This window comes from Hydractinia symbiolongicarpus, chromosome 10 (assembly GCF_029227915.1).
Source record: "Hydractinia symbiolongicarpus strain clone_291-10 chromosome 10, HSymV2.1, whole genome shotgun sequence".
NCBI lineage: Eukaryota > Metazoa > Cnidaria > Hydrozoa > Anthoathecata > Hydractiniidae > Hydractinia > Hydractinia symbiolongicarpus.
This window is the reverse complement of record NC_079884.1, coordinates 8,104,627-8,227,254: the sequence shown is the minus strand read 5'-3', so window position 1 is coordinate 8,227,254 and position 122,628 is coordinate 8,104,627. Positions and strand designations below refer to the sequence as shown.

The 122,628-nt window shown below is 33.2% G+C and overlaps 12 protein-coding genes across 18 annotated transcripts; 5 read left to right on the top strand and 7 right to left on the bottom strand.

Annotated features, from left to right (window-relative positions):
- Window positions 1-12,389: 12,389 nt before the first annotated feature.
- LOC130613075 (fatty acyl-CoA reductase 1-like) lies at window positions 12,390-21,991 on the top strand. 4 transcript variants are annotated; one of them, XM_057434391.1, is made up of 15 exons: window positions 12,390-12,485; window positions 15,195-15,228; window positions 15,339-15,572; window positions 16,104-16,279; window positions 16,641-16,713; window positions 17,869-17,984; window positions 18,114-18,291; window positions 18,462-18,506; window positions 18,808-18,923; window positions 19,398-19,547; window positions 19,666-19,755; window positions 19,839-19,911; window positions 20,085-20,141; window positions 20,636-20,763; window positions 21,095-21,991. In XM_057434391.1, exons 3-15 carry the CDS (start codon window positions 15,345-15,347, stop codon window positions 21,252-21,254), a joined length of 1,590 nt encoding a protein of 529 aa, XP_057290374.1. In that variant the 5' UTR covers window positions 12,390-12,485; window positions 15,195-15,228; window positions 15,339-15,344; the 3' UTR covers window positions 21,255-21,991. The 4 variants fall into 4 exon arrangements, with proteins under 4 accessions (XP_057290374.1, XP_057290377.1, XP_057290376.1 ...); XM_057434393.1 differs by lacking the exon at window positions 12,390-12,485 and adding an exon at window positions 13,688-13,863; XM_057434394.1 differs by lacking the exon at window positions 15,195-15,228 and having other exon boundaries at window positions 12,422-12,485.
- Window positions 21,992-22,253: 262 nt separating this feature from the next.
- On the bottom strand, window positions 22,254-24,312 carry LOC130613079 (dopamine D2-like receptor). Its single transcript, XM_057434398.1, has one exon. It carries the CDS (start codon window positions 23,759-23,761, stop codon window positions 22,682-22,684), a length of 1,080 nt encoding a protein of 359 aa, XP_057290381.1. The 5' UTR covers window positions 23,762-24,312; the 3' UTR covers window positions 22,254-22,681.
- A 916-nt stretch (window positions 24,313-25,228) lies between these two features.
- LOC130613071 (E3 ubiquitin-protein ligase HACE1-like) lies at window positions 25,229-55,101 on the top strand. 2 transcript variants are annotated; one of them, XM_057434387.1, is made up of 25 exons: window positions 25,229-25,335; window positions 28,314-28,391; window positions 32,303-32,357; window positions 32,949-33,041; window positions 39,665-39,769; window positions 41,070-41,145; window positions 41,347-41,424; window positions 41,828-41,881; window positions 42,396-42,478; window positions 42,676-42,772; window positions 43,493-43,594; window positions 44,346-45,313; window positions 45,932-46,003; window positions 46,253-46,340; window positions 49,692-49,794; window positions 50,164-50,261; window positions 50,649-50,736; window positions 50,841-50,990; window positions 51,098-51,159; window positions 51,440-51,574; window positions 51,954-52,085; window positions 52,300-52,398; window positions 52,479-52,549; window positions 52,668-52,781; window positions 54,458-55,101. In XM_057434387.1, the coding sequence occupies exons 2-25, from the start codon at window positions 28,328-28,330 to the stop codon at window positions 54,558-54,560; spliced, it is 3,090 nt and encodes a 1,029-aa protein (XP_057290370.1). In that variant the 5' UTR covers window positions 25,229-25,335; window positions 28,314-28,327; the 3' UTR covers window positions 54,561-55,101. The 2 variants fall into 2 exon arrangements, with proteins under 2 accessions (XP_057290370.1, XP_057290369.1); XM_057434386.1 differs by lacking the exon at window positions 25,229-25,335 and adding an exon at window positions 27,683-27,820.
- LOC130613073 (metabotropic glutamate receptor 1-like) lies at window positions 33,698-40,078 on the bottom strand. The gene is made up of 2 exons (XM_057434388.1): window positions 38,389-40,078; window positions 33,698-37,371 (listed from the first exon to the last, which is right to left on the bottom strand). Exon 2 carries the CDS (start codon window positions 37,346-37,348, stop codon window positions 34,955-34,957), a length of 2,394 nt encoding a protein of 797 aa, XP_057290371.1. The 5' UTR covers window positions 37,349-37,371; window positions 38,389-40,078; the 3' UTR covers window positions 33,698-34,954.
- A 271-nt stretch (window positions 55,102-55,372) lies between the features above and the next one.
- Window positions 55,373-58,233, bottom strand: LOC130613082 (uncharacterized). Its single transcript, XM_057434401.1, has 2 exons — window positions 56,875-58,233; window positions 55,373-56,359 (listed from the first exon to the last, which is right to left on the bottom strand). The coding sequence occupies exons 1-2, from the start codon at window positions 56,948-56,950 to the stop codon at window positions 55,587-55,589; spliced, it is 849 nt and encodes a 282-aa protein (XP_057290384.1). The 5' UTR covers window positions 56,951-58,233; the 3' UTR covers window positions 55,373-55,586.
- Window positions 58,234-58,378: 145 nt separating this feature from the next.
- LOC130613085 (peptidyl-prolyl cis-trans isomerase NIMA-interacting 1-like) lies at window positions 58,379-60,911 on the bottom strand. Its single transcript, XM_057434403.1, has 4 exons — window positions 60,627-60,911; window positions 59,192-59,314; window positions 59,027-59,045; window positions 58,379-58,605 (listed from the first exon to the last, which is right to left on the bottom strand). The coding sequence occupies exons 1-4, from the start codon at window positions 60,859-60,861 to the stop codon at window positions 58,527-58,529; spliced, it is 456 nt and encodes a 151-aa protein (XP_057290386.1). The 5' UTR covers window positions 60,862-60,911; the 3' UTR covers window positions 58,379-58,526.
- Window positions 60,912-62,350: 1,439 nt separating this feature from the next.
- Window positions 62,351-68,295, bottom strand: LOC130613080 (calumenin-like). Its single transcript, XM_057434399.1, has 5 exons — window positions 67,925-68,295; window positions 64,517-64,716; window positions 63,679-63,894; window positions 62,886-63,088; window positions 62,351-62,697 (listed from the first exon to the last, which is right to left on the bottom strand). Exons 1-5 carry the CDS (start codon window positions 68,152-68,154, stop codon window positions 62,590-62,592), a joined length of 957 nt encoding a protein of 318 aa, XP_057290382.1. The 5' UTR covers window positions 68,155-68,295; the 3' UTR covers window positions 62,351-62,589.
- A 1,685-nt stretch (window positions 68,296-69,980) lies between these two features.
- LOC130613078 (elongator complex protein 4-like) lies at window positions 69,981-75,665 on the bottom strand. 2 transcript variants are annotated; one of them, XM_057434396.1, is made up of 10 exons: window positions 75,501-75,665; window positions 74,031-74,066; window positions 73,414-73,535; window positions 72,998-73,111; window positions 72,573-72,688; window positions 72,128-72,233; window positions 71,073-71,252; window positions 70,695-70,803; window positions 70,247-70,353; window positions 69,981-70,130 (listed from the first exon to the last, which is right to left on the bottom strand). In XM_057434396.1, exons 1-10 carry the CDS (start codon window positions 75,625-75,627, stop codon window positions 70,005-70,007), a joined length of 1,143 nt encoding a protein of 380 aa, XP_057290379.1. In that variant the 5' UTR covers window positions 75,628-75,665; the 3' UTR covers window positions 69,981-70,004. The 2 variants fall into 2 exon arrangements, with proteins under 2 accessions (XP_057290379.1, XP_057290380.1); XM_057434397.1 differs by having other exon boundaries at window positions 72,128-72,221.
- A 2,620-nt stretch (window positions 75,666-78,285) lies between these two features.
- LOC130613076 (heparan sulfate glucosamine 3-O-sulfotransferase 6-like) lies at window positions 78,286-84,193 on the top strand. The gene is made up of 2 exons (XM_057434395.1): window positions 78,286-78,449; window positions 81,196-84,193. Exons 1-2 carry the CDS (start codon window positions 78,335-78,337, stop codon window positions 82,353-82,355), a joined length of 1,275 nt encoding a protein of 424 aa, XP_057290378.1. The 5' UTR covers window positions 78,286-78,334; the 3' UTR covers window positions 82,356-84,193.
- A 142-nt stretch (window positions 84,194-84,335) lies between these two features.
- On the top strand, window positions 84,336-94,728 carry LOC130613074 (uncharacterized). Of its 2 annotated transcripts, none has more exons than XM_057434390.1 (16): window positions 84,336-84,698; window positions 85,167-85,387; window positions 85,458-85,535; window positions 85,790-85,881; window positions 87,094-87,195; window positions 87,896-87,959; window positions 89,181-89,248; window positions 89,423-89,498; window positions 90,029-90,134; window positions 90,436-90,508; window positions 91,108-91,252; window positions 91,539-91,688; window positions 92,198-92,341; window positions 92,534-92,683; window positions 93,671-93,786; window positions 94,287-94,728. In XM_057434390.1, exons 1-16 carry the CDS (start codon window positions 84,533-84,535, stop codon window positions 94,396-94,398), a joined length of 1,863 nt encoding a protein of 620 aa, XP_057290373.1. In that variant the 5' UTR covers window positions 84,336-84,532; the 3' UTR covers window positions 94,399-94,728. The 2 variants fall into 2 exon arrangements, with proteins under 2 accessions (XP_057290373.1, XP_057290372.1); XM_057434389.1 differs by having other exon boundaries at window positions 84,341-84,698; window positions 91,539-91,733.
- Window positions 94,729-97,279: 2,551 nt separating this feature from the next.
- Window positions 97,280-114,461, top strand: LOC130613070 (protein PRRC2C-like). Its single transcript, XM_057434385.1, has 13 exons — window positions 97,280-97,449; window positions 97,567-97,735; window positions 102,251-102,450; window positions 103,704-103,875; window positions 104,008-104,148; window positions 104,428-104,516; window positions 104,965-105,077; window positions 105,766-106,021; window positions 106,440-106,932; window positions 107,064-110,620; window positions 110,745-111,161; window positions 111,246-111,542; window positions 111,663-114,461. The coding sequence occupies exons 2-13, from the start codon at window positions 97,627-97,629 to the stop codon at window positions 113,880-113,882; spliced, it is 8,064 nt and encodes a 2,687-aa protein (XP_057290368.1). The 5' UTR covers window positions 97,280-97,449; window positions 97,567-97,626; the 3' UTR covers window positions 113,883-114,461.
- Window positions 114,462-115,776: 1,315 nt separating this feature from the next.
- On the bottom strand, window positions 115,777-118,724 carry LOC130613083 (ras-related protein Rab-14). Its single transcript, XM_057434402.1, has 8 exons — window positions 118,580-118,724; window positions 118,385-118,438; window positions 117,740-117,984; window positions 117,563-117,604; window positions 117,321-117,366; window positions 117,211-117,241; window positions 116,889-116,957; window positions 115,777-116,805 (listed from the first exon to the last, which is right to left on the bottom strand). The coding sequence occupies exons 1-8, from the start codon at window positions 118,629-118,631 to the stop codon at window positions 116,694-116,696; spliced, it is 651 nt and encodes a 216-aa protein (XP_057290385.1). The 5' UTR covers window positions 118,632-118,724; the 3' UTR covers window positions 115,777-116,693.
- Between the last annotated feature and the right edge of the window lie 3,904 nt (window positions 118,725-122,628).

The window sequence follows — 122,628 nt, the reverse complement described above, 5'->3', positions numbered from 1 at the left end:
ACACTGACGTCATTAACGGTATGGTCCGTAACAGTATGGTCCGTTAATTTACGCATTAATCTTGTTGACTCCCGCAATGCGCATGCGCGCACACATTAACCTCGCTGTCTCATTTAGTGCCGGTTTCTTAGGGTAATTCAACTGTGATAGGAGTTTATTATGGGCTTTTAATCGCAAAATATTTTAGATAGATAGAGCAGCCAAAGGTTGACGAACCTAACCTTGTGCTGATAAAAAAACTACACTTTTATGGAAATGGTACTGTCTTAAAATTCTGTTTCTTTTAAAAAGGTTCGATTTTATGAAAAGTACAATCTCGTCCCCAGAAATTCTTTTTCTCTTTTGTCGTCTGAGATTGACAGAAAGAGAAGAAGAGCCCTGGGGACGAGGTTAATCAAAACTACTGATGTTACTTTCTTTTTTTCATTAACGTTAATTCAAACATGACATCTTACAAGTTTCTAACATGAGTCAGCAGATTCTTCACCCTTAATTAGATCTTTTTTTTATTAGTTTTTGCCAACTAATCGAGTTTTATAAGATTTATTCTTTCAGTTAAGAAATAGTAATTTATAATAATAATAGTTATTTGACGGTCAATTAAAACATACTGCCGTTTAAAGAAGGGACAAGTCCCCATACACGACCCAGTCATGTTTACTACCTAGCATTAAAACGCTGTGTATTTTTTATTTTATGATTCGTTGGTTCACAAAAAAGACGCTTGAAAGTCGTCGCTCTATATGCTCAATTTTCATTGTAATAGAGACGTTAGAGAATCGTTATAAATTTCAGGGCTGGTAACCAAAAATAAATTTTAATGTGCGTGACCAGATAATTAATTCTTTGAGAGGTCAGGAACACCTTAATGCAAAATGACCTCGATAGGACCTGCAGATGTCAGGTTTAGCTTGCCAAAAATTAGGTTGCTAAAATATATTCATGTGTAGATCTAGCCTTAACAGAGTTACAGATTACCCGTAATTTCCGTCAATATGCTTAATTTAAAACTATAATTGATTTGGCATGACTAAGGAGATACGAATGTCTACAACTGAGAGAATTAATGTCTCTTTTGCTACAACTAATCCCCCTTAACTGTTGCCATGGTTATAAAAAGAACTTCGATTAACATTATTGTACCCACGAAAACATATAAGCAAAAGGATTAATTAAAAACAGTTCCAGCGTTACATATCTTGATGTAAATGCAACGAATACTTTGTAATCTTGGTGTGATCTGGAAACGAATCTCCGCACATGACGGTTCTGGATGACTCAGTTATTATTAGTAACATTTTTTGAATATTTAAACAGCATATAGTCATTTCAATGTTGGAAAAACTGTTACCGATTTTGATTCTGTGTTCTGAATATTTATATTATACACCGGTAATATCAAACCAATTTATTTGAATGATATAAGTTGACCCATAACTGCGGTGAAGGCACTTGCTAAACATTTCTGCGGTGTGAGCCGAAACACGGACGAAGCGAGCTCTGTAACCACTAGACCACGCACCACAAAGTCACAACATAACACACAGTCAATGAAAAACAGTTGACTCTCTCTGCCTCGACGTCACAAGGGACCAGAAATTTTGTTGGACACAGAGAAAGTTGGGGGACAGAGAAAGGAGATAGGGAAAGAGGAACCGTCAAGGGACCGAAGTGTATGTTTAACATGAGAGATGTTCGAGATAGAGAATATCCATTGTGAAAACTGTCATAACTAAGCAATCTCGTTCCCAGGGCTTTAAAATTGAAAATATTTCATGTAGACGATGATTCTCGTCATCAATCAGGAATGCAATTTAATTTTAAAACAATGCAGGATTTTGAAAACAAGTTTAAGAATAAGTGGGCACGAAGTAAACTAGGGATTAAATTTGGGAATTTGAATTGGGAACTTAGAAATCCGTTTCTTTGAGTGCAAAATTTTCACTAACATTATTAAGAGAGAAGAGAAGAAAGGAGAAAAGTTTGATAACTACTCACCCCTAACTGATGACAAAATTTAAGATGTCGCGATTTCGAGTTTGCGACAGCAAGAAATTATAATCACATCATAGCGTTGTTAAGTCTACATTCTCAAAACAAAATGGGCTTTCCTAGAAATTGTTTGAAAGCTATCAGATTTATTAAAATACTATTTAAATTTGTCCTGCCCTCTTCCCTACCCCGGGTTTCGTCGGCCTTGAGCGTTTTTTTCAAACTTCTAATCAGTTCCTACTTATCACATTAACTTAAGGAAGGAGAAATTATGAAAACCTCATCAACAACAAAAAAGTTTTAAGGACATTTTAAAATCGACTTATATTTATAAAACTGTTTTGTCGAAGCAAATTTCAAAGTTTTAAAATGAGGATCGAGATCACGGAAAGTTCGAATTTAAGTAACAGATTTTTATTTAAAGCCAGTGCCAAATTTTCAAATTGGTTCCAAGAATTCGAAGAAACCTAGTGTGGTAGTTAATAGCGTTAGATGTTGAAAAATCAACAATACTCAGGACGATGCTTGGTATTATCTTCGGATCAATCTCGTCCCCAGGGCGCCTTTTCTGACAATCTTGGACAATTACGAGGTTGCCTTCGGTATATCAAATATTTTTGAATTAATGATTGTTCGAGTTATCTAAAGCTATTGTGTAACCTTTTTGTAAATCTAGGAGCGAAAGCTTACAAAGAATCTGTTGAAAGACTAAGTACAAATCTGCAAATAAGTACAACTCCATCGGCACTAGAATGTTAAAATCAGAAAATCCGTTTTCCAGCTTATATTACCTTACTGGCAAAAAAAGTTCAGCTTGAAGAATTTGGCTCAAAAGAATCGGCAAATGTTTTAGTTGGTAAAAATATAAGTCACTGGCGCTAAATTAAGTTATTTTTTATCGACAAGATTTTACCAAACATAGTAACTTTTTGCCGACTAATTTTGCCGAAAATTTTTTTAGAAAACATTTGTTTTATAGCAGACGCTGTTTAAGATGAAAAAAAGATTAAAATGTAAATTGAAAATATCAGAAGGTCGTATACTTTTCTATTTGAGACGTTTTGGCTCTTCATCCACTTAAAAAAGGAAGAGCGAAATCGGCGAAGAAACTTATCCATCAAAAAATAAAATCGATGAAAATAATTGGTCTGTAAAATATATTTGGTCAGTTTTTTACCAACAATTTTCAACCTATAAAAGTGGAAAGGTTACTCATGGTGTATGCATTCAATTAGAACACAAATAAGATAAGATACAATAGTGCGTGTTTAAGAAGTTTTAAATTACGTGTACAGTTTCGATTAAAAAAACCTGCTAAACTTCCGTAAATTTGGTTTTTTGACTATGCGATAAAAATAAAAACATAATTTTTTAAGCTGATACAGTCAACCTCGTTTCAAGGAACTTTTTCGTCTTTTTAATATGATAGACAAATAAATTCCTGAGAACGAGTGTGCGATATATTTTCATTGTGAGTGATGTGTATTTATTGCGATGACTTATGTCTTTTAATTCCGTTTTACGTGTACTCAAACGGGAAAATTTTTTTGAAACTTTTTTACAACTAATCATTGAAAGTTTTGAGGTTTCATATTAACGTCGAGTAAAGATTATATGTAACAGATAGATGTAACATGCATTCTTGAAGGTCCACAATCTTTTCTTATTCCAAACCCTTTTTGAGGTTGCTGATTATCAACTTTCAAAGCAACATTGTAATGGCGTCGGATTTTTTTGCTTATAGGATGTTCGTTCTTTTTATTATTCAATCTTAAATCATTTCTCAACCGGTGGTTTACAAACAAAGTTATTAGATTTGTAATTTTCTTAAATTTACAACTTCGGGGAAGCCAAAGGGAAGCAGTGTTTTCTTAATGGTGATAATGTGAAACCTTAACCTCGTGCCCAGGGCATTTTGCTTTGTTAATGATGTTAGCCACTCCGTAATAACGGCTCACGGGCTACAAGACCCCGGAGACGAGGTTGGTGTAACGTCCTCATAACAGACACCTCTCTACACAGCGAACACTTTTCTTAAAAACGAATGACAGCCAAACTCTCAAAAACTGTATTTAGCGGACACCTCTTTAAAGTTGACGACGTTTTATTGTCTTAATTTACTATACTTGCTATACCCTCTCTCGGTTACACCAAACAATGGTTTATGTAAGAGAATTCGCAACATCTTAAAAGTTTCTTTTTGAAGCCTTTTGTCTGTTTTAGGTTTTTGAAAGACTAGCATTTTTACAAGATATTGTCTTTAGGCTCTTTCTTCTCTCAAAATCGACACGCTTTTGAAATTGACATCCACTTAACTCCCAACATCCTAGGCAAGTCTTTAAAGCAAAGAAGACATCTTATACAGTAGACCATGTTCAGTTTCCTACAATGTCTGCTTTGGAGAGGTTTCAATGTAGTCGATAAAACGCCATGACAAAAAACATTTTTGATTTTGCCTGAAAATAAGCTAAGTTTTAAATAGTGTGGGATTTGAAACCAACCATTCCAAACTTTCTGCTTTCAAGTGACAACTTTTTCTAGGCCCAATACCCCCGTCCGTCATACCATCTGAGAAAACCTGTCAATCAGACGTAGTTTCAATCTCGTGCTGGTATAGTTCTCGCCTCCTGGGATTGGCAGAAAGAGAAAAAATGTCCTGGGGACGAGGCTAGCATAGTCTTAATTAACTTACAGATTGATCCTTGATGATCAATCTAATAATGAAATAATCGGAACAGAAACTCTATCATCACGCAGGTAGGTCACCATTTGACATAGTTGGGAGGTCATAGAAAAAAGTGACGTTATTCCTCCGGGTGCTTAAAAATTTTGCCTACGTTGTAAAACTATTATGGACTTTAGTTTTTAGGAAGAAGTATTTCCTCTTCTCGCTAACAGCCTACTCATCAGTAAACTATTATGGAGACACTTGAGTTGAAACTATGGATATGGTTGCCATGGTTACTACAAAAGCTGGTGGATATCATGAAAGAAATATGCTTATAAAATAAAGCCTCGTTTTCAGTTTATTACATTTTGCACACTACGGCTAAGCAAAATGAAAAAAAAATAATTAAACAATATGTAAAAGTGCTGTAGTGGTCAGCAATAACCAGTATGGTGTTGTTGTGGACGCTGAGATGTCAACAATGAGTTTTCAGTTTTTGACGTCATCACAGTACCGTCTAGTTTCTTTTAAGTAAACACCGCATCCGTAGTAACCGTAAAAGAAACATTAACTTGATCAATTGCTGAGATTGACTTCAACTTCGTTTTTATGGCCCTGAGAAAAATACATTGGGAACGAGGTTTGTTAACCTAAAGCGACAAAAGAGATAGATAATCCACGTAATGTTCCTGACGAGCAATGAAGAGCAATTAAATTTCATTTTTTACGAGATTTTGTATTAAATTATTCTTCAGTCGCGAGGTCGTGTTAACTCGTTTATAGCACTTATTAATCTATGCTGTCTTCCCAGAAGCAGCCTTTCAAAGCATTTAAGTTACTGAACTTGTAATAGCTTAGATTTGACCAACAGTTTACATGAATGATATACATCAGTGTCGATGGACATTAAAAGTATATATAAAATACAATCAACCTGTGTCGCTTGATTTTTTATTTGTTTATCATTTTTGCTTATTATGTTATAGAATATATTTTAAAAAGCATAAAAACAACTTGAACGAAACATCCAGAATGTTTAACAGGATAGCCTTTCGCTTTTTTAATACTATTACAGACGAGGGAGTCCTTCGATCTGTGCAAGAAAAGCAAAGACAACAATCTAAAACGGTTTCTTTTTCATAGGCGCTTCGCAGAAATAATTATATCACATCGTTTATAAACTCTAGCATGACTCAGCTAGAAATTAACCCCATACTGGTAGTAGAACTATACCATAATGCCGACAGCCAGATTTTGTTCGCTTGTCTTGTAGGGCGAACATCCTCTGAAGCGGATATCTTTTTAGGACGGACAAAACACATCTATGTATGTCTGATAAGTCTCCAGCTTTTGGAGTGGACATTTGTAACATTTCTGGCAAAGCAAGCAAAATCTCCCCGAGGAGGACACCTCTTTGAAGCGAACGTAATCATTTGTCTCGTACGCTTTGGGGAGATCCCGCTGTATATACATTGCAAAGCGGAGCACATTCTATGACGATCAGTCGGCAAGAGGTCAATGTCTGATTCAGCAGGTACATCTAAGCGATATACATTTAAATTTTATTCAAGTTTCTATTGTTTACACGCTCCTTTGAAACCCATAACTTGCGCCGTATTTTGCTGTATTTTTACATACAGAGAGTGAGACGAGCGTTTTAACGACAAAGCAGAACTTTCAAAAAACATATTAAAAACTATACCGAAGATATAGAAAACACTTAGGGGTTGTTCACATGGAGGCGAGTTAGCCCGGTTGAACGGACTGACTCCCCATATGAACAGCCCCTTGGATTCAGTTAATTAAGTGTCAACTGCAAAAAACTGTTAACGCTGATCGTTTAGAACCTATTTCGACAATCGTTTGGAACATGGTATGCTTCAGGTAAGACAGATCAACGTAGTAGCTAGACGTCCTCTCGAGCTATCGCGTAACATCTCAGGTGACACTATTGTTCCCGACAATGGGTAATTATTTTCAATGTTTCGGACTAAGATTCTTAGATTCTAAGATTCTTATTAAGCACACAAACATTTTTTTGCCAGCATACGCGCTTTTAAATTTATTGTTTCTAAACAGATAAAAAGCTGACCAGATTGAAAAGTTGAACTGAAATCTATTTCGTCATCTTTTGCAAACAACAAAAAAACTAGGAAAACAAAGGGATAATACATAAAATAACCGATAAAATTTCGAAATTTCATTGCTTTTTATTTTAAGAAATTATATACATCACAGAAACAGCAAAGAAGTCGTCATCCTTTACAAAAGTTTTGTCTATATGTAAAATTGACTCAAGAAATGTCAGAATGATTTCTATGGAACAGAAATTTACCTTCTGACTCCCTTTTAAAACACAAATCGCTTTAACATTTGTTTGATCTTGTTTTTAACCCCCCGTTCTTCATGTCACCGACAAGTCTTAAAGCAAGGCCACATATTTAAACTATAAAATGACTAAGAGAATTTCAGGGATTTTTCAGGGATAATTATTTTAATAAAATTCGACATTTGATCAGGTTGATTGGAAATTGGTTAATCATCAGTTAATGCAGTTGAAATTTGCTATTTAAGACATGCGTTATCTTATATCTTCAACATTTATCTTTTTGTGAAATGCTTCTCGAAGCTTGGCATTTTTAACTAATTTTTGAGTCAATAAAATGTAGAATTTGTCAATCTCGACACCCAGGCTCTTTGTCTATTTTTTATAACGGGACAGCGATATCGAAAGAAGAAAAAAAGACCAAAAAACAAAGAGACAGTATGTGACGATTTTCTCTAATTTTTAAAATTGTACGACCACACATTTATGATACACAACTCGTGTTATTCTGAGTAACGAAAATAATAAAGTATCAATGACAGAGTGGCGTGCAGTTGAACAAATAAAAACATTTTACATTTGTCATAGATATATTGCCTGTTCTTGCTGTCTGTTACTTTTTATTTACTATTATATATATATTTTTTATTTGGCAATTTACTTTGATGTGACTTACAGACTCTGCACTGTTAATTGTACCTTGATAAACGTCTCACTGAATAAATCAATCCACCATGTAACTTAACAAGCATCTTGCAGTATTTCGTATATTGTGTATCGAAAGCAGCAGTGTATTTGTCAATATCTTTTAAATTACACAAGTGGTGCATCTTCCTCTCTCACGCTGACCTTTGAATCCGGTGATGAAAAACTTTCTTTCTCATCTTCATTATTGTTGTTATCAACTGGCGTTTCATCTACTGTATTTGCATCTTCCGGTATGTCAATAGTTGCTGAATCTGGCCTACTGCTAGGTCGGCTTCCACTCTCTTGTGGTGGACTGTCTAACGGTGCTGTTGATAATACAGTTGGTGGTCTACTATCTGATGGATTTTTTAAGCCGGTATTTGGTCGACTGCCAGACTCCTCTCCTGAGTTTTGAAACCCTGCTCCTGATAGCGCAGTTGGTGGTCTGCTATCTGATGGTTTGTTTAGGCCGGTATTGGGCCGACTGCCAGACTCCTCTGCTGAATTTTGAAATGCTACTGCTGATAGCGCAGTTGAAGGTCTGCTATCACTTTTAATTAAAGGCACAGCAGATCCAGTTGGCGATGGGGTGATCTTTATTTGTTTTGTTTCCTGTGTTTCTTCCATCTCTTCAGCATCACTTTCTTCATCGCTGTCATCTGTTTCGCTATCAGAACTATCTAATTCCTCCATCTCTTCCATTTCTTTTAGTTTTTTTTCCAGATTTCTTTTTTCTTTCCACTCCCAAACTTCATAATTGGATATAAAGTGGAAGTAAAATAAGCAGATGGCTTGTATCATAAGGAAGCCAACAAAAAAGGTGGAAAAGCTTCCTTTCGACATCGCTGCAATTCCAAAAGCATGGGTTGCAACTAGTACAATCATGAAGCCAGTACTTCTTTTAATGAATTTCATTGCACGTGCATACAAGTAATCCTGCTTACTTCCAATCCAACTCATGCACTCATGAACCAGCAAAGCATCGACAGTAAGAAGACAGGCAATGACAAGTACTGTTGGGATAAAGAAATAAATGATATCTGCATTTCTGCCATGCACATAGGTATATTGAAGCTGACCTGTAAACGGCATATCATAACCTGCGCTGGAACCTGCTATACCTGCTGGTATACCGTATGCTAGAGTGGAATAGAAGAACATCATGCCTGTTACGCCATTACTATACAATGGTGTCATACCATGGAAGACATGAACACCTTCAATTATTGCCCACATCATATTCGAGTGTTGAAGGAAGTGCAAGGTAGGTGCGATTAATTTAACTTTTGACTTGACATCACTGTAGTATACTCCAGCGATCATCACTAAGCATGTGAGTATGAAGGTAACATCAGCAAAGCGGTAGATACGAATCATACCACCAATATGGGAACACCCTACAATGTATGGTAGTAATAGTGCCAGCAACATCATGAAGATTCCGAGTAAACACACGACAAGAAATATTGTGGTTTTGCTGTCCCGTACCAAAGGCGCTCCTGGTGGAATCGTTTCATCTACTTCTGATATAACAGCAAAAGTTCCAACAACGGCACTACATCGACAATTTATTCTCCGGTTTTCAGTCTTATGCGCATGACAACCGGCATCACTCCACCAACCAAGTCCAAGTTGTCCTTGCAGGACCACACATTTATGGTTTTTCATCTTTTGGTGATCTCTGTACACAAATGTTATATCAACATAGTCGGAAAGAATTTTTTTCGGCGGGCTTAGATTGAATGATATCAAATCGGAATTTAGTTGATATTTGACAGGCTCTTGAAGTCCTTCTGCAACATCAAGAACTTTTAATGCTACATTTAGCGCAGTGTCTTCGGGGTAGTATGATACGCCATATTCAGTTTTGTAGATGTCTTTAAAGACAGAAAAATGATATGCGCTGACATCTTCTTCTAATTCTGTGGGAGGAAACCGTAAAATGTTCACATCATTTGGATAATTAAACTTTAAAGGCTCGAATGATTTTATATGACTTTTCTGTATGAATCCATACTCTATTAAAAAGTGTTTTCGCTCATCTCGTTTTCTCTCCATCTCCATCAATACTTTACCATCACTTCGAGAGAGAGTTTCTAAGTCGTATAATTTTTTTCCTCTTAACAAAGAATAATCGTTTACTCTCCCTCCGATATATTGTGGTTCTTCTGTACGAACGTAGCCGTTACAATCGATGTATAATTCCAAGTCATCAAACATTTTGGTAGCACAAGCGTCAGTTAAGCAGTCCTTGTTGTCTAAGTAAACATCAGGTAGCCAGGAGTCTTTATCTTCGCACTTCAACGATTGATTAATATATATGCTACTAGACATCATTGGAAACTTTGACGACATCGTTGTATTAATTGACATATTATTAATCGACGTATTATTTAACGACGTGTCGTTAGACGACGTTGCATTCCATGTGCCGTTGACACTCATCATAATACTCGATACCATACTTGGAAACATCGATGTTGGTGTTGGTGTTATTGTTACACTTGATCCATCGAGAAAAGCAATGTACTGAAGTAAAAACAAATAAATGTTGAAAAGTGTCATGTTTGCTTTGTTTTATCAGATCTTTGACACTCTGTATTTTCTGTATGCTGTCCAACACTTGAGCATGTCGAAATGAAAAAGCGTTTCGATATTTTTTTTGATTAAATTTAAAATTTTAATGAACCTTGTATCCCGCCACATGTTACGATATTCATTTCCCTAGTAACGAAATAGAGAAATTTTATTAACATTTTAAACGTTGCTAAAAAATATCAAATTCATGAAATATGGATGATTTTTCCTCTTTCATTTAGTTTTATTATGCTCGTCTACCGAATCAACCTTGTTCTCAGGCTCCAATGACAGTATAATTAATTTTTTTCAACATAATTCATGTGATGAATGTTAATAACCTCTTTTTTGGTGTTTAAAAAAATACAGGCGACCTACTTTTTCAGCTCAAAACTTTTGTCTCGCCGTACATGATCGCGAGAACAAAACAAAAATACCAGTGGACAAAGGTGTTATATGTAGGAATGCTTGTCCAATCGTCTTGTTCTAGATTAATTAAAGAAGTCAAACAGAAATATTATGACGTAAAGCTTTAGCTTATCTTAAACTTAATTAATCGTGTGTGTGATTTAGGTTGAATTTCTTACCCAAGGGGCGTAGTATCTTTTAGGAAGACGGGACCGATATGAAAAGTTATCTTTTGAACCAATTATTGATGAAACTATAATAATACAGTGGAATCTCTCTAAAGCAGACATGGTCTAAAACAGACACTCTATATAACGGACACTATTCCTTGGAAGGGACTGATTCCAGGTCAAACTCACCCAAAAAAATCTTTATAAGATGGACAGTTATAAGACAGACACTTTATAAAATATTATTTTCGCACCAAATGACATTTTCCCTTGAAAAAGCTCTGTGCAAAGCGGACACATGAAAAAAAAAAAAAAATTAAATTTTGATTTTCATCTTTAATTCGTATATTTTTTAACCTTTTTGTTTACAATCTTTAAAATCTGTTTTTCCTAATAAACGCCTTTTCGCCTCTAACAACTTTTACAGAACTGGAAATTCCTTAAATCCGATAAAGAATCGACTATGGTCGAAGCAGATGATCGTAAATATGAAGCTCTTGTACGAGAGTGCAGATCTGAAATATCTGCTACAGAGTATGCCGCTTTCGACGAAAAAGTTCAAGTATCCGAGCCAATGATCAACGAAAATGAAATCGGTTGGCAAGAAAAAATAAGAGAGGAAAGCATTAATGCAGTTCAACACCTGAGTATCGAACTTCCCAACGATGTTTTTGACGATGGAAAGCATGGGAACGAAAGCGATGGTAACGAGGAAACAAATCTTAGTTATGCAGAAGTAATCACCGTACTCGATAGAATTTGTCGCAGCCCTATTATTGACGAGGAAAGTCAAGACATGTTGTCATCAGTTACAAAAAAAGTGGAGGATCTCCGCAGGTTCAAGGCTAAAATAAGTTTAAAGGAACCGTTAAGTTGTAAGAAAAAACTTACAAGTTTAGCTGCAGGTAATATACCTGTCTACACGTTAAGATAAGTTTTTTTAAAAACTTTTTGTACAATGAATACCAAAGAAGAATATGTATTCCGTTGCGGTTATTGCTATTATCAGCAACAGGGATAATAGTAGAAGAAAAAAAGCGTTTGTGATTAGAAACCTAAAAATATGGTCGCGATTTTTGTCATGACGAAAAGTTGAATTAGTTTCTACTTTTCGTCACAAAAATCGTCGCGAATATCATCTGTGTAGATTCGGTTTTAATCATTCTGGTAATTTAAATAGAAAAGACTTAGCAAAAGTTGAACATTTTATAAAACATTTTATAAAACATAAAAAAGTTGTACATTTTTTCCTGTTTACATGGTAAGTTTTTTTACCTTACATGTAAACGATCAGTTTAAACTTACCGTGTATTTTAGCATTTAGGCTATGGCGAGATGAGGAAATGAAAAACATGCTTTTCACGCTCCATCAAACATACATGAATAATAATAAAAATGATAAATTAAAGTGTGTTAAAAGACCTGTTTGTATTTCAAGGTTGCTTTCAAGTTTGAAACTATTTTTTTATACAAGAAGTATAAATCAAGAAAATACTATTTTAAGAATTTTTGCACACATTCCATAAAGTGCTTCCCTGAATATATAGTTTGCTTCCCGCTTTTTTCCTTTAGCTAGAATCAATTATCGAAAACTACCGTGAGGCCTTTGACACGGTGAGATGGTGTGATTTGGCAATTCAGATCAAGCAACGATTTGGTAAGAACGAAAACTTACAAAAACGACTTCCAAAAGTTAATTTAAAACCAGCAAAAGTTAACTAGCTGTTAAGATTTGGACAGGAAGAAAACCTTCTAAGCTCATGCTCAACAGCCTTGTTTGTTGTAAGCTAGCTCTTAGCTATAGCTAGACCTTTTTAAGTGTTTACATATTTCACTGTAAGCCCTTCTGGCTCTAACAACTGCGTGGCAGGCAAAAAGATGTATTCAAAAAGGTCTATAGCTTCTTCTTTTCGCCTTACCTAATTTGATAAGCGCATCTGCAGCAGTTGTCGTATAAAATATAACAATAAGTAAAGACAGTAAAAGTTACAAAGGTGTTGCTTACATTTCCCAGTCCTTTAAATGCATGCAGTAAGTTGTAAGTGAAGGCATTTTTTTAATATCTTTTGAATATAGTTCACATAGTTTAGATTTAAACATATAATGAAAAGATGCTAGGTACTAGGCCACAGTAGGAAAGTTTTAACTATGATTTGACTACTTTCCTCACCTAAAGTCAGCACATGCACAAGAATGTCGCTAAAAACATAAACATTTAAACTTGTCTAGCTGGAGCTAGCTAGCTATATGTAATTATTAACATTTTGCCATATCGAAGCAGGATCTTCGATGAAAAGTGGATGTCACACACCTTCCTAGCTAGCTAAATAACGCTGCATTTGCATTTTATTCCACTTTAATGGGTTTTTCTGTGTAACATGTTGTGATTTTGCAATAAGAGCAGTAGACCTTTGTGATTGTTTACATTTTTCATTGTAAACCCTTGAAAATTAAGTTGCAGGCAAAAAAGATGTGGATGTTAGGTGCAATGGAGTTTTTTTCAGTCTCTTTCTTCGCACAATCGGAAGTTCTACACTGAACATCTACACTGAACATCTACACTGGATAATTAGTAGTTTAAAGCCTCAACAATCTTTCAGTAGAAAGAAATGAGTTAAAAAATCTTTTTGGCTGCCATGCAGTTTTTAGAGCCAGAAGGTGTTAGAGCAGAAAATGTAAACATTCAAAAAGGTCAACATTAGAAAATATATATTTTGGAATGATTAAGGAAATCCAATAAAACAAGAAGTTTAATCTGAGATTCTTTTATTATGTGAATGAATAAGATAATATATTCCAGTGTCTTGAATTTTGTGTTACTGGATACTTTATAAATTATACATAAGCTATGAAATAATAAATGTTGACACTTTCAAATGTAGGTGGCTTATTCCTTCTTGAATGCAGGAAATCAAATTATAACTAATGTGTCTATTTGTTTTTTGAAGTCAGGCCGGGAAATTTTGCAGAAATGATTGTTTCGTTTTCGTGAATCAATAAAGAGATTGTTTCGTTTCCGTGAATCAATAAAGATGGTAATGATAAATTGTTTCCCTTAGACAATATTTCAAATTATAATAATTTTATATTAGGCGACTCCAGCCTAATTATTTGTTCTACAGGCGAAGTCGATAGTACCTCACTGTCGGTCGGTCAGCGAAACAAAAATAATTTTATTGAGAATGTATGGTCGGAACAACAACAAAAAATAATAAAAATAACAACAAAGGAGGGTATTATGACAATAATCTGTCTTGTTTTTCACTTGCATTGTAACTATTTTAGCGAAAGTAGCTAATTTTTTGTTATAAATCACATAAAAATTTAAACTTCTGTTTAACAACGAAACTACTTTTGTAATTACAAAATTAGTGCATCGCGCATTTTAGTTTTATCACAGAAAATTACCATGAACAAAGAATCAATTTCCAGTGGCCTCACCAATGGTGATCCTAAATTAACGATATTGATTCACCTTGTTTAGTGTATTTGTAGATTGATATTTAACCAACAAAAAATAAGATTGATTATCTTCTATGCTCATTATATTTTCATGAGATGGGATGAGAAAATGTTTGTTTTTTTTCATTTTTTTTTTCTTTAAAACTTTTTTGCTTGATATTATTATTTTTTTGTTTTCTTAAAAATGATGGTTGGTCGGGCCCGTAGAACAACTAATTAAATTGGAGTTGCCTTATATATATAAATTTATATTATAATATTTTACTACTATAGAGTAGATCCTGTCACTAACTAGGGCCATTATGTAATGATTCTCCACTTATTTATCGGTTTAATGTTAATCTTTATTGTTCTGCAAGGTCTACTTTACGGAAAAGAAAAAACGTTTTGATTGTTTCGGTTAGCTTCAAATCATGGTAACTATGGATCGTTTCCCTAGACTCCACAAATTTTCAGGCCTGAAAGCCAATTTACGTTATGATGTGCTAAGGAGATAAACTATAATTAAAAAATATTTTTATTAACCTGGCTTTACATTAAAATGGACTTGGACTAGATTTTAGTTTATGTTTATTGTTGTTTATTATTCCCAATGCCCAGTTCATCTATCAGAAAGCTTGCTCTTCTGATGAAAAAACTTTCTCTTAACAAGCTATTTTAAACGATGCAGTCTTCAGTTTAAATGATAGGTTACATGAACGATATACCTGCATGCCTCAACAACAAGAGTCATTTCACTCCTCAACCACAGTTGAGGCTCTTTTGCATCACAAGACCCCCTAGTTGATAAAACTGTCCATTTTATTTGCTTTGCAAATATTTATGACCCAGGATTTGTATACATCAGAAATTATTGCTATTATTGTACCTTGAGTTTGCATAATTTTGTGAATTTTATCCATAGTCGCTACACATACGCAAAAATTAATCAGCTGAAGGTATGCATATTTAGTTATTAAAAAGTGTTTATTTTATTTTTACATGGTTGTGTTTGTTTTTACTTGTGGTATATATACATTGCTAATTTAAAAGCGCTTTATTATTTTAGTAAGAAATGGCTGTAAGTAAAGATAGAGACCAGGATCCCTTCACTAATATAACAATACCCCGATTTTATGAAGAGAAAAATATTTTCCTGACTGGTGGAACTGGGTTTATTGGAAAGGTTCTTGTTGAAAAATTGTTACGAGCATGTCCAGGAATAAAAACCATTTACTTTCTTGTTCGACCAAAAAAAGGCCTGAGTTATCAAGAAAGAATTGAAAAAATATTCAAACTACCGGTATGTGATGTGTTGTCCACAAAGGAATATCTTTGGCTCCAGGCCTTGCCATGAGAGGCTTGCAAACGCACGTGCACTGGGGCATATACACACGCAAAATGATAAGTGTGGCATAGGCCAGTCAATAAGGGGCATGACAAGATACATCCGATTCTAAAAATGGGAAATAGCTAAACCATCAACTGTTCCACCATTTTCTTAAAAAATTTAGCGATTTTGATTTCCGAACTTGGTACTGTGAATATTTTTCTAAGAATTTGTTTTTTTTCATTTTGATAAACTTTAAACATATTTTAGTAATATTATATTTCGAAATCACTGTGATAAACAAAATTTAAATAAAGAAAAAATTGCACATCATCGCATGCCCAGGGCTTTCTGGGTGTGTGATTTGTCAAACTCAACAAAAATTCATGGCAAGGCCTGACCTTCAAGAAAAAATTCACAAGGGAAAAAGTTGATTTTTGCATTTCTTTAATTTATATATATCAAGTTAAAACAGTATGATAACATAGTGCTATTTCTTTTTAGCTATTTTCAAAATTGAATGAGTTATATCCTGATGCTCATGAAAAATTAATTCCAGTGCCAGGCGACATCACTCATAGAGGTTTGGGTTTAAGTGATGAAGATAGACTTTTGTTGCAAGAAAATGTGGATATCATTATTCATAGTGCTGCAACGGTTCGGTTTGATGAACCCTTAAGGTTGGTAACACAAATATAAATCTTTCTTGCACATCAAATTCATGAAAGTTGATAAAAACAACAACACACATGCAATACAGGAATTTAAATGCAACATGGTATCCTGTGAAGTGAATATCTCTTCGTAACAAATTGACCTGAAATTAATAAGCAAGAGGGGATAAATTGTTTACTATGTTATATATTGTTATATTGACTTCACCTGCATATTTTTATTTTTTCTAGTGTATTTCCTCTATGTTTGAATATGCTTATGTTAAGATTGTAAATTACAATGCAACTTGTCACTGATCACAACAACAACAACCCATCCATATACGAAATTTGTTAAGTTTGGGCTATTGTATTTTCTTTGGAATAGGGTGGCTGTGGAAATGAATGTAATTGCTGTAAAGGAAGTGATGCAGTTGGCTAGAGAGATAAAGAACCTTGAGGTTGTTTGAGTGTACAGCTATGTATTTTTTTTTTCTAATTTCGTAAAATATTGATCAAAAATTTTGTTTGCATGTCTTTTTTATACCTTCTTAATAAACTGAAGGATACTGTAACCCCTTTGATTTTTTTTAAAATTGTACATATTAAAAAAAATTAATAATAAAGATTACAGAAACATATTTAGTTTATAAAATCAGGAAAATATATATTTCTTCTAAAATCTATCCATTTCTTATTGATTCTTTTTCTTTTTAATTTACTAATTTTCTTTTCAATTACTCTTTTCAGTTAACAAACATCAAAATCAAAAAAAAAAAATGAAATGTCTACTAGGCAATTTGCAAAAAAAATTGACAAAGCTGTAAAAATGAACAAAAGTATGCCAAAATTTTCTTCACAGTATTTTTCACATGAATCTTTTGAGTTTGCAAATGTACTTTTAGTGCTAATCACCCTTACTCTAATGGGAGATTTTTCAATCCACTTCAACAGGATAGAAAATATAATTTTGACATATCATTTTAATTTTAATCAAACACCTTATTATGTTTTTGATAAGGTCCTTCTATATTTTCAAACATATCACAAACAAAGTATATTGAATAAAACATTTTGTGAAGAATGCAACAACCATCAACAACCAGAAACCAAAGCACAAAGTTAGGCATGTACTTCTGGATTTTGGGTTTGGCATTCCCCTGTTTTAAAGCTATATCATTTGTATATATAAAGAATTTAAATACATTTTAAATATTCTGAGTGTCAAAAGGGGTTATTGTATCCTTAAATATTCAATTTACTGCCATGAAAAAATGTTGATTTAGATGTAAAACAGAGGAAGAAGAAAAAAGGAGAAATACGAAACGTGTGTCTTCTTTTACTGAGGAAGCCTTTGTTAGTGCATCTTATTTCTCCCTGCTAAAGTTCAAATAATTAGTCTATTGCACTAACAACATGGTCTGATTTAAGACGCTTATATATACACTAGAATGAAGGTTGCCATGAATTGAGAGGTGCGGTCACTTAGAGCGGTCACAAGTTCTCCATTTAGGTTTACTAAAAAACGAAGTTTACTATATCACATGTGTTTATGGTAAGAGCTATGCTACTTTTTTTTAACTTTGTCAGAACAATTTTTTTTCGTAAATTTCCAGGTGTTTTGCCACATTTCAACTGCATATTCTCAGTGTAATAAATCAAAGGATGAAGAAATAGAAGAAAGATTTTATCCTGTCAATGTTACACCAGAAAAAATAATAGATTGTCTAAGGTATTATTTATTACCGTATTACAGATCTTTGGAAAATGTTCATATTCAGGTAACAGTTTTTAAACTGAAATTGCCATTAAATTTACAGGAGCTATATGATCAAAGGAGAACTTTGTTTTCTTATCTTAGTTGGATGACAGATGATATGGTCAGTGGGTTTACCAAATCTTTGATTGGTGGTTACCCAAACACTTACACTTTTACAAAAGCTTTGGCTGAGAGCATGTTAGAAAAAGAAGCAACAGATTTACCGCTTTTATTAGTTCGTCCATCTATTGTTTCGGCATCAGTGTCAGATCCATTCGCGGTAAATATTTAATCTATATACAATTCTTAAAATCAAATGTAGTAAGAAAGCTGCCTACCATGTTATTGATTTCCAGCTACCAATTAAAAATTTTGCAACAATATCTCTGTGTTTGTATCATGTTCAGGGACTGATATTTCCCAAGCACTAAATACAGTTTGCTTTGTTAGGGCTGGATTGACAACTATAATGGTGTGAGTGGACTTATTGCTGCTGTAAGTATATACGATCTTCCCAAAATTTATATTTTAAGAAAACAAAATTCCTATAAAAGATGTGTCCAGTTATGTGAATCAGCAAAAATAAAACTTAATGAACATTACAACCGATTAAATGTTCCTCCTTAAAAATTCCTCTTTTAAAAAAAGAAATTTTGCTGTACTAGAGTGATCATTTAAGACCATTACAGCTACACATCTTGCACAAATTTTGAATCTACTTTATATTAATGGTGCTAAAATGATTGTCACTACTAACTCGATATTTAAAGTAGGTAATTAAGTATTTCTATTTCAGGTTGGTAAAGGAGTCTTGCGAACAATGCACTGTCCACAATGTAAAAATGATATAGTTCCTGTTGATATGGTTACCAATTGTATTATTGCAGCAGTGTGGTACTATGGCATTACGAGGTAAGTTTTCTATAAATTTGATACTTATCACAATATAAAATAATAGTATCCAGGCCCTTTTAAACAATAAATTTTTCACGTAAAGTTACTAAATATGGTAACCGATATATATAATGATAATTCTGTACAAGTTGCTAAATTTGATCTTTGCTTCACTATTGTTGAATAAAATCAAAAAGTTTTGATTTTATTCGTAGCTAAACTAAACTACTTTTTGTTTCTGGTAATAATTTCAATAATTTTCGGTACAATTATTCTACTTTTAGTAAACTTGATTTACAATTTGTGGAATAGTCTAAAAGGGCCTTAAGAATTTATTGGTATAAATAGCTAAAGTTAAAAAACAACAACTATGTTTTACAAATTTTTGTGCCTAAATTAGATTAGTCTCTTGTTTTTAAGCATTAAATTCATAACTTTTTACCGTGTTCTTTTAGTGTTGTCAATTTTTTTTATTTTGTTTTAAATTTGCAGACCATCGAAGCCACTTATTTGTAACTGTACATCTGGCAATGTCAATCCAACGACTTTTTTTGCCATGGAGAAAATATGTTTGCCCATTTTATTGTCTTATCCATATAACAGTATCTTCAGAAGACCGAACTTCGCATTTACAATGAACAGGTGTGTTCTATCGTTACTGCGTTTGTGTCTGTTTTTCTTTCAGAAATTCCCTTAAAAAATCATATAGATTAAAGATATACAAAAATTATTTATATCGTGAATTTGTTTTTTTTATTAGGTTTATACATCAATATTGGCAAGTTATAAGTCACTATATTCCAGCTATAATTGCAGATGGCTTATCAATATTGATGGGATCTAAACCAAGGTTAGTACTAATCCATGGCCGCACTCACTAAATAAAATGTATCTACGTGTGAGGGATAGTTTTTTACTGTTCTTTGTTTTTAGGTTTATGAATGTTTATCGATCCATTGATAGAAACTTGAACACACTGCAGTTTTTTATACAGAATGAATGGCGAGTACGTGTTTTAATAATTTCCTGTTTTCATGACAACAATCTACTTGCTTAACTTCAGCTCCCCATGCATGACCTCATTGAAAAACCGAGCAGAAAGAACCAAGAAGGTGATGAAGTTAAAATTACAGGAAAACTTTCAGCTATGTGTTGGTGATTGTTTTTGTTAATTTTTAGTGGGGTAACATGCAATACAGTCGCATTTTGAAAGCTGTTCCAGAAGAGGACAAAGAAGTAAGTTACTCATAACGACGCTCATTCCTTAAATCATGTTTTAACCTATTTTGATATGTTCCATGTAGACTGGTTCCGTGAAAATTGATATCCTTAACCTTGATTATCTCATAAAGTTTATTTTAAACTTTCATACTGTATTGATTAAAAGCATACTAACATTGCGCCACCAAAAGGTGACCAACTACACCATTTATTTCAAAGCGGGAAAAAATAAGAATAAATTCCTTACCATGTTTTGTTGTCAGTATATAATTTTTTTTGTATTTTTTTCTCACTTGCACACACTCCTTGTACTGTTTAAGACAAATTTAGCATTTAAAACCTTTCTCCCTGGGTATTAGATATCGTTACTATAAAAAAATATTTTCTGGCGTTTGCAATTAATCACGTGATAGGACCGAGGCTGCGTTTTGTTAGATTACTTTGAGCATTGGACTATACAAGTCGAGAAAAAAGTTGGTTATGACGTTTGTACTACGTTTTACATTTAGAACTTTGATTTTGATATGCGAAAGATTGATTGGCCAAAGTACTATGAAAATTTAACCTTGGGTGTAAAAGTTTATTTAATAAAAGATGATATGAGCCAACTACCGAAAGCCATTCAGTTGCAGAAAAGGTAGGTGGAAGCTACCGATGTTATACCATTCCTTGATATTAATCTCTAAGTGCAAAAAATTCTTTATCATTGTCCTTTATGCGGTCGGCGACTGTATCGACAGTTCATTGTTTAACATGTCAAAATGTTAAAAATGCGTGAAAGAAAACTATGTATGTACAACGGTTAACCTCGGTCTAATAACTAATTATTTTTGAATCAAATTCATGCAAGATCAATTTTATTAGCTATGGACGTTTGACCATGACAATATCAAATATGGCGCGAGACAGGTATTAAATGACCTATTGATTAATTGCCGCGTAATTATTAATAAATTTGTTATCTTTAGATACAAAATGGTGCGCTGGCTGTCTTCTACCATCTTCATTTTACTGGCTGGCAGATTCTTTTTCTTGAAATCCGAAAGATTCCGAAAGCTATGGTTCGAAGCCTTATACGCGATATACCGATTTCTTCAAGTGTTCCGAATCACTAGTGTTCATGTTTAGCCATCGCATTACATAAATATCGTTGCATCCATCTTCATGTCTCTTCACACCAAAAGAAATTAGTGACTTGTCTTCAAAATATAATTAAAATCCATAAATTTTTAACCTAAAATAATATTAGTATACGTCGTTCATCTTGTTGGGCCCACTCAGGTGCGAATTCTTTGTAGATTTTATGTTATATTCTTATCTGTTTTTAACTCGACTTCGAATGTTGTTGCTGTTTCTATTCACACGCCTGTTCTCCTTCGCAGTGTCAAATTCAATGCTAATAAAGTAACTTCTTCGAAATATCTCTGGTTTTGCAGATGAAATATGCGCACTTGTTTGCAAATTTATAATTAGAACGATTTAAATGCATTTTTTGGCGCTTTTACTTTCATTTCTTGATGCGATTTTGACCACAAGATTAGGGTCGTTTATATAAGAATTTGTTTAAATTATTTCGCGTTATATTTTTGGGGTTTTGTTAATCATTTTTGTATGGGGAAGATATCCGGCCAAACCAAATTTACTTTTGAGTTGCTCTTTATGTGGTATGGAATGGAGAAAGCTTGACAAAGTCTTGTTTAAATTTATTTTTTCAGTTGTAATTGTTTGGTTTTGTAAGCCTGCTTCTAATCTTTTTTTTAGTAAATTTTTAAAATATATTCAAACACTTAAAACAAAAACTTCCCGTTTGAATGTGTATCAGTGCTTGTTGTAATTTGCAGATTATTATACCAACAAATTTATTATTTAAATGTTTTTATTTTTGTTGATTTTTTGTCGTCAGTGTAATTGGTATTGTCTCGTTGTAAATACATCTTCGCAATTAAATTTAATCTTATTTAATCCCTACTTTTATCAAAAATAATTAATAGGCCTTACCCCAACGTGTTAAAAAAAAGGTTGGCAATTACCCTGGATTTATAATATCTTGTATGAGAGATATGCGATAGTGCGCTTTGGTCGAATGACTCAAAGTTGTTTTTGTTTGTCGCCTTTTTGCACATCTTTCAAAAAGAATGTATGATCGTTACTTTAACTCAAAAATTGCTGTTTGATTATTGCGAAAACATGTCATGTTACTTTATAATAACAACCGCGTTCTGTTTTCTAAAATAGTTGCGCTACAGCTATATTTCGGACTCTCCACAGAGCAATTTATTAATTTATGCTAACACATGGACAAAAATACACGTTACACAGATGCGGAAATATGTAAACTCTGAGGACCGGCAAAACCTGTGGATTCTTTCATAGGCTATACTAACACCCAAAATAGTAACACAGTAGCTGCACCTGTGCGATTCTATAGCCGTGCTACAGACACACGAAATGTGACATATAAAGGACGGGCAAGCAATAACAAATTTTAAATTGTTAAAAAAGAGCTCGATTTTAATATTTGATGAATTGAAATTTGTTTTTTCTTTTCTTTCAATTCAACTTGCGAAACAACAAAGGATTTCTTTAATCGCTTTTTTAAACTGATTGTTCAACACACCATAGATTACAGGATTGAATGCACTATTCGCAAACCCCAACCACATAGTCAGTGTGTCCATGGAATTAAGATTACCTACCATCTTAAACGCTCTAAGAAGGTTGAGAATTGTGTAGGGAGTCCAACAACATAGAAACACAGCTATAACAACAGCGATAGTTTTCAATAAACGCAGTTCCTTCTTTGTGAGAGATGAAATACTTTTATGTTCTTTGCGCACACTGGCGATAACTTTGCTTTGATTAGCAGTCAGGTTAGAAGAAATTGGCACGTTATTCCTAGCTCTTGAATTTGCGTCTCTAATTAATGGATCATTTCTGGTAGTAAAAAACGGTGGAAGGTCCCCACTTTTATCGAGTGGTCTTACGTTTATAATAACTGACTGGACAGCTTCAGTCGTACATGAGTTATCCTTTGCTATAGATAATTTTCTTTTACTGCATATCAAGGTCTTATATATCATAACATAGCAAAACAACATTACGAATACATTGAACAGTAATCCAGTTGTGAAGACGACCAAAGTATGCGAAGGAGTCAAGTGAAATTGTACGGTACAAACTTCTTTGCCGTCTTCAAAACCAAACACGCCCCAGTTGAATAGCGGGGTTATTGATAATAAAAAAGATGTACCCCATATGACAGCTACGCCGATCAACACAATCCTGAAATTATTCACCTTCACTTTTCGCTTCACAACAAAAAAATACCGTTGCAAACTAATTCCAGCAAGAGAGTACACTGACACCAAAGTAAATACTACTTTCAAAATGGCGAATATATCGCATGATATTTTGGAGAAATCCCATTTGTGCTTGAAAAGGTTTATGGAGGCTGTCGGCATGATAAAAACAGCTTGAAGAAAATCAGCGAATGCCATGTTGAAGATAAAAGCATTTTGGAAAGACCTTAAGCTTTTGTTTCGCATTCCGATCATAAGCAAAAGTATATTCCCAAATAAAGCAGTAAAATTAATTGCAAGTAAAGAAGTAATTTTTATCCAAGTCCCTTCCTCCATATTTGTAACCTTCTCTTCGCGAAATACGACATAAATGAGTTGTATTGTTTAAGAACTTATTTTGGTGCATAAATTTTTAATGTAAAATTGAGACTTATTTAAAAAGTCTTTTTGTCTTTCACTTTTTAGAAATTGCTCAATTCTTATCCCACTGAGAGATATCAGTATCAAACAGCTTGTTTCCTGATTTGTTTGGTTTAATTTCATACTTTTTCAAAATGCTGAAGCGAACATAAATAATTCTCGTTTCTAAAATCTTGGTTTTCATTAATCTGGTTGTCGCTTTGTACAACACGTGCTTGTCTATTAGTATTAGAATCCTAACTGCGGTTGTTATTTTTATCCTGTTGGGGACTAAGCTTAAGTTTAAAGTTCCTTTTCACCCTTGTTCCCAGGAATTTCTCCTTCTCTCATATTCAAAGGCAAAAATTTCCTAGAAAGGAGGGTGTTCTTTTTATTCTGGAGCCACACTCACGACCCTTCTTGTCTAGCCTCTCACTGTTCCATTGTTAATATTATTGTCATTTCTCCAGGATAGCCTTTTCAGTATCTATAGTTCTGTCATCAATGAGGGTCCTGCGAAGAAAGTCCTAGTGCATTTAAAGCTACGGAAGGCGTGCAAGGACCACACTCGCCTAACTAGACAACAGCTTAAGATATCAATCCTATTCTTATGCTAAACGTTAAGCAGAGAGGATCGATTCACGCTTTTATACTCTCCTGGCGTGACTTCGCCAGAACTCAAGACCTTCCGCACTGGAGGCGAACGCTCTACCATAAAGCCATCAGCTGCTTCACTATTTTTCTCGAATGTTCGCGTTATGAGTTCCACTCGTTTTATAAGAACAAGCCTAGGTGAATTATAAAGTGTCGAATTTACAGACCAGCAGCAACGCGCCAAGCCAAGGCCCTGAACGCTTAAAAGAGGCTAAAACGCGGTTTGGCAGTTTTTAAGAAAGTATAATTGCTGCTAATTATTTGTTGCGTTTGTTAATTCATAATGATTGCAAAGAAAATGACTAAACGCGTTATTTATTCTTATGTATTAAAAATACGCTCTGATAAATAAGCCCACCAGTGTCATAAATGTATGAGACCAGAAGAATAAAGGGAGGGAAAAAAGAAGAGAACAGTTGTTAAATGTAGGTTGTCATGTTTATTGTAAAATCAGCCTATATCCTATTTAAAGATAAAAAGTTCCTTTAATTTGATGTGTATTGACTGCTGTTCTCAGGAGGTTGAGTTCCCTCATCCTCCTGTTGTCGAAATGTAATTGGTGAAACAGCGCCTAGGGCGTTCTTTGCACTTGTGACTTTTTATAATTATAAGGCGGGTCCAAAGGTCTGTTGTTTATATATCAATTTTACCGATGTCAGCACTTCTATTTTTAGGATTTGTTTATACATTTCGTGTACTTTTTACAAAGTATGGAAACAAATTGATTTTCTACTCCGAGATAAATGATAAAAAGCAGAAAAGCAGAACAAACACTAAACGAACATTTTAGGTTTATGTGTGATATATATATTTTGTATGTCAAATTATCCAGCTTGCACCGAAAAACTAGACAATTTGTAAGTTTAAAAAACGCATTTTCTGCTTGTCAGCTGGATTTGTTTATGCAATTGAAAACACCATCAGATCCAGGCACACACACACTCTTAAGTTAAAGCTACCATGTCTTTACCTGTCTTACCGAAAATCCTAAATGATATGGATATAAGAAGCAGTGCCTGGAAAACCCTGATATTTCTGATTAAACTTCCGATTAAAAACCTAAAAAAAAGATAAGTATTATATATATCATGCGTAGTGTATATTCGTACGCACTTTTGCCCATTTTTGCGTATGTATATGTTCGTCCGCTATTCGTACGTAAAGTGCTTTAGGGTTAGGGTTAGGGTTAGGATTCTTTTTCCTTTTTTCTACGTATGAATAGCGCTACGCACTATTAATACGCACTTTATGTCATATTAAAGTGCGTACGAATATACAGTTCCTATATCATGTGTGGTCATTTGAAATCTAATTTGTTCTACTCATCGCTGGTTTTTAATGTGTTTTTTTTTTAAATAGGTTGACAAAATGCTGCTTATGTTTAACAAGGCTTTATATAAAGTATGTGGTGCCAGAGTGCCATAGTAAAACCTAGAAACGCTGCTGTGGTTGTTCTGCCCGGATAATAAACGCTACCCTGATTATGTTCGGCAGTTTGCCCCGGCTAAGAACAGGGCAGAAAATACATAATCAGGGGAACTTAATCATGACGGGCTGGTTTTTGTACGACAGTCTAATATTATTTGTTACTTAAAAAACGCACATAATAGAGGCAGGTTGACTTTTATGTACAACAGTCTAATATTATTTGTTACTTAAAAAACACACATAATAGAGGCAGGACAACTTATGTACGACAGTCTAATATTATTTGACACTTATAGAACTAAAACTTTCAAGAACAATGTGGTTGGGAAAATCAAAACAAATTTGAAATAACTATTAATTCTCTCTTTGATCAGTTGTGCTCCAATGTAGAGGTTTAAACATTTTGCAATATGCAAATTATCACGTTCAACATGATAATGGGAGAGAAAAACAACATAGATTCGAGCTTCAAAGTCAAAACCACTTTTCCAAACGAAATTCACAGCTTTAAAATGAGTTATTTGGTATGAAATGGGTTTAAAAACATAAAATAAACTTCCTCTGGTACATTCTGTGACAATAACTCGTGAATGTTTTATTCACAAAAGTTAGAAGAACATGCCAATCACAGTCTGCCAGGCCAGAGTTCATAAGCCAGTCGTCACAACATAATCAGGGCAAAAAAAACAACATAATATGCTATGCGTACATCATCCGGCCATCCTGTTTATAAACAGGCCGTTTTCGCAATCCGGGCACAACATGGTTACCTACTTCGAAGCAGTGACATGAAAGAAATTACTGAGTTGTGGTCACTACACAGCAGGACTAAGGACAGAAAGGGTTGATAATGGAATACGTAGAACTATGTAATGTCCTCACCCCAACCCCTGGCATAGATTTCGTCTAAAAAATATTGATGTATTTACCTTTTTTTGCAGCATTTTTCAATTTCTAACCTTTTATCTAAGTACCTTTTTATTATTCCTCAAATATTGATGCCTTTGATCAGGTTTTAATCAGACAAATTTTGGGTATTTTAAGCACCAAAGTTCTGCCGAAAGCCCCTACTCCAATTTTCGCCGCTTTTCTGGTGAGTTTGCCCTCCTACCCTTAGCGTAAATTTCTTTCTCATTGTGCTGCAATATGCAGACCAAACTTTAATTAAATTTTTGTCTGGTCGAACATAATTCCATGTGAAATAAATTGTCTGGATAGAAAATCTTCTTGAAATCTTTGAGGTTGGATTTAAAATTTTTAAATTTTTAAATAACAAATAAAGTTGTGGTTAAAAGAATGTGTAAACCAAGGTTGAATTAAAAAAACAAAATATTTTGATATTTTTGTGCATTGCAGAGTTTTATTTTCATGAGGAAATTTTGGAATAGCCTTTTTTTATTAAAACATAGTGGCAAAACTGTTTTATTCTTCGCCTATAGATACTGTTTTTGTCCACTTTATTGGTCTCCTGTCCCCCTCCCCCCTCTCCAAATGTTCCAACTTTAGTCTATGTTCCTAGCCCTTTTTGTGATGGTCAATGTCAATAATTTGGCTTGGCTATACCACAAGTTCTAAAAAGTCTCAGGAACCATGTGTCAATAGTTCCACTGCATTATTATGGTTAAACTGTTAAAAAGTTAACACTTTAAATAAATTATACTGTTCAATTAATCAAATTTGGTCTCTTTTCCTATCTTATATATTTTTTTTTGATAAATAAATTATTATCAAAGACATTAATTTTCTAACATTGATGCTCAACTTTTTCTCTAGAATATATATACAATAAAAAGAAGAAAAAGAGAGAAACATCCTACACCTGGTAGAAAAAGACAGCAGAGTGTTGTCCTGCATTTTTAAATTCAGCTTCAATATTGCTACAGATCAATGTAACATTGGATCAATTCTTTTCTGGTAAAATACAAGTATAACCCCTATGATGCCATTTAATAGTTACTTAACACCCAAATTTACTATTTTTTACCCTTTCCTTGTAACTCAAAGTAACAAATCTAGTACCACCCCCCATCCCCTTGTTACATAATATTTTGGATCTTAAGACCTCATCTATTTATTTCCTATAGTACCAAAAACATCATAAACTAGTGCTCTACTATGTGAAAAAGATAAAACAGGGCCATTTCCTTAGCACCTAAGATGACATTAATGGCACTTTTGTGTAAGTCCAGACGCAAGAAACAAATTTAAGATATAGATCATAAACTAAAATAACTAAAAAAGTTTCTAAAAATGCTCAACTTTAACGTAATCATGAGACATAATATATTTTTAAAAAATTTCTTTGTCACATAACAAAAGAGCCCTGGGGCTAAAAAGTTGGAAAACTAAGACAACTTAAATTTCTGTAAGTAAATTGTTTCTTATGTTTAACATGTTATTCTTTTAGTCTACATATAAGACATGGAAGCTGTACAAAGGCTTGTCCGATCATTGAAGTCTGCAAGGTCATATGAACTTCCTGAAGGTATGTATGAAAAGTTTTTTCACCTAAAGTCACATATTTGCATCACATCCATCTGGCTGAAATAGACCTGATTAATAATTCTGCACCTCGTATTACAGAAGCATATAAATGAAGATAAATTAGGATTAGAATTTATAATTTTAGAATTGGGATATGTTAATATGTCTAATATCTTACTGTTAACTTATATTTAGAAGGCTTCACCGATATTTTCTTTTACTATAAAATAATAATATAACCATTACATTCCACCTCTAAATGAAATGTACAAACCAAACTCAATGTATAGAATACTCACACCCAACACAGCTAAACTGTATCCAGAAATTTCAACATGAATATTTATAATGACTTGAAAAATTTGAAAACACTACAGACATCCAATTTATATTTGCATTGGAATTTTCAAAGATTTGCGAACATCAAACAGTGTACTTATAGATGCCCTATGTTTTGCCACACAATCTGCAAGTTTATTTTCTCCATTTACCCATCTTTGGTGAAATTATTTGCTTTCAAAAATTTAAACAGATTTGCTATTAATAACGCAGGTTATTTTAGGTCATTCTGAAAGGAAGGACATTTTCTGCATGGTTGATCCCAACAAATACGCCATGTCAACTCCATCCCCCAGTGCCATTGTTTCTGTATTATTCTCTTGAATAGTTTCTTAGACTATTACATGATAGGAATAAGTTTCTTACCCTCACTAATATGACAGATGCTCTGAGAGGAGCCACGTTTCAAACTTGCATGAGTTGCATCTGCAAAAAAATATTAGCATTTTCTATGTCAGAAGTAGTAGGAATTTTCAGCGACATTGCTTTGTTCTTCTTAACCGATTTATATGTTAGCCTTAAAAATGCCATTGTTGGATGACATATCAGGGTGAGTTTGACCAGTAAACCAAGATAGCTGACTTTTTCTTATTGTCAGATGTTACAGTATTTAAACTCTAAAATACTGATCTTGATTTATAGTAATACTATTTCTTTTCAGACCCAAATATTTAAAACAAGAACAATGCTCGATCATATACAAGGACCCAAATCCAATAGTGTGTTTTGACTCTAGTATACCATGCTCCAGAAGTATCATTAAGACCATACAAACATTTTTTCAGTCTCCTTACTACTTTTTCCAGAACCATATCAGCAGGAGGTCTTACAAAAAACATCTGTTGTCATTGCATCGCCTTGCAAAAAAATGCTGATGGAACTGCAAGGACTAAATTAAGGTTTTGCTTACTGCATGTATACGAATCTGTTCAAAGATTTAGGAATCCTCTTCTAACCCTGTAGCAACTAATCTTGCCTTTGTAATTTTTTGTTCCATTCTTATATTTTTCAGTAATAAACCGTTTTGATGGTTCTAAAGGTTGACCAATGTCACTAACTTGTCCCCAGTATCTTTTTAGACTTTGCAAATTGTGCACTTTCATGAAAGTTAAATCTTGAGCCTGATTCACTTAAAACCTTTTGCATAACTTTTCTGATCTCAGTTAAAGTGTCTGGTCCATACAACTTCCCTTTATTTCTTGTGGCTTTTATAAAAAATTGACACAGTATGTTGTCTAGTTCGTGTTCAGATAGTTAATAAATTTCACGGTGTTTACTTATCATTTTACAAAATTCATTTGAAAGTCTTGTGATCACTAACATTTTTGTACTTCGTTCCTTTAGTTATTTGTTTGACAACATAAGCATCTTATCTTTACTATACTGAAAAGTTCTTTGCAACTTCCTCCCTCAGAAATTTGAGTTAAATGTTATGTTATTTATACTTTTTACATTCACTCACATTCATTCACATTCATTTTTGATGATTTTTGTTTTTCACTTTTTCTTCAATAACCCTACCATTGTTTAATCTTTAACCTAAATTTAGAGCTAGTATAACCATCTAGACATTCTCCTTGATCAGCAGAGTTGTTTGTTACTATCACTGCTATCTTTTATACTTATATTTTATGTCTACTTCTTTATATTAATACACAATTTTTTAAAACGGAATAACAAAATCGGAATATTTTTTTGTTGAAAGTTCTTTTGTAGTCATAAAATTCTTTGAATACATTATACGCCATTGTATTTTTGTCCTGAAAAAACAGTGCATATAACTGATTAATTAATTTTGTCAAACCATCTTCTTTAACTAGTTCTCAACCCTAGCAGCTTCTCTTGCACGTCATATAAGTGAGAGATTAACCACTGGTCCTTTTTTCTTCTCATCCAAAACAGTATATATCTGCCACACCTCAATGTCATTAAGCTATATAATCATCCTCTTCAATGTCCCGTTACTTGTTGCCATTGCCACAATCACAAAAACGTTTGAATACCAATCAAGTATCATGATAGAATCAATAAACTGTGCATCGAAAAAAAATCATCTGCACCTGAATCAAATACTTGTGGTACCCCACAAGGGTCAGTGTTGGGACCATAGTTGTTTCTCCTTGCATTTAACGATATGAAGGATATTCTTTGTCATTGCAAAATCATCACATATGCCGACAATATTATTATTATTATTATTATTATTATTATTATTATTATTATTATTATTATTATTATTATTATTATTATTATTATTATTATTATTATTATTATTATTATTATTATTATTATTATTATTATTATTATTATTATTATTATTATTATTATTATTATTATTATTATTATTATTATTATTATTATTATTATTATTATTATTATTATTATTATTATTATTATTCCGAATATTTATACAAGAATAACCACTTCAGTGTTGGAAAGACTGTTATCAACGTGGGTCCTGTGTTCATACATAAAGTGTACACTGGCAATACCTACCCAATTTCCCTCACATGGGTTCACCTAGCTGTGGTAAAGGCACTTGCTAAACATGCCTGCACTGTGGATGGAACCATGGACCTTGTGATTAAGAAGCACCACATACAGTGATTTATACATCAAGAAAGTCAAAAAAAAGTAAAGAGAAATTACTGCAAAAACTTTTAAATCGTTAGCTGATTGGCTGGAAGCAAATGATCTTGTTATTATATTATTATATAACACACTTTATTTATATATCATCCAATTTATTTAACCAGTTATTTATATTTTTCATAAAGTTTTGGAATTACCTCAGATTACCAAATTGAAAAGCAGTCAGCATTAAAACAATAAGTGTGCTAGTTTTTCTAAATACTATGAATATTTTCGAGTGAAAGAGTGAAACAAATAATAAGAAATCCAAATAAGTAGAATATTACTCTCTAACTTTATTAAATTTTAATTTGGATGAAACACTGTATAGGGGAAAACTATTTTTTAATATTTTTTTAATAACTCTTTCTGCTTGCTGTTTAGTTTCGTGGGTTCGTTTGTTTCATTCTTCAGGACTTCTGTTTTGTCTGGAGTTGTTGTTTTAAAATGAAGTTGTTCTTTCTAGTATGAAAGTTATTTGTAATCCCAGTACCAAAACTTTCCTGTTTCCTCTTGCTTAGTTCAAACATTCTTTTATTCAAGCATTTTTTTTTAATTCTTTCTGTGTTTGAACTAGTATATGTGTTCTGATGTATCTTTACAAAGTAGCTCCATGGTTGCCACTTGAGAAAAATTCTCTAGAAAAGTCTCTAGATTCCTTCTTTGTCTGTTTAGCTTTTTAGTTCATGGACAATCAAGACTTTGAAGTTTCATATTAGCAGTGGGAAGGATGCTTACAAATTTAACTGATCTTTATTATTAATTTAGAGTTATACAGAACAAGTTGAGAAAAAAAAGACAAAATAATTAAAACCATAGAAGCAATGTGAAAGCCTTTTTTAGGTTAATTGTAAAAAAATAGAAATAAGGTTACCCAGAACATTGTAAAAAAGGTTTTGTTTATTCTGAATTCTGTTGTAAGTTGCTCTTCTTTACTTATAGATCCCAACACAGCATATTACATGCTTTTGACATATGTTATGCAAAATCAGCACAGGTTTGTAAAGTTTTTAAAAAATACTTGTCATTGGCTGAAGGTTTCTAACAATATCTTACAAAGAAAGCACCAAAGCTTAAATAGAATGTTTTCTTTACTTTGTAACACTTGTAATTATTATTGCAAAGTGTTAGATTCGGCATTTTCTTTTTGTAATGAAAAGAATTCTTTCTGACTTATTTGTGAGGAGTTTAGAAATCTAATTTTATTATTTTTTCCTTTGTTTTTTTTTGTTTATTTGTTTGTTTTTGTATAGATCAGAATATGTTCTGTTCTCAAAATGTGTCTGAATTTTCCCGTTCCTATGCAAAAACAGGAGTTTGGTTGGTAAAAATCGTAAAATTGTTTTGAATGTTACTTAAGAACCAAATTTTTTAAATATTTGACAGAATTATAATTTCAACTCTCTTACTGAGAAGTTATTCTATGAAAGCAACGCGAACAAGTAAAAACTTTCTTTTTGCAATAAACTGCAAAAGTATTTTCGTAATTGGTCTAAAGATCACCAGGTAAACTGCAAAAGTATTTTCGTAATTGGTCTAAAGATCACCAGGCCCAGTCCCCCTAACATATTGTGAATGCATTTTATAGAACGTTCATCGATTTACTTGGAACAAGTAACACATTTGATGTTAATTTTGCTTCTGGAAAGGGAAAACGCACCCTCTTGCATATGGCAGCTAAGTAAGTACATATTCTGGTTAAAGTAAACAAAAACGAAAAAAATTTTACAACATGTCAAGTTTATATAAAGATTCACCCTATACTACAAGTCAAGTTTTTATAAGGATTCACCCTATACTACTGTTCAAGTTCTTTATAATGATTCACCCTATCCTACAGGTAAAGTTTTTATGTAATTGTATTAAAATAATTATACAAATAACAAATTTTAAAGTAATGTCTGATGACGGCAGACAGCAAATGGCAATAGGGTTACTACAAAATCTGTGAAGGGAAAATTTGTATTTTTTTTAACGTTTTTATGATGACTAAATGTATATTAAATATATACATTTTTTTCTTTCCTACTTCTAAATACTAACTTTTGAATGAAAAATATAACACTAACACACAAAATTCCACATGTGTTTTTTTCACGGTATTCATGGGAAATTTTTATTCAAAGTTTTTGAGTTTTAACTTAAAAAACAGGGAAAACTAGGAATTTTTTTCCAGAGTAAATGTAGCAATCCTGATTTAGGGCAGTTCCTACTTAAAATGTATCACAAAAATAACGTGCATTTCACAAATTTTGTAACAAAACAGTGTTCAAACACAGAATTGGTAGATAATCAGACACCAAGGTTTTATTTTTTTCCTCCCCCTGTACATTTAACTTCAATTATTTATAATCTACAACTGTAAAATTAGTGATCTAAAATTGTAGTTTGGGTATGGCATCAATTATTTGCTTGTTAAAGGTAAAATTCTGAGTGCTTATGTTAGAATCTGGTGCTTGATTTTTAAAAAACTACAGGATTCAAGGTATATAAAGTATATTCTTTTGATTGTTAAAACTATAAATAAAATCACAACCAATAATAAATAATCTATTTATTTTTATTTATTTTTACCCTTTTTTCTGTTAATAAATTGCATTAATATGGTAATATAGAATACATACAAGTAATAAAGAATACATACATTTATTTATAAATCAAGTTGTTTGTTGTATGTTATCAGAATACTAGATCATAGAATAGATTAGTTTTATATTATTAAACAACTATTGGTTTCTTGTTTACATGATCATCAGGCACCAAGCATTCAAAACACATTCACGACATTTCACAAGCATGCGTTTATTTATTTATATTTTTGACCAAACTCTAATTTGAACTATAGATCACAACCAGTAACACTGTAATTCCTCTTTTTAGCCCCCAGGGGGCTTATTAAATTCTGGACGTTTTATGAGGGGGGCTTAATAGAAGGGGGTTAAATAAAGGGAGGGGCTAAATAAATAATAGAATTTTAAACACAATATCTATACAGCCCGTTGTAAAAAAAAAATCATAGATATTTAGCAAAGAAACTTGGGGAGAAAGAATTAAAGTTGCAGCATATGGATATCGCTGTATATGACGTTAAATCAACGAATAATATCGAATTTCTTTGACTACTATAACTTTTTTATTTTATTTATTTATATAAAGGGAGGGGGCTAAATAACTTTTTGAGTTGCTGGAGGCTACTTTTGCAGTTTTACTATGTGTAATAAAACTAAAAAAAACCTTTGTGCTGGATTAGTCATTAAGATCAAAGTGACTAGCTAACAAAAAAGTGGGAACAACAAATTGCAAAAGAAAAACAGTTTGAAAAAAAACAAGTAAAAAAGAATTAATTATTAAAAGAAGAGTTAATTAATGCAAATCAATAGCTATTGTACTTCCTGCACCTTTTTGGAACTATTTTTTTAATTAGTTGTTAAAACTAGATTGCAAATGACGTGAGTGTAAGGTGAAATAATCAATAAAACACCTGTCCTAATCATAACAGAGGCAGAACTTAGTTAATACACAAACATTGACTTTACATTCTTTTGTTCCATGATCTTTTTTTCTTTAAATCCACAATTTTCCCTTCTATGTACTTTACACAAAAGAACTTGAAGTTCTACTCCTATGTTCACTGTATGTCTTTTCAAACACTGATTCGAGAACTTGTTGTTGGAATACCCTTGGTTGGTTTTTATCTGGTTGAAACAGCATCACCCATACTCGAAATCCGTACATGATAACTGTCAGAAAAAAATTTGAGCAAAAAATTAAAACTGCATTTGTCAGCACACCTTCTTCGTTTTGAATAATGTAAGCCAGTAAAAAAACTTCTGACACCAAGACTGCAATTCCAATGAATTTTGTTTCATTGAAATTTTCAGGGAGCTTTCTGGCTTTAAATGCTTGAAGAAGGCAAATAAGTGCTACAAACTTGATATACACAAACTGAAAAGTGAAATAAATTTGATTGTTGCATCGTAATGACTCTAAGACTTTTATTTCATCTCGTTCAACATTGTGTTTGTGTGGGATCAGTGACATCGAAATCACTGAGACAATCACTTGTAGAAAAGCAAGAATAAACAAAATTGAAATTCCAATTACTTTTGTGAGAATTACATCAGAATGAGAGAGTCGAACTTTAGCTTCAAAAATATTCAATAAATTTCTTGTCTTAATGTATGTCACTGAAGAAGTTATTGTCATGAGAAAACCAATTACAAACGGTTGAAACATGCACACAAATTGAGTAGGTTGAAAAGTGAACATTAAAATCACAATGAATATAAGCATGTGACTTGTAAGCTGTATCAATGATTTATTTGTATCCGAAGACCGCACAATTGGTGTTTTACGAAATTTAATAAATACTGCTATGGTAAAAATGCAAACAATTGTACCAATTATGCTGAGTGCATATATCTTATCTGCGTCAGTGGTAGATGGTTTTCTGTACTTCTTTTTATAAGCTACGCACTCTGTTCTGTTTAAATTAGACCCTGTGTCAACAGGGCACCTTTGGCAGGGAGCAAGTGCTGTTTCATTTTTGTGGTATCCAATATTACACTTTCGACATATCCAGCAACATTTTATAGCTTGATTGAAAAAGAATGTTTCATAACCTGGCAAGCAAACCTCATGGCAAACTTGATTAAAAGAAGAATTTTGTAGTTTAAAAGTTGTTAAGTTTTGAGTTTTATTTTTGGCGATGATTTGTTTTAATTTTATTCGACCTTTCTTATATTCTGCTTCTATAGGTGTTATTAAATTTGCGTAAAGCGTATCAGGAAGGGTGCGGCCAGGTAAGAAACCCAAAAACGTTCCAATATCTTGAAGATATGTCGACATAGCTTCTATTGTAATACTAAAGGACTTTTCCATCATGTCAACACTATTCTCTGGGGTCAATTCTTTTATTGATTTAACTTTTAAAGAGTTATTGATTATTTCTTTGTATTCATGTGTAACATTGTTGATATAATATTTCAACCAAGGGTTTTCTTTGTAGGACATATTTAGATAGGTTTGTAAAAATGTATCGGTGATACTTGTTGTAGACAGTTTTAAAATTAAGATAAGAACTGTATTTGCTTTTAATACTTCTGATGGTAGAGAGTAAAGATCAATATGAGTGCTTATTAACCAAATCTTGTTTCTGACACCTAAGTCATGAACAGAAGAGAGGAGAGTTACTATTTCACTTTTTCGTGAGCTCCATATGAGAACAGTCCCACTTCTCTTTTCGAATTTCATATCTTTTGCTAGTGTTTTCAAAGTTTTATTTGTTGTTGGTAAATCATATGTGGCTGCTATGCATATATTTAGCTCTTTGAATGCTTTTTCGAGATAAACCAACGATGCTTTGCCATAGTCTGATTTCTCAATTATAATTGTTATGTACCGTAGCTTTTCATTGCGAAAAAAAGTCTCGATAAGAGTTATGCGAATTGCATCTTTTGTTGGTTGCAAGAATGAGACATGATCATTGGCTGGGCTGCCTACCTCAAAATCCTTTTCCATGCTTGACTTCGAATAAACTAACACTGGAACAGAATATGGTTCCATAAAATTTTTTATTGGATCTAGCTCTTGTTTTATTGAAGCAGATGTTATAACTGCCAAAATTTTAAATTTTGTAAAGTGGTGGAATTTTTTGTTCAGCAAAATATCCAACAAATGAGATGTTGCACTTGTTTCTGTACAAGACATGTCATACGCCACTGCACCCATGTTTAACATTGTACTCTTCTGATTCAGCATAAAGTTCAGTTTTTTAACATAATAAATGAATGCCTCAGTTGATGCTATTGAGAATGAATTGATATTTTCACCATTAAACATGGGAAATAATCCCACCAGTAAGACATTTGTTTTGTGTGGTGAGGCAGCTGGTAAGTAAGCTCTGTAGAGGTCTTCTGTACATTTCGTTTTCACTTTGCTGCACATAAAGACAAGGAAACATGAAATCCAGAGAAGTTTCATTGCCATCTTGCATGTGTAAGAGCTCAACTCTAATAAAGCAAATGTTTAAAAATTTAATAAACAAAGAATGTTGCAAGTCATATCATATATGTTTCTTCTTTTTTAAAATATTTTTCTTTTGTGCATGTTTTCAAAGATGGTTTTATTCATTTTGTGATAGTGCGTGTTATTTGACCGCAACAAAGGGATATTTATTTTGAATGAGAGTACCATCTTTTGAATTAAGTGTTCAGAAGGTAGTTTTAATTGCATGACATTTGCAGATGTTAGCCAAACAAAAACAAAATCAAGAAGAGATTTACATTTGATATTTTTGTTTTACAAATTTCAAATATTGACTATTAATGTTAATTTTTAATTTATATTTTTTATCTTTTTGTTTTTAGATGTTTTTATGTAGGTGTTTTGTTAAATATAAAACCAAATTAGTTTTTATTAATTATTTTTTTCCGATGCACGTAATGTAAATGTTAAACACAAATATGATAGAATAAGTATGCCTGCTTTATTTATCTAGAACACGAATACCTAAATTATATATATAACTATTTGCTAGGAAATTATAATATATTGAAACCCTATTTATTAATATTTATTTTTTACTATCAATTTATTACACACATTGGTTAACTTATCCCACTTCATTTATCTTAACTTTTTTGCGTAATATCATCACATTCAGCTAGCTGTTGTTCCATTTCATCTCCACTTCTTGTTCTGTCTTCATAATTGTATAAACAGGCAAAGAGAATTTCATCTTAGTCAAAATAAAACATTTCTTCCACAAATTATATTTTTGTAAACACTGATCCACCAAAAAGTAAAATATAGGTTCATATTAGTTTTTAGTATTGTTGCAATACTAAAAACTTGGTATTGTAAGACTTTTGGTACTGATAATTATAATAACAAAATCTGCTAAAAAGTCTGTATTTGGTGAAATTAAAAAAACACCATTGAAAAGACAAAAATGTAATTTTTTTCTTTTTATGCAATGAAGAAAAAGTTCTTACAAGAAGGATTTTGCTTCCCTTTGCAGCACCTACCTTTAACTTCTCAGCACCAAAATTTATTTGTTCTTTGATATGTTAATTACGAATTAAGGAACTTCATTTATTCATACTTGTTGATATGCGACCAGTGTAGCGGTGTTTGCTAAGTGCTATTTCTCAAACCCCACTGAGCACTCATTTGTCTTCACAAAATGGATAAGCAGTTGCATGAAATAATAATATTATAAAAAAGAATGTTTGACTTCTTATTCTTTTTTTATTTTTGACTTTATATTTATAATTGCTATAACAATAAATAGTGCAGGATATTCTATATGACTTCGACCTATATATATATATATTTATTTTATTATATGTAGGTAAAATTTATATTCAGCTTGTTCTTCAGCTATTGTTTTTTTTTCTGAATGCAAAAACCTTTTTGTTTATTTCTTTGTGATCTACAATTATAATTCCATTGTATTCTCCAGGATAAATAATTTTAATGAGATTTTATGTTTATAACATTATCTTCCTGGTTGTTTTAATATTTTATGATTTCACACTGAGTAATTCCATCAGCAACACTCTAACGTTATTTAATAAAAATTGTCTGGTTTTCGTTACAGACATATTATTAAATGTTTTTATTCATTTTCATTTAAATGTGTTTCACATTTAAGAATTTCTTTGAGGTTGGTTGCGACAATCTAAACATACTAATTCTTCTTTGTATAACAAGCAAAATGGGTATCTTGTTAGCAAATTAGACACTATGTTGAAGTCAAAACAATAGATTTCATGCAGCTCACTTGTAATTTTGAAGCTACATAATTTGACTACATCTAAAGTAACCAAGGCCTCACCTAGGATTAGTTTCATCAATATCGCTAAAGTAGAGCAAACCCATTCATTAATTTAATCGCATAATAACTTTAAACTAAGATATCCTTTTAATGGTTTTTTTATGAACACATGATCATCTTCATTTTTTTTCTAGAGGGTACTTAACAAAAAGGGTATTTTAACAATTTTTTAAAAATATACAAAAATCCTGGAAATACTATTCCATTGGTTAGTCTCATCTCAGCCTTTCTATTCCATTTTATTTAAATTGGCGAAAAATTGCTGATGTGAAATGCTTTGACTTTAAAATGTATAAATTATTATTAGGCTGTTTGGTATATATACATAGAATTTGTTTTTGTCTTAAGACTGAGTCTGATTTTGTGGTAGAAATGTTAATAAAATTGTTGTTTTTGTGCAGCAACTTTTTATTGATTTTTTTTAGTTGAACTATTTTATTTCTATTTTATGTTTTATCCTGCAGTGTTGGAGCATACGAATGTTTGTGCCATCTTTTAAAAAAAGGTGCTGTTCCTGATGTGTCTGATCGGCAAGGTATAACACCTTTACAAGTCGCTGCAAGAAACGGGTATGTGATAATTGTGTTTTCTTTAAATCTGGAAATTGATTTTCTTACAACAATGTGATACAATGGAATTTTAATTATATTTTTTTGAATTATGCTACTTTATACAAGAACAAAAATGATGATATAATTTTCAGATTTTCGTTAAAAGAAAGCTTGATGCAGTATTTTAACTAATCTTACATTTTGGCCATTAAAATCGATTTTGGAAATTATTACCTGACTGATTTCACAACCAATAATTTAAACATCTGTGAAACTAAAAAAGTTTAAAATCAAGCATATTAGAATTCCAAAAATATTAAAATCATACATATTGTTTTTTTAATCCTTGGTGGTAAAAAAATTTCAAATCTTTTGTTTACATCAAAATGCTTATTTTTCGGATGTCTGTCTGCCGCAATACCACCTGTCCTTACAGAAAACGCCTATTACCCGTTTTGAGAGTACCGCCCATATCTCCTTAACTTTGAAGTAGAATTATATAAAAATATATATTTTTTAAAAGCCAGATAAATTTCCCATTAAATAGTGTTATCTTTTCATAAGATAATAAACTGGGAAGACTTATAAAAAATATTGAACACCTTTTTAAATTTAGTCTGAAAGTTACAGGCATTTTAAGCTTATTGCATAAAAATCAAGCAATTCAAATCTACTCCACTTGAGTCCTAAAAGATTGTCTTGGTTTTGATTTTTAAGGTCTAGTTCTGAATTTATATTAAAAGTGACTTTTTTACCTTTACACTGTGATAAAATTTTAACAATTCATTTACACCATCGAGAGCTCAGCATTTTCAGAACATTAATATTTAAGTTTCATCTGGGTATATATATTAATAAATCATAGTACCAAAACGTAGAGGTTTGGCTTTGAAATTATTTTCTAAGATATCAAGATTTAATGTTTAATACATTTCAGTGAATTTAAACAAAGGGCTTTGTATTATTGAACTTCAAAGGAAACCAATATCTTTAGTTTAATTAAAAATTATGTGCACATGCAAAAATAATTAAATCTTGTTTACACAAAAAAAATATTTTTTGCTTTTCCCCTATGTTCGCTATTTTTATCTTTTCTATGCAATGATTTTTTACAATAAACGTCCTATTGATTACAAGCTTTTCAATGGTAATATTAAAAAATTGAAAAAAGAACGATTTGGGCGTGTGATGCTTAACAAGTAAAGTCTGAAACACTCTAAAAAATATTTTTTTTGCTCAAAAAACGCATTTTGTAGATAAATTTTTTTTAAAAATAAAACTTAATTAATACATGTGTACACATCCCATACTATTCTAGGTACATGCGCTGCATAATTAAACTTCTTGAATGTGATGCTGATCTGCAAATTAAAAACAATGAGGGAATGACAGCTGTAAGTTTTTTTTTGTTTCTTTTTAAGTATCTATAGGAACATCTCTTCAGATAATCAGGAATGTAAACAAGTAACGAGGAACATGCTTCGACACAAAATTATTTCACATACACTTCAAAATATAAAAAATGCTGATCTTCAAGTTTTAAGTAAGATTTTAAGGTTAACTGAATAAATAAAAATATTTTTACCTCGTTCTAGATTCACTGGCTTGCTGCAAACGGGCGTGCTGAAGTGTTTTCTGAAATTACAAAGTATATTACAAACATTGACGTAGAGGTAACTTTTTGATTGGCTAGCTGGCTTGATTCATGTGGCAACTTGATTTCATAAACATTCTTACAATGGTGATTGAGGCCATACATTTTGATCTGTCTTGTCCTGTTTTATAGTGCTTTACATTTTTAAAAAGTAAATAAATAAGTACGCAAATAGATCATGTTTCTGCTGCTAATTTCCACCACTTTCTATTTCCTTATCTGACTTCCATAGTTTCATATTTGCTGTTTATAAATATGTTTACCTATATCAATTTATATTTAAATATTTGAATAAAACAATAATTATTGGGCTTTTCACTAAAATGAGTTTTTGTTGATATTTTCAGCAAGGATATAAAATATTATTATAAAGTACTTTTTTCTAGTTGTTCTTAAAAAATAGCTCTCTCTCTCTCTTTTAGGATGATAATTATCAAACTCCACTTCATGTGGCTTGCCTGAATGGTCATAAATCTGTAAGAATTAACTATTCAGCATAATGATGGACTAGTTTTTTATATTATTCCTAAATTGCCCCTCTTTAAACCAATGATTGCAAAGAAAAATATACCTTTCAAAAAAAAATATCAGTCACTTTTGAATTTTTAAATTTTACTCATAAAAAAATTGTTTGATTTATTGTGTTTTTATTTCTTATTTACAAAATTAGGCTGGTCAAGTTTTTAACCTGTTCTTCATATAGAATAACATTTCCTTGGATGCAGAAAGGATTTTAAGATAAATCTCAGTCTGTTAAAAAACTAGTGTAGAAATTGAATGTTCACACGAAAACCTACATTTAGCAGAAAATTTTCATACATACGTTTATATCAGAAAATTTTTATACATACGTTTATATCAAACACGTGGATAATTTTTATATAATAACTGTAAAGATTGATCAGTGCGTCTATGCCATTTAAACGAAGTATTTGTTATATTATGCACTGAAATATTGTTTTAAGATTTCGGCAATCTTTTTTATTTCAGACTGTTATCAAGTTGCTGGAGCTAGATGCAAGTATTGAGAAGGAGAGTGCTCATGGCTGCACACCATTATATTTTGCTGCAGCGTAAGTTAATTGGTGTAAGATGTTTTCTCATGGATTTTGTCCTGAATTCATCAATACTGACAATACCTATGTTACAGTTTAATGACAAGTATCTAATTAGCCAAGTGCTCTATAATAAAAAAAAAATGAAACGCTAGGAGGTCTGGCTTTAGTCTGATTTGAATATGTAATTTTCTTCTTTATTGTTTTTCCGTCAGCCATGGTCACGCTGAAGTAGTACAGGAGCTTATTCAACGCTATGCCACAATACGATCTACAAATGATGGTGAATCACCAATAGATGTTGCTCTGAAGGTTTGTTTACCCTTAGAAATAAGATTCTTGGATTACATTGTTTGTTAGCTTATTTTTAAAAACTGTAAGTTTTTCTAAACATGTTACTAGTTAACATTAAATCCCCTTATAAATATGTCGTTTCAAAAAAAACCCAGCGACAAGATAATAAATCAATCATCAGTCTTAATCTGCAGTTAAATTAGTGAACTAAAATTACAGTTCTTTCAAATGTTATAAGATTTCTATCCAACAATCGAAAATGTGTGTGGCTAGCATTTAGTTCCATGGAAATTCCACTTGTTACTACTAATAAACGAAAGAAAAACAACTAATTCCTTTAAATGAATCATGGAGGCCTTATACTATAAACAAGCCTAATTTCTTTGAAAAAGTAATTGCTAATTTTTTTTTATTTTGAAGTTTGTGTATCTTCAAGCATGAAACAAACAGGTATATTAAAAAAAGTGTATTTTTAAACCTGCAAAGTTTCTCCCCATTTTGTTCTTTTAAAACAGTGTGTTTCTATTTACTTATATAATTAGGGGTACTTGTATAACTATAGATATAACATTTTGTTGAATTACATTTTTCCTATTTTCTCCTTGTAAATATTTACATTTTTATCGAATTAGTATATCATTTCAAACGATTTTACCTAGTCCTTCTAATTCACGAAATCATGATTGTTCTGCCATGTTATAAAACATTCATCTGAAAAAGGATTTATTTTTCAACTAGGGTGGTCATGGAAAAGTGTGCTACTTGCTTGCAATGAAATTTCCAAATGTGTTGGGAGACATTCTACAAAAGTGTTTGTCACATGATTTAGAACTGCCAAAGGTAACTTAATTTTGAATGTTGTTTATTTGTCTCCTTAGAGAGGGTGTAAAAAATCTACAAGTATATCTTAAAGCAAAGAGGACGAAGAAGGTGTGGCAGATGCTATAAAAATAGAAATAAAGCACCTTAAATATAATGAAGGAAGTTGTATATGTTGTTTTCACAAGATTTAGAGATTCTGAAAACGTGTTTCTTGGGTTATAAAAAAGTTTTGAAGGAAGATATGTCCTTTTTAGTTAGAAAATATTAAATATTTTCTGTTTAGTTAGGAAGCTGAATTTAAATATCATTTTTAGATTTTTAAGTACTAAAATATTTTAAAAACTAATCTCTCAAACCTAACATTTTAAGCCGTATTTAGTCCTTTTGAAAGTCCACCCATAATGCAACGTCAAGGCTAAAAGTCTCTATTTACTTTCACATGATATGAAACTCCCAGAATCCCTAAAATCCATTCCTTGTGAGCCAACCTCTTCCACTGTAGTCTTGTTAAGTAGATGAAATTGAATAATTGTAAGATTATGTTTATATGTATTTTGGTTAAAAAGTTATATAGAACATTACCTTCAGCACAGTAATTGGTTATTTAAAAGATTTGCTTTTTGCTCTTGAATGCTAAAAATTGGATCGTGTTATCTGCCATGAATAAAATTTTACATGTTTTTAGCTATTTGCTATGCTTGTGTTTTCCAACTTAACATAATTTGTTCAAGGACAGATACATCTTCAGATAGTTATTGTTTTCTTGCAGGTCTTGTCAGTTTTGTCGTTCCTAATGTCTCAAGATGTTTCCTATCGGAATTTAATTCTTCGTGTATATTCCGGAAGTCTTGTCGATAAAGGCTTGAAACTTTTAAGTCCCTCCAGTGACTATCAAGAATCAAGTCGCCTTTTTTTAAGAAATGTGAAGTTACTTAACCATGTTATGTCATTTAAACCAAAACTAAATGAAAGTGGTTCTACTATGGAGCTCGTTAGAACGCGAACGAATTCTAGTACTTCTAGAAATACTCAATCATTTGATCGTCACAAAGACTATGTATGTCCACCGAGCAATCTTTCAGAGGTTGAAACAGTATTAGATAGCTTATGGATGTCCATGTCATCATGGATGTCAATTTTACAAAGTGAGATGGAGAGTGTGCCTAAAACGCCAATCATAGATGAAGAGTCGCCATCATCATCATTAGCAGCATCGGCAAATGAGGCATTTGAATCTGATACGTCTAATATTCACTCTTTCGCTACTCATTTAAAAAGAAGTAGCACGTTCAAAAGGCAATACTCAAAACACTCTGCAAGCATTGAGAGGTTACGGTTGTCTCAGCCAGCCTTCGAGATGACGTTAGAAATCAATGAAAACAATAGAAATAAAGGGACTGTTAACAACTCTGCACGCGAGATGTTCGTTCGTTCCGACAGTTACCATAATGCAATGGCTTCAACAAGTGACGACTTTGAGCGTGCTCTATCACCATCCGGCAGTTCGGTCAGGAATGAACAAGATCTGACATTTAGAGAAAGTTTATCAAGAAGAGAATCAACTACTGAAGATGAAAACTTTAAAAGCATACCTTCGAAATTAGAGAATAATAAATCTACACATAAAGGAGAAGACACTGCTGATTCTCAGGTGATTGAACTGACAGCTGATCGTTTATGTGCCATCATTCAAGGTTATCATATGTACTGTCAAGCCGTTCCGGCCTGGGAGAAAAGGTAATTGTTGTTCGTTAGCCATAATTGTTTTTGAAAAATTCAAGAAATAGATAATCATTATTAAAATAAGGACTAATGGTGCATATGTTAGGTTATGTCTAAATTCATCCGATCGTTTTTGCAACACTTGAAAAGCTTATATAGTAAATACAGGCCATAACCTTAAATTTAGAAATTCTTACCACACGTTATTCTAATGTTCTTCAGAAACGCTTTCACTGCTATTTTCTGCCTTGAATGCACAACTCGAATCTTCGTATACAAAAATGATAAACAAAAAATATTTCTGAATTAAAAAAAACCTAGTTATATATTGACCTTTGACTTTTTTTGAAATCTTTTAAAATACTGTAAATCCTTAAACTATAGAATGATGCAGCTATAAAAGTAACCAATGGAATCACTAGCAGTTAATCTAAGATTTTCCCAATAATAATAATAAAAATACATAGTTTGAAGGTTCAAATGTTATCATGTCCTTATACTTATAATAGGTTGTCTTCGCTAATGAGACCTTATTGCTTCGACTATTCTATGAAAAAAGTAGGAGACAGTCAAACTATGTGAATAGAACATTGTGATGTACAAAATAAACAAAAGCTTCGTTGTTTGTTGTAGTTGCAGAAACAAAGCAGTGTTTAACTCATTTCTTCGTAATAATGAAGAAGTTTTGCAGTTACTTGTATCAAGGTAGGTGCTGATGTCTCATTTGTTTGCAAAATATTTTTGATCATAAATTGTATCTATGAATTTTTGTTATGAGTTTTTTTAAACCGTAATATTTACATTTTTAAATATAACGGCTAAACCTGTGTCCTGTGTTTAAAATTATACCTAGTACTGGTAAGATTAGCTAAACATACAATGTAAATCTGCTGTACGTATGAAACACCATCACACTGCTGTTTAGATATGCATATTTTATATTTTATCTTTTAGAAAGACACAGTTGTTATTTGAACAGTTCAGCTTCTTGTTGGATGATGCATTGTTATTTCAAAGATTTCTTCCTGCTATTCACGCTCAAGTAAGGCTTGCATCTGTTGTTAATTTGCCTTTTACTGTTACGTGGTGTTCAGTTCCAATCACTGAAGTAAGTTTTTGTCACTACCATTTCACCATTACGCGGTGTTCAGTTCCAATCACCAAAGTAAGTTTTTGTCACTACCATTTTACCATTACGCGGTGTTCAGTTCCAATCACCGAAGTAAGTTTTTGTCATTTCCATTTTGCCATTACGTGGTGTTCAGTTCCAATCACAGAAGTAAATTTTTGTCATTACCATTTCACCATTACGTGGTGTTTAGTTCTAATCACTGAAGTAAGTTTTTGTCATTACCATTTTGCCATTACGCAGTGTTCAGTTCCAATCACTGAAGTAAGTTTTTGTCACTACCATTTCACCATTACGTGGTGTTCAGTTCCAATCACATAAGTAAGTTTCTGTCAATACCATTTTGCCATTACGCAGTGTTCAGTTCCAATCACTGAAGTAAGTTTTTGTCACTACCATTTCACCATTACGTGGTGTTCAGTTCCAATCACATAAGTAAGTTTCTGTCAATACCATTTCACCATTACGTGGTGTTCAGTTCCAATCACATAAGTAAGTTTCTGTCAATACCATTTTACCATTACGCGGTGTTCAGTTCCAATCACCGAAGTAAGTTTTTGTCATTTCCATTTTGCCATTACGTGGTGTTCAGTTCCAATCACAGAAGTAAATTTTTGTCATTACCATTTCACCATTACGTGGTGTTTAGTTCTAATCACTGAAGTAAGTTTTTGTCATTACCATTTTGCCATTACGCAGTGTTCAGTTCCAATCACTGAAGTAAGTTTTTGTCACTACCATTTCACCATTACGTGGTGTTCAGTTCCAATCACATAAGTAAGTTTCTGTCAATACCATTTTGCCATTACGCAGTGTTCAGTTCCAATCACTGAAGTAAGTTTTTGTCACTACCATTTCACCATTACGTGGTGTTCAGTTCCAATCACATAAGTAAGTTTCTGTCAATACCATTTCACCATTACGTGGTGTTCAGTTCCAATCACATAAGTAAGTTTCTGTCAATACCATTTTACCATTACGCGGTGTTCAGTTCCAATCACCGAAGTAAGTTTTTGTCATTTCCATTTTGCCATTACGTGGTGTTCAGTTCCAATCACAGAAGTAAATTTTTGTCATTACCATTTCACCATTACGTGGTGTTTAGTTCTAATCACTGAAGTAAGTTTTTGTCATTACCATTTTGCCATTACGCAGTGTTCAGTTCCAATCACTGAAGTAAGTTTTTGTCACTACCATTTCACCATTACGTGGTGTTCAGTTCCAATCACATAAGTAAGTTTCTGTCAATACCATTTTGCCATTACGCAGTGTTCAGTTCCAATCACTGAAGTAAGTTTTTGTCACTACCATTTCACCATTACGTGGTGTTCAGTTCCAATCACATAAGTAAGTTTCTGTCAATACCATTTTGCCATTACGCGGTGTTCAGTTCCAATCACATAAGTAAGTTTCTGTCAATACCATTTTGCCATTACGCAGTGTTCAGTTCCAATCACTGAAGTAAGTTTTTGTCACTACCATTTCACCATTACGTGGTGTTCAGTTCCAATCACATAAGTAAGTTTCTGTCAATACCATTTCACCATTACGTGGTGTTCAGTTCCAATCACATAAGTAAGTTTCTGTCAATACCATTTTACCATTACGCGGTGTTCAGTTCCAATCACCGAAGTAAGTTTTTGTCATTTCCATTTTGCCATTACGTGGTGTTCAGTTCCAATCACAGAAGTAAATTTTTGTCATTACCATTTCACCATTACGTGGTGTTTAGTTCTAATCACTGAAGTAAGTTTTTGTCATTACCATTTTGCCATTACGCAGTGTTCAGTTCCAATCACTGAAGTAAGTTTTTGTCACTACCATTTCACCATTACGTGGTGTTCAGTTCCAATCACATAAGTAAGTTTCTGTCAATACCATTTTGCCATTACGCAGTGTTCAGTTCCAATCACTGAAGTAAGTTTTTGTCACTACCATTTCACCATTACGTGGTGTTCAGTTCCAATCACATAAGTAAGTTTCTGTCAATACCATTTTGCCATTACGCAGTGTTCAGTTCCAATCACTGAAGTAAGTTTTTGTCACTACCATTTCACCATTACGTGGTGTTCAATTCCACTCACATAAGTAAGTTTCTGTCAATACCATTTTGCCATTACGCGGTGTTCAGTTCCAATCACTGAAGTAAGTTTCTGTCAATACCATTTTGCCATTACGTGGTGTTCAGTTCCAATCACTGAAGTAAGTTTCTGTCAATACCATTTCACCATTACGTGGTGTTCAGTTCCAATCACTGAAGTAAGTTTTTGTCACTACCATTTCACCATTACGTGGTGTTCAGTTCCAATCACTGAAGTAAGTTTTTGTCAATACCATTTTGCCATTACGTGGTGTTCAGTTCCAATCACTGAAGTAAGTTTTTGTCATTGCCATTTCACCATTACGAAGTGTTCAGTTCCAATCACATAAGTAAGTTTCTGTCAATACCATTTTGCCATTACGCAGTGTTCAGTTCCAATCACTGAAGTAAGTTTCTGTCAATACCATTTTGCCATTACGTGGTGTTCAGTTCCAATCACTGAAGTAAGTTTTTGTCATTACCATTTCACCATTACGTGGTGTTCAGTTCCAATCACTGAAGTAAGTTTCTGTCAATACCATTTTGCCATTACGCGGTGTTCAGTTCCAATCACTGAAGTAAGTTTTTGTCAATACCATTTTGCCATTACGTGGTGTTCAGTTCCAATCACTGAAGTAAGTTTTTGTCATTGCCATTTCACCATTACGAAGTGTTCAGTTCCAATCACATAAGTAAGTTTCTGTCAATACCATTTTGCCATTACGCAGTGTTCAGTTCCAATCACTGAAGTAAGTTTCTGTCAATACCATTTTGCCATTACGTGGTGTTCAGTTCCAATCACTGAAGTAAGTTTTTGTCATTACCATTTCACCATTACGTGGTGTTCAGTTCCAATCACTGAAGTAAGTTTTTGTCATTACCATTTTGCCATTACGCGGTGTTCAGTTCCAATCACTGAAGTAAGTTTTTTTCCCTACTATTGGAATAAGTATTTAAACAATATTTTATCGAGGTACAGTGCACGAAGTATTTGCTTTTGATTGGATTGCGTATAGTATATTTATTTCCATAAAGTTTGCTTCTCTCTCTACGCAAAGAAACATACAGTAGTGTTTACAATATTTTCTGCACAATTTTAATCACATCTTTGTTCTCCGCAGAGAGAATAGTTTAAACATAGCCCAAATTTTTTAAGTTATAAGGATAGTCTTTTATTTATGTAGCCATTCAGTGATCGTCAGAAATGGTTTTATGAAAGATTGTATGATGATAAGAAACGTAACAGTGCCATCATAGATGAACAAAGTGTCATCAACGTTACAAGAGGTACCACGTTTTCTTGAGAGCTTATAAATGACAGGTTATTGTCTCATGTTGTGTACTAATGTCTTACCATAACTTTTTTAATATATGTTTTAAAATTGGAAGTATCTGTGTTCCCTCAATTATCTTTGATTTTATTGTTTTATTACATAGCTAATTTATTAATAATAATAGATGTCCTAGAACGAATAATTCCAATAATCTCACGAAGTCAGTTAAATTGATTAGAGTATAATTTCTTTAAAGAGTCATAGATAAAGCAGACTCCCTGCTTTCACTTCACATAGTAGACTGTATGTAAGGTTTCTTAAAGCAATCAATAAATATGCTATGTAAAAGCTAATATAGAATTTCTTAAATTTTATCATGCAGACCTTTTATTACAAACAAGTTGTCAAGAATTGACAGAGAAGAATCAAGACCACTTAAAGAGAAACGTAACAGTTCGTTTTCATGGTGAAGATGGGATGGTAAAAACTTTTATATGTAAATTTTAGATTCTTAAGTAAGGAAAAATGCTTAATTTTCTCTCTATGTTTTTCACAGCTAACATTTCTATTTTTTGGTTTATTCTTTTGTGTATTTGACATTATCAACAACATTAACGATGCATTTTTTCTGGTTTACCTTTAGTAAAAAGTTTGTTAGTTAAAATCCGTCTTTTAATTGTATCAAATTATTTAATGGTATAATTACTTTTTATCATATATTTGCTATTTTTTCATGAAAAATCGAATCGATGCACTTTCTCTTTTCTGGTCATGGCTTAAGAATATAGTTTGCAGTAAGGCAGTGTTTTTCGCAGGTTTACCGTTACAAAAATTCATACAAAATATTCGTCATTTTTTTGCTTGCAGGGTGCAGGAGTGACAAGAGAATGGTTAGATTTACTGGTAAAAGAAATGTTAAATCCCGATTTTGCTTTGTTTACACTTTCAACAGATGGTGAGATCATTTACGCGGGTTATACTACTTCTCTTTTGATACATATATAAACTTATATATAAAGTTTAACAAAACAAGACTATGTATAAATAATTTTCTTCCAGGTTCAACATTTCAACCAAACTGCAACTCTTCCATAAATCCTGACCACCTGAGTTACTTTCAATTTGCTGGACGAATCATGGGAATCGCATTGTATCATAAACATCTGATCACTGCTTACTTCACAAGATCATTTTATAAGCATATACTAGGTCGGTGTTTATATGCTTTCGTTCGTTTGAGATATTTGTCTGTTTGTTTGATGTAGTTACTGTTTCAATAATATGTAAAATATTGACGACAAAACTTTTTTTTTAAGGAGTTCCTGTTAGTTATAGAGATGTGGAATCCATTGATCCAGAGTACTCGAAAAATTTGCAAGTAACAGTTTTATTTTTCAATTTTTTAATACTGCTATTTTCTGTTAGCAAAAAAAAAATATTACAAGATCTGTCTCGAATGCACAACTTAAATCTTCGTAAACAAAAATGATAAATTAGCCTAAAACTAATTTCATAGGCTTCTGAGAATAAAATATACCCTGAAAATCTTTACGCCCTTCTGTCAGGATTAAATTCTTAATGAATTTCTAAGATTTTATGTTTCAAAAAAGTGTGCTTTTATTTCAGTACGTCATAGTTTCTATAACCTTTTTTTCTAGTGGATATTAGACAATTCTATTGATGAGTTGGGTTTGGACATCACATTTTCTGTGGAAACAGATGTATTTGGACAAACACAAGAAGTGAAACTAAAAGAGGATGGAAATAATATTCTAGTTACTGACGAAAATAAGGTGGGTCCAACAAGTTATGACAGAACTGTTGCAATGGCACACAGTTATGGAAACACTTAAATATCTAAAACTTTAACAAGTTAGGCGCTGTCGTATAAGGAAAAAAGAATGGACACGTGATTCTCTTTTGAGGACTATAAGAAGCATATTTGTGCCCTATGTTGCCCTATGTTGGTCTATGGTGCCCTATGTTGGTCTGTACTAATAACAGACAGCATTTCGTCTTATTGTTTCATGTTTTCATCTCTGGATGTCAGCTTTGTATAATCTTTGTGCTTATTCTCAAGCTAAGGACTGTTTTTATATAATTTGTGTCTATAAAACGTTCTTCTGAACCATTTTTCTGTCACTTGGTGAAATCGCTCTTCTTTTTTTCTAGTACGAATATGTAAACCGTGCTGCAGATCTTCGCATGACAAAGGCCATCAAACCACAGATTGTGGCTTTTCTAAAAGGATTCAACGAATATATTCCTCACTCGCTTGTATCTCTCTTTAACGAATACGAATTGGTAAGTTTTCCTCTGTCACCCTCACCCTCAGATGTTATAAATCTATCAGTTCAAGCTATGCAATGTGGTTTTCCCTTCTTCAAAACAAAAAAAAGTTACAAAAAATATAATCTTTGATCGTTTTGTAAATGAAATCTAACATCAAGTATTTTTAAACAACACGTAAATCGAGCGAGTTTCTTACGTATTGATTCCTCACTGTCTTTGCATGTAGGAATTGTTGCTCTCCGGTGTTCCTGATATCGATGTAGATGACTGGATGAAAAACACGTCGTATCAAGCTGGCTTTACTGAAAATGACGAGACAATTCAGGCATGGTTTACAATTGAATTAATTTATCAAAAGTGAAAAATCAGTTCTTTGTATTTTTATTCCATATTATGAATTTTTAGAGCTTTTGGAATGTCGTAAAAGAGTTCACACGCGAGGAGCAAGTTCAGTTGTTACAGTTTGTTACGGGAACGTAAGTTGGATTAATAGACGTCCAGAAGTTCGTTACAATAGTGCTGCGCTCTTATATACACCTGCGACACTCATCACTTCGAATCAACTAGATGCAGATAAGATTTATTTATTCATAGGTCACGTGTTCCATGGGGTGGTTTCTCCAATCTTTCTGGAGCAACTGGGAGTCAGTTATTCACATTATGTCGAGTTGATGGCAAAACAAATTTGCTTCCTACAACAAGCACGTGGTACGCATCTCTATTACCTTATCTGTTTTCTTACTGTGTACCTGCAAATTTTCTTTTTTTATCGCTGTCTACCTTCAAATTTTCAAATAATGCTAAATGTACTTAACAAAATGAATAAATAGATAAATAAATAAATAAATAAAAAATAAGATACAGGAGCGAACAATATATTTGACTACTTGTATAAAAACATTTAAGCGGACGAGAAGTGAGTGTGCAATACGCTCAAAGAGTTTTTATATCATGCCTCTACATCTCTATCTACATCTTCATATTGGGTTGGTCTGTCTTTGTATAAAAACGGACACACATGCCCCATAAAATTAAAAATGTAAATGAACCCTTGGAATTTAAATGGAATTTATCAACAAAACCAGTAAAGTATCTGAAAATATTTCATACCTTAACTATGCTGTCTGTTTTTGCATGGCTTTATTATTCAGTGGATTCATTAATATTTGTGTTTAATATTTAGTGGATTCATTAATATTTGTATTCGGCGAATTCATTGTTACTTTCAGTATATAGTATTGTATTCAAAAATTTAAATTTGCAATTCATTGACTTGATATTTGCATCCAGTGAACGAATTTTTATATTCAATGAAATTATTCTTTTACCAACTGACTGAATGGCTCAAATGTTTTCTTGCTTAGTGACATGTTGTTCTTATATCGATCGTGTGGTCGTTACCAATGAACAATATTACAACAAAGTGATCTTAAATATTTACCTGTATTTATTGCTGATAAATCGAGTATATTTTAGGTCTTTTTGGGTTCATTTTTGGGTTAGTATGAGAGATAACAAAAATATAGCAAAAAGATCTAAATTGTACTATTGTTTAAAATAGCAACGACAATAATTTTTTTGTGAAAAAAAACACTTTTCGTTTGTCAATTTTATACAGGAAACAATTTAAAAAACATTCTTTTCTTCAAGTGTCCGATAATTAGAAAAATAGTTCAAAATACTCATTTCGTGTACAAAAATGTGTCGTGAATTTGAATTAAAACTTTTTCTCCTCCTCTATCAGTTCATATTGTTATTTTCTTTCTCTCCTGTCATTTTTTAAATACAGTTAAACAAGAGAAACATTTTGTAGGTAAAACTAATTGTGCTAGTTTTTTGATATCCTTGATATTTACGGTTGAAATATAATGTTTTTAGGAGTAATATACTGAACATTAAAATATGAGATCTTAAAACAAGGCCGGAATAAATAGCATAGCTTTTTACCAAAATTTACCCTTAACCATTTTACAGGCCCCCTTACCCCTATCTCAATTTTGAAATACCGTTACGGTATCCCCTGGGTCCCCGACATTGAGAAATGAAGGGTGGGTTTTTCAACTTAATTTGAAGCTGAATTTGTCCCGATATATTGCACACAATTGTAGCACTATTCACTGAGAGAGACTTCGTCATTTGATTTACTAAAAGCTCTCTTGCAGACAAAACATACCAGTATGTTTTACGAAACTGACTTTCTCGGGATTTTTTAGTGACACGATGGATCCCCGTTCATTGAATAAAAATAAATTTACTGAATGTAAAAATGCAACTAATTGCTTTATTAATTAATTGTAAATAAAAGTGAATCCACTGAACATTGCAAGAAATGAAACAACCACATTTTGTTCAGTGTCTCAATATTTGTCGTCTTTTTCTTTTAGTTTCAACATGTTAAAATTACCTGATTACAAAAGCGAAAAAGAACTCGAAAGCAAATTAAGGATAGCAATTTCGTGTGGAAGTTTGGGATTCGAATTTACTTGATTGATGATTGGATAGTTTCAAGAACGAAATATTTTTTAAGAAGTCATTGTGATAGAATATATATATGAATTTTTATTACGTTTTTGTTATAATTCTAAAAATACGCAATAGTTATTTCTAGAGATTGCTTTATGTGTACGGAGAACTAACAAATACGCAAATCCAATCTTTCATACTTTTGATGTAAGCTGCAAGCTTGCAATAATAGATGCAAAAATAAAAATTCGTTTTTTTACTACTCTTTAAAATAAACATCTAAAATTTATCTAACACTACGCTAGTTCATCTAAACAAAGTTTATTTAATTCTGCCATGTCTGTATTACCTAGGTTGAAGGCGGCATTAGTATACCAGATTACCATTAGTCCAAATTTGACCCTTTTGTTGTCAAAGGTTACTGTTTATAGAGTAATTTTTCTATTTTTCTTAGATGCATTTTTTACAATTAAATTTATTCTTCCTATAATTTCATGTTTATTTATTTTAATTTTGTACATTTATTACGATGTTATAAAGTAAAAAAAGTTGATGAATGTTTTTACCCTGTCTATTCATGACGTCACTGTGTTATCAACCAAATGTTCTGAGAAACAACGGAGATTAAGAGAAAACTCTCCTATGTTACATTAAGTGTTCACACACGCTAAAAAAATCCAAAGATTAGATCGAAATAGAAAAGTTGACGAAATTGAAAGCCAAAACACAAGTGTTTAGCAACAAGAATACTTAACACGCGCTTATAAAACTCTCCCCGCGGTCAGGTATTAGTGCCGAAGTGGTAAAAAATCAATTTAAAAAAGGAGATAATCGCGTTTTCATAACGTCGTCTTTTTAACATAATAGCTGCAATGAAGATATCATTCAGATAATTATGGTATTTTCCATACAAATTTTATCGGTTCGCTGAATAGGTGTCTTGATTTGTTTTTACCATTTTGCTTTTTACATCGTAACCTCGTTCCCAGGCCCTGTAGCGTTTTTAATATCAGGATAAAACGCGCTTTTATTTCGTTTCATGTATGTCAGTCAATTTGAACTTGCTTGTTTCTGTGATGCAAGGTCCTCATGAACGTTAGTTCGACCGATTGGTGTTGATAAGAGTCCAAATTCCTTTTGTAGGATATCAAAGAAAAGTCTTGCCACTTTTTTATATCCCAACTTCGTTGGATGTAAGTTGTCACCCCAGTGTTTCTGTCGATTAGCTTCGCTTAATTTTTTCATCGGGAATTCTTTTGCTAAATCGCATAATAAAGTTGTATCCCCATGAGTCAAAGCGTACTGTCGAATTTTATTATTTGTTGTGTTCCAAATCAGTTCATACTTGTCAAAATCATACTTGGCGATACTCGCGTCATTTTCTTCGGCTTCCGGTATTGTGACAGCTACTGTTTTTATGCCATGTTTATGAACCATATCGTGAAGGTTTTGCAACTCATACGCCACGTTGACATCTTTTTCACAATCTAAAGTTCGCAAATCATTTGTTCCTCCTAATATTATAACAACAGCTAGATTTTTTGCATACTGTTTTAAAACATGTGGCAGTCTCGTAGCCATCTCGATGTACACACACTCTCCACTTACACCTTCATTGATAACTTCAAATCGTGTGCCTGTTGCATGAGCATTTAAAAGTTCTTCTAATTTAGTTGAGTATGGAAAAAATTGCAGTGGACCATTTGCTTTCGTGTAACCTTCCGTGATGGAATCACCAAACGCCAGTATGCGTTTCACATGTGTGGCTGATTCTGTACCTTTCACGTTGTAGTTTTTAAGAGGTGGAATTTGCTGACCCGATCCTGAAAACAAAGAATTTTGTGCAAAAAAAGTAAGAAGGAAAAGTTAAGATTTCCCAATATATTTTTATAGAGCTTAAAATATATAAACATTTCCGCCAATCTCGTTTCCAGGGTTGCTGGTTTTAAGCCGTAAGTGACGTTAAAACCATGGATTTGTGGTTTAAAGAAAACGGTCAATATCATTTTTGTTTTTATCAACATACAGATTTGTCTTAAGTGCTTTTAGCAAGGTCTAATCTCGTGCCCAGACTTTCAGCCGCACCAGCACATGTCATAAAGCGAAAGCATTGGGAGCAAGAGCAGGGTTTGGGTAAAACGTAAAACGCTTTAGTACAGAACATTTTAAACGCATTAAGTTCTTAACGCAACCAGCAGAAAAGGAATTATAATTGGTTATTTTATATTCAAAGGTGTGCATTATTTTCTTTGTCATGCAACGATGCCTGCATCCCTTAAAGGTATAATTCAGAGCAGACAAACAGAGATAAAACACACATTCTATATAACACACTCACCATATAAAGAGCTTGCTAAAGTTAACATAATTTGATCAATATGTAGTAGAATAAATATACACAGCTTCAGCGCCATGTTTTACAGAATACAATTTATCGTTCAGCACATACCCACTCATGCATAACGTCAAAATAGAAGCGTATTTACGTTCAGAACTATAAACGTAAACGTTTACAGATTACTAATCGACCCTTCTACTTCCTGCTTCTGTAGTTCCTTAAAATTGATTAAATCTTTTACAAGTTTGGCAAATCGAGAAAATTTCAATGATCAGGAAAATGAAAACATTTTCTAATGCGAATGCAGGTAACAACACACAAAAACATTTTCTATATTCTTGAAAAAGAATTCACTTTCATACATTTAGATAAAGTTGCTAACGGGCTAGCTTTCACAACATTGGTAAATTTTATGATTTTAAGATCGTGGTATTTGGAAGGGAAAGAACGATGCACCTCACTTGCTTTGACTTTTTTTCATTTGCGAGTTGCAGTTCTACGGAAACTCTGATACCTTGGTACTTTTTTAAGCTAAAAATCATGGCGTACTCTGCCTTGATTTTGACTCACCCCAGTATAAGGCACTCTAAAATATATCAGAAGAACGCTCATGTTACATTAATTTTCATTGACCGAGATCGGATCTCAAGTTAATAATAATGACTTAACTCATCCACAGGGCTTTTCTATGCCTTGTTCAGATTTTGTCAAATATAAAAAAAACATAACCAGCCCTAAGGACAAGGTTAGTTTTACGTCTTTAAGGAAAAGCGAAAATTAGTTCACGCGAAAATTTTTGGGAATCCCGCGAATCGCGAAATTTGCCAAAACTAATACACCTTTCCCGAATTTATTTTCTTTCATGTGCCGCAGCTCTTTCTCAACTTTTTTAAAGAAAATGAATGTAATTTTCAAAATCCTCACATAAAAATTGCGTACATCAAACAAACAACCTGCTACATTTTTTTTAATTTTGTACTAATTAACCTTTGCTCGACGATGAGGCTTATTAGTACAAGTCGAAAATTAAGTAGGCTTTGACCGTAACAATGATGCCACCAAAACAGAACTTTCCAATGTCGGATTAAGTTGAAAATTTATAAACATGTAATTCGGGAAACGTGTGTTCCTGCGAAATTTAGATTTTTTTCCTTTTTTATAAAATGATTTACACATTTTTCTTCTTCTGATTTACCTAGAACTACATAATGTGAATTTCAATTTCAGCAGTCTTTATTAAGTTTTGTCCTTGAAAAACGGTATAAATTGAGAAACAAAATTAATTCCGTAAGGTATTCCCTTAAGGTCTGACACGACGGCGTCGTCTTTGTCTGCATATAATACAATTGAGGATTTTTTGAGGTGTGGCATGAAAGATAGATACTCGTGATGAAAAATCCCTTCCAACAACTTGAAGCACAAATGAGAAAACAGTTAAAACACAAAACCATACCTCGTCATTTAAAAAAACGGACGAGACAACATAAAATAAAAACCAAAAATATGAAACAATTTATATTTTTTCATTTCGAAAGCATTGGATTCACAGCAAGTGTTTTTTAAATATCGACGTAGAAATTGATAAATAACAACGGGCGATTCCTTCACTTCAGCGTGATTGTAAGAGCATGATTTTTTAAAACACGGCATTATCAACCGGTACGTAAAATCAAATGGATTCCCGAATCGGTAAACACGGGTTCACTGAGCTCACCAACTGTTAGCGCAAATCTAAAAAAATAAAAATACAAAGTTAATCTTTTGACGAGCATATAAAAAATAACATTCAAAATCTCAGCGTAACGGACTCGAGGTGAAATGTCGTGCATTTTTTTTGGTACAGTGAAAAATAAGTATTACTCAGAGCGTATTAATTTTGAGTAAATAGTTCCTTCAATATTTTTATTTCCACTAAACGAAAAGAGGTAATGTTGCGATGGTCCTAATTTAAATCTGTGTTGCAAACGTTACTTTAAAAATTACCATTCATAATTTTTCTTGGAAGCATCACCAAGTTTGCATGGTATTTAAACTGTAATAGCCTAAACTGTCTGACTATATAAATCTTTCAAGAAATCGACGAAAAAAAAAAAAAAACACAACACACAGATTCTTATGCTAGTTGATTTGCAGTAAACAAAAAATAACTTACGTGGCTTCTTCAAATGGCTCTAAAAACGCAAAAATAAATAAATAAATAATAACACATATCAAACAAACAACTAAAAATATTGCCCATATAGATATCAACAAAACTTTAAGAAAAACAATTTTTATTAGTTCAGAAAGTATTTGGTGTAACACGTATTCTACTGACTTTGCATTTGTCCAGGACCGAAATAACCAAGATCTCCTCCGTTTCTTGCACTACTGCAATCACTCTCTGTTTCAGCCAGTTTGGAAAGAGATATTTCATCATTGGTGATTCGTTGTCGGTAACCTGTTAAAACAAAGAGAAATGCCATGGTCCTCCTCCTTCTTACTGTAGTAACTGTCAGAAGACAAATTAAACCACAGTCACAAAAAATTGACTGGCATTTGAATTGACAAATTATTTCACTCTTGTACGTCTCTGTTAATTAGTATTACAATGGTGACAAACTTACACTGAATTGCTAAATTGCATGCTATATACAAGGCTTGGTGTGATGTATTTGTATATATTTGTGTGTATACATAGGGGCAGAAATTATAATAAACAGAGCATTGTCCCCTAAAAATACATTCAAAAAAATGTGTGATAATAGGCAAGCCTTACTATTCTTTATTCTTCCCTAATGGTGCAGAAAACAAAGTCAGCTTTGTTTCAAAGATATAAGAGAACTAAAATAAGGTTAATAGGCAGACAAAAACTCAAAAATCTGGCAAATCAGCCACCAACTTGTGTACTTAGGTCAAATGAATTTCTGCATGCTGTATAAAACTAGTAGAGGGAATAGGGAGTCAAGTATCAATCGGCCATATGCTGATAAAATAGTGAAAATCATATTTTTTAAAAACCTTAAACTCGCCTGAAAACAACCACACTTTTTACAGTGTGTGGCTTATCATATATCACCCTTGTTATAATAATTTCCACTTCTGGAAGGAATAGACTTTATACTGAGAACATTTTTTTTACTAGAATTATTTCAGCCTTACCCCTATAGTTAGGCACTTGTCACAAACATTTGGTGTTCGAGTTAACAGATGAACCCTATTTACCCCCATCTATGCTCGTCCCCCCCATGCTAAGGGGCCTTCGAAAATTTTAAGAGTCCTGTGAACTAGTTCATAATGGCATACAAAACCTTCAATTAAAAGAAGCACCCAAGTTATCATTAAATAATGGTTGTTAATGGCATGCTAAATAGAGGGATCAATTTTTTTATCGATTTTCTATTTATCCATTAGCCGACTGACCCTTTTAGGGCTCAAATGACTTAAAAAAAACCCACATATTTATGACACCTGCCTTTTTGTGTACATAATGTTTGGTCAGCTAATTTTAAGGGAGTAATAAGCAAGTCAAAATGTGCATTTTTTTAAATTTCAGGTAGGATCAGTTAGGACACTAACCACCATTTTTTGTGTGTTATCTTACCTTTATGAATATAGCTAGCTAGCTATATGTCCAAAAGCATTAGAAAAGTTTAGCCTCAGATCTTTCTTCTTCAGTTTTCCTAACTGATTCAAAAGGTTTAAGGAGTGAAGGCCCAATCTTTAACACAAAATAATTTTTGAGCACAGAAAATTAAAAATAGTGCCAAAACCTTTAATAATTTCTAGAGCCTCATCCTTCGACCTCGATATAACTTCTTGCTTCCAAGAGGAAGGTCTGCGTGATTCAGTGTGTTTTACCAAAAGATGGGATGCTCGGACTTGATCACTATTATCTCCTACAGGTCTCTCCCATTGACTTTGTTTTGTAGATGGATTATAGTAGTACGTTTTACCAGTAGATTGAGACACCTTTTCGATCCAGCCAGATGGTAACGGATCCGCCATCTTGTTAGAATATTGAGCACGGCCTGCACGGCCGGGGCGTTTATATCTTACACGGCGCCTTATAGGGCGGAAACCAACCTCGTCCTCTGGTCTTTTTTCTCTGATTATCAGAAAAAAAAAAGAATACCATTCAGAAACACTATTATCAACGCGAGTCCTGTGTTCTGAATGTATACATTAGGTATATACTGGAAAGAAATGGCAATGTCCTACCCAATTTACCTCACATGATAGGGTTGGTTGACCCGTGTTCTTTGCACCACCGAACCACAGACCTTTGTTAACGAACCGAACAAGGTCACGCGCTTTCTCAAATCTCTGTTCTAAAATTTAATTTTTTATCAGACAATAAAATAACGCTGGAGATAATAATGCATAAGAATATTGCAACAATGGAATAAAAGTTTTTATGTCAGCGCTATATCCCTCTGTCCCACACTGTGCTCATAACAACCACGTTCTGCCCAGCAGCACGACAAAATAACTTTGTATATGATCTGCACGTATTTACGCTGCAAAAGAAAACATCGAGTGTGGTACCAAGAATAATGCAACACTATTTAAATAAAATATTAACGTTTTTTTAAGGTTAAGTACTGATTTTTCAAGGAATGCAGCACTTTCAGAAGTATATCGCAATAATGAAAAAGGGACTATGTTAGGCTTGTTGTAACGTGCAAATATTGTCTTTGTTGCTAAGTGAAAAATCCGTGTTGTTTCTTGAATAACGACTAGTATGTAAAATTTGCAACAAAACGAATAAGCATTCTCCAATCTCGTAGGCAGGGACTTTTTTACTTTTTGAAGATTGGATGCTATCCCATTTTCAAAAAGTGAAAAAGAGCCCCGGGGACAAAAATGACGATTAAGACGACAGCGTTATAAGCAAATCTAAATTATCCACAACACGCATCCACTAATTCTAACATGGAAGGCAACCAGCAGTTAGGTGAAGAAGCAAGACTTGATGTTTCTGTGTGTCCCAGAGTCGGCTTCTGTCCATCTTAACAAATGTTCCTATTGACCGAGTGTATAAAAAAACATGAAAATGAAAAGAAACGACACAGTTTTGAATAAGGGACATGGCTCGTTCACTCCTTTTGTTTCCCATTAACTGGGGAATAGGCAAAAAAATGCAATAAACCACAAACATGACAGGACAGAGAAATGACTACACAATGGCGTAAAATCTCCCTGTCTTAGAGGTAGTCGTTCAGGTAAGGCCGATTGTCATTGTGTAAAAGTTTATTCGAAGTAAGCAGCAGTAAACAGAAGAGTTTCAAAAGCAATAACAAGACATCTGTTTGAAATGTTCAGGTGTGTATCACAGGTCATTCAACTAAATGACCTGTGATACAACTTTTGTTTTCCACCTTTTTCACCGATGCACTATTGTTACGGTCTGTAAAAATCAGAGATCTGCGTATCTCTAACAATTAGAGAATGTTGTCCTGCAAACGCTGCAGCCGACACACAGAAAACACTTGACTTTAATTGGAAATTTTTTTTTAAAAAAAAAGCTAACAGGTGACACTTTATAAAATTTTGCAAAATAACGGCTACAACAAACACAAAGAGAATAACACAACTAAACCAGGGAATACAAAATCGAAGAAGGTAGGAATAAAACCTAAAATAATTTAAAATATACGACTATATACCTGAGGAAAAAATTTTAGAGTAAACTTATTCCTTAAGGTATGTTTATATTTCTTCTAATTGAGAGTTTTATAAATCTTCGTGCTTATATTTTAAGGCCTCCCCAAAATCAGTGGCTTGGCTTCCAACATAGAGGTCGTACTTGTCTACCATTTCTTCTTTAGATACTTTACCATCCTAAATGCAAAAGTTAAAAAGTTACAGAAATATGCATGCCTTTTTTAAGATTACATAAGGAAACCTAGGAAACATTTGAGGCTAAAATTATCAAAATTTTAAGGAAAAATCCAAGACTCAACCAAAGGCGCAGGTTTCTTATAGAAAAAGACAGACAGAAACAGACAGACAAACAAAATTTTTTTTACCTTATCTGTGTCAGACTCCATAATTAAATGTTTTGCTTCAGAAGAAACATGATCATAATCTGGTGGAAGAATCCAATCTGCCACTTCTTGCTTATCCATTTTACCATCTTTATTTTTATCACGGAAGTTAGCAAATTGTTCCTTCTCAGTCTTTACCCATTCAGGTTCTTCACCATCACGATCTTCTTCGGGCCACAAATCACCTTGATAAAGAGAGTTTTATTAAAAGTTTCGCAAGACTTTTAAAGTCCAACAAGTCTACATAATACTTAAACGGACCTGAAACCGTTTACATGATTGGTGAGTTTTATTGTTTTTCATAGCCAGCCTTAATAATTCTAGGAGTTCCTTTTCATAGCCAGGCTTAATAATTCGAGGAGTTCCTTTTCATAGCCAGGCTTAATAATTCGAGGAGTTCCTTTTTATAGCCAGCTTTAATAATTCTAGGAGTTCCTTTTTATAGCCAGGATTAATAATTCTAGGAGTTCCTTTTTATAGCCAGGCTTAATAATTCGAGGAGTTCCGAGGACATTTGAACTAATAAATACCTTGCAATTTAAAGGCTGGATAAAGTTGGTTAGGAACTAATCAACTAATTAATAGCTCAACTAAAATGCATTAACAACCTTCAGCACTATACAACATCTTTAGACTTCTGATGAAATTCAGAAAATTTATTTCTGGAGTAATCTAGAAGTTATAAGAATGGGATTTAAGACTTATAATGTTTTGAGTTGTGAGTTGGTGTGAAAATTAAATGTAAAATATATATATTGAAAAAAAAAAAACATACCAATGTATTCATCTAAGCTGATGGAGCCATCTTTATCTTTATCGATATCCTCAAGTGTTTCATCAATAACCAAGCCTTTCATATGATCATGATTCTCAGGGTGCAAAAACGAAGCAAACTCTTCATTATTTAATTTACCATCCTCGTTCTTGTCAGCTCGTTTGAATCGTCTTTCATCCCGACCCAACATATCCTTATATTGCTCAGCATTATTATCTATAAGGTTGGAAAACACTCATGCAATTATAAAACCACCAGTCAAATTGTTTTTTTTTCACCATATTTAAGAACCTTTTTGATGACCCAAGTTGCTTTGCATCATAAAAAATATAAAGATATCATGTCAGGAAAGGCTAATTTTAAAATATGTTCGATAGTATACATATTATAATACCCGTATACGTCTGTCACGCAAAATGCTGTAGCGAGACACACGAATGGTGGTAAATAAAGGACAAGTGAGCCCATGGATATATCCACGGGCCATCAAATAGTTTTTGAAATATTGACAAAGCTTTTGGAAGGACCACTAGTTGTTGTATTCATACACATATACTTCAGAAGAAAATTTCAGCAGTACACATTGCCATAAATCAGTTCGTTAGGATTTTAAAAAAAAGTTTTTTCATAGTTAACAATATTATTTTTTGCACATAATGGTTTATGTGCAAAAAATAATATTGTTAACTATATTGAACTATATTTAACTTATTTACTTAAAAAATCAAATGCCCAATGAATTAAAAAAGTTAAATAAACAATTTAACTGCCAATTATACCAATTAAAAAACTTATCATGTAGTTTCATACAATAATAATAGTATTGTGAGAAATATACCACTGTCATCCATAAAACCATATGTTGATTTTTTATATTCGTCCCATGTAATTTGTCCATCTTTATCCAAATCATTTTGTTTCATTTGCTTCTCTGCATCCTCCCAAATATATTTATTCTGTGTGAATTGAATCCATTCTTTTAATTCTTCTTCAGTAACAGCACCATCTCCATTTTTGTCCACTTTGTGAAATAGTTGTCTAAATTGAATAGAAAATAAACTGCTGTGAATTTAATTAAAATGGGTGCAATAATGGATATATATTAACCATCCTTTTAGAATCTAAAGTTTTATAAGCTATGTCTGCATGAAGGACAAAATAGTTTCAATGGCTTACCATTCTGCATTTAAAAACAGGTGTATAGGGATTAAAACATATATTAAGCTAAAGATGTCACTTGCTTTAGTTTGTGTTTTACAGCTAAAAAGATGCGTAGTGCAAAAAATTGAGGATGATCATGAACATGAACATAAAACTTAGTTTTTTAGTAACACTTAGTTTTAACATAACACCCACAATCTTGGTTTGTGGGTGTTATGTCAATCTTGGTGAGTTCACATATCCAGATGAGTTCACATGTTTTCTTTTAGTAAAAGGTTGTCTGCTAGAATTTTAGATATCCATGATGATACTGCCAGACACACACAGACAGCGTTCCCCACAACTACCAACATGACAACACCTAGTCAGCTAATTACCAGTCTGGATTGAACATAACGAAAACTAAATTTTTAGATGATTCTCGAGAACAACAAGACATGAGTTTTTGTGTGTTTTTAGAATTTTAATCCCCTTTACAATTTGAACAAAAAAACAAAATGTTACTTTAAACATTCTGATTTTCGTGATAAATTAAACAAAACCAGATCTTCTATTTTGGTAATTTCTTCAATAATGATCTACTTTGCATCTTTATGACTTTCTATAGGCTGACAGGGTTTTTTGACTTATGATTACATAAAAGTCAATCAACTAGTCAAGTTGATCAAAATGATTCCTGTCCCTCAGTCTATCAATTTGTCTTTCTTTTTTTGGCAGTCTAAGAAATATACGTTGTTTGTTTGATTTGGCTCGTTGACTGCAAAGGTGGACAGACCTCAGCTAAATATCGCAGAGTCTAAGATTCGCCAGGGCATCTTGGAAATCCACCGTAATTCTGATTTTACTTTGGCAGAATGTCCGGGGTAAAAATACATAATTTTCAGCATTCTTAAACCTGTGTATGAACTATATAATTGGCTAAAGTCTATTTCATTTTAATTTTTTATAACATAATGATCTCTATTATCAATCTTCTGTGATATTATCACAACAATACTTTCGCTTTAGCTGTTGTGACGATTGACGTGTGGCTAAATCGCATGAATAATCGCTTTTGTATTACATCCATTTTTAAAATAAAAATAAAATCCTACTTAGGGTAAGGGAAAAGAATGCTTAAACCATGGGAATGAAATGATAGAAAACGAGATCACAGAGGGTCATAATACAAATCTTAGCTATCTATAAATAAAAGGATTACCCTTGGCACTCCTGGCCAGAATTTTGAAACGAAGCTTGGTAAAAAATATCGGGTAATGACTTTTTGTGGAGATAGCAAGCGTAGAATATTTTTTGTCACTCTAGTTCTTCCGAATCTGAATGTAATTAATTGTGATCTGAAAATAAGGTCAATCGGTTGACTCTAACAACAAATATTTGTGATGTATGCCTTAGCTTCAGTCTTTATGACCGTTTATATTATATATACAAAATAATTCTCGGATCCAGGTTGGTGTCCTTGTTCTGCCCGGATTGCGAAAACGGCCTGTTTATAAACAGGACAGTCGGATTATGTATCCACAGAGCTTACATAACAGCTTCTGTGAACTCCTGTGAATCAAACATTCTTTGTAAGATAAAACACCCTTAAAAACTACACATGGCGAAAGAAAAAGTCTTGACGTAATTTTTATCTGCAATATAGAACACCATTGAAAATTACTAGGCATGTCAAAAGAAAAAAAGTCTCGACATAACTCTTATTATAAACTAATCTTGTAAATACATTTCAACATAATATACTTTGAAGTAACTAAATTTTACAGAACCTAAATTATTCTTTTTGCGGGAATTAAGTTTGGTGAAAAGTTATTAAACTTGCGTTTCCCAAAATTTATTAGTTGCCATGAAATTTCGTTTCATTTGAAAACAACAACAACTTTACCACCAGGGCTATTTGCTTTTCAAATCTGATGACAAATGGTATAAAAGGGGTCGACCCCGATTATATTTGTTCGTGAGAAAAAGTGAGAAAAAAATTTAAAAAGATAAGCCAGCCTGCCCTGATTATGTTTGTTCTATAAGTCTTAGTAACATTAGACTGTCGTATATAAGTCGGCCTGCCCCGATTATTTGTGTTTTTTAAGAAAGAAATGATATTAGACTGTGGTACATAAACCGGCCTGTCTTGATTATGTTCCTTTTATAAGTGCAAAATAATATTTTTTAACTGTCGTACACAATTAGTGGCCAGCCTGTCCTGATTATGTTACCCTGATTATGTACTTTTTTGTCCTTTTCTTAACCAGGCAAGCTGCCATAGATAATAGATGTGCATATTTTACATGGCTAGCCTCACAAATATTGAGGGATATACCCTGTCTATTATTTCCAGGAGGGGCCATGGCTTAGATGGAGAGTCCTAGAGTATTTAATGCTCATTTTGAGCTACGCAGACCGAATTAGAGCCTGCGCTCTACTAGACAACTCCCGGCAACATCCAACGGCCCACACAGTGTGCCATTTCCCCAATTTTCCTCACATGGCTTGGGTTAACCCGGGGCTATGGTAACATTCACTCGTCCATGTTGAATCGCTGTTAAGAGGAATAAAACCCCAGTCTCCCACACAGAGTATGAGAGCTATAACCACTAATCTATGGCGCCACAGTGTCATACATAATCAGGGCAGCGTTTATAGACCTTTTCACAGTTGCGCAAGGCATTTTGGGTAATCAGGGCAAACAAACATAAACATGCCAAGTTAATAAGATAATCCTCATATTTTAAAGGAGGAAACAAACAAACATTGGGAAAATGATTGGCATATTTGGATTTATCACCTAAAATTATATAAGATTATCATATTATTATATAAGAAATTTGAATACCATATGATTATTAGAACATGATTTATTGTACAACACTCAAATATAGTGCTATGTCTTTCCTACAGTTAATATAGTTTAAAGCTTTAACAATAACAAAAAAAGACCTTTCTTCAGGAAGAGTCAAAAGGACTTACTGCGGAAAATGTAAATATTCAAAAAGGCCTATATAAATTTTGATGCTGAATTCAAATATGTTTTTTTATTAATTTCAATCATGGTAACTAGGATCCAAGAATATGGAGAAACTAAACTCACCCAAGCCGGTTTTTACTTTCTTCTGGTGTTAATTCTTCGAACTCCCTTGCTGCTTTCTTCCCAAGGAATGCTTCGTGATCATATTCTGGATTGTGTTCGTTATGTTCTTCGTCAACTTTTTTCCAGTGAACTTCATTGGAAAGATCTTCGTCTTTGACTCTATCTTTAGGGGTAGCTTCACATATTAAAATACATACAGTTAAAAAAATCAGAAACACGATTTTCTGCATGATGAGCTTCAAGGAAAAAGACGAGCGAGCTACAAAATTTACGATAATCAGTTACTGGTTGCCGCAAGCTTTGCCCATCGAAAGAGCACACATGCAGTTTCGTTCTCACGCGTTTACACGTCTACCATTTTGAAAAGTTTGTTTTGATCCAAAAATGTGTTGGTTCTTGATTGGTGCAATTACGCAAAAAACACGCTCCATCGTAAAGATATCAGTATCGACCTAAATTTTAGTTTCGAAACCCTGTTGTTTTTTTGTCTTTTTGACACACCATCAAAATCAATAAAAGTGTGTGAATAGAAGTTTTATTATTTCATGTTAATAATAAGCTGCAAGTATGGTTATTAAAAATAATAAAAGTAAGTTTGGAGGAGAGTTAAACTTCCTTGTTACTTCTAGCCAGGAGACCCAGCATAATTTTTCTCACCACCGTGAAATCGGAGTAGTGAAGGTGGGACAAATTTTTTTATTTAAAACTCATTTTATTAACCTCGAAGAAGAAAGTTTAGTTAACTAAGCTATGTTACTTCTTGATCTGAAGCATGCTTGTCATCCACCTCCATTTCAAGGGCTGCTAATCTGACGATACGGACAATTGAAAATGAAGGAGAAGAAGTCCTTTAAACGAGTTGACTGCTTTCAATACGCTTGGGAGGAATTCAATGCCCAATTTCATCTGATCTTGAATATAGTGTTGTGGATTCTAGTGAATTTTAAACTGAATTTACTCGAATGCGAATTTAAAGATTGCGAATGTCTTTCTTGTTCAAAAAAGTCTAAATTAAAAGTAGTTTGCCAAACATTAATTCCACATTCTTTTCTTTTGGAGAACTAACGATACGTAAGCACATATATAAAATATATGTCTTTTTGTAATAAAAACATTCTTACATATCCCGAAAACAATATGGGATAAAATTTTTTGATTTTTTAATCACTTCCAGTACACTCCATTGCGCATAATCAATTGCAGTTTTGTTTTTAAGTCTAGAAAATTAAATGAAGCACCTGTTTGTTTTTTTTCAGGATGTTTTGATACAAAAAAAATCAAAGAAAATTTTATAAAAAAGTTGAATACGCGTAATACTCACTTTTTCCAAGTGATAACTCAAAACTCTAAAACTATGATTTATAACAGTGAAACATTATTTATTTCAAAACATGATAAATATAATTACTCTTTGACAATAACAGGAGGCACAGCTTAGCATTCCCTTGCTTCCTTCATTGAGAATGCATTTGTTTACATCCCCGCAGACTTACGTCACACAAGTCAGTATTGTACCGAACAGAAAGTCCAAATCCCTGACCTTAAATATGTGGCGAACATTTTAAGCACAACTTGTTACCAATTGTTATTTCTCCTAAATGTGTACGGGCAATTTGGAATAATTTTTTACCAGTTTGAGGTGAGAATTTTTAAAAGGTTTTCTGTTTTGACATGACAGATTAGCAAAAGGCAAAGCAACAGTAGTGTTGAGTCTTGATCCTTTTTTAGAACAAACATTATTTGTCTTAATGGAGTCTGCAAATTTGTGGACGTAGAGGATGCGTATTGTGACTCCTTTAAGGTAGAAAATGCGAAGAACGTTTGTGTTAGCTATCAATTGTTTCTTAAAAATCTCTTACTATTTTTTTCTTTACACAAGAAAGCCTAGCAATTTGAAAAAAATGAAAACTTTTGCTTTGAGCAATACCACAAATTGAAATCAGCACTGAACCCAATTTAAAAAATAAACTGTCGCTTTTCGGAAAGATGTCGCTTACAACAGAGCACCGTACTGTCAGGTTTTTTTATAACAAGACACGATCAATAAGCAGTGTACTTGTTTTTAAAATATATGTTTGCATCAAAAATCTAACACATTATTTACAGGTGTCGTCATGTTACACAAAGGCGTGGTCGGCTTGACGCTGCTCGTGTTTCCTTGTGAACGACTTGCAGTTTCAGAGATGTCTGGAGGAAGATGTAGTTTCTAAACAAAACAAATTAGAAATATTTTTTTTTGAAAATATAACATCGTTTAATTTTTATCACCTCATCGATATTTTGGAAAGAAAATTAAATTTATTTTTAGTATACTATATTCACCTCAATAACAAACTTTTTTCTTCTAAGCTTGAACGCTAAATCAGATGTATCGATGTTCTGTCCACATATGCAGTTAAGTTTGGCGTGCTTCTTCAAATGAAACAATCCTGGACATAATAATAAAAAAACGTGATGATACAAGAAAACAGGGAACAAACACTTCATTAAAAATTGGGATAAATTCTTTGCATAACTGCGATTTAATAAACATATTGCTATTGTTAACTATGAGCCAGTATATTTCATATTTGCAGAATTTCTCTATTTAAATAATGTATTTTTTTTAAACTTTCTTTCTCCAAATTTAGCACGCTTACTCTTGTGTATCAAACTCACACCGAGAATGGAATAAAAACAATTACATCAGAAGGATAGAAAGCTTTAGTCAGTGCTTATGTATCTTAATACACACAAAGTCAACCATTAAAATTAAAAGAAGCCTTCTCACCATGGTATTCCTTGTAAAGTGGATTTTGTTCTTTTTCTGATCCAGCGAATGATTCCAACCGTATAACAGTATCACAACAATGTTCCAAACGGTTTATGTAACTTTCATCCTGCAAAGAAAAAGAGAACTTAGGTACATTCAATCTGACTTGCAATTTTTGACAATCTAAAATCCTATATATTACTAATTACTGTGTAATTTTTCTCTTCAGCGAACTTTTCTCATAGCATTCATTTAAAAAGTCATTTGTTAGATAATCCCTATTGGTATAATCAAAAACCAGTATTAGATGTGTAAAAACGAAATCATTTAACACTATTTGATTCAATAAACTCACTTATGCAGCCATACATTAAAAAATGTCGATCTCAACCTTACCTGGATTAGGTGTGCTGGTACGGTAACCAAGCAACTGGCATATGACCTTCTCAACAACGATTTAAGTGAAAGCAGAAACCAGGCCAATGAAGAGTCGTACTCGTCGGAGCTTAACATCGATTCCTTCCAAAAAGGCGAGCCCAATGACGAAATACTGATTCGTAGTATTGGAGGTATGACCTATAATGCATTTTCCTAACTAAAGAATCGAATACAGCAGGCTCTCTATATTTCGACCTATTATTCGAACATCTCCTTAATTTGAACAATTTCTTTAGCACCGTAAAAAATTCATAAGAAACCCTTCTTATTATTCCCTTGGCGTTTTTCCCCTTCATTATTCGAACATCGTTAAAAAGTTAATCGTGTATACCGGACATAATGTTTTTGAACTCAGATTAGAATGTTGAATTTCATCGAAAACAAAGTGTAAAGTTTTTTTCAAAGGAATAGGTTTTTAGAGTTTAACTACAGCAGAATGTATTTTTTGTTTGTTTAAAATCATCCCTTTTTGACTAGAGTCCTAAAAAATAAGTCTGAAAGGAAAAGTGCTTGTCAGAAATAAAAATAATAAATTTGTTAAAAACTGTATCAACTTTTTCCTCGATTCGAACCCCTCTTAATTTGAACAAATTCTTTGTCCCACCAGTTCTAATTATAGAGAGTTTACTGTATATACAGTAAATAGATAACCATCATGTGCCTTTATGTTTAATCTATCTCACCTGGAATCATAGTGCTCATAGTCCCCACTTCAAACTAGATTTTAATTTATTTATATAAGATATAACAGTGCAAATATACACGGACATGAACTCATGACAGAGATTGCAATGACATCCTGAGCTACTAATTTGCGCAATACGTGATGTCAGGGGGGTAGGTTTACATTCGACTGCAGAATTTCACGTGTTTTTTATCTCATTTCAGGGTTTCCTCAATATTTAGTTCTAATTTTTTGAATATACAATGTTTATTTTCTTACTTCCAACAATTGATATTGACTTTTCGCTTAGAATAGAATACAAGCGATTTTTTGTTATGTATGAACTTACTGTTGAATTTTCTGTCGATAATCCCTTTCTGTCTATGGTATTCTTTATGGAACGCAGTAATTTTTTGTAAAATGTGTTCATCGATTTTTTTGTTCTATAAAGAGAACTGTATATTGTATGTAGTAAATATTTAGTTTCTCTGGCTTTTTACTTTAAACAAATGGCCTTTTTTGACAAGAAATCATTATCAGAGCCATCGAAATTCTTATTTTATTAGCGCCCTTCAAAAGAAATTCCTGATACTGAAATTATTCAAATATCTTCATAATTTATTATGAATTGGCTCACAAAAACATTTGAATGATTAAATGCCACAAAACAAATTATAATTGCATAGCGTTGCCTGACTTTTGCTATGCCTCATGACATTCTCTTCCAGTCCTACGGATTAAACTTTACAAGAAAAGTATCAGATAGACAGTTAAAATAATTATTACCTACTCACATTTTGTCTTCAAACTCTGGAGTGAAAGATGCAAACTGTACTTTGGAACGTTTTTCTTCAGACAGTGTTTGTGACAAATCAAAATAGTGTCCAAATTGAGAGGTGCTAGCTGTTGACTAAAAAATAGAAACTACAGACTGATCGCTAAATTATATGAACTAGTGCCTCTATATGGAGCTTTCGTATGGCTTGAATGTCACATTGCCCCATATTGCTCCTGTTTCCGACAATATAATTTCTACTAGACATTTCTATCAAATATCTCAAGCTCGTATATGGTAAATCAGTTCAAAACAAAAGGCTTTATTGTTAGCAAAAATTTCTACTGGCTGAAAGGCCTTAAAGCGATTATAATCAACTTCCAAAATTATGCATTTATTTGTTTCAATTATTCTGCCGTATATATGCAAAATATATCAACTAACCGTGACCTTTGGTTTATTTTGATATCGCCATGCAATTTGCAATCCTTCTTCTGTGGCTTTCTTAGACGATTCTTTGGTGGGTGATTCTGTTTCGTTGACATTGGTGGGTATCTCCTATGTGGAATATAAAATAATTCAATGAAACATACTTCACTGATGATATAGCAGTAATTGTCCTTAAAATGACATAATTAATCTGTCAGGCAATCTTTGACTTCTGAATGAATAGATTCTATGGTTCTCACTGCTAATTTTACCATTCATAATGCGAAATCAAATGAAAAATCTTATACTCTATTGTTTAATCAATAAGGGCTTTAAATTCCGGTTGACTCTAGGCATATTTCCCCACAGTTAATTTTGTAATTTTTGCTATCATAGTATAACATAGCAATCTAAAAAAATTTTCCACTCACTTTAATAATATCGTTTGGATTTTGATTAGCTGATGCCAAGAACAAATAGTGATCACATGTTACACCTTCTGCAAGAAACATTTTCTGCATGATGTTTGCATACGAATAATATACATCCTCTTCTGTCAGGGTAAAGAAAACAACAAGGTATTAAAACGAGTCTGTGCAACAACATGGTATAAAAACGAGGCTGTGTAACAACAAACAAGGAGAAAAAGATTATATAATGTATTTCACATAGCCAACAACTTGTTATCACAAATAGCTCACAAGAAAAACGCTACAAGACAGATGTAATCAGTGCACACATCCTGATCTTTAGTGTTATATGTTTTGGTTTTTCATTTAAAAAAAGATAAAAATTGGAATGGATCAAGACGAAGCAAATAATTAATTCCTCAATCATTTAACCTAATTTTTGTCTGTTTTATTGTTGTTAATTAAAAGTGACCTGTGCTAAACATTCTCCAAGGTTTTAGACATGCATTTTAACTAGAGCAAAATCTTTTTAAAATTTTTAAATTATTCTTCCCATTAATTATTTTTCGGTAATTGCTCATTATAGCAATAGATATGAATAAAACTTTAATAGTGAATGCAATGCAATGCAAGCTTACCAATTAACATCAGTGTTCCAACTGCCAAGCCTCCACCTAAGTAACAAATATAGAAATGCCTTGTAAATGTAGCACCCCAACCCCTTAATTTTAAGAATTTCTTTTGAAAAAGCATCCCTATTTTATTTAAATTTCTAAAATTGACACCTGTGCTCCTGGGCTGTCTAAATGGGTAGAAAGGGATATAGCACTATGAAAGACAATATCACACCAACATTAAAAATTCAAAAGTTGACTTTTTTTATTCCAGGAAATTACTGCTAAACTTAACCCGATTTTAAAGTTAATAATTGGTGGTTTAATTAAAAGTAAACAAAAATTAATTTAGAGGATAACTCAATCAATTTTACTGTATTGTAGATTTATAAAACTATAATCTATAGTTTTTGCTATTTTTCATTTAATTATTTTGTTCTGTAACATCTCTCAGATGAAAGTAACCGAACACACAGTATGTTCAAAGTTGCCTTTAGACCACATTGAAGTATTAAAGGGAACCTGAGGTATAAAATGATGTTGGACTTATATTATAGAGCTTAAAAAGTTAGTTAACAAGCATTTTAAATTTTTTAAAAAGTTCTTTTCCTTCTCAAGATATCCACATTTAAAGAATATCAGATTTAATTATGCTGCATAAATTATGATAACTTAGGATCTGCATGCTGTTAGCAACCAAATTTTGTGAGTAAACATATAGGGCATATACAAGCTTACCCAGAAAATAAAATTGCAAATCAAGTTGCATATCCAGAGTTAGTGGGTCGTCAGCAAAAAATTAAGAGGCCTGGGACGAGCAAACAAGCGTGATTTTGGTAAAAAAAATATTTAATTTAATTTCATTGTCAATTCCTTTGGCAGTCAAAAAAATTTGCTTAGTAAAGCAGAGTTTTTAATTAAATTTTGTAACTACTTATGGGACCAAAATGTTTAAAACATATGACATTCCATGCAAAAAAAAGGAACACATGTTTTGCCAATATGTATTTACTTTATTAAAAATTTGCATCCACATTTTTTAAGGTGTAAAACATCTCGTCACAAGGGTTAGTTTGCCATGATTTTGATTATAGTGTCAAATATCAACTTTTTATTAGGGATCAGTAAAAAATAAAAGTAACATTACTTCATAAAAAACATTTCTTTTTAGAACAAAATATGGCATTGTTTAAAATTGCTGTTTAACCTTGATGTAGTGATACAGTAAAACAGACTTTGTTATTATTTTTGACAATAGCGCAATTAATATAATTAATAAACTTTGTATAACAGGATAATACGAAAAATTTTATAAATTGATACAAATGTATTGATACAAATTATATGGATTATGTACAACATTTTAGATGGTCCCTTATCTCAATAAAGATAAGGGACCATCTAAAAGAAAGGAAAGAAAAGGAAGGAAAGATCTCTATGAAACTGGAAAAAAGTTATTTCAACCTAATGTATATAATAAATAAATATATATACTTAATAAGGAATCGAGAGACGGTATTCCTGTGCTAATTAGCAGCTGATTATTGTTCAAGGATGGTTTAGTACCAGTTGGTAAGTTTGGTCTGCCACGAGTTGTTTTCTTCTTAAAGCTAGTTGTCATAACAATTTTTTTTCTAAAAAAAGTAATAACATAATTATTAAAGTCATCGCATTTATTTTCATATTTTAAAAATATTTAATTTTATTTTTTTATTGTAAAAAACAAAAAAATATTTCTCTTTTTTGAGCATAGTAGTTAATTTGAAATAATTGTCATAGAGTAATTCATGACATCAAGTGAATGCTTTGCAATAAATCAAATGTATCAGAACATCCTGATGTACTCGATATGATCCAGTTCTATTGAGACAAAAGATATAATCAAAAATCTATTGCGTATCGATCATGACACACATGATAGAGGGTCACAAGATATCTAGATATCTACAGTACTGTAAAAGCTCATGCCATGTTGTTTTTTTAATGGGAAACTTTCTTCTTTGTGGCAGCTTTGCAAACTTTATGCAACATATAGTTGATTATGCTGTTCCAAAGTCTTCTAAAGGTGGTTCATAGTGAAATCCCAGGATTTCTTTCAAGTGTTGATAAAATACTTTTTATCAATGTCTTACTAAATAACCTACTATGGGTCAGAATTATAAAATCATGGCTTTAAGTATTACGGACTGTATATTCTGTCAGTAGTTCTATAATTTTATTCATAAACAACTGAGGAAAAAGGTTATACAAGCAATCATGGCTCAGTCAGATTAGCCTCCAACTAATGTCTTGGACCCATGGTTGTGGGTTCAATATCACCCCCATAAGGTCGTTGTCTAATTGGGTAGAAATTTCAAACAGATTTCTGTAGAAATGGAAGCTTTAAACACTCGAAAACAGCTTTTGTAGTACCTCCTGGAAACAATTGACAGGGTATATAAATAAAAATATAAATCACCATCAACAATTTGAGGCAGAATGCTGTTATTCATTTTTTTATAGTATAAATTATAACCGGGTTGACATAAGTGTGTATGTCAATTTATCTCCGGTTGTTATTGCTCATTATAAAACCCATAGTTTAAAAACACTATACTGCCAACAGAATTACTGCAGGCGGAATAAAGCCAAGTATTTTGTCATTGTATACTACAGCAGAATAAATAGCCCTTGTTATACTACTGTCAGAATAAATGGGTCCATTTATATTGCCAACAGAATAAATATAAATATTCTGCTGGCAGTATAAATGCCCGAATATTCTGCCAAAGTTACCTGTCACCAAAATAAATTGTCTTATACTACTGGCAGAGTAAATGCCTAAAATATTTTGTTAGTAGTTACCTACTGACACAATGAATACACTAGTTTAGTGTGGCCAGTAGTTAGTGCTGGCAAAATAAATACCCAACACATTTAATTCATTTTTTGGCTTAGACGGAATTGGTTCGCGACTGCTAAAAGCAGGTTCGTCAGTTTTAAGTATTTATTTATCAAGTCTTTTCAACAAACCTTTATTTACTGGATGTACCAAAATGTTAAAAGACTAAAAAGGTCTTGTCTATTTTTAAAAATGGCAATAAAACAGATCATACTAATTATCAGCCTATCTCAATTCTGCCAATTCCTATGAAAGTTTTTTAAAAGTTAGTGCATGAGCAAATTTCTCATTTTATTTCTGAGCACAACTTCCTAAAATTTCTTATAAAAAAAATGTTCAAATTTGTTATTACTGAAATATGACATCATAATTCATGCAGCATAATTAAATCCTTTAAATGTGAATATCTTGAGAACGAAAAGAGTTTTTTAAAACATTTAAAAAGACTTGTTAGCTAACTTTTTAAAGCTCTATAATATAAGTCCAACATCATTTTTATACCTCGGGTTCCCTTTAAGAACATCCATTTGAGTTTATTTAGATCTTTTTCAGCCAAAAGACACAGTGAAATCAATATTATTTAGGGGCCTTTGAAAAAATATTTTGGGCCCTGTTAGTGGGATATCGCCACTAAGATTCTGCACCCCTCCCCAACCTCTTTTAGCGGATTTCTGTCTGTGAAACCAGATTCGGATAAATCTTGGAAGGCTCAGGGGCGTGTTTTGTAGATAAAAGTTATCGGAATTGATGATAAGAGGAATTATAATTACGAATGTCAAAGAATTTTTAGCTGATCTTATTTAGATCAGGCTTCACTTTTTCATAATGATTTGTTAATATAAATAATAAATTTAATAATGCATGCTCATAATTACTACATCATATCATGAGTAATAATATATTTGAAAATGTTTTATGGACCACAATTTGGCTGATACGAACTAAGCCACCACCATTTCACAAGGGGAGCTAGGCAACAAGCAACAATTTCAACCTCTAAAAGGGCTATTAAGTGTGGGAGAAGTCAACATTGAGTTAATTATAAAGTGCCTTTATTGTTTTATATGAAACATCACATTTTTCATATGACCAAATCAGCAAATTTCAAAATTCTACGATTAGAGAAAAGAAAATGTTGCAGTTATAAATACAACTAATAAAGTAACGACTAGGTTGGCCGTGAATTTCATTGTAATAACAAAGTTGGTAAGTAAAAATAGCATGGTATAAAGTTTAAGACAGGCTAAATAAAAGGGATTTGTTGGGGGAAAAATGCGCGTCCATAAGTTTGAAGCTGAAGTTTCCTGTGATGTTTGCCGCTATGACTTCAGTAAGACCAATAAACAAAATAGACTTATTAAATTTTGTTATTATCTATTTGAGTCCACTTTGTACGTAAATAGAAATTTTGTTAAAAAGACATTTTTTAAATCCACTAGTAAATAATATGGCGGAGTTAAAGCGGTCTGCTTGTTTATTTTTAATCGTTGTATTTTTACTTGTTTATGGCGTGGTTTACTTCTTAAATAGCGGTCAAACTATTAATAAGGGCATATTAAAAAGTAAGTGTCATTTAATTTGATTTAATTGAGCTGGATAATCTTTGTTTGCTACTTGTTATTGTTAGCTAAAACCTGTTTTATTTTAACATATTTTTGATGGTGGCCTCCTAACCAGCTAGCTAGAGCTAGCTGTGCGCCACTGGGAGTCCGAGTAAAAACTTGAGTAAGTAGCTAAGTGAGCACTTCCAATTTCTTAAAATATGAAGAAGACTAAGTTTTAACAAAGAGCTTAGCTTACAGCAGTTTCAAGCCTAGCATTAGGGGCCGAATTATCGTTTTCTGCTCAAGCAAAGACAAACCCAATTTTTTTTAGATCGTGTTTTAAAAATTTAAGACTGAAAAACGGCGATAGATACATCCGACTGACCCACTTTTGGTAATAAAAACCTGAGTCGGTAAGTCGAAAAAAAACCGGGAAATAATTTCGCAAGATATATATTTTTCAAAAAGAAAATTTTTTTCACCAAAGCTAATTTATCAAAAATGTCAAAAACTCGCGAAAATTAATTTCCATAAAATTAAATCCTTTAGGGCACTCCTTTGGCTACAGTTTACAGGGGGGCGAAAAATGGTATGCAAACGATGTTGAGTGGCGCTATACAGTTTTGGCCCTGGGAACGAATTTGCTTGGTCTGATCTGAAAATCCCAGGAAAAAATACGCCTGACTGCCGCCCGACACATTTTTGCCAGGTCTTCAGGACTCGAACACAACATGTTTTTTATGGTGGCCACGAACAAAAAGCGGCGATAGAAATGCTTTTTAGATTGAGTGTTAAAAATTTAAGAACGAAGAACGGCAATAGAAAGGCTTTTTTAGATTGCGTTTTAAAAATTTAAGGACTAAGAACAGCAATAGAAGGCTTTTTTAGATGGCGTTTTAAAAAATTAGGAACGAAAAACGGCGATAGAAAAGCTTCGTTAGATCGCATTTTAAAAGCTTAAGAACGAAAAGTGGCGATAGAAATGCTTTTTTAGATTGCGTTTTCATTTTTCCAACATTATTTCGGCTATCGGAGACAAGAAAGTTAAAACCGAGCGAGAGTCGCTAGTTCAAACGCTCAGTTCTCGTGTTTGGGATTCACAAGTTTAAACATCCCCCACTTGTCTCCAACAAAAAAAAATAAGGCAGAAAAAAGTAAAGCTTGCAAGTCACAAAAAAATACAAATTCTTGTAGAAAAACAAGTAGCTAACCAATGGTAATTTATCTACAGTACTGTGAAAAGGTTTGTTAACATCGTGTTTGTGTAACGAGCGTGGTGCACACGAACCACGATTTTATCGTGGTTCGTGTGCACCACACTTGTTACACGAACACGATGTTAATAAAATCGTGGTCTTTATGTATAACAAACATTCAAACATTCTATTATGGCCACCACGCTAATATTATTATCTCCACGAAGGATCGTGTGTCCCCCGATTATTTTCGCGAGCCCTACGATTTTTATAGCTAGTATAATTTAATTTTTTTTCTTTTCAAAAAAGTCTTTCATTAAAGTTAATTTGTTTGTTTCAGGTTTTATCAAGTCAAAAAAGCATATTCGTAGTTTTTGGTTGGTGTATAATTTTAATTTAATTGATAAACTAATACAGTCTTCGTTGTTTTACAATAGAAGTTATCTATCGTGGACACCATGGTGTAATGTTTAATTTTTGTTTGTGAACCTCACGAAACATGATCGTTAAACACGATTGTTAAAAAAATATGCATCGTGGTTTATCGTGGTTCGTGCGCGTAACATGAAATAAACACGAACCACGATGTTAACAAACCTTTTCACAGTACTGTACAGTGTTCCCAGGCAACATATAGATGGCCGTTTACTTGTTACAGAAGAAAGTAAGCAATCTTTGTGCACCACTTTCAAAGAAGTTCATTGTTTTAATGCTACAGTACTGGAATCAGGATACCTAACATCATGGGCGCATATGCACAACACGATGACCGTCGAGATATAAAGATGTTACCCGAGAACTTTGCGATAATCGAGATGTATAAAATAATAACGATGCTATCGCGATCGTCACTATTAATCGTGATTGTCGCAATGGATTGTGAATATTATAAAAAATATTAAACAATAGATGGGTATAATCTTGAGTCTTTTTTTTACATTTAAAAATTATTTTGCATCTTGTGATATATTTTTACTGGAAATTGGATTTTAGAAATAAGGCGACCATAACGTTTTTAGTCGGCGAAATAAAAATAATTTTAGCGAAGTTAAAAAAAGAAAATTATCATCTATACATTTAATTTTACATTTTTCAATATTTTTAACAGAAATTAATAATGTAGTCCTGGGCACTAGGTTGCAAAATACATGCCAAAAACACCTAAAAATGATACCTGCTATACCGCTCTATTACCAGAAGCAAGCCATTTCAGGTTAGATTTGTCTAAATAAGAAAGAAGCTTACAACAACGTAAATATTTTTGATTTAAAAAAACAACAAAAAAATAATGATTTATATTCAATGCCGTTATTCTCTCATGACATTAATTAAGTGATTATTATAATGTTTAAAGATTTATCATGACTGTTGCGGTGGATCAAGACTTTCACGATACTTAAATATTTTACTCTCGCAACAGCATTGCGAATCGTGCGCAACGCGTACGATACGCGGTCCCAATGTTAGGTGTCCTGATTCCAGTGCTGTAGTATTGTATTAATATATATTAAGGTTAAAGTAACCACCTAAACACACTTTTAAAACTATACTACTTACTATTCTTATAGATGCTGAATCTAAATCAAGTGAATCAACTGAACCGAATGAAAAATATTTGCCAGCAGTTGATAACAAAAGTCAACTGAATGAAAATGTTGAAGTCACAGAAGAGGAATTAGAAGACTTTCACCGCAGTCAAAATTATGAAAATGACGAAGATACACAAAGGAATGATTATTTAGAAGAAAAGGAGAAAGAAAATCTTATTCATCAAGATATTAAAAATATGAATAACATTCAGGAATATAAAAGAAATAAAAATGATGATGATAATGTAATAGACAGACTAAACCAAGTAAACACAAAGAAGGGTATATTTCCTGAACGTCATACAACTGTCATAGTTGATGCCTCTGCTAAGCCAAAAGGTCCTTTAATAAAACGCTTTCCTGGTGCTATTATAGCTGGAACTAAAAAAAGTGGAACCAGGGCGCTTCTATCATTCTTAGCTCGGCATCCATTAATTCGTTCTGCTGGGAAAGAAATGCATTTTTTTGATAAAAATCATACATATGCAAAAGGTTTAGCATGGTATTTTGATCAGATGCCAATGTCTTATGAGAATGAGATCACTATAGAAAAAACTCCTGCTTACTTTGTTAAACCGATGGTGCCAGAAAGAATTTATAACTTTTCAAAAAATATAAAACTTATTTTCATATTCCGTGATCCAGTTAGACGAGCTATTTCAGATTATGCACAAGGTCTAGCAAAAAACAATGATCGAAGACCTTTTAGAGCCATGATTACCAAAAAAAGACAGCCAGATGTAATTGACCCAAGGTGTAACAAAGTTAACGTTGGCTTGTACTTGAATCATTTAAGAAGGTGGCTACAATATTTCCCTCTAAAACAAATGCATTTTGTTAATGGGGATGATTTCTCGAAAAATCCAGCCCCAGAGCTAAAACTTGTCCAGCAATTTTTAAATTTGGATGTTTTAGTTAATGAACAATCATTTGTTTTTAATAAAACAAAGGGATTTTATTGTATTCGTGTTATACGTGAGTCTACCCAAGAAGAAGAAATTGACTGTTTGAGTGCAACTAAAGGACGCAAACATCCAAATATAAGTGACGATGTTATAAGACTGTTAACAGAATTTTACAGGCCATATAACAGAGATTTTTTTAATTTCATTGGGAGGGATTTTGGTTGGCCAAGTTAACTAGTGCTTGTTTGTATTAAATCAAAATAGAAAAAAATGTCAACATTTAGGAGTGATAATTTCAAGTGGCAAATTTTGGGAGCAGTACAAATATTTAATCAGCAGATGATTGTGATTGGTTGTACAAACCTTTGTTTAAATGCTCCTTTTTGTTTTAATCTAATTTAAAACCTGAGTTTCAATGCCCTTTGCCTAGGAGACAAACTGAGGTATGTACTCAATTACTAACTATAAATTTTAATGCTCATTAATTTTGATATCTTGATGTTAATGCTGTTTACAATGAATTTGTCTTAACTACCCTTTTTCTCTTTTTTTCTTTTTTTTTCTGGGGCAACAAAAGATTGAATAAACCAACTAAGTACATTATAGCAGACACTCTATTGTTGTTATAGTATTTTTGGTGAATTCTTTGTATTATATATTAAACATAATTATTACACAACTGCACAAAGTTTATACATGCAAAATCGTATTTAAATTTGTATAATATGTTTGCTTTATTTGTGGACTATAGATATTTTTATTTTTTTATGTTATAATGTTTTGTATGGATCTTTTTTGGATTTGTTATTACAGTAGTCAAAGTACTTCAAGGCTGTCAAGTGCTATAACGTTATCTCAAATTGGCAAAATGTCTGGAGTATTAGCAATTTAGGTTGTGTTTGCTTAATTAGAACTATTTTCTTTTTTTTAAAAAAGCGGTAAGGATTGGTGTGCACTACCTTCCATACAGTCTGTTCTGTTAATATGCTTGTAATTAAACCTGAACTCACTGGTTTCCAATGTTTCAATAAAGCAACGAGGGAAATGTTGAGGATTTTAGTTGAAGAAATAAGAAGTAAATATTAGAGACGCTATGGATATTATTTCACCAAATGGTGATGATGGTATATATTTATGTTTATCCGGCAAATAAATATGTGTTACAAAATAGTGTATATATAATATAGGAATATTATGAAATCATAAACAACTATAACACTCTTTTTTTAAATCAATTAGGATTTCCATTGTATGTTTTTATGAGCCAGTGATGTTTATATATGGTAAAAGTCAAAAAAGTTTATACTCTGATAATGTAAATTAAATTATAGTTTATTAAATACTTGATATGTGCCACCTGGTCTGAAACACTGAGTTTTCTGGCTAGTTCATGGAAGAAAGTGTTTTTTTTTAAGTTTTATTTAAATTGGTGATTTTTTTTTTGTATAAGTTTGTTGATATTATGATAGTTACAGCCAAAACATTTTTCTATAATCTTTTGCCCCTGAAATAATATTTTAAAATAGTGGCTTGCATTGTTTGAACAGAAAATTAGTGATAAATATTATGTAGGATATTAAGCCATACGGTCACAAAGCAACACCAGCAGGCACAGAACGTTTTTACGTCTAGTAGTTTTAGTAGTGGTTGCACAGAAACGTATTTACTATTTTACGATGATTGCTAAAACTAAGGCCATTGCATTCCGATTATTACTGTGAGTACAAATACATGGAAACAGATAATAACAAATAACATCTCTTGTGTGGGTGATTAGGGACCAAATACTACCAAAACTGGTGCAACTCCTTAACATTGGGTCAACCATCCATTTTGCAACCAAGGGGTAGATGAATGACAACATTAAATTTAAAATTTTTTTTACATTTTAAATTTTTTTCATCACACTACTCACAGCAATAAGATGCAACATGCAGAGATGTGTCACAATAAAATTGGATATTTAAGTAATTGTAACAAATTAAATTTACTATTGCTAAAAATTTGTTCCGTTTCCCTGTTGCTGTGCTAATTTACAATTTTATTTTAAATGTTACAATGCATTATTATTTCATAAATTCTTTAAAAATAAATTAGTTCTAAAAATATTAGATTTATCATGTCGTGATTATTAAGTGAATAAATTCCATTTGTTGCTTTTTATAGTTTTAAAAGTAAACATAGAGTTGTGACATGAAATAAATCTTTCTTTAACAGAATTTGTATACCTAGTGATACAATGTCTGTCAGTGGTCATTAATCTGGTGTAATTCCTAACTTTCCATCTGTGAGCTAACGATTGTAGCTGTAAGTAGTGGTTAGCAAACTCCTATGAATTTTCACAAGCCAAAGACTATCTATAAAGAATGTGTAAATACAATGTTTTATTATATCCAGTGAAATAAAAAACAATGTCAACTGTGTTATTTCTGATCCATTTGCCATTTGATGAGAATAGTCGGTTAAACAAGGAGTTATCTGGTAAAGATCTTAAACAGACATACCTAGATGAAGTAGAAGAAAAAATTGATGAAGATGATGATGAGTACATATTAATGAAGGATAATAAAAATGTTGGTATGAACTTATTGTGTGCAATTACAATTTAAAACATTCTGCATCATTTTTTTTTCATCCATAAAACTTAAGGAAGAGATGTTTGCAAGAAGAAATTATTGCAGAACTCATTTTTTTGATTTTGATACCTACTTGCAAAATCAAATTCCGCAACTTTTTCAAATGTATTAAATCAAAGAAGCATTTAAAATTCTAGAAGACAATGAACAAGGCAATGTTTTTTAAACTATGCATTGTACTTAATGTGTGCTACTTGTGCAGAACACACTTTTTTCTTGTTGTGTTTTCCAAGAAAATTAAAAAAAATTTGTAATTTGTTCCAGTATTATATCATGTTTTTCCAGTTCTTAGTGCAATGATAATAAGTATTTATATTGCCGTATTAATTATATTTTAAAAGGAAAGGAAATAAGTCAACTTTATGTAATAGGCGTATAGAAGGAATATAATTTTTTTCTGTTTCTTTAGAGGATGCATTTAAATCAGAAAAAGACAAGAAAGATCAGACTGATGGCAATTTAGATGAGAAAGATCAGAGTTGCGACATAAAAGAAGAAACTGCTTCAGTAAAACATGAATCTGTGGACAAAAAACTATCATCTGATTCAACAACGGAATTAAAACCTGTTGTCAAAACCAAGAGTGCCAAAAAACTTTATAGTAGATTTCTTTCGTACGATGCCACAGGGGTGAGTGTTAAGTACTAAGATGTATTGCTAAATATAAGGTTACACATGCATGTTATTTATTTACGTTTAGGTTGCAGTAAATATTTTCAAAAAGAATAAAATTACAAAGGCTTCATGGCAGAGAACTGAAAATGGTGAATATTGGCAGGTAAGAATGGTTCATTTACATGCAAGACAAGTATTTTACTTTCAAGACTATTTTACATTCAAAGAATTTTATGGTGAATGGAATCATCTCATTAGTATGTGAAAGAATTCGTGTGAATTCCCAGTCACTACACTTGAAGCTACCATCCTTAGCTCACAAACAGAAAGTCTTATATGGAGTCTGTGGAAAATTCATGGAATTCACCATTCAGCACTGTCAATTCATCATTTTTATTTTTGTCATTTGCAACATAGGTGCTATTTCCACTTGAGTCAAAACGCTCTGATGAAATACTCAATCAATTGCTGACAGCTGGTATTGGGAATAACAATTTCTCTTCTATTAGGTAAAAGTGTTTTTTAAGAACAAATTTAATCAAAATCAAAAAGAATTTTTATAAAGGATAATTTAATTTTATCTATATTAAAATATCCATGTACGTCTGTATATCACGCAAAATATGCACGCAAGTAGCAAGTCGCACACAATGCAGTATAAAAAGGAAAGGCGAACCCGTGGATTTCTTCACAGGACACCGACTAGTTAACTAATTTGTTGATTTAGTTTTTGAAAAAAAATATACACCTTTTTACATACATTTTTAAAAGGTTATGGAAGGACATTAAACATATTTCTTTTAATGTTGCTAATCTTATTAGGTTTTGGTGGATTGTGTCTAGCTTTACAAAATTATGTAACCCACAACATAACCTTTAAAATGTCATTCAATGATTCATAAAATTTTACTCAATGTCATTCAATGATTCATAAAATTTTACTCAATACTGAAAAAGTAAGCAACTTTATTTACACACAGAAAAATTTGAACAAAAAAATATTAATATTTCTTTGTCATTGAACCCATTTCTACAACACACTAGTCTATGATGCTGTACATTTGAGTTATCTGAAAATTTGTTATATCACATATAATGCAAGCCTATCAATAAGAACATAACACCCGAGCAATAAATCGCTCTCCCAAGGTTACAATAATTTGACTGGAGAGCAACCTGAATAAATAGAATAAGCTTATAAACGCATATTTTATTACAAATGTTTTTTTTTTATCTGTTTTATCATCTTTTTATATATTTTGGTTAATTTTTACTCCAAATAATAACAAAGATAACATTGATTTCCATGTGAGATGAATTGATATTGCTCAGCCAGACAAACGTTTTGTGGAATTGGGGAGCAATCAATTGCTCAGCTAGTTTCTTATTTTCTTAAAATTGAGTGAGTCTTTGCATGAACAAGAGCAATGCCCCCCGCCTGTAATGTCTTTTTAGGGTTATTATGAGTTAATATCATGTACTAACCCTGGTTAATTGTTTTTATAGGTTTTCACTTAAGTTAAAAATTAACTCATCAAAGTTCCATAATTGGAACCAAATTATATTATAATGTACACATGTACATTATGTAAAACATAATAAATCATAAAAAAATGTAACAATGAATAATTTTTTTAATTTTTTTAAAGTTGTAATTAAATTTTTGAATTAAATAGTCTGCTTATTGTTATTTTATTTTGTCATGATATTGTTCTATTTAGCATTATTCCAGTGACAGTCAATTTTCCATCAATGTTATTACGTGGTGAGGAACAAGACCAAAATGACTCTTTACATGGTGATCAAAGTGAGCTGAGAAAAAGGTTAAAAGGGTTTTAACGTTTAAAATCTGTAATTTCTTGCTGAAGGCTTAAAATCTTTTTGTAGATGTAACTGGTTTTATTTTTACTAGACATACTAAAGTATCTTCAAAATTTACAGAACAAAAGCATTTCTTAAACTTCCAACTCAACCTTAATAAAAAACATTACACCAGTAAATGTCCCATGATAGATTTTTTGGAGTGAAGGGGAAGTGAAGATTATAAAAAAATATGCATGAATGAAATCAACCTACTTGTTGAAAGGTAGAAGTGAATTGAAACACAGACACCTCAGTTTTGTAATTTCTGTGTATTAAAACGTGTGTACGCCCAAGTATTGTATTCCCTTTAACAAGGTTGTTTTTATATAAATAATATTTTAAATAATAATGGCTTAAAGCGAATTGATTTATTACCAGCATTTTTATCCAGGATAGCTTTATCAGTATATACATGTTTTTAAGAAGGCTTTTTCAGAAAATTAAAAAATATACAATTTGAAATGTTCCCAGTGCTATTTTTTTGAGAATGAATATTGAAGATTTGATTGTATACACGATCTTAGAAACTTACATATCCTGTAATTAACAATATCGTTAAAAAATGCTATGAAGAAGTGAAAGAAATATTAAAAAAAAGTTTTATTTTCAAAAATTAATAAGAAAAAGGAAATATCACTGAATGAATTTTATTATTTTAAGTGAAATGACACCAAAGAGAGAACAGTTCTTTCAGTCTATCAAATCCAGATTGACAGTTGCACAGGTAAGTTGTTCATTTAACGTTAGGGTATATATAAACTTTCTCTACATTAACTGTTGTCTGTGTCATTTTATAGCCATGCTATGAGCACATAAAATTTAGTAAAAGGATTGGTGAACCAGTGGATCGAACCTATGGATTTGTCCAAAAGCTACTGACTGTCTACTTTATTTATACCTGTTTTCTGTGTATAATAGTAGCGGAACTGTTACTTTGTGCCAAACGTACATGAAATAGCTGTTCTTTGGGATATGATGGTTGATAATGGGAGGACCACAATATGTATCACAGGTTAACCTGTGGGTTTATTTAGAGGCAAAGAATTTGCCAAAAGCTCCTTATATCCCTACAATTACCTACATATGTTTAACTTTGAATTTTGTTCTGTATTTTCACAGATTTTTTTCTTTACCTAATTCTTATATACTTACAAATTAGGAAATGAAAAGCCATTCATGAACTTATGGGTATACTAAAAAGAAAAAAATATTAGATTTAAAATGTCTTTTTCACAGAAAATAAGCAAAACAACATTTTCAAACATTAAGAAATATTTAAACACAAACAAACCAAAGCAAAACCATATAGTAACAACGGTTATACATAGAAGTAGGTTTTTTACAAACTGGTAGCTCTGTGTAACGACTAGTATAATAATACAAGAGAAAGTAAATTAGGAAATCTATTTTATTTATATATTTTTTTCGGTAATATTTCGCTCGCCAGTACTAAACATCATCAGGCGAATTACATTGATAGAAGTTTTTAAAATTTTTACGAATTTTTTAAACAATGAAACAGTTACAAAAACAATGGACAATAATAGACATATAGAAATATAAAGAGGATTTACGAATAAAAATAAATAATTGTATCTACCTTAATGTAAAAAATCCAAAAAACTTTTGCTGATTATAATGCTATGCGAAACTGATAACTGGAAGTGTAAGAAATGCAGATAATGACGTATAGTATATCTTTCATATGTATATATCTTTTTCGAATAATGGTTTATTTTTTTAATACGAAAGAACGTGCAAGATTGGCTTATTATGTCTACTGTGAATATCTCATAACTCTTCCAACCCAACAACACCGTTTGCATCGTGTGTAATTATTAGGTTGATAAATATTAGGTTCTGTTTAATACGATTTCCATTTTGGAATACTCACACTCCACAGTTTCTTGATAAATCAGCTACTCTACTATACTTTCACATACAGGTAATAGATGTTGTTCGTTCTGGATCACAGTTAACGTTTGACTATGTTATGTTAATCGTAATGGCAAGGTAAGCTTCTTTCATCTAAATATAGTTTTAAGATTATTTTTTCCAAAATAAATTCCAATTTAGTACTAATAAAATAAATTAAATTGTTCTGCAACTGTATGTGTAATCCTCAACTTATTTTAGCCTTATTTTGATTTGATGTGTATGTTTTGTTTTCAATACATATATTTTTAGTTTGATAGCTGCAGTTGGTCTAGTTGAGAACAGTTCAGTATTGTTAGTTGCAAGCATGTTGGTCTCACCACTCATGGTTAGTAAATATAACTAGTCGTTAACCTGTGAAAAAATCCACGGGGCCACCCGTCCTTTATATATCGCATTTCGTGAGCCCTTTGCACGTTCTCGCGGACAGACAAAATACGGCTATTATTAAAGAAACACAGTGCAAATGTTACAACACAATGCATTCATATATTGGTTGCACTTCTAGCTTTTGTCTCTCTTTTGTGTGTGCTTCTCTAAAATGATTGTCGTTTGATATATAATTCTTCATTTTTGTTGTTGCAATACATTGGTAATGAAAGAAACGCAAAATCAATGCTTTATAAAATAACAATTGCTTAGTTTAGCCCATATTTTTGCTGTGTTTTAATACAAGTAAAGCGAGTGACCATGAAATCATCTCGATAGATGATAAATTGCTGGCTGGATATGTTTTTAAAGCCTTTTTATCCTAAAAACCTTAAAAGCAGATTTAAAAAATTAATTTTTGTTATTTCAGTGACCACCTTCATTGGTTATAAAAAGTAAATCTCTAAATCGTGTTTTTTGTTTTCATAGGGTCCAATCTTAGGTGGTACGTTTGGTATTGTACTTCGTTATAAAAGGTTGTGGAAACCAGGAATATTAAATGAGTTGCTTGGACTTAGCATATGTTTAGTAGCAGGTTTGAATTGAAATATTTTTCCATACCTAGTAATGACTATTTCCCTCTCGGAAGCTTACTTGATTTTATTTCTACGATATAGTTGCAAAATGGTAAACAAAGAGTCTTGGCTTAAAATGTTTCTATCTGTTGATATTTGTATAGGCCTTTTCACTTTTTACACAGAGTTAAAAAGTTCTGAAGAATTTGTTTTTTGATTTTTAAAAATTAAGAGCCAATTTTCTCAGGGTCAGTTATAGTAAAGAATAAATTAAGAACGACCCTATGCTCTGTTTGTCTCACAGCTCTGGTATTTTTGTAGGTTTTATTTTTGGTATAATATGTGGGTCGGGTGTACCTGGATGGAATAAAGTAACACAAGAAATGGCGTCTAGGTGCAGTGTTTGTATTATATTAGTAAATTATGATCTTTTTTCATAATATTATCTGTACCTATTCATTTCACCAAATTGTACATGAATGAATGAGGTTCTCGTTTATCATAGATTTGATATTCTTTTTTGAAGGTGACAAAAATTGCTCTCAAATAATTCCTTTGATAGGAATTATTTTAGGAAATATTTCTACATCACTAAAATGTAATTGGCGGATCACACAATTATTGCATAAATTGGTTTATGAATCATCGAATAGCTAAATCTAAATTGATTTCCACCTCAGAATATTTGCAAAAAACTGTTGTTTTATAACTTCACAAGGCTAAAGCTTTCTAGATAAACTCAAAGCTGGACTGCGTGCGTCTGATTTCATAATTTATAAATCATCTCACATCATGGTCGCCTTTGATTTGAGGGTTTTGCAATTGCCAAGTGAAAATTGGATTTTATAAAACCTTTGAACTATTTCTATCTATCATTCTCTATTTCCAATTTAAAATAGTCTTGCGTGGCTATACTACTTTGATCAGAGTCATTAGGTAGACTAACCAGTTACTGCTGTTAAAAAATGACAAAAAACCTTCTTGTTCTTGTAGAGGTGCTTTGCGTAGTTTATATGTTGGAGTGATTGTTGCGATCCCTTCAGGAGCAGGCGTAGCACTGTCAATACTTGGAGGTAACGCTGGTTCTTTGGTAGGAGTGGCCATATCTGCGTCATTGTTACCCCCTGCAGTCAACGCTGTAAGTTAATTATATTTAACCGTCAATTATATTTTGGAGGAATAAAAATTTGAAAATCAAGAATCTACAGTGCAAACAATGTTTTCTGCACTACAAAAAATTCCGGAACTTCGGATCTAATGAAGGCGCTAGAAGTTGGAAGTTGAAAGAAGTGTGTACGCTAACTTTCCCCAACGCCCTTTTTTGAACATGTTCCAAGCAGATTTCGGATTGGTGTATACAAGTGCAAAATAAATACTTATTTACATGAGGACTTTTCGTGAAAATATTTTTACTTCAAATTTAGGGCATTTGTTGGGCGTTTGCAATTATTAACGCCATCACAAAGGCGCAGCCAAGTAACACTACTGACGTAACACAAGTAAAAGTGAATCTCGAAGATTATACACCTGGTCAGCTTGGAGAGATGGGTGCTATTAGCGTCACATTAACAGTGGTGAATATCTTCATCATATTTCTGATGGGTGTTATCATATTGAAAGTGAGTTAATAACAAAAAAGGTGTCGAGTATTATCACTCCCTACTAATTTATTACTAGTGTTCAATGAAGAATTTTCACATGCTGTTTATGCCTGATTTAGCAATTTCTTATAAAACGCTCTATTGGAATAAGCGCCCATCCCAATCAAGTGCTTAGAGCGCTGAAAGAAATACACGTTCCTATCGAAGGAGGAGTAGGGGTCTTCTTTGAGTTTTGTCTCTAGCATTTTTCTGAAAAGTTGATGACTTTAATTTCTGATTTGTAGCATCACATAGTAAAGTAAATGTAATGATTTAAAAAAGTTGTTAGTTTGAGAAGAATATTAAAAAAGGGCAAAATTTGAATAAGTGCTCTTGGGCCTCTTAACATTAACGAGTTGATTTTGGTACCATCATACAGTGAAAAGGTTCACAGGTAGTCTAAATTTATACCACTGTGTTTCACTAAAGTGTGTGTTTTTCAGGTTAAGGAAGTTGCACCGCGTACTGGAACAGCTGTGACGAAAGATTTTTGGAAGAAGGATTTAAAAACAACAAGAGAATATTTAAAAGCGCACACGATGGATTCGACTAAAAAAATGGGAGATAAAATTTTAGAAGAATGGGGAGTAGGTTGCTTTTTGTTTGTTTGTTTGTTTTTCATATGAATAATTACGAAAACAAGGAACGTCACTATAATGGCCTCCAAAATCGAGGCGATTTTTAAATGAAAGTTCCCTGTTGTCTCTGTCTTTGTGTAGTTTTATCTTCGTTAATTTACCGTTACATTATCATGGTAGAAATTTAAATCTTCTGTTTAGAAACTTGAAATTCCTAACTTCACCACTATCGATACTGTTAAACCGGAAGAAGGAGCTCGTATTGTGCAGGAGCTAAAAAAACGCATCAAAGCGTTAGAATATGAACCAACCTTTAATGGTATAGTTAGACGTTTGCCTGGAAAAGTGTCGGTTAGTATAATACTATACGAATAGATTACCATGCCTACACTGTCTTTCTGTTCATTGCTTTTTTAGGTATTCTCTTCCATTGAAATATATTTCTGTCTTATGAAAGAGGAACAGAATTTCTTCATTCTCTAGCGCAGAATTTTTACCAAAAAATGATTTTGGAGTGTATTTCAATAAACATTAAACAGTTGAGTGGTATGCAGGTCTGTTTACAATTTTTAGACCATAGAAATGCCTCACCAATCTTTTCTACTCTGAGTTTTAATCGTAAAATTTTACTCTTCCTCTTTTATTTTGCATTGTGAAGATATGTTTCAATGCTAAAGTAAATGCGACCCTGTTAATTGAACTTGTAAATGGGACACCAAATTAACTTTTTATTGAATGCCAGACTTGGATGTTGCGTAAATTGGTTCTGACAAGGTGCATCTGTGCTCATGATATTTCACTTCGGGTTAAATGTACTTTATGGGGTGGCACGTAAAAAGCCGCATTTATGGTTTTCGTGACCTAAAGTATGCGCACTGATCGGAAAACTGTATTAATTGATGTGTTTATATGGAAATGTCGCAGCGGTATGAATTCCAATTTGGTCAATGTAAAAGTCCTAAGAAATGCACAGTGGACTGAAGTGACTGAAACCGGTTTAAGTTAAACAGTCTCATTAGTTAGTTAGATGAGTATTTTTTCCTCAATGGAGAAAATTTATTATATGAAACCTATTAACTTGAGGCTATATATATAGGTACTTTCAACTCGGAAAATTTTGAAGAAAGTAAAAAAGCATATTGGTAAATTGGCAGTTTTTTGCCAAAAAGTATTGTAAAGGTCTCATTCTATAGGTTTTTAAGAAATATTTCTTGGTATTAATATCACAAATTTTGATGCGGACTTAATTTCTATTTATATACAAAGCTAATTACACGGCAACTTGCATGCCAGGTAAGGTCCTCTAGTGTAGTATTGTCTCTCATGTTTTTGTTATAGGGAACAGTCATCAAGCAACTGTTCGATGCACCCCAGGGGAAATTAGAACCAATATCTCGCTTCCAGGTGACTAAAGCTTACAACCTGGGAGCAACAACCTTCCATTCCAATTCTCGGTAAGAACACGTACATAATGTTTAGCAAAGCATGTTTAATGGTTTTTGTGACCACAGTAAAACATGACAAGTACAAAAATACGAAATGTGATAATATAAACGACGGACCCCGTGAATTTTTCAACGGGTTAACGACTACTTAGATAATAGCCGTATTTTGTCTGTCTCTGCGCGGACCCCCGCTGAGTTATAAAATCATGCCACGGAAACACGAAATGCGATATATAAAGGATGAGCGACTCTGTGGTTTTTTCACGGGTTACCGACTTGTTTTGAATATTAGTTGATCAACCATATTATTTTTTTTATCACATATCAAATACGTACCATTTTTTTTTCAAGATACCTCCTGTGCACTCCCTTTACTCATTTTTTTATAAGAGTGCGAAATAAAGCTACGGCGCAATCATTCTAAATAGATAGACAGAACACGATTATTGTGATAGAGATATCGATGTTTTCAACAGCCACATTATTGTGAAGTTATTATTTCGTTACAGATTCACAATTAACACGTTGAATGAAGACACAGCAAGTGTAAGCGAAAAGTCGAAGAAAATGTCGACTTCCTCACAGCCGTTGTTGTTGTCGGTTGAAGATACGGAAGTTTAGTTTTTATAAGACGAGACGATATTATGTGCACCAGCGTGATTCATTACAATAGACCAGCCAGCTATTGTTAGCCTGCTATAAAATTCAGATAAAAAATTAAGACTTCGCTCATGCGGTGGTATTTTTTTCGGGGTTATTTTTTTTAATTTAAGGGCAGCATATATTTTAAGGATAATTTAAATTTACACTTTTATCATTTCACATATATTTAATGTTAACATAATTTATAAAAACATGTTTTTATGTAATATTTTCTTCAATCTTTAATACTTTTATTTAACAAATTTTATATGTTTCATAGAAAGTATAAAAAGGATACGCGCAGACAAATTCTTTTTTTTTTTTTTTTACACTAAATTCGTAAAGTCATTTCGCAATCTTAACGAATGTTCCTACTTTTTATATAAAATATGCCTCCAAATCCGGATCTGTACATTGAGCGAATATCAGACTAATCATCCGTGTGTACATTTGCCAGGAAAATTTGAAAGAAGTGGAGGATTTTAAAAAAAAGAGTGGCAACTATTTCTGGAAAATTCTGCACTTCAATTCTCTCTTAAGAACTTTCTAGAAAATCCAAAAACCGGAGGAACTCCTGAATTATTATACCAAACATTTTCCAGGATAGTTTCTTCAAAACCTATTAGTACTGTTGTCAACGGATGGTACTCTTGTCAACGAGGGTCCTAGATAACTCCCTTCCCCCCACCCCCAGTGCATTTAAAGCTCTCAGCCGTGAGCCGTGAAAGCACGACAGCAGGTACCCAACTTGACAACCACCTAAGATATTAATCCTATTTTCACGCTGAACGCTAAGCAGAAAGGATCAATTTACACTTTTATGTCTCTGGTATGACTCGAGGTTTGAGCCTACAATTTTATGCACTGGAAGCACACGCTCTACTACACGGCTACCAGTCGGTGAAAAAAATTGAAAATAAGTAGAAAACGCCTGGAGCATACAAAGATCGAAAAACTTTTGAAAAAAGGGTGAAGGTTCCTAAAAAAATACAAAACAGTTGCATTGATGTTACTGAATTTTATTTTGCACCAATTTAAGGTAGTAATTTTCAGATTCTTCAATTTTATAGAAATTATATATAGCACGCTTGCTTTAAAGAAAAGTGTTAAATAATTTGATAATTTAGATATCTCGCCTGAAAAGCATAAGGCGGATATACTAATTTACGCAAGTGAAAAAATTTTGTCTATCAATTTACCATAAAGCCTATTTCGCACTAAATACGTTTATTATTGAACTGTTTATTACTAAACTCATGAATGAGTTTATTTTCATCTAATTAATTATGCAGTAAGATTTTGCGTTCGCATTGAACTTAATTTTGAAACGAAAGTTAGGATTTGTGACTTATAAGTATGGATGTGGACAGCGAGAAAATTTAAATATTTTCACAAACTATTTTTTAAACATAAAAAAACACACCAATTCTTGTTTATACCCTACTTTTTATGTCTCTCTCTCCAACCATTTTCTTTTCTGACTATTTCCTTATATCCATTGTCAGCTTTATCACAAAGACATTGCTTTCTCTGCTACTATTCCTATTTTATATTTCATCACAGATTAGTATTTTCGTTTTTTGTCACTGTCTTTTTTTCTACTCGTGCAATGCTCTCATGAAAGCCACTCTCACTTTAAGCATTGACGGTAAAAACAAAAGATTTCTTTGATGTGAAATAAACTCATTGTAAAAAACGCATGATTTTAATATCAAAACTTTTTTGATATTAAACGCATGCGTAAACATAGGTTAAAACAGGCCTAATGGAACATATTTACCCGAAAATTTATATTCGCTTTTTCGCGAACCGAAATTTTTTTATGTTATTTTAGATTTTGAGAGAATTTAATTTTCCAAATTGATAGTTTTAATAAGTTTTGCGAGGATCTATTTTGTCGTGTAGCCAATTTCTATTTCATCATTTGGAATGTTTAATGTTAGTATTCAACAAGGTTTTTTTATAAGAATACCAAATTTCTAACAAGGCTGGTAATATACTTGTTTTTCTGTTGTTCTAAACAATTGACCTATTTTTTAACCTAAAATTCAGCTTGATATTCTTATAAAGCATGTTTTTAAAAGAAAAAGCGTTTAGCAAATGCTATTACACGTGTATTCATTTCCATAGGTAAAGGGATTTCATCAGAGAAATCTCTGTCATTATTGACGCAAGGGTTTTTGGGTAGAAAGCCGGCGACTTGGGCTCTTTACACATCTACAGTTGGCGCAATGTAAAATATATTTTTTCTGTTATTATTATAAATAAAACTTATTATCTGGAAATTTTGCGAAAAAGAAGGCTTTACAAAATTGTATTTCTAATTTTTGAATTTCTATTGACAGAATTGACAGTGGTAATTAAAGCAGTTCGCAAAAAACACAAAAATTCGCGAAGTTACGAAATCAAATTCTTGCGAAATTTTACATCATTTAGTTCATAACAATCTCTGTTTTGAATGCGAATATACAGTGTCAGAAAAAGCCTGGGAACGAGGTCGCGATACAAAGATCAACAGCGAACAGTAAAGGAGTAATAATATTACGTATCAAACATTGGGTAAAGGTCCCAACAGTCTCCTCCCCGAGCAAAGAAACTTTAAGACGTAGAAGTTCGCAATAATTTTATATTTTCCTTTGACCATTTTACTTCTTCTTTGCTATCTACACACATGCGTAGATTATGTACAATAAAAAAACATGGTGCAAATACAAAAAATGGCCAAATTAGACAACTGCTGTATGTGTGGTAACCGAATCTTGACTTTTTAGCTCTACGGAAAAAAAGCGTAAGTACTAACTTGGTGCGCTTAATTATTCGTTACGTTTTGAAAATCGCGCATAAATTATTCATTACCAGCCTTTATGCTGGTAACTTCGTCCCGAAGACAAAATTTCAGAAACAAACAAAAAATTATTACCCGGCCAGAAAATCCAAGAATATCTGCGCCATCTAGTAGAACTTTTTGTATAAAAGTAGTTCTGCTCAAAGAAGTTTTGTTCCCAAATCATTTTATCAAAGTAGTCAGTGGTAAGTACGTTTTTAAACTGAGAAAAATCTCATTTTGTAAATATTTGAAATCCGCCATTTTTATTGCACCATCGTAATTTCAGTTCTTTGTTGTCAACTTCATTTTTTCATTTGTAGAATCCGGCACTTATAGGTGCTGGAAAAGCATCTACATGATTTACCCACGCTCCCTACATCATGTCTCAACTTTCAAACAGTAAAGGAAAAGATGCTGGAAGAAAGTATGCCTCATTAAATTTAAACCAAACATTTAAAGGAACAAAAGCAGAAAACAAACCTACCACTGGTAAGAAACTCCTCATTTACAACAACACTATCTTGCAGGAATGTTACTTTTGCAAACACTTATGGTTTGTTTTACGGGATGTACTCATTATGAATTACTTCGTACGCAAAATATACACTCTGTAAAAACATATGGTTAAGCTTGCTCAGATCTGCAATGCATGCTAGCAACATGGTTAGCTCGCTACTATGTTCATTTTAAATGCAGGCACACATAGTTTCCACTTCGTCCCCTTATGTTTTTGCAAAAAACAGATATTGAAACGCTTGCTATGCAATGACAAACACTAGCTATATATGTTATTTGGTAACAACCCAAAACTTCATTTTAAATGTTGGCCTAAATAAAAGATAAGTCAGGGCAATACACTTAATCATAGTGCCGTGTTTTTCCTGCGTGCGCAGAAATGGAGGTAACTTTTCCGCTTAGTTTGTTTACATTTTTACCTCCATTTATGCGCGCACATTGGGCATTACGTAATCACTTAGATGCGTGCGCAAGTAAATATCGTCATTTGTATTTGTACGTTTTTGTATTCTTTGTTGGTTAAACAGTAGAATACTTCTCATTGGGTGATCTTTGCTTGGTGAAAATAAAAATTAATTATGGAATATTATCACTGTAAATGATTAAATTTATCCTTCAACAAAGTCAACCTTTTTTAATTGCTAACATTTTAGCAATTCTGAGTGCAGAAATGAAATATAGGAATATAGTAATATGAAATATAGGGCTGCTTTTTTTATCATGTACCGGGTCAAAATTTTAGTGTATCTCAGCAGGTTCAGGAATAAAATCATTACAATGATGGTTTTTGTAGCCTATGGCATTTATATATATTATTTTAATAGACCTCTTTCCATATCCATTTTTGTTCAGCGGAATATACATACAAAAGTACCGAATAACGTGAAAACAAGATTAGTTATGAGCAAATTTTTAGTAGTGCAGATATGGTTTGTTTACTTGCAATAATTGCAAAATTAATTTGTCGTACAGATTTGTTATTAACATTTGGTGATAATATGGGATAATATCATGCATTTCTGGGACGTTCTAATGCTTTTGTTTATTATTCTTGTTGTTAAAAGAGCTAGGTATTAGCTAACTTTGAATACAATGATATCAGTTAGCTAGCTAGCTAGTTGGCTGGTTGACTTGTTCCAAACAAACGTGAAATATCAAGCTGTTTACCAAAATTGGTGATGTTGCTGGCATATTTAGAAGGATAAAATAAAAGAGACTTGTAGAAGTTATAATAGGGCAGATGTAGCTACAGAAACGTGCTTATGTTTAGAGGCTTTTAGAGTCTCCAATGTTTAGGGTTCACTGGTTAAATCATGCCCACCTTTTAAAAACACAAGATCATACGCTCACCAACAACAATAATAGCGTGGCGGAGGCGTGCACGTGTGATCGCACGCCATTCCTGTCCAAACCTGGAGGGATGTGCAACAGTTTCATAATCACAACAGCCAATAGTTTAAAAATTTTAATTTTATATATCATTTTACACAACAAATGTTAAAAAATGATTTGTTGATTCCCGTTCAGCTAAGCTATAGCTACAACTCTGGAAAAAATACTTGTGCAAATGCTATAAGAATATCCAGCCTTTTCAAGTCAATGTTACTTTTCTTTTGTACTCGTTTCTGGAGTACTTCTGTTAGTAGCAGTCAAGAATATTCAGTATTCAACATTGATTTTGAAGGAATGGAGTGTTAATTAGGAATATATATCCTATATAATAATACGAAGTGTATGTGACGGTCATAGTGGATATCCTCATTTTTCTTTGATGTCGCCGAAATTTTCTTTGAAGTCGCCGAAAAAATTACGCAAAAAAGATCGCACGCGCACTCGCTCGCACACTCGTAAAAAGATTTACGAGTGCTTTTTATCGCACTCGTGAATTTTATCTTTTTCTAAAATATTATAAAGCGATGAAAAAGGCTATTACGCTGATTTAATAACATTTATTTCTTTGTGATTGATTTGTTTAAAAAGTATAGAGAACATTAAAGTTGGCCCCTTTCCTTCATGCTGACACTCTTATGCTCGGCTGGTGCATTGCACTGAGACTCGAACGAAAGACCATGCCACAAGTCAATCTGACCTTCATCGTTACAGAGAATATTGCGAGTGCCCACCCATGCAAGTTAAATATAACCAGAACATGGGAGAGGTTAGGTGTCCTGTACCTTAATACAGCTTTCGGACGAATGTTCTCGTGATGTAATAACAAAGAAAAAACATGTTGAATAAAGTTTAAAAAATCAAAGAGAAATCAAAAATGTCTAGAAATATACTTAATGCCAAAAACATATAGCGAATCTGCCAACACATCATCGCGTTCACCGTTGTTTCAACTATCAGCTTAAATAACATATAACGTTTAAACAAATAACGTTTATAACGAATATTTGCAAGTGTGAATCACACTTCCAAATATTCAAATAGTCACATCGCACTTGTTAATTTTGCTAACGAGTGCGATTTTTCGCACACCATAGCACTCATTTTTTTAGCGGGTGCTCTTTGTAGCTCTGGCATAGTTTTATTCAAGAAATGGCCTGCGTTACGGCGCAACGTCAATCACACTACTTTAACATCAATACCCTATATTAAATTAATGAAGCCATTACAGTGCACTTAAAACTTTGAGGCCAAATAACTTGGAAATGAGGTGGTGACGTCAATGATTTTTCACCGCGGGGGAACTAGGGACCACCTAGGACCAATTTGGGTAATTTTCCCAAACTTGGGTCCCCAAATCCGTTTCGGAATGGGCGGGTTGATGACATCATTAAAAAACCTTCAAACCCTAATATCTCTGCAATCATTTGTCAAAGATGCATGATCCTATACATTTTCTTGATCAGCGTTTCAAGATCTATACGATGAAGGCAACAGGTATAAAATTTCTAAAAAAAATTTTTAAGGTTTTGACGTGTCTTTGCTGACGTCAACAAAATTTTTAATCCCTGATATCTCCTTAAGTGTTCGTCGAGAACATATGATCCTGTACATTATTTTAACCAGCATTTCAACCTTTACACATTACAGACAAAGAATAAACAAATTTCGCGAATTTTTATATCTGCACTGCACTGCTAACGTCAGCAAAACATCTAAAACAAAATATATATAAAAGACTAACCCGTAGGTTTTCTTTGCAATAGTTCTTTTTGTGTATAACGCAACGCTAAAATAGTGTGATTGATTCAACTCAACACTATGGAAAACCATTTTAACTAAACACAACGAATTAACAATGATACTGGTTCAACACAATTAAAACCCCACCACCAAGTGATTCTTATTAGTAATCGCCTAGATAGATAGATAGATAGATGTGCATATTTTACATGGCTAGCCTCACAAATATCGGGGGATATACCCTGTCTATTATTTCCAGGAGGGGCCATGGCGTAGATGGAGAGTCCTAGAGTATTTAATGCTCATTTTGAGCTACGCAGACCCAATTAGAGCCCGCGCTCTACTAGACAACTCCCGGCAACATCCAACGGCCCACACAGTGTGCCATCTTCCCAATTTCCCTCACATGGCTTGGGTTAACCCAAGGCTATGGTAACATTCACTCGCCCATGTTGAATCGCCGTCAAGAGGAATCGAACCCCGGTCTCCCGCACAGAGTACAAGAGCTATAACCACTAATCTACGGCGCCACCTAGATAGAAGATCAGCATGGAGAGCTCAAAATTAAATTTATAATATGTTTTTCCAGGGTTGTAGCTTACCAGGCTACTTTGTGCTATGGCTACCAGCAAGCTAATTTTAATTTTTTGAACTGATCAGATTAATTTGGGTGTGTCACTGAGCGTTAGTAAACTGTATATTCAGTTTTAGTTTTAAATTTACTTGCAAGTAGTAAATAAAAATGTATTCACATCGTTCTAAAAAAGTGGCTAGGTTTTAGATTTAGCTAGCTAACATATACCAAAAGATATGCCCTTGAAATATGCAAAATATTTCAACTTTTTTGTCACACTACCAATACCCTCTTTATAACTGTGCTAACTACGATTATGTGAAACTGCCAGGTAAAAGCTGTAAAAGACAACATTTTGTTGATATATTCTTTAAACTTGCATGTAAACACCAGCATCCCGAAATTTGCTCATAACACATCTTTTTTCATGTTATTCTGCATTTTCGCATACATGTTTCGCAGAACCAAATGGATATGGAAATAGTTCTATTATAATCCACTTTGGTGGTCATGTTGATATATATTCTGTAGTATTTTTTTGTGATTTGTTCTAATAGTTCTGGTAAAAGTTTATGAAATGGACCATATAATAATTCAATTATCTTTAAACAAAAAATATATTTGGTTTATTTTGACTCTATTTTAATGGTTTTATTTAGGTAGCACCAATTTTTTTATGTTTTAGTATATTACCTAATTGTAACAAATCTATTCTTTGTGGCCAAACTTATTTCTCTAGCTACGTCAAAGTCTTAATTTTACCTTTGTATTATGGATTTTAGGACAGAATACTCGTCATGGGTTACAAAGTTTGGGAAAAGTTTCAAATAGACGAGCTCCAGTTCCAGCAAATCTTCCTTCTTTAAAAAGTGAAAATTCAGGCAACGATCCACGTATTAACTTAGTACCTACAGGTGCTCCAGGATGGGGAAAGAAAGAGAATCCAATTCAAAATGGAAAGCAGAGAGAAACCCAACCTACGGTGAGTCACAAGAAGTTTTTTTAACCGTTTTTCATTCTTGTTTTATTAAGGACAAACTGGAAATCAAATGCTGCTATAATTTTTGAAATGAAAATAAACAGTTTCTTTGCCTTAGCTCTGTTTTTTCAATTTCCCCTGGATATTGGGAGTTTTGTACCAAGCAAATCATTTTGAATTAAAAGAACTATAATTAAGACCCTATGACTTCTGATCATTATCAAGTGATGATCAATGTAACACTACAATTGCTGCTGTGCTAGTTGACTTAGAGATTTCAATTCATAAATTATATATATGGGTGGTCTTTTAGTAGTGTAGTAGTGGCACGACGTCATTGCATTTAGACTGACATCAAGTAAATAGATAAGATTAGTGAACCCATTACATTGCACATTTATGTCTCTAAGGCTAAAAAACTTGGAAACATGTGGAAATAACTAATGTAATCTCCTGTGTGAGGGTAACTAGGGACTACCTGAGACAAAATTAGGACCAATTTCCTAAGGCTGGGTCAATCCAAAACTTTTATCTCCTTAACAACAGATCAAAATTGCATGATTTTATACATTATTATCATCAGTGTTTCAAGCTCCATACAATACAGGTATATAATGGCTAAAAATGTCATTCCTGACATCAGTTCATTTTCCACAGGCTTTATTGACTAATATTGTAATATTTTGAATGGGCGAACATGTGGATTTATCCACAGGCCCTGACTACCTTATTCCATGTAATAACGAGTCAAAAAATTAACGAGGTTTAAATTGACCATGATGAAATTAACGCGGTTTTATGAAATTGTTTTAAAAAAGTCATTTAATTAACGTAGTTGAGCATTTTTTTTCAAAAATGCATTTAATTAACGCGAATTTGAGAATATGCGGTATCACATGAAGCAAAAATTACAGCAACAGTCTAATTCACGCTATAAAAGCGGTCTCCTCTATTAAAAGGCGGCTGTGAAATCAAAATTCACCAAATTACCAGTATTTTAAGTAAATAACCAGTCATGAAATTGACAGTCCTTAAATTATCACTGCATTTAATTAACAGTCAGTAAATTACAAGCGAATTTTGAAAAACCATGTTAATTTTATGACTCGTTCATTTCATGGAATAAGTTAGTATTTTATAAAAATTTAGTATATATATATTTATACAGAAACAATTTTTTATGCTAGGTCATTTTTTGTGTGGTAAATCTCATAAAAAGATTTTGTTGTCAGTTGAAAATTATTTTTTATTAATAGGGTGTTTTACCTGGCCAGATCAAAACAAAACCAGGGGATACACCAGAGGTTTCATTGAGACCAAATGCAGGTGCGGTACCAGCTTCAAAACCACAACCAGGAATAGTGGAAGGGCAAGATGGCAGCAAGGTAACTTGGAAGAGCAAAGTTCAACCAGAACAACCGGCTACAGGTGATTTGATACAAAATTGTTTTACGATTGTTATAAAACTGTGGCTAATAGTGGCTTATATATGTAATATATAAAACATTGTAGTTATATTGTGTAAATGAATTTTGTTGATGTTAGGATTCAATTTTTCAGGGACATCCCCATATTTTCAAAAAGAATTTCCAAGATTAGGTCTGGATGGAAATTTAGCAGAGGATGGGAGGGAAAGAGGCCGCACAGAAGAAGGAGGGCCAGATGCAAATCATCCGGGAATGGGCCACCCGCCTCGCGCAAGTATGATCGTTTTGTACATATATAATAATTACATAGTATAAAGGGTCAGCTCAGTGATGGCAAGAAAGTATACTTATTTGTAAATAATGAGAATTAAATCTAAAAACAACAAATCTCAAGACGAAAATATTTTATTATTGAGGAATGAATTAATGATGTTGTTTTGTGCACAAACATGATTTATTTAGGTAAATCAAAGTGAATAGAGAAATATATTGCATATTTATTAATTATTGTTATGTTATGACTGATCCTTGTAAGTTTTGATTTTCATTTCAGATCAAATGCCACCTAACTTTCAGAATTATGGGGGTGGAGATCGACCTATGTTTAACAATACTCAGCAGCCTTATCCATACCCATATCCAGTAAGATTCTTTTTTGTTTGTTTTGTTTGCCATTTTGATAATTTCTTTGCAGAGACAAATTAATTGGATAAACTTTGCAAGAGATCATTTCGCAATTTTGGGTCAATTTTCACAAAACTTTATCTTACAACACTTTTATAATGAAAAAAAAAAATTATTCAGTATGAAAATAAAATGTTTTATCATTTCTATGGGATAACTGTTTCGCATAACAATAGCATAAACTTTTTTCCCAGGGAGAAAATCATAAACTCGTGTAAGTTTAACTTAGGAAGCGTTTTCAGATATAAGAAAATTCACAAAAGTTAATCCAAAAAATTGGACTTGCAAAAGATCACCTTAAATTTGTTTCACCATATTTTGAATTATAAAAAATTATGATGCAATAGTTTAATAATTATAATTAGGGAGTGATGTTGTTAAATTTAAATATTTTTTTATTTTTTAGCCTATGTATCATTCACAAGGAGGTCGCATGGCAATGCCGCCATACCCATATCCTTATCCTTATGGTGGGCCAGGTGGTAAAATGCCACAGTTTGATCCAAGATTTTTTCAAAGGTAGAACATTGTCATCTTGTTGTTTGTCTGCACATTCTGATTTGTTTATTTTTATCCAATGAAAAAAATTGACATTGTGTAGTACAACGACCAAGGAATTAATTTATAGGGGATAAAATGATATATAACTAGAATCACCAAAGCCGTATTTGCTGCTGGACCTTTTAAAAATCCTAAAAACATTTCAATATTTCCAGAAATAATTTAACTTAGTTATTATTATATTGTTTCTTAAGTAAGTCCTTGTGTTGTTGCATTTTCATAACTGCCACCATTTTGAATGTTTAGCAATTCTATTTTTTGGTCTTTGTTACATTTGTCTTGATGATGCCTGGGAATTTTGATCGTATGTGTATGTGCTTAAAACTCTTAAAATTAACATATATATGCGGGGAAAACAGCCAAAAAGGTGTTAGTAAAAGCATTAGGTAGATGCTCTAGCATCTGAACTGTATAGCAAAAAAATGTGGCATGAATTGTCAGAAGCTGGTGTGCCATAGAAGTATTTTCTTAAATGTATGAAACAGAACTAAAAGTCATATCGTAAAAGAATACTAGGCTTTCAAAAAGTGAGAGTGTAAGATTAAAAACATCTAGATATTAAATTTGAATTCAAAATTACCTTTTGTTGTTTGTGTGTTTCTGAGTTGTGGCAAGTTATTTGGTAAATAACTTTTTTTCGTGTTAGAATGCCAAAACATCAGTTTATGAACAATTCTAATTCTTCAACCGATCGCCCTTCAGTGATAAAGGACTCTGATTTAAAATCATTGGATGCTGACAAAGATGATGCTGGCTGGGCAGGTTCACAAGAAGAAGTTGATTACAACGCAAAGTTGAAATTTGATGAGTCAGATTCTGATGAAGACAGCACTACTCCTCGCAGCTCTAAAAAACAACCTGATCGAGATCAAACAGACAGTGAAAGTAAACAGGATGACAAGGTGGGTTAATTTTTTTCATGAAAACATTTCAACTCAATTAGTGCTGGTGAAGTGTCAAGAATTGTTGTCTCAAAAGGATGTAAAAGTACAAAAAATAACATTAACGAAGAATTCTTTTGTTACCTCAGTATATTTTTATGTAGATACATCTTTTTTGAATGGTAATATTTGAAGTTATAAAAAGTTAAATATCTAGATGTGTTTTTTTGTTTACAATTATAAACCAGTAATTGACTTTTCAATGGTAATGCAGGGCTGCCACGCCTTCTTTCAATTTTAGAAGTCCTTATTTTATTCTTTTTTTAATAAATATACCATTGTACACCATTAAAAAGGTTAAAAATTCTCACAAAAGTCTTCAAGTTGATATTTAATCATTTGTTAGAATTAAAGATGGTATGTGTTTTGTACCCTTTAGGGTAAGAATCAGGGAAAACAGCAGTGGGAATTTCCTGGTTATCCTCCAATGCAGATGCCATATGGTCAGAATTGGCCAAGGTTTCCACCGTACGATCCACAACGTGGACCACCACCATATGGTTACCCCGTGCATCCTATGTTTTTTATGTCTGGTGGATTTCCTCCAAACATGGCACAGATGGGTGGTGAAAAGACAGAGGACACTCACAAGCAGGGAGAGAAGAACGACGATGGAAAAGATACGCACTCCCATGGTACAGAACATCTTGATAAAAGGGAAGCAAAGTTAAAGGAAATAGAGGAAAGAATGAGAAAGCGTACAGAGGAAGAAAGAAAGAAGGAAGAGGAAAAATCTAAAAAACAACGATGGGAGAATCACGATTCTTACTCAAACCGTCCAAGGAAAGAGGGCGAGGTATTAGGATCATCTAGGAGAGAGGTTCCACCTAGATTCAGACAGCATGGGGATAAACACGACAGGGCTCACGAAAGTATGTAAAATATTACCCGAAGTAATTTATACTATTTTTCAGTAATAATTTTTTTTCTTTGTTTTCGATCGCCCTAGGTTATCTATGTTCGTAATTTTTGTTTTTCATATTAAAAAATGAATTTTTTTCAGATAAGCAAGGCGCTCTCGACAGCTCTCATATGAGAATTATGCAGAGAAAGGATAGTGTAAAGTCGGATGAAGAGGGTCTTCGTGAAGATGTGTTTGAGAAAGAGGATAAAACAAAAGATGCATCGTCAACTAGTAGCCGGAAAGACAACGAGAAAAGTAGTCGTCAACGAAGGCTCAGTTCTTCCTCAGAAACCCGTGAGAAAGAAAAAAGCTCTCGCCACAGTAGCAGTTCATCTATTAAAGACGCTCATAAAAAAGACTCTGTAGAGAAGCTGCATGGTAAAAAGGAGTTGAAAGATCTTTCTGAATCTAGAAAACGGGATAACGACAACGACAAACATTTGAAAAATAGGGACAGGAGGAAACCAGATCCATTTGACGACAAGTACGATGACAATGACGGCAAAAGTAAATCAAATGAAGCCCTGACGATAAACTCTCAACGCTTTGCAGAAAACAAACTAACAAAGGGGCAGTCCAAACACGCAAAAGTTACCCCAGAGTCTGAAAAGAAATCCGCTGCACAAAACAAGGAGAAATTTGAGCTTAAAAAAGCCTCAGCGTGGTCAAAAGTTGTGAGTGGAGGCGAAGTGTCGGCAAAAGAGAACGTAGAACAGGGTAAGAGTTTACGTGAAATACAAAAAGAAGAGGAAGAAGAAAATAAAAAGTCGAAGATAGAAGTGAAGTCAGTGGAAGCTGTCGATTCTCCAAACCTTTCTCGAGGAGAACAACATTCACCGGACGAAAATAAATTTCGTAGTGACAACGACAAATATGTTGAAAGAAGAAACCGTAATGATGACCGTCAACGCCGTGACGATAAGTACGACAACAAAAGCCGACCTGAAAGAAGGGGACGGTTTGATGAAGCTAACAGACGTGGTGGCAGAATCGACCGTGGCGATCATGATTATAAAAGAGACAACCGGTACAACAGGGAAGATGGTAGGAGGGACAGGTATGATGACAAAGAAGGTTCGAGAAAATACTCGAACAGGAGAGAAGACAGAAAAGAGGATAGACGAGACGGACACTACAAGGATTATAAGAGTGATGCTCATAAGAAAGATGATGGTTACCATAAAAGAAGTGAGAGGAAGGAATATAAGGCTGATTGGAATAAAAAGGACGAAGATTACCACAAAAAAACCGAGACGAAGGAATATGTTAAAGAAGAAGAAAAATTTACTGAAAGTAGGACAGAAAAGAAGGATGACAAAGACTATAAAAGGGACAGCAAGAAAGACGAAAAAAAAGATGAATTTAAAAAAGAGGAGAGTAAAGATGACAGGAAAGAACGAAAAAATGACTGGAAAGATAACAAGAAGGACGACTCACGGAGATACGACAAGAAAGATCGCCATCGTAGTGATTATGATAAAAGAGATCAAGGAAGGGAACCTCAGAGAGACGGAGAGCGTAAAAGAGATGACCGGAAAGCTCATTATGCTGAAGATAAGCGGAGAGAGGATCAAAGGAGTGAAAGGCGAGATAACCGCCCGGAACGTAATGCCAGCAGAAAACATTTAGATCGTAAAGGCTACAATGAAGAAAAGCAGTATGGCTCATCGAGGAAAGGAAAAGAATGGGATAATCGAGATTATAGACAATCTGAAGAGTATAAGAGAGAAAACAGAGAAAAGAAAGAGAAAAGATTAAGTGAAACGAAAGAAGAACTGGCTATTTCAAAAGCAGAACAAACAAGTACAAAACCACAAGCGGTATCTAAAGAAGAACAAACAGCTACCAAAGAAGAGCAACTGAATACAAAAGTAAAGCAAATGTCCTTAAAAGAAGAGACAGGGACAACAGGAAAGTCGTTAGATGAAACAGTAAGAAAGTTAGAAAAGGTTCAGGTTGTTGATTCAAAAATTGACGCCGAAAAAGAAGAAGAAGGTAAGGCAGCCGTTGAGACGGCCTCCGAAGAGAAAAAAGAAAAGAAAACTGATGGATTCGGTGCACCAGATAAAATCAAAGAAACTCGTAGTCGTTCTGACAGAAACGATAGGTACGACGATACAAGAAGTTACCGTGGCGATAGATATGACGATTCAAGAAGTTACCGTGGCAGTGGTGCGCGAGAGAGGGGTCGAGGGCGAGGGCGCGGATTTTCAAACCGTGGTTCCGTTGGCTCATCACGTTCACAAGGGCTATCAAGCAGCAGTAGGAGGGACAAAAATAAGTATCGTGATAATTATCGAAATTCAAAAGATGATTATTATGAGGATGTGTCGTCTGGTGATCTAACTGATGAAGAAACGCCTGGACAAGACAAAGAAAGAACAAAGTCGCCTGTCTACTGCAAAAGCAAAAAACGGGAATCTAAGAGGACGTGGGATGAGGATACGCCTCCACGCTTCCAAAACAGGTATGACGGCCGAGATCGCGGTAGCTCCAGGGGGCGAGGGGTGAACTTTAGAGGAAGGGGACGTGGTGCTGAACGCGGTAGAGGAAGGGGACGTGGAAGGGGAAGCTCCTCTAGTTTTGGCAGCAGAAACATTGGTACAGGTGATAAACCACATGACGAGGATAAAGCTGGCGATGATTCGGAGGACTACTACTCCGCAGAAGAATCACCCGGACATAAAGAATCTAAGTATGATAAAGATAAATATTCGTCCGAGAGGAGGCCGCGCTCGCACCATTCTTATCGACCTGACTCAAAATCAAGAGGAAACTCCGCTACTGCTGGTAGAAACAAACCTAATTCTTTTTTATCCAAAAGGCAGCAGATAGGGAATAATCGAACCTCCGACGGACACAAAACCCCTACTGCTGCCGATAAATATCCCCATGCTAGCGAGGTTCACACACAAATCAAAGGAGATATTCACACACAGCTCAAAGGAGATATGGCTTCAAAAAATCCATTAAATTTGGAAGATATATCGGCGCATTCGCCTCCGAAAAAGAGTAAACCACTGGCGGAGAAGCGCGAAGAGAAAAAACGAGATATTGCTTTGGAATTTGATTTAAATAATATTAGAAGTGTGGTTTGTATAGATGATTTTGAAACTACGGAAGATCATTCAAAGACGACCTGGGAGGACGATGGTTTTGTCACTGTGACGTCAAAAAAGCAACAGAAAGAGCTGCGCGAAGCAGAGAAGAAGAAGCGCGAAGAGGAGAAAAAGAAGTTATATTATGAACAAAAACGTGAAGCCCAGAAGGCTGTACGGAATAACTCTCATAAAAATTCAGCTGCTTCCAATGTGAGAACGAAAGCTGTGGTATCGTCCGACCCTCCTGTTTCAATTGTTTCTCCTGAACAAACCATTGTTTCAACCGCGCCTGTTCACAGTCAAGTTTCTGCACCTGCACCCGCTAGCAATGCAGCTATGGCAGCCATTGGCGTTTGGGAACCCGCCCAGTCTTTAATGAAGTCTCATAGTTCGACTAGTACTTCTGCGGATGGGAAAACTATACCTGCGCCGGTTTCCAATGTGAATGCTTGGCAGAGGCCATTAACATTAAACGCTTCATCTGGTGGAATGCCTGATCCACGTGCAGTTGGCACCGGGAAACCAAGTTCATCACATTCTGGCATGATCAGTAAGGTATACAAATTACTTTCCATTTAAAGATGGTTTCTGTAATATTTTATGTCTCTGTTAATTGTGGATATTACTTTTTTGGAAGTTGATGATTTTAAGTTAGAGTATTTGATTTTTTACACTTTAGGCTGCATTAGTTCCCACTCAACCAACACCGGAAGCTGCTTCACCGCTTGTCACACCACCAGCCCTTACGCCTATCAATAGAACGTCTATAAGCGAACTTGAGGTATCGGTAATAAAAAATGATCAATCAAAAGAAGAAACCCATTCAGACAGTATAAAAAAAGCTGATAAAGCTACCAATGACAAAGACGGCGAAAAAACGAAACGACGTGACAGAAATGACGGAAGACGGGACGCCAAACTTATAAACAAGCGAATTTTGAGAGAGAGGCCACCTCGATTTCAAACCAGCCAAAGGAAAGAGAGCAACGAAGATCGCAGTAAAAACTATGAAGATTCTAGAAAACAAACCCCGTCGATTCGACAATCAAGTTACGAAAACAAGTCCAGAAAACGATCTGCAGATAGACAACGAAAAGTAGGATACACCTTTCTTTACTATAATATAATTTATCCTGTTGTAAAGCGACTCAATTTAACGTTACATTAAATTTCGTTTCAGGCTGAGTCGTCCACTAAAGTCATTCAGGAGACTAAAACAGGCAATACAAGAGCTAGTGAGGGATCCTTACACGAAGAAACCGATAATGTCTTTACAACTGAGGTAGCTAAAACATCCGATGTAGACGAATATCGATGTAAACTATCCGACGCTGATAAAGTTGTTGGTTCGAACAAACCTTCATTGAAGTCGCAGTCATCAGTTGGCAGTTATACATCCAGCGACCATCCAATAGAAGAGGTATTAGTTGAAGTGAATTTGACTGATTCGTATCAAGCACCTACACTTGAAAATGAGGTAAATTTTAGCTATACTTTGAACAATAACATCTCTATCGCGCGTGTGTTAAACCTCAAAGGTACAGAAGGGTTCGTAATAGGTTTCGATATTTAGAAAAAAGCGTTCTCTTTATTTTAGTTGTTCTCGGGAGCTGAAGATAAACATTCTGTTGCCAAATCAACCAATGATGAAGAGCGATCACTGGAAACCAGATCTTTGCCAGGGAGTCCTCCACCTTTAGCCGTTAAAATTCCTGAACCAACACTGTCAGGACCCTCGAGTGATCCAGGGCGTGGTCCGTCTCCTAGTCTAACGAAATCCCCGCCCAACATGTCTCAAGAGATGACAGACTTAAATTTGAGATTGTTTAACGCTCGTACAGTTTGGGATAATCCTTCAATGAACTGGAGTGAATCATCTGCTTCCAGCGCCGTTACTGCCCATGTATCCTCTTTAACCTCTGTCGCCAACATTTCAGATCAATCTATGGATAAGAACCCCATGCCGGGTAGTCCAACTAAACGGGAATCGAGTACTGCTCCCTCTGTTGATGTTTCCAAGAAATCCGAAGAAAAGTCTTCGTCGGTACCTTCTTTTGGTAAGCGATCTGAGCAACAGATTTGTAAAGTGAAGCCGCAACAACAGCTGCCTTCTGATGACACGAAGGGATTTCAAGTTTCTTCACATCAGACTTTGACCTCGTCGAGAAATAATATTGCACCAACTACGAAATATGCGTCGTATATATTGCCAGTGGAGCGCCAGTTGCAACAAAACACGCTGTATGCAACTGATTACAACGAGCAGTTAAGATCACAAGCTGGTCAAGCATTGAATTTTCAATCGTTGAACCAAGTGCGTTCAGTAGACGCAAGTGTGAGCCCAATGTCACAGCAATTGTTGTCTTCTTTTCCAGCTGCTGGAAGTATATACAATACTGCACTTCAAGGCTCACAAAACCAGATGTTAGCGTGGCAGGTAGTTTCAACACCAAGCGTACAACCAAAGACTATAGCAGCTTATCCGACAGGAAGTCCAGGCTCTTTGTTCACCTCGCCTGGATCAATCAGTAATTCGCAATATATTTTGCCATATGGAACTAATTTCCAAGCACAACGAACGGCGTCAAGCTTGCAACGGCAACAAGTTGGAATGGTGCAAGTCCAGCAACCACAACACCAGTCTTCTCAACAGGCTCGAGTTGTAGGTATGATGTCTGCTAATAATGCTTCCCAATTGCATCACACTCAACAATACGGACTGCGCTCCACAAGTGATCCGCACTTAAACAACACCAGTCATATCACGCTGATGTTAGACCCAACTTCTGTCATTTCACAGTCACAGCAACTTTCAAGTCAACAACGATCCGACTTAATGAAACACGTGCACGCTAAGCCGTTCGAACCCACATCGCAGACTCCGCCGTTAATACAAAGCCCACCTATCGCTCAGCAGCAACTCCAACCTCATCGACAGCAACAACAAATTATTACAACAGTGTTTGGTCAGAGCAACACTGCAAGGTCAAACTACGTGCAAAACATGAGGTATTCACAACCGCTACTGCACCAACGCCAACATAATGTTCAGCCTATTCAACAACCTTCACCGTTAGTTGCGCCCATTCGACCAAGAACAGTGCAGGGCCATGCACCAGCAACTGATAATTCTTCGATTGGTCTGGGGCATCAAGACCCAGTAATAAATACCTTTGACCAAGGCTCTTTGGGAATTTTTGCAAATTCGATGGCCTTAAAAAATCGTCCTATACTACATAACAATGGAATGCAAATGCAGATCAACCCGCGAGTGATGAACAACCAATACAATCATGTTATTAATCCGGCGCAACTGCGTAACGGACCTCGTGTACAAAACTCAGTGCAGAATAGAACGAACGGTCCTGGACCAATTCAAAGACCCGTGCAGGGTCATAACCAGCCTCTATTGATGCATCCTGTTGCTAAGCAACATATCACGTCAACATCTGCTGCTGATGACGATTTCAAAAAGATTCAGCGCCAAAAAATGCTGCAGGACACGAAGCGATATTTTGCACAAGAACAGAACCCGGAGAAGACTGTAGAGAAATCAGTGAAGGAGGAGAAGCCTGTGTCCTCGAGCACTGACTCAAGTTTGGCGAAACACGATAAGTATATATTACCTGACCAGCACAACGATAGTAAGAAAAGCGACTACAACAGGAAGGGCTCAAGAAGCAGTAATACAGACCAGTATAAAGGTCGCAACCGAAAAAGTGTTACCAGCGTAAAAAATGGTGCATCATCTGGCACCAAAAAAGCTGATGGAACCACCCCTTCACAACAAAGCAAACGGCCTTCCGAAAAAATTTAACGTCCCGATTATATCGGTTTAATTTGAAATCCATATTGATGGGATTTCACTTTTTTTTGTCAAGATTACAATAAGCTTTTAAAAAAAATATGGTGAAATGTTTGGACGAGAAGCGCATCTGTTCACAAAGTATGTGTGACCGAGCACTCGTTTTGAACAGTTGTCTTATAAGAAGAAGAAATTTCTTTATTTTATTGTGTTTATAAGCGTAAAAAATCTTAGATGCTGCTTTGATGTTTAATTTAAAAAAAATCGTGCAATTGTGAACTTTTTTTAGTGTTTTGACAGTCAAGTGTTACTGTTGAAGCATCACATTACATTACACAAGGAATATTTATTTTATTAAACTTGCTCACACACTAACTCTAAAGTTCGTGGTCTGTTGCATGGTATTATGTATTGTATGTGACCATGCATTGGTTCTTAGAACAGTTTTTATTGTGGATATTCAAGCAGCATTTTGTGTACTTAATATTATTGTAGAAAATTATCCCCCTGGAAGGAGTGGTGTATGTACTTCTTGCAACCACTCATTGTTGTAAAGGTTGATAAAATTTTAAAAATACAAAGTTACAATAACATTTGCCTTATTCATTCAGTCTTACTCGATCTCACCATCTGAGATCGGCGAAAATGAGAAACATCCGTGTTTAATTACAGGTTTGCCAGAAGTCTGGAATCATTCGAATACCTTGGAATTAAGAAAGGGAAAACCTGGAAAAACATGACATCTCTGACTAAATGCTTAAGTTGCCAATGTCGAAGTTTAACATCTTTCGCGAAATATTAAAAAAAAAAAAAATTTCCAGCCGCGTAATTTTTTTCTATAAGGTACTTCTTCTAGTCTGAATACATTGTACCGATTACAGAAGCTACTATTTAGTACCTCGTGGAATATTTAGAAGCTTTGTGGTCCTACGTGCTAAATTCTGTCAGGTGAGCGAAGGACACTTAACAACTCAAAGAGTTGGCATCTAGTTATACATACTTTCTTATAAGCAAGCAAGAGTTTGAATCAGGCTGAGATATGCTTTTGCAAAAAAACAATCAGGTTTGTGATGCTTTTTTGCAAAAAAAACCTTAAATAAAGATTTGTTCCAACAGTATGTGATGTTATTGTGTATAAGGAATTAAAAAATTCTGTCTAGTTACAATCGACACAAAGAACACGCATCAGAAGGATTCACCAAAGCTGGGCAATTAGTATGCCTAGCATATATTTAAAAAGTTCCTCTAAGCCTGAATATCCTTGTACTTGAAGGTAGACACTTCCGCGATTTTTGGGCAAAATCGCGAATGCTTGTTCTAGAGAGATACTTATCACAAATCGAGAAAGTTTGCTCCTAATCTATAAACTTTCGCGGATTTCTTTTGTCTCGCGAAAGTAAGCAGGCACGGATCTGATCCCCACGAAACGATTTTTTTAAAAATTCGCGACAACATAATTGAATTCGTGAACGATATATTAGAAAAAATATCGAAGATTGGAATTGATTTTTAGATGTTGTTCATTGTGATTTTTCTAGTTCAAGGAAATTTTGTTTCAGACCAGCCCCCATCATTTGTGTAAAATCGTGATAAAACCTAAAAAATATTCCGATAAATAGCACCGATTTTTTTCCGCATCGCCAGAACATTATTGAGCGACAGCATGGCAAACATGAATATTAAAAAGCACTGCATTACCGTTTGCTTACTTTGTAAATTGCTTTTTTTGTTTTTATTCGTCTAAGTTTTGGTATTTTCCTTAATTTGTAACAAAAAAAAAAAAACAATTGCGTCGGAAAAATTATATTTACGACAGTACAACATTTAGCTTCCACAATCCGACAAGCAACTTTCTAACTACAAAACACTGCAAATTATGCCAGCAACAAACATAAAATTCAACCTGTAAAGCGAAGCGATATATTGTTCTGTACAATTGAGATACACAAAAATTTATTCTAAAAAAATCTCGTGAATATTTTAAATTACAATTTGTAGAGATGAACATGTTTCTCACCAAGACCTCTTAAGGCAAAACACACAAGTTAAGATCTTGAAGCCACGACTCAATCAAGAGAAAAGGAGAACGTTAAGGTTGGCCTCCACAAAGAAACTTTAGCGCGTGCACCAGTACATTCTATACATCGGACTCACTTTACCTCGAACTCGTAGGGATACTTGTTTTAAACATAGGAACGTCGAGATAAAAAATATATACAGGAAGAAAAAAAGGGGAAAGGGGAAGGGAGATAGAAAGCGTTGTAGCCAAATACAAAACAAGTTCAGGCTTCGCATAAAATTGCAGCACTAATTTTTTCAAAGCCATTTCAATTGTACGCCATATTCTTAACCGTCTGTGTACATAAAGTTTTGAGTGGAAGCCATCCTTAAACTTATATCAAACTGGAAGACGCACGCACACACTTTTTTACATTATTCGTATTGTGAAAAAGAATTATTGTGAAGAGAAAAACAATTACATTGAAGAAATATCACAATCAAATGTTTGCTTCATTACATAAAGCAATAAACATACAAAATTTCCAAGTTACACATCAAACTAAAAAAATCATCGAAGCTAAACAAAGCAAAATACTACCTGGAACATATGAAATGATTGTGTGTCCTGTGATCAAAAATCGTATTTCTTGTTTTTAAAAAGCAGTTCTATATGGGGATGTCTCCCTGGTCACGTTTCTTCTTTTCATAGATACGACTTCGAGACAGTTTTAAGAAAAATGGCGCCTTTTCATTCGATTAAATCGTCTCTTAATTCTGTTAATATTTCCCGACAACCAATTTACAGTATAACAAAAAACGAAGCTAACAACCACAGTTTTCTTTGTTTTGTTGGTTTTCTTGCGGAAACGGGCTAGGTCCACCTTTCTTAGCTGGTTTGTGTTGTACACCAGATTCGGCAGCATTAAGGTCCAAACTAAAAAAAAGCAAAGATACAATGACTTCATCTCACGACGATGATCCTTCTTATAAAAGATGATAAAAACAAAATAAACTAACCTTCCATCTTGTATACTTTGAAATATTTTCTTTGCAGTTTCTAAAAAAGCATCTTCTACATTTTCACCACTAAAAAAAACAGATCATACAAATTAAAAACAGAACAACAACATCTTTAGGTTACATGCACCTTAATGATACAAAAATTGCATTTTTCTGATTACGGGGTACATAATAATTTACGAGGAGCTAAAAAACATTTTAGCTCGTTTAACAGAAGTCCTTATTTTATTCTTATAAAGAAGATAAAAAAATTAAATGCAAGCCTAGAAAATGTATACACTTTCTGTTTTGCAGAAACGATAGATTTACGTTCACTTACGTTTTAGCACTGGCTTCTAAGAACAGTAAACCTAAAAGAAGAAGAACAGAAATCTCTTAGTACGGATGGTGTTGATGTAAAGGATGGAAAATAGTGATGTAATAACATACCATTTTCGTCAGCAAATTGCTTTGCTTCTTCATATGTGACATCTCGCTAAATATATAAACCAATGAAAAAAATGTAGACATTAGAAATTACAACTAAAGACACTTACACATTCACTTTATCAAAGAGAGGGGAGGGGATGCGTTGTTAAAAATGTTTAAGCTTTTTATGATTAGTAGGGTTTGTGCAAAATTTCATATCATCATCACCATCATTTCGCAAAAATAATAATAATAGCAATCACCTGTGCTTCTAGATCTGATTTGTTTCCAATCATAATTATAACCTAGATAAGAAGATTACAACAATTATTAAATATCATATGTTTGTTTATATAACAGTACCAAGTAGTGAAGAAAGGAGAATTGGATGATCAGTGAACATTATTGGGTATTTTTTGCAATCCATAGAAGAAACTTACTGTGTTGGGATTCGTTAAATTTCTAGCATCAGTTAACCAACTGCTTAGGTGATTATAAGTACTCCTTCTAGTGATATCGTACACCATCAGTGCACCAGCAGCACCACGATAATAACTTCTAGTTACTGCACGAAATCGTTCTTGACCAGCAGTGTCCCATATTTGCAATTTGATTTTTTGTGAAGCAACTTCAACAATTCGAGTTCCAAATTCTACACCAATTGTGTGTGGGCAATCAGCCATAACTAAAAAAAATATTCACGTTACAGATATATAAGCAAAACCATCACAAAGATTGATAATGATTTAATATACAAAAAAGAGCAACAGAAATGTTTTTGAATATCGTAACGTGTGATTTGCAGCAGAGACCAAATAAGTGAGAAAAAAAATCAAACAACTAAAGATGTAGCTGAGATTACAAACTTCTATAACTGCTCAGTTTTTTCAAAAGATGTAAATAGTAAGGACAAAGCCATACAATTTTCATATAAACATGTGAGTTTTTGTTTGTTGGCCAAAATGCCGCAGGAAATATATTCAGATGTTTCAAAAAAAAAGAGTTGTTCTTGACTTCTTTCATTACATCACACACTCAATCAAGTCTTAAAGTGCTAACGAAACTTAAATCTAAAACACTCTTACATTTTTTCTCAGTAAACTGATGCAACAGACATGATTTACCAACACCCATATCACCTAAAAAAATATTTACTTATATATTAAATTAATTAACCCTGGGTTTTTATATTGATTAGTATTGTCCATCCATGAACTAGCTATATCTAAGAAAAGGATTCAGCAATTTAAAATGTTTCATTTAAATAAGTATCGACTCACCAATGATAATATATTTGAAGATATATGAATAATTATAGGGACCAGCAGCCATATTGAATGTATATTAAATCACAACAAAATTTTCTTTTTATTTATACTTGATCTAGAAAAGAACCCAGAAGTATTAAGTAACAATTAGACGTTTTTCATAATAATTTCAAATAGTATATAGTAATGTGTAGAATAATTTAATATTATTTTTTTCTGGATGATATTTCATTTTATAGCTGGCTCTTACAAATACTACAAGCATTACAAATATTTTCTTCTTAAATCATTATGATGCATCAACTTTATTGTGGGAGGTTCATTGGTCTTTATGAACAAATCTTAACTCAATTCTTCCAAAGACAATAGTTCTGCTCAGTGCAACTCAAAAACGTGTGCAAGAGAGTTGTATACAACGCAGATACAGATAACAATAACATTGTAGACCACAGCTGAAAAAATGATCATATTATTGACTGGGACAATAAAGAGAGTAATAGACCTAGAGTCTAATTGGACAGCAGGAAAAGTGAAAGAAACCATAAATAGTATAGACAGAAACACTCATATCAACAGTATTTCCTATCAACTTTCAAAATATGGTTACCAGCACTTCGGAAAGCCAATATTTAGAAAAAAAGTTTAAGACAAATGTAACAGAAAAGGAACTTTTAGAAAAAGGAAAGATTTAATCAATCTCTTGCTTCCATCTAAAACATTAATTGATATTATTTGATTGATCGATTTCGATCCTTTAATTATCTCCTCAATTAATAAATAGCCAAAGGTGATTACAGCTGTCGAAACGTAGCTTAGTATAAGCTAAATAGTGGTTGACCAATTAAACCTAAAATTTCTACACAGGCCTATCAATAAGGGGAAAGCGATTGCTCTTGCCCACGCAAAGAGATGCCCAATTCTGAGAAATGACAAACTAGTAGCTGAGCCAATAAATTGTTCCCCTAATTACACAAAAAGTTTTTCTGGCTGAGCAATATCAATTCATCACACATGGAAATCAATGTTATCTTCCTTATTATTCACAGTAAAAAACAAACAAAATATATGAAAAAGATTTTAATATGCGTTTATAAATTTTATAAACTTCTATTTATTCAGGTTGCTTGTCAGTCTAAATCATTGTTACCTTGAGCGGGTGATAGATAGATATGCATATTTTACATGGCTAGCCTCACAAATATCGAGGGATATACCCTGTCTATTATTTCCAGGAGGAGCCATGGCGTAGATGGAGAGTCCTAGAGTATTTAATGCTCATTTTGAGCTACGCAGACCCAATTAGAGCCCGCGCTCTACTACGAGACGAGAGCTATAACCACGAGAGCTATAACCACTAATCTACGGCGCCATAACTAATCTATGGTGCCATAATTCATAATTACGGCGCCATGATTTATTGCTCAGGTGTAATTGATTTCTGCCGGCGAAAGCAGAATCTTTAAAATCACCTAGGGAGATAGAGAAATAGATAGATACAGACAGCCCAGAGCCTGGACTCCTAAAACTTATCCAGGCTAAAGCTTAAATCCTCGTTTTGACAGATTTTTTTCGGAGAATGACGCTAAAATGAGTTTTAAGCCAATAAGAATTCTAACAGTGCAACAAATTGTTTTATTATCCAATGAACAAAACTTTAATTTAAAGTTTATATGCTATCGAAAGTTAAAGCTCATGCAGTGTAGCATAATGAAGATCGTCTTTAATGCACCATTTTTGATGCTATTAACGTTTCCCTTTAATAATTAAGTCACTTCCTTCTGTACAATTTTGCAAGCACGTAGCTTTGTTCAGAAGAACTAACTAATTATATTCATAAATTTTAATTTAAAGAGGAATTGTTTAGGCTGGATATTTTTGGTGAAAGATAATGTATTATAGCTATAAAATCGTGAGAAGTATGTCACGATTTTATATATTTTTCAGATTATTGCTAATGGCAAAAATTTTTAAGCCGCAGGGCTTCTTGTTTTCTTATTGAAGGGCTTGCAACATCAATTGATTGATATGGAATATGACGTATAAGCTTGCAGATTTCTTCCATTAGATTTGTGACATAATATGCTTGTAGTTTTTTTTCATTTGATTTGATGAAACATTGTCCAATATGATTATGAAAGCCTTTTTAAAATATGTCAAATTATGCAGGGCCTAAAAGTAGACCATCTTGGAGAGGTGTTCAATTGCACACTCCCACACAACCACAAAATTTTGTTTAGACATGTGAAATAAGTCTAAACAAAGCACCTCTACCTAAAATCTGGAAACTTAAGGTTACAAAACCATAGTGATTGACAATATCATTTCTCATGAACACACCCATACTAGTGTTTAATATGAGCATAGTGGGATAACTATTGCATTTTTTTGTTTTTTTTTTCCTTCCTGTTGATCTTTTATCTAGGCGATTACTAATAAGAATCACTTGGTGGTGGGGTTTTAATTGTGTTGAACCAGTATCATTGGTAATTCGTTGTGTTTAGTCAGAGTGGTGTTCAATAGTGTTGAGTTGAATCAATCACACTAATTTAGCGTTGCGTTATACACAGAAAGAACTATAGCGAAGATAACCTACAGGCTAGTCTTATATATATATTCCTATTTAACAATGGTAGCAGAGGAATAAAAGTGAAATGTCAAAAATGACAAAGAGACGAGTTACAAAGATTGGAAAAGAAGTGCAAATATGGCAAGCACTGACAGAATTAAAGGCAGAAAAACAAGGGCCAGCTATATTCATGGGCTTAAGAGGGAAAGCTAAAGAATCAGTTCTAGAATTAGACATTGAACAGAGCAGCAACAGTTAGCAAGAGCAACTTTAAATGAACTACGGTATGATGCAATGGTACGGCAGTTAAAGAAAATATTTGGGGATACGGTGGCCTCATTAGGAACAAATACTGAAGTAAAAATAGAACCAGTTCTTCAGGCAAGTGCAGATACAATTGAGCAAAATTACTTCACTCAAAGAGGGGGATATCAACGCTCAAGGTTTAGAAGAGGAAGACCTGCAACTGCTTCAAATCAGAGATATGCAGGAAGAAAAACCAGACCCAACAATAGAAGAATGAATCCATCCGATCAATCTGGAAGTCCATCAAGATGCAATATTTGCCAATCTATATATCACTGGGCTTCAACCTGTCCACACTCTTATGAGAACCAGGAACCTGAGGATGTTAGAAAAGATGAAAGTCATTCTAAGGTTACGTTTTTTGCAAAAATCAGAGAAGATGAAATGCAATCTCTGGTCGGCGAAACTCTGTCATGTGCAGTTTTAGACTGTGGTTGCACAAAGACCGTTTGTGGTAATACTTGGTATCAATGTTTTATTGATAATCTTAAAAATGATAGATTGCCCGAAGAGCATCCCAGCCAAATAAAATTTAAATTTGGAGATAGTGAAGCAGTTTGTTCTATGAAAAGAGTGTTCTTACCTGTAATTATTGGCTCAAAAGAAGTTTATCTGGAGACAGAAATTGTCCCAAACGAAATTCCTTTGTTACTGAGTCAAGCTTTCATGAAAAAAGCAGAGGCAGTTTTAGATTTTATCAACGATTCGGTTACAATGTTTGGAGAATACCATCCTTTAAAATTTACCACTACAGGTCATTATTGCATACCTTTGAACAACAACATAATAGAGATGGATGGAAAGAAACATGACCACTTGTTACCCCAGGTTGCCTTTGTTTGTGCAAGTACAAAATCAAGAAAAAGTAAGATTATCAAACTTCATCGTCAATTTTGCCATCTAAGTGCTGAAAAATTAAAATCTCTCATCAAAGCATCTAATTCCTTCTTAAATGACCGAAGTGAAGTTATGAAAGTCATCGATGAATATCAAACTCTTGTGAAGTGTGCATCAAATACAGAAAACCAAGACCGCGCCCTATTGTTGGCTTACCAATGTCATCAGAATTTAACCAGTGTGTGGCTCTAGATCTTGTGCAACTTTCGCAATCATTATGGTTTATCCATATCATAGATGTTTTTACCAGATTTTCATCAGCAAAATTGACAAAGACGAAAGACAAAGATGT

What these genes read in the sequence shown, in the direction of transcription:
- LOC130613075 (XM_057434391.1), top strand. Translation starts at nt 15,345, where the DNA reads ATGGCTGTAAGTAAAGATAGAGACCAGGATCCCTTCACTAATATAACA. An exon ending in TGAGTGGACTTATTGCTGCT is followed by an intron (nt 18,507 to 18,807) that starts GTAAGTATATAC and finishes TTTCTATTTCAG; the next exon opens with GTTGGTAAAGGAGTCTTGCG. An exon ending in GCCATTCAGTTGCAGAAAAG is followed by an intron (nt 20,764 to 21,094) that starts GTAGGTGGAAGC and finishes TGTTATCTTTAG; the next exon opens with ATACAAAATGGTGCGCTGGC.
- LOC130613079 (XM_057434398.1), bottom strand. Translation starts at nt 23,761, where the DNA reads ATGGAGGAAGGGACTTGGATAAAAATTACTTCTTTACTTGCAATTAAT.
- LOC130613071 (XM_057434387.1), top strand. Translation starts at nt 28,328, where the DNA reads ATGGAAGCTGTACAAAGGCTTGTCCGATCATTGAAGTCTGCAAGGTCA. An exon ending in CCATTATATTTTGCTGCAGC is followed by an intron (nt 42,479 to 42,675) that starts GTAAGTTAATTG and finishes TTTTTCCGTCAG; the next exon opens with CCATGGTCACGCTGAAGTAG. An exon ending in CAATAGATGTTGCTCTGAAG is followed by an intron (nt 42,773 to 43,492) that starts GTTTGTTTACCC and finishes TTTTTCAACTAG; the next exon opens with GGTGGTCATGGAAAAGTGTG.
- LOC130613073 (XM_057434388.1), bottom strand. Translation starts at nt 37,348, where the DNA reads ATGGCAATGAAACTTCTCTGGATTTCATGTTTCCTTGTCTTTATGTGC.
- LOC130613082 (XM_057434401.1), bottom strand. Translation starts at nt 56,950, where the DNA reads ATGGCGCTGAAGCTGTGTATATTTATTCTACTACATATTGATCAAATT. An exon ending in TTTAGCAAGCTCTTTATATG is followed by an intron (nt 56,360 to 56,874) that starts GTGAGTGTGTTA and finishes CTTTGTTTTCAG; the next exon opens with GATCGGGTCAGCAAATTCCA.
- LOC130613085 (XM_057434403.1), bottom strand. Translation starts at nt 60,861, where the DNA reads ATGGCGGATCCGTTACCATCTGGCTGGATCGAAAAGGTGTCTCAATCT. An exon ending in GGCTCTAGAAATTATTAAAG is followed by an intron (nt 59,315 to 60,626) that starts GTTTTGGCACTA and finishes TTGTTTTAACAG; the next exon opens with GTTACCGACAACGAATCACC.
- LOC130613080 (XM_057434399.1), bottom strand. Translation starts at nt 68,154, where the DNA reads ATGCAGAAAATCGTGTTTCTGATTTTTTTAACTGTATGTATTTTAATA. An exon ending in TGGTTTTATGGATGACAGTG is followed by an intron (nt 63,895 to 64,516) that starts GTATATTTCTCA and finishes CCAACCTTATAG; the next exon opens with ATAATAATGCTGAGCAATAT. An exon ending in CAGCTTAGATGAATACATTG is followed by an intron (nt 63,089 to 63,678) that starts GTATGTTTTTTT and finishes CTCTTTATCAAG; the next exon opens with GTGATTTGTGGCCCGAAGAA.
- LOC130613078 (XM_057434396.1), bottom strand. Translation starts at nt 75,627, where the DNA reads ATGACAACTAGCTTTAAGAAGAAAACAACTCGTGGCAGACCAAACTTA. An exon ending in GTCTCTCGATTCCTTATTAA is followed by an intron (nt 74,067 to 75,500) that starts GTATATATATTT and finishes TTTGTTACTTAG; the next exon opens with GTGGAGGCTTGGCAGTTGGA. An exon ending in ACTTTACAAGGAATACCATG is followed by an intron (nt 70,354 to 70,694) that starts GTGAGAAGGCTT and finishes TATTATGTCCAG; the next exon opens with GATTGTTTCATTTGAAGAAG.
- LOC130613076 (XM_057434395.1), top strand. Translation starts at nt 78,335, where the DNA reads ATGGCGGAGTTAAAGCGGTCTGCTTGTTTATTTTTAATCGTTGTATTT. An exon ending in TAATAAGGGCATATTAAAAA is followed by an intron (nt 78,450 to 81,195) that starts GTAAGTGTCATT and finishes CTATTCTTATAG; the next exon opens with ATGCTGAATCTAAATCAAGT.
- LOC130613074 (XM_057434389.1), top strand. Translation starts at nt 84,533, where the DNA reads ATGTCAACTGTGTTATTTCTGATCCATTTGCCATTTGATGAGAATAGT. An exon ending in TTTCGTACGATGCCACAGGG is followed by an intron (nt 85,388 to 85,457) that starts GTGAGTGTTAAG and finishes ATTTACGTTTAG; the next exon opens with GTTGCAGTAAATATTTTCAA. An exon ending in GTTTGCCTGGAAAAGTGTCG is followed by an intron (nt 92,684 to 93,670) that starts GTTAGTATAATA and finishes TTTTTGTTATAG; the next exon opens with GGAACAGTCATCAAGCAACT.
- LOC130613070 (XM_057434385.1), top strand. Translation starts at nt 97,627, where the DNA reads ATGTCTCAACTTTCAAACAGTAAAGGAAAAGATGCTGGAAGAAAGTAT. An exon ending in AGAGAGAAACCCAACCTACG is followed by an intron (nt 102,451 to 103,703) that starts GTGAGTCACAAG and finishes TTTTATTAATAG; the next exon opens with GGTGTTTTACCTGGCCAGAT. An exon ending in GATCCAAGATTTTTTCAAAG is followed by an intron (nt 105,078 to 105,765) that starts GTAGAACATTGT and finishes TTTTCGTGTTAG; the next exon opens with AATGCCAAAACATCAGTTTA.
- LOC130613083 (XM_057434402.1), bottom strand. Translation starts at nt 118,631, where the DNA reads ATGGCTGCTGGTCCCTATAATTATTCATATATCTTCAAATATATTATC. An exon ending in ATTTAACGAATCCCAACACA is followed by an intron (nt 117,605 to 117,739) that starts GTAAGTTTCTTC and finishes CTTCTTATCTAG; the next exon opens with GTTATAATTATGATTGGAAA. An exon ending in GCAATTTGCTGACGAAAATG is followed by an intron (nt 117,242 to 117,320) that starts GTATGTTATTAC and finishes TTCTTCTTTTAG; the next exon opens with GTTTACTGTTCTTAGAAGCC.